This window comes from Mastigoproctus giganteus, chromosome 1 (assembly GCF_048544385.1).
Source record: "Mastigoproctus giganteus isolate SK-2022 chromosome 1, ASM4854438v1, whole genome shotgun sequence".
Lineage (NCBI taxonomy): Eukaryota > Metazoa > Arthropoda > Arachnida > Uropygi > Thelyphonidae > Mastigoproctus > Mastigoproctus giganteus.
Genome location: NC_143575.1, coordinates 130,833,799 through 130,955,694, shown reverse-complemented (window position 1 = coordinate 130,955,694; position 121,896 = coordinate 130,833,799). Strand labels below are relative to the sequence as shown.

Sequence of the window (121,896 nt, the reverse complement as noted above, 5' to 3'; positions counted from 1 at the left end):
TGCTGTATGGAGTCAAATGCCTTTTCATAATCCACGAATGCCAGGCATAATGGTGTTTTATATTCATTTGCTTTCTCCATTAGCTGTGATATTATATGAAGGTGATCCATAGTTGAGGATACTGTCCTAAAGCCAGCTTTGCTCTTTCGGTTGATTCTCCTCAAATATTCTTTCTAATCTGTTAGTAATGATTCTAGTGAACAACTTGTAAATGTGGGATAACAAGCTAATTCCTATAATTTCCAATTTACCTCCTTCCTTATGCAGCAAAACTATGATTGCATTATTCCACTCCTTAGGCATCATACCTTTTCTGATGCATTTTGTGAAGTCTTGCCAGTTTTTGTGTCATGTCTCTTCCTCCCACTTTTAACAACTCTACAGTAACTTCATCTTCTGCCAGGGCTTTCTGATTCTTCATTTTCTTCAACACATGTTCTACCTCATCAGGAAGGATATTGGGTATGTTGTATGTGTTACTAATTTGCAATCCATTTTCCCCACTGCTAGCATTGTTCCCTTGCTACTTGTACAATTCTCTATAGTAGTCTTCTACTATTTATAAGTACACCATTGGCATTCTTCAGTTTCAGTATCATTTGTCTTTCTGTATTAACTGCTCATAGCTGCCAATTTAAGTCCTTTGTTTTCCCTTAATGCATGTTCTACTTTTCTTGTGTTAAATCTTCTTATGTCCTCTCTGATTCTTTTTCTAATGGTTTTGCATAACTCAGTATGCTCAATTTTCTCCTTGTCAGTCTTTGGTTCATCCGAAGTGTTTCTTGACTAATTTTTCTTTGGATTTCTTTTTACCTATATGTTTCTTGGGCTTTATCACTTTCAAAAAGATGTAATATTCCTTGTCGATATCTTCATCCTGAGCAGTCTGCAGAAGCTCAAACTTGTTCTAAAGTTCCAGTACATACTGCTTTTTCTCCTCTTCTGTTATCTCAAAGACCTTCGTATTATTTACTAGTGTCAGTTTTTCCTTTTTCTTATATCTATATCAAGTGTTAGGGAGGCAGGTCAACCAGATTTCTCCTAAATCTATTTCAGAAGATTTGGATCTGTTGATATTGGATCCATCAATGTTTTAGACTGAGTGTCTGACAACACACAATGTCTGTTCCCCTCTAAGCCCCATTGAAGTTCTACTGTACTACAATTTGTAAAACTGAAGTCTTTCCTGTAAGAGCACCTTTTGCTCCTGCACCACTTCCAACAGATCCGCATCCTTACTAAAATGGGGCTTCCAGTCCTACATGCAGCACTCAAGATGTGACCTAACCATTGCTTTATACAATGGAATAACCACCTTTTTCCTGCTAAAAACCCCACGAGCTGTCCTGTAAAACCCCTCTGCACTGCTCAGAGAACCATATCACAGTTCATTTTCATTCTCGTTACATTATTTCATTCCCAGATACATTAATCTGATATTACTGCTCCCCATATGACTTTGCATTTTTCAATATTAAATTTATACTTCTCTGCCCATCTCCCCAATTTGTCTAGATCTTGCAACATGCCAACCTTTGTATCATCTGCAAACTTACATATTAAGCCTGATATGCCTTTATCATTATCATATATATATATTTATTTAAAAAAAAAATAGGTTGAGCACTGAACCCTAGGAGACCACACTAATAACATTAGTCCAATTAGAGCAGTGCCCATTGATCCTTGGTCTTCTTCCTTTTAACTATCCTTTTATCCATATCAGCAACGTGGCCTTACTGCCACACTGCTCCAATTTGTATAGCAGTGTTTTATGCACAACGGTATCAAAAGCTTTTCTGAAATCAAAGTATATGATGTGAGCTCATTCAGTTCCTTTTGTTATAGTATTCAATATGATTGTTCGGACAAGACTGCCCCTTAACAAATTCATGTTGTCACTGCATTATAACTACATTCCTGTCTTGATGAGCCCACCATACTTCTTTAATCACAGACTCCATTATTTCCCCTGTAACACAAGCCAGGCTAACCAGTCTGTAATTACTGATGTCTTCCTTTGTGAATTGGAAATACACTTGCACATATCCAGTTCATAGGGATGCTCTCATAATCAGGGATAGATGTTGTTGTTTGGTTTTAAGGAGCATTAGCAACTAAGGCCATATTGCTCTGTGAATATGCGGTGGTCATTCCCTGACCTTTCCGCATCCTCCGTATTTGGTGGTGACGGGCTAGAACCCCGGTCTGATCAAGAAGCGTGTGCTACGCACTGCTGCTCCTTCCTACCTGGCTACGGAGGTGGCTCAGGGATAGAAGTTAATACAACTGGAAAGATCCCATTTACACTTAGCTTCAACAATTCATCAGGTGGTAGATGACTGATCAACCGGTGAAATACCACCACTTTGCTTATTGGAGGCTTGAAGTGGTGAAACCCATGTTTAGTCTCTAGAGCAAAGTTTCCGGCATCCCCCCCTCCCCCCATACTTCTCCTTCAACCCATGCACGGTACTATGTACTATAGGTTTTGATACCTTCGTGTTTGGGGTTTTCATAAAAAAAAAAAAAATTTCTCCCTCAGTTATCACAAAATCATTCAGCTCCCCAATAGAATTTTAGTTTGTTCACAATATCATTCAACCTCTTCCTTCTACTGTTTACATAAGAATTTTTTTTTTTTTTTTTGCCAGAGGCTTCTTGCAATCTGCCTCAGCTTGCCTAACCTCCTTTGTGGCTTCATTGCAGACTAGTTTATATCTAATGTAGCCATCTGCCTCTCCCCTGATGTATGCATCCCATGCATTTTTCTTTGCTGCCACAAATATCATCAGTTTATTTGATATCCATTTAGGTCTATGCCATGAACTGTATTTCGTAGTTGGTATAAAAAGTCTAGTCGCTTCTATGTAACATCCTGAATGCTTTCCATCAAGAATTTGCTGGTGATTAGTTTATTTGATATCCATTTAGGTCTATGCCACGAACTGTATTTCGTAGTTGGTATAAAAAGTCTAGTCGCTTCTGTGTAACATCCTGAATGCTTTCCATCAAGAATTTGCTGGTGGTTACTTCATCACTTGGTCCATTATTAATTCACTGCATAAAATTTATTATTTTTATTCGCTGCCACAAGTCTCATCAGTTCATCTGACATCCCTTTAACTTTCTGCCTTGAACTGTATCTCTCAGTTGGTATAGAAAGCCTAGTAGCTTCTACAATAGTATCCCCTAATGCTTTCCATCTAGAATATGCTGTTGGTAACTTCATCAGTTGATCTCACTGCACAGAATTTAAAAACTGTCTGAGACCGCTCTAGTCATCTTTATGAAAGCAAAAGCCCTTTTCTTTTCCTTTTGATAGCAGTTACATCTTTAAGTAAATCTCACATCAATATACTGTGATCATTGCCACCTAATGGATCTTCTATCTGCAGATTCTTAATGCATGAAGGGTCCCTCCTGATAATCAGATTGACTTTTCTAACATGCTGGCTTAAAAAAAAAATCAATTATCCAATAAATCCACAAATGTCTGTGTGAGTAATCAACCCACAAGGTCCAGTTAATATCCAAAAAGTTATGTCCTGCATTTTAAGCAATTGCTAATTTACTGGTCCACTCTATATGTCTGTACAGTTGTTTGTTATACTCATAATAGTCATTAGGCCTATACCAAAAAAAACACTCCTCCGTATTTGGTAGTCATGGGCTCGAACCCCGGTCTAATCAAGAAGCCTGTGCTATGCACTGCTGCTTCTGCCCACCTGGCTACGGAGGTGCCTGGTCTGGAAGCCTCCTACAGAGTTACCAATAGGTTTGGTCAGGTGAACTATCTAGCAGCCGGCCTGCAAACACCGTCTGAGATCAGTAAATCTTGAAGGGTGAGGATGTTGTTGTTATTTGGTTATTAGGAGCATTAGCAACTAAGGCCATATTACTCCGGGGATATGCAGTGGTCATTCCCTGACCTTTCCGCATCCTCCGTATTTGGTGGTGATGGGCTCGAACCCCGGTCTAATCAAGAAGCGTGTGCTACACACTGGAAGGGTGAGGAAGATTGGATCTCACCATGATATCCATCATAACCTCAAAGGATATCAATCATACTGCATAATGGAAGCGATGGGGGAGGTTTACCATGGTTTTGCTCTGGAGACTAAACATGGGTATCAACACTTCGAGCCTCCAATAAGTAAAGTGGTGGTATTGCATTGGTTCACGAGTCATCTACCACCTGGTATTGGCATTCCTCTGTGTAGTGTGGGCACTACACCTTGACCCCTGCTTACATTGGTTCGCACCTGGGTGGTCAACTACATTGTGCTAGGTGCAGTATTTCAGGATTTGCACATGGAGATAAGGATTATTGGAAGTTTGAGTTAGTATGGTTGCCGTGATATTAAAAAAATATATAATAATAAAATAACTTCAATAATATGGATTCAAACTAATGCAATTTTAAGTCCGAAATGGAACAATATTAATAAAAAATATTTAAAAATTTTTAAGTAGGGTAATTATGGATTCAGAACACACAATTATATAACTGTTTATTAAAAACAAATATACATCTACTGGAAACTTATTTTCATAAGTCTCAAATCATCATTAGGAACAGAAGTTACATTAAGCAGAGATTCTCTGAACCAGTTTATTTTAACATGCAGATATGTATCGATGAGAATAAAGTATAGAAAGAATGAGTCATAAAAACGACTAGAAGTTACATGTATATACTTATAGAAAACAGCTGGATACAAAAAGGTGTGTGTGTGTGTACATACATATCGAATTGACAGAATAAGTTGGGTGCTTAAAGGAACACATTGATAGAATATTAAATGCAAGAAAAATATTACAATTAGATCTCTGTAAGAAATACAAGCCACATGATTTTAGCTTTTCACTTCTTAAAAATGGCCTTTCAATAACACATCAAAAATATCACATTTTAGATTTTTTGTTAAACCTTCAATCAGTGGTTTTAAAAGTCACCTTGTTACAGCTGATAAAAACTTTAAATTATAATACAAATGTACAGTGTCACTTAGTAACATTAAGAGAAAACTGTAAACAATGTCTATACAGTATAAATTTGTTCTTTCAAAATGAAACTTAAGATACAAGGACAATACATTTTACTATATTACAAGCAGAACGCATTTACAATTTAAATTAAAACCTTTAGCTTCACTAAGAGTTCTATGAATACAAAACCTGAAATTTTGAAGAACTGTGTAAAACAGCATTGCCATCAAGATCTTGAAAGTGCTTGAAGTTATAAGAGGTGGTCTGAATCATTCTAAAAATATAAAAATTGCACTGAGTGTTCAATTAAACATGAATTACAGTTACAATGCAAATAATTTAAAAAATCAGTTTTAAAGCGAGAAGCATGCAATCAGCACTTGCCTGGCATACAGTGTTGTAAGTTTCTAAAATCTTTTTACGTATTGACAACGTTTCGGATATTTGATTTTCCTATAGATTCAATCTATAACTGAGAGATGAAAAGTTATGATCATGGTTGTATGGGAAGGGGCAGATATTTTTCATATTAATTACAAGCCTAGCTGAATTAATATGCACTGTAATATGTACATACTAACTATTTGATATTTCTGTTCACTGACATTTATGGGGGGGGGATAAATTTTAAAACAGTAAAAAAGATAATCAATAACAAAGAACATAGCAGACACACATAAATCGCAAGTAACACGATACTAACAAGTGAGAAAGGAGTAACAAGTTAAGAAGCCCAAAAAAAATAGGAACGAAGAGAAGATTCTGAAAATTTGTTTATGTGACTGAAGATTTCATGAAAGGGTAAACACATTTCATCATAACATGAAACCCACAGAATTCCAGCTATTAGTATTATCGCAAATTCAATAACTGAGTTATTGAATGTTAGTGTAATCTATTATAAACTATCCATTTATAATAGATTACACTAACAGAAAAGCCCAATAAACAGCTAATTGTTTTATGGTTGTGACCTCCAGAAATCCGACCAAACTACATAGTATGGATGGTCGGAGACAATCTTAGGGTAATCTCGAGTGCTGCAGTCTTCTGCCCAGATTAAACGGCATGTTGTCCTAAGTGGAAGTCAGTTATTTTCTCAGATAAGAAGAAATTCAACCTGCATAGCTCTGATGGGAGACAAACGATTCATTGTAGACGTGGTGAAGAATACCATTCTGACTGTATGGTGTCTACAGTGAAATTCCCTACCAGCCAAATGATATGGGGGGTGGGGTGCATTTCATATCGCAGAGTATAGGTCACCTGCAGTTCATAAAAGGTTCCGAGATGTGCCAATGGATACCTAGCTATATTGGAAGGCAAATTGCTGCCAGCCATCAGAGACCATTTCAACTAGCCATGTAACTGCATCTTTCAGGACGACTCTGCTCCTTATCATCGGGCAAAAAGTGTAAGTAGGCACTTCTAGTTGCTTTAGCTCCATTTCTGCATTAGTGGTTCGACATTACTGTTGAACCACTAATGTGTTTACATGTGTTACATATGAAAAAAGGTTGGAAGAACAGTCCATTACAACTGTTAGCTAGCCAAGAAACAGCCCAGACCTGGATCTTATAGAGAACTGTTGGCATCATGTGGAATCTGCAGTTGCCAGAAAGAAACCAAAGACCCTTCTGAACTTCAGGAAGCCATAATTTGTGTTTGGAACAATGAACTATCAGTTCATTATCTTCAGAAATTGATCTTGTGAATGCCCTGACAGTGTGCTGCTATCATCAGGGCCAGAGGCAGTTCAACTAAATATTAGTTTGCATCTGGTGAAATTTTCATTTTGTTTTCCATTTAGAATGATAAACTGAAGCAAATTGAGGGCTTCTGATAACATTTCAGTCATAATTGTCATGTTTACCAAAACTGTCGTATGAGGGTTGCAAATGCTCATTTTGGAATATTTTGAGAGCACCTGTCAAATATTACTTAGCTTTGCCTTAACTATTAATAAATATCTTTTGTTTGTATTTATATTTGTGATGCTAATCATTAATGTAACATACCATCACAAAAAAGGGTTAGAAATGTGTAATTCCTAGGTGATGCACTTTCTTTGAATGCCAGTGTATATAAAATTTTTGTTTATTAGTATTAATAGTGGAAAATGCAATAAAGCAAAGTGTTTGCTTTCAGGAGGGGAAAACCCCCCCCTTAATCTATTCATTCCCTACATATAGCAGTCTGTTCCAGCAATCAACCACCATCTGGTTAAAGGCAAACTTCTGTATGTCTATTCTGCAACCGTCCTACCTAAATTTCAATTTGTGCCGCCTCATGTGTGGTCTGAGCAAGAGAAAGAATCTCATCAGCATTGAGCTTGCTTGATCCATTTAAAGCCTTTAACACCTCAATCAGATCACCCTGCAGATGCCTAGTCTCCAGATGTTGCAATTTGCAAAACTGAAGCCTTTCTTGGTAAAAGTTCCCCTTTCTTCCCCTCAATCTTGTTGCCCTTCTCTGTACTCATTCCAGCAGCTCCCTGTCCTTCCTAAAATGAGGCTTCTCTGACCTGTATGCAGTACTAAAGATGTGGCCTTACAAAATGGGAAAATCACCTCCGTATCCCTGCTAGCAAAATTCCTATATATAAGTGAAAAAAACCGATTAGCTGTCCTGGCAGCCTGTCTGCACTGCTCAGAAAACTTCATATCTGAGTGCATAATTACCCCCCAAGTCTTCATTTTCCATTACCTGAGTGTAGTACCACTCAGTTGGTACATTATTCTGGAGTTATTGCTACCCATATTCAGTACTTTGTATTTATCAATGTTAAATTTCAATTGCCATTTCTCAGCCCAACTTTCCTAGATTATAACAGGATCTAGAAAATTCAAACTATCCACTTTCACAATAACGGATGAAGACTGTTCCAGCAATTAACTACCCATTGGTTGAAGGCAGACTTATTTTATGTCTCCCTGAGTGTAATCTGAGCAAGAGAAAGAATCCTATCAGCACTGTTTACTCAAGCCATTCAAAGCCTTAAACACTCAATCGACCACTTCACAGGTGCCTAGTCTATAGACACTGACACTGCAATTTGCCTTACCTGGTAAGAACATCCCTTTGTTCCCCTCACAAATCTCACTGCCCTTCACTGTACCCGTTCCAGCAGCTCTAAATTTTTCCTAAAATGAGGCTTCCAGGCTGATATGCAATACTCAAGATGTGGCCTGACCATTGCTTTATACAATGGGATAATAACCTCCTTATTCATGCTAGCCAAATTCCTGTATATCATTAACAAAACCCCATGAGCTTTCCTGGCAGTCTATCTACACTGCTCAGAGAACTTCATATTAGACTGCATAATTATCACCAGGTCCTTTTCCACTATCCTGAGTGTAGTACCACACAGTTGATAATACATTTTTCTGGGATTACTGCTACCTCTATGCAGCACTTTACATCTGTCAATGTTAAACTTCAATTGCCATTTCTCAGAGCATCTGCCTAATTTTTCTAGATTTTGTTGCGACAGCAGACCTTCATTACTGTCATTAACCTCACTGCCAACCTTTGTATCATCTTCAAACTTAGACATGAAACATGGTATATATTTTCACCATTAATATAAATAAATGCAGAATAATGCCAACCCTGAAGCCTTCACTAATTAATATTAATCCATGGAGAGCAGTGTCCATCGATTACCACTACCTTCTTCCACTCAACTATCTCTTGACCCACAAGAAATAACTTACTCTTAATGTCCCAGTGTTCAAATTTACACAGCAGTCTTTTATGAGCAAAAGTGTCAAAAATATTTTCTGAAATACAAGTAAATGTTATCAAAATTATTTTTTGTATCCAGTTCCTGTCACTGCATCATTGTATACAATCAAATTGATCAGACAAGGTCTCCCCATAACAAATCCATGCTGTGACTCAAGTATAACTGTCCTCCTACACAGGTGGTCCTGCATTATTTTTTTAAACCAGTGACTCCATTATTTTACCTGGCAGTTCCAGGTAAAATAATGTTACTAGGTAACAGGTCTGTAATTAGTCATGCCACCCTTTGATCCCCTTTATGAATTGGGGATACAAGAATCCAAGGATGCTCTCATAATTATGGCTAAGAGTTTGCTTACCTCCTTGGCCATGTGAAAATTCGTGTATAATTTACATATGTTTACAATGAACATGTCTAAATTAGTGGTGTTTTTGCACGTTCTTGCTTCAAAATGTAGCATTATGCATGTAGGGAATAGAAGTCCTAGAATCACACAAGGGGGAGAGAGAGAGAGAAGGGCTTAAGTGGTTCAAGAATAAAAGATTTACATGTTCAATAGTGTAAAGAGGTGGCTAGAAAAGCAGTGTTCTTTCCATGATTAATAGGATCATTGCTAGTATAGGCAGGAATGGTAATCATTATCCCTCTATTATATGAAATGATGGTTAGACCACAGCTAAAGAAGACAAATTCTGTACAGCATTCAAAGAAGGGCAACCAGTATAGTGATAAATGCTAATTAACACATAGGTAGAACAGCACATTAACTACAAAGCTTGAGAACTAGACATCTAGGGGAAGAGCTGATTGTCGTGGAGTATAAAGTGCTGAAAGGTTTGAGTAAAATAAATGAAGATTTGTTCTGCCTTGTAGGCAAGACAAAAACCAAGATTGCAAATATAAAATCTCAGGGAATAACAGGGAAGACTGGAATACATGAAGTTCATTTAAGGGCAACAGGTTGTTGAATACTGGAATAAGTTGTCAAGCAAAGAGGTAGAGGCAGTAAATATGACTAAATTCAAAGCTGAATTAGATGATTTTCCTTGAGGAAATGAAAAGTACTAATATGCTGAATTGTATGAACATTCTGTTTTGTTTTACTATTTTATTTCTTGGCTGATGTAGAAAAAAAAAAAAAAAAAAAAAAGTCTGCTTCCTTTTATCATCTGGCCTTATTTTAATGGGGAATTTTAACATTTCAGCTTTCCTGATGTTGCCCGGAATTTATTTTCACACAGCAAGACTTTTGTGGATTTCTTGGATGACTGTTTTCTTGTTTAGAAGCATGTTAGAGAGGCAACAAGAGGAAGCAATACTCTTGATGTGGTTATCAGCAATGATTCTTCATGCATTAAGAATTGGCAGGTAAAAAAAACACTTAAGTGGCAGTGATCACAGTGTACTAGTGCGGAATTTAATTAAAGACATAACTACGGTCAAGAGAAAGGCTTTTGTATGGGTGACTGCAGAGGTCTGAGACATTTTTTAAATTTGTAGAGTGAAACCAACTGATGATATTACCAACAGCAAATTCTAAATGGGACTTGTTCAGGGCAGTAAATCAAAGAAGTAGTAATCAGAGAAGCTACTGGACTTTTAATACCAACAAAGCAATGCTGTGACCTAAATGGATGTCAAAATGATAATACAAAGGTCAGCAGGGTGAGCTACTACAAGATATAGGAAAACTGGGTTGATAGGCTGACAAATGGCAGTAGAAGTTTAACATTGAAAAATGCAAGGTAGCAGTAACCTCACAGTAACTTATTAACTGTGTAGTACTACAATTAGGGTGGTAGAGAATAAAAAAGACCTGTGGGTAACTGTGCAGTTAGACATGAAATTCTCTGAGCAGTGCAGACATGCTTCCAGAACAGCTCATGGGGTTTTGTCACTGATATACAGAAACTTTGCCAGCAGGGATAAGAAGGTGATATCCCTTTGTATAAGGTCATAGTTAGGCCACATCATGAGTACTGTATACAGGTCTGGAGGCCTCAATTTAGGAAGGATGTAGATTTGCTGGAACAGGTGTAGAGAAGGCAATGATTTGTGAAGGGAACAAAAGGGTGCTCTTACATAGAAAAGCTTCAGTTCTGCAAATTGCAGAGACTTGAGACTAGCCACCTGCTGGGAGATGTGATTGAGGTGTTTAAAGCTGTGAATGGCTTGAGTAAGCTGAATGTTAATGGCAATCTCCCACTTGCTGATGAGGGGGACATAAATTCCAAGTTGAGAAAGGATGGTTGCAGGATATATGTTCAGGTTTGCCCCTTCAGCAAAGGGTGGTTGATTACTGTAACAAGCTGTTATCCATTACTATGGAAGTGGATAGTTTGAGTAATTTCAAGGAAGCGCTAGTTAAAAAAAAAAAAAAAAAAAAATGGAAGGGCCAGATAACTGAAATGTGATTTCTTTTCTTCTGATGCAGTATAAGCTTGCTTTCTTTCATAATTTACCACTATTAATAACTGCACCCCCTTCACTACAAAACAAATGGCCTACATACAATCACCGTTGAGCACATGCCAAATATGACAACAATTTTAATTCAATGCTTTAAGATAAGCTATCCAAGAATGTTATTAAACAAAACTGTGCTGTCTTGAAAGCAAAACGTAATGTGAAATCAATATGCTGTAGGAAATGTATTTGTTTCAGCATGGGATGTGATTGAGGAAAAGTTCTCTAAGTGCTCCAACATTTTGGATATTTCACCTTCAATGATTTAACAAATGCAGCTTCACATGCTTCTTCCTCGATTAACCACAAATAATAGTCTGATAATAGCGATTAAATTTTTGATAACGTGCATCATTGCCTAAACTTTGAAACTTGTTCTGAAGAGACTACAAAGCAGATGCAGACTTTTTTCTTTTTAAACTGTACACAATAGAGGTATTAGAACCTATAGTACTTAGTACCATACATACAGGGGCTTAAGGTTAAGAAGATGAAAGAAAATACTTGTTGACATTAGACTTGAATTTCTAATGGAGAGGAGAGGTCTCTCCTCTCCTAATCTTGAATAGGTAACTGGTCCCATGAAGTATACAATGTTCTCAAGGAGAGGGACAACAGTTCTGTTATGAACTTTGTGACCAGATGCTTGTGCATACAAATAATTCATGACACCAGCCATATCTAAAGAAAACATCTTTACCTCCAATGCAATATAGCATCTTTGGGTATGGATTTTTGTCTAGAACATACAGTAATACCCCAACTTACGCGAACTCTGAGTTACGCGGTTCTTGATTTTTTCGTTTGGTGTATATCTAAAATTAGCTTACCAGTGATTTGGAAGTCAAATCATAAAGCTTGGGAGACAGCTTCCGTTTTTGAGGACTGGTTTGGTCACCACTTCATACCCGAAGTCGAACGTTACTGCAAGTCTAAACAGATTCCATTTAAAGTGATGCTTCTTATTGACGATGCACCCAGTCACCCTCCTGCCACCCTAATTAATTTCGACCCACGTGTGAAAGTTGTGTTTTTTGCCTCCAGACACAACCAGCTTGCTTCAACCGATGGACCAGGGAGTCATCAAAACATTCGAGGCTTACTACACGAGGTGTTCGTTTGCATGTCTGAATGAAGCTATGAGACAAAATAGTGAGATATCTGTTAAAGACTTTTGGAAACAATTCAATGTTTTAGATGTCGTAAGAATCATTGAAGAATCTTGGGATGAAATTCACAAAAAAAAAAAAAAAAAAATTGAATGGTCTCTGGAAGAAACTTTGTTCATTTTTTTTCAAAAACGAGAGGAAAACAATGCCAGAAACTGATCATGTCGCTCATGTGATAGAAGAAGTTATTAATCTTGCCAGGCAATTAGATTTGGAAGTCAATGGTGATAAAGTCAACGAGCTGTTGGATTCACATAGTCAGGAGCTGACAATGAATGAGCTCAGAGATGTGTGAGCAAAACGTCACTGAAGTATCCGACACATCAGACCCACAGTTCCACCAGAAAAGCACATGACAATTGCAAGTTTGATAGAAGGTCTCAGCTCAATTGAAAAGGGCTTAAAAATTTTAGAAAACAGACTCCAACGAAGAACACGTTATAGCTACAAAGCAAGGAATAAAAAAATTATTAGCTTGCTACGAAGAAATTCTGCATGAAAAAAAAAAAGGCGCTGTGTCGTCAGATGAATTTGTTAGATTTTATGAAGCCATCAACATCGAAATAACTTTTTTACGTAACTCATTTATTTTTTAATACATAATTTGTATTAAATATTTTGTACATTACATAATTTGTATTCACTTGCAGTTGCTTCTATTTGCATAATGACTCATTGGTCATAGTTTTGCCTCATCTGTGTAAATGAATAAATATGTATAAATAACTGCAATTTTATTAAATATTTTTCTTTTAAACTAGTGTTTATGTTAGTCCTTGGTCCCAATTAAACAAAATTTATATGCAAAGTTGTACCTCAACTTACGCGAATTAGACTTAAGTGATTTTTGTCGGACCCACCTATCGCGTAACTTCGGGGTATTACTGTATAACTATTCTAGAGTTCTTTCTGTTAAGATACAATCAGCCATTTAATCTCCCCGCAAGTGCCTGTTCTGCATATGTGTATATTTCGCACGTTGTAGAGAACTGTTATGCTTCAAAACTTATCATATATTATGTCCTGTAACGTGTATTTCTAATAATATGCTGTTCTATTACTCAAACTCACTCAGCTCTACTCCTTGTAAAACTACAGCTATAAATGGTAAAACATAACTTCTGTAACATCATTAATAGTACTGTTTGTAGTGGCAAAGGCAAAATAATGACAGGAAACAACCTTATAGAACAGCAGCAAAAAACAGAAAAAAAAAAAAAAAAGCCTACATTTGCCCATGCCGTCCAACAATTTGACATCTCTTTCTTTAAATTTACTCAAATTACTCACCTCCACAAACCACATGGAAGTTTGTTTCAATAATTACTCTGGCTGAAAACAAATTTACACACATCTATTTTACAACTACTCTTTTTCAATTTAATCCTTATATCCCCTATGTGCGTCTTTCAAGAAAGAGCAAGGATAGAATCAGCACATTTACTCAAACCATTTAAAGCCTTTAAAAAACATTTTAATTTCTAGGCACTTTGATTTCAGAAATCAAAGTGCCTAGATTCCAGATAATGCAAATTACAGAATTAAAAGGTCTATATCAGTAAGACTATCCTTTTGTGCCTTCTGGCTAATTGTGTTATTCTTTTCAGCACCACCTACATAATTCCTAAAATATAGGCTTTCAAACCTATATTTAGTACTTAAATCCAGCATAAACATTGCCTTATACAAAGCCTCCTTAACAGTCCAATCCTTGAATATCACTGGCAGAATCCCATGGGCTACACAAGCAAGCTGTCTGCACTACTCAGAGAACTTCATGTCACACTGCCCAGTTTGGTACATAACATACCCAACTGCTATGTTACGCTGGAAGTACTTCTACCCAAATACAGTACAGTCAGTCCTCATATAGCACAATAGTTGTGTTCCTAGAAACCCCCGTGCAATGCAAAATCGTGCAATATAAACAACAGGCCCTATGGGAAAAATAGGGTTAGGTGCTGACCACCCAAGATTGAACACACATTTGTAACCAAAACATTACCAAACACAATAAATAATCGTAATAAAATAAGTGTTTTATTATGACTATTATGTAATAAAATATTGCTAATGCTTTTGCTTCTGTTGTAAGCAAACTTGTTTTTTTGTTTGATTTTCTATCCAAGCAGATGACAGCCACTCCATCTCTTCCAATTCTTTGTGTCTTAATCTAATGGATTTTAATTACACTTAGAGTTGTTCCTGCTATGAAAGTTTTTATTTTCTCTGCATTCTTTGTAATTCTCGGTGTTGCCTTATTTAGGTCTGTAGCACGTGCAATATCACATGGTCTTTCATTTCGCTCAAAGCATTTCACAATTTCATATTTTTTCTCTATCGACAGAGGCGGACTGGCCATAAGCCTTACCAGGGAAACCCCGGTGGGCCGGAGGCCAGTGTGATTTTGGCCATAAACAATAGTATGAAGCCACTACAAATTTCGATATTGCTTTTCTCTCTCTCTCTCTCTCTCTCTCTCTCTCTCTCTCTCTCTCTCTCTCTCTCTCTCTCTCTCTCTCTCTCTCTGCGCAGAGTCTTCACCAGGATGCTTCCTTTTCACACCTTTTAAGTATTTTACTCATTTTTAGGGAATAAAGCACAATTACAAAACAAGGAGGCATGCTTCAAACACATAAACAAAGCTGCACGCATGTAGCAACTGAATAAACAACACCGTAAAGGCAGAGATACACTATGAACACCTCACATTTTAGTAAAGCACATTTCTAGGGGTTACCACCATAAAACAATAAAAACGATTTCCAGTTGTGTTTCTGCTAGTGGAATCTGTTATAAACTGGTAGTAAATTGCATTTGCGATTATACCAATAGATGGAATTGTGTTAGTTTTTACGTTACTATGGTGAAATGTGTTTTCCCTTCACTGATATAAAAAACAAATACATTTTCAGAATCTTCTTTTCATTCCTATCGTGTTGCATTTGGTTGGGGTGATTCTGCGTTAGACTGCCATTTCTTGTAAATACAAAGGTGAATCGTGCATAAGCGAATTTGGTTTGTGTTATATAAGTTCCCCTATTTATAAATCATGTATGACCGAATTCGTGTAGTGTAAACACGTGTTATACGAGGACTGACTGTATCCTGCAATTATCAATGTTGCCCTTTTTAAGCCCATCTGCATAATTTATTTCCATTCTGTTGGTGTAGGTATGCTGATTACTAGCATTAACATAGCTGCCAGCTTTTGACTTAAAAAGCAGTTTTTTTTTTTTTTTTTTTTAAATGCCTGCATTATCAGTGAAATTTAATTTGAACTTCAAAGTTCAAATTAAATTTCATTGATAATGCAGGCATTTCCTCATAGGATTATTTAGCAGTACAGCATTATTTTTAGGAATTGTTTGTCTGTATATTTCTGTTTGGATTATCTATTAGACATAAGTGATTAAGATTACATCAAGAAAGACGTTGAAGGCTCTGCCTTTTCATAAATGCTAAGTCAAAGTTTTGTTCATAATAATAGCCCTGCCATGTAGATCGGGTTGTCAAGAGGATTTCCAAAGCTTCACGAAAAAGATTTGAACTCTGTTTTTATTTATTTATTATTATTATTTTTTTTGTTTACACCTGGCTGATATCCTCTCATACTCACAATTATAAAAATACCAAGCATAACTTGGTATTTTAATAATTGCTATATTTCAAAACATCCATGTACACTTTCCAGTACAAACTAAGAAATACTATTCAAGGCTTAGACCTAAATGGATGTCAGATGAACTAATGAGATACTGCTTCATATAATGGAATAAATCATCTCTGTATCTCTACATCATTGAGAGAACTCCATGAGCTGTCCTTGCAGTCTGTCTACAACATTGGGAAAAATTTTTTATTACATTATATAAAAACTGTTTAAATGAAAGAAGACAAGGGGTGGACTTCATATAAATGTCTTTATTTACACCTTGAGTGTATCCAAGTGGTATGTATGTTATCTAGGATTACTATTATCTAGATGCAGCACCCAATCGTGTGATACTGAGATATTTCAGAGTTATTTCTTACATCCAGATCTTTAGTGATAACATCTTTATTCATAATAAAGTCACCACCCAACCCCAATGAAAAGAACTTATACAAGGTCTAAGAATATTGCAATTTCTGTGAAAGCAATAACCCTTTCCTTTAACACTAGTTATTTCTTTAATTATATCCTAAATTAACAAAGTGTGATCACTGCTTGTAAGCAGTGATCACAGTTTGTTAATTTGCAACCATTTGTAAATGGTTGCTTTATTTGAAGATTCTTAACTGTGATGAATTCTTACTGATAAGTCAAGAATATTTCTTTCCCTTGTGGAATCTCTAACATGATGATGCAAGAAGCAGTCATATAGCAAATCCAAAGAATGCCCAAATGCTATGTGAGTGACCAACTAACGAGTTCCAAGAAAATTGGTCCCCCATAATAAGATACCCTGATTCACTTTGTTCATCCAATCTATTTGTCTGTATAAACATACAGATTATACTTATCTGTCAGCTGACCTATGAAACACTCTTACTATCATATTTGTTTTCCCCAGTGTTAAAACTTCACACTATTAATTAAATACTGGATATACTTGTCCTGGCAATTAAAAGCATTACCCTTGTCTCCCTTTCTGTCAAATCTAACTTTCATGTACATACTGTAATTGCACATTCAAATTCTACATCCAGTCATCAGAAATACTACATGTCTGCAAATGCTGAATTAACCAGCACCCCAAATTAATAAGATTAATAAGTAATTTGATTAATATTGTGTGTTTAAACAGTAATACTATATTTAAGGCTTCCTCAATTGATATTAGCAAAGATCCTTGTTATACCTTCACTTCACACACAGATCCCTTCTACCCACTAGGGTGGGTTACACTGAAAATTCTCTCCAAAAAGCCTTCTGTCAATCAACAAGGTTTCAAGCACATTACAGCCCTTCCTATAATGCCTAGGCAGAACTGAAGACACAAATACACTTGAACCTAACTAGTGATATTTTCTCAGTGCATCCCTATATTTATAAAAATTGGAGCTAATAATCTTTATTCCCCCTCCAAAAAGCCCACTGAACTTACTTCAGTTTAGTGAACTTCTTTAGAAAAGTTTATTCCAACAAAGACCAGTAAACTGACGTAAGTTACTGAAAAAATTCCCATAAACTTTTATTTTAATGTTAAATTGCAACACAAATTAAAGTTTTAGGATGCATTTTGTTATTATAAACTCAAATATAATACTGCACAAGATGCAACTTCTTTTCAAACTTTGGTCACCTGAAAGCATTGATATTTAAAGAAGTGTCCATAATGATAAAATTCTAAACATGTTATAAATTAAAAAGAATGAACATATATTAAAAAAAAAACCATTTCCTAAAGCACCACTTTGACTCAGTGGAATAAGGTGTTACCTCCACCCACTCATCAGCAGAATCTTAGCCCAGTGGCAGTCATGCCGAACTGTTTATTTCTTGAAAAAAGTGGTTTCTTTTTTTAATTCTGTTTAAAGTACACCAATCCTTGATATTTTACTAATGGACTGCAATTATTAAATTGCAATTTATTAAAAAAATTTATGAGAATTTTGAAAATTAAAAATATAACTTTATTAATTCTGCTGGAAAAAGTTACAATCGTAAAATATAAACATGAAAATATTAGTTGCTTCAGTTTTCAACTTCAGAAAACCATTAAAGACAAAAAAAAAAAAAAAAAAAATTCAAAGGCATACGCACCTATTGTTTTATCAAATAAATTGAGAAATAAACACATACACCGATGAGCAAAAACATTATGACCACCTACATAATATTATTTTGGCCCTCCACCTGAAGCCAAAACAAGTTGTACCCGGAGAGTCATGAAAGATTCACGATTTCTAAATGTGTCGTGGTATCTGGTACCAACACGTAACCAGCAGATCCTTTAACTCCTGTAAGGTCCATGGTTGAGATGCCGCAGATCGGAGTTGCTGTTCCAACACAAACCCCAGATACTCAATGGGATTGATGTCTGGGGAATTTAGAGGCCAGGGCAATACCTGGAAACCATGTTCCACGAAACAGTCTTGAACAATCCAGGCAGTGTGGCATTGCGCATTATCCTGCTGAAAGACGGCACCACCAGAGGGCAAGGTAGTTGTCATGAAAGGGTACCTGGTCAGCAATGATGTTTAGGTAGGTAGATGTCAGAGTGCCCAGCACATGGATGACTGGACCCAGGGTATCCCAGCAGAACAACGCTCAAATTTTTAGATGCATGACACCACCGGTGGCCAGATGACCTTTTTCCAAGGTCAATCACTCAAGGTCCAGTTTTGATGCTGTGTGCCCATTGTAGGCACTTTTGCCCATGAACCGTGGTTAGCATGGGCACTCAGAGTGGCCTGCAGCTACACAGCCCCATTTTCAGCAGGGTTCGATGTACTGTGTTGTGACACAGTACTCTCATCCAGCATTCCAATTACCAGCTAGTTGCGCTACAGTTGACCTTCTGTTGCCAAGAACCATCTGGAAGAGCCTTCACTCACCTCGATGAACTGTGGTCGTCAAACACCTCACCAGCGGTTTATGAGTTTTCCCGCCTATGACCACTTTCGGTAGGTACTAACCACAGATGACTGAGCACTCCACCAGCCGTGCCGTTTCAGATATGCTCTGACCCAGTTGTCTGGCCATTAACAATTTGGCCTTTGTCAAACTCTCAAGTCCACTGCCTTTCCCACCTGAAGAATAAGAGTAACACTGATTAATGGAGCTCAGTATCAGGTGTTTTTTATACAGTGTCCTGACCCACGCCGTAGTTCACTTGCAGTTGCTTCTATTTGCATAATGACTCATTGGTCATAGTTTTGCCTCATCTGTGTAAATGAATAATAATTAAAATAAGAAACCATTTTAACATCAGTAATAAATCACCATAATCAAGAAAAAAAAATGACATTTTTTTTACGATAAACATACAAAAAAAGTATGTAATTTCTGTAGTAAATGCAACAACCAATGGTTAAAAAAAAAAAAGAAAGAAAAAAGCACTCATTTACATTATGCCGACACCAAAAGTAGCAGGCAAAAACTAATTAAACATTTGTGCTGAACCTGATAGGTCCTTTTACACGTAATTTCAAACAACTGCTCAAATAAAGTGTCTATATTTAGGAGGGTACTGAAAGTTTCAGTTATTAATCTATCTTCAAAATAACTGTAAAACAGCTATTTTGAAGTAATTGTGTGATTTACTTATAATAGTCATTAAGAAATTTGGATATGCTATTAAATTTTTACCATTTTGCATTTAGACATCTTTAGTCTTGCTGATATATGTGTGAGCATTAGAGTGCAAAATAGTTTCCTTTAAAATTAAGATCTTTAAAGCCTCATGCTACCACTGATTTCTAGATATGCCTAGTGCCTCTTTTCTTTTTCAATCAAGAAGTAACTGGAATTATTTATAAATATTTATTTATCAAAAAATAACTCACCCCCTATCGTTTTAAATTCTATTTCATCTGTTCATACTTGGCTTTGTTTACGTGTTTAGCAAGGCAATATGCAAGAATTACACCCAGCAACTGCAAAAGAATAATGTAAAAATAATGCAAAACAAAGTACAAGAAATTGTGGGGGGGGGGTGAAAAACAGCAGTCATGACCTTACAGTTCATGATGAATCCAATTCAAAAATAGCACATTTCCTATTTATATAGGGTGGGGGGGGAAACCACACTTGTATCATCTAGTTCAGCATGTAGACTTTCTTAAATAATGCTACACCAGTAAAGTACTTAATTCCTAAATGTTTTTTAATTTCAACAAATAATTCTAATAGGATACAATCATGTGTCGTTGAACTCCTCAACTCAAAGTAAATTGTCAGAAAAATCCTGTTCTGATTAGAGGGCAGTTACACTTAAGTGGGAAAGTTATTGAAAAATTTTACTAGCACAATTTTCATTGTATTAATTATGTAACTGTGATTAGTTTTTAATACAGTGAGAAGATAACACTATATTATATTATGTTTTTCTATCATGACTGACTGGGCATGCTACTGTCCCTCCAATGAAAGTGAGAATTTAGGTCTTCATTTCTTTAGAAATCACTCTTGAGAGTAAATGTAGGGTAACTAATGCCATTTTTAAGCAAATAACATCACCCAGTAAGTGAATCCACAAGACACTGACTGGTTTCAGACCTATTTGAGTCCCAAGATTGGATCACAGGTAGCCTCATTTGGCTAAATAGTGTCAAGTAGTTAATCATAATAGATGTACTGAATGTAAACAAGCAACTACACAAGCATGTGGAAGAAAATCCAAATGTAGACTTAACTTACATTACATGCATCATAAAATCCCTAGGTTGCTTTAGTCCAATGCACCAATTTAATATAGAAGCAGGGTACTACTGTAATGAAATAATTTGAGAAATGCCACTACACTGCTTTGTGTTTTTGAGACTTTTTTTTAATGAAAACCACAAACATGAAAGGTATTTAGAACCTAAAGTACTTAGTACTGAGCATAGGGTTAAAGGTTGAAAAGATAAAAGAAGATACTTACTGACATTAGACTTAAATTTCTGCAGATTGTAATTTTCATGAAGTGTGCGAAGGGAGGTTTTTCCAGAAAACTGAAGTTGGATTACATGAGGAAAAAGAAAAGTTGGCTCTGAGTTTTCAACTGGACAGTAAAAAGATGCTGACTGGCTGCAGCAAGTGTCCAGACTTAGTTTGAAAAAGAGAGTGGGATGAGACTTTTCAGAAGCTGATTCAAAAGAACAGTATCCATGGAAGTATCTAAGGAAAAGGGATGCAGCAAAAACAGAATGTCTTTGAGACAGAGAGAGTGGAGATGCTTTGTAAGAGATGGATCTTTAATTAACCTAACTGCACTCTTCTGAATGGACTCTAGAAGCCTGAGAGGTTATGGGGGCACCGTCCAAGATGTGGGAATAATATTCCGCAGCAAGGCAGATCTGAGATTTGTACAGCAAATAACTGTTTAGAAGGAAACTCAATTTTTTAGATGCAGAGGAAGCAATATTTGTGATATGCTTATGCCAAGAGAGATTGGAACTAAGAGCAACCCCTAACAGAGATATGTGATCTTGTCTAGAAATCTGCACGTCATTGAAGTTAAACATAGGAATTAACTAATTTATATCTTTGCCCTATTAGAGTATTATATGGAGATCACTTATGAAATTGGTAGTCAATATTTGAGAAATTGAAGCCATTTGTGCAAGGTAAGGTTTCTCAAACTGGTGGAATGCAATATGCTGTCACAAGCAAAGCTATGGATAGGATTTCAAGTCAATGGAAGGTCATTAAAACTGAATCTTTTAGCGGATAAGTCTGAAGACAGACACCCATCTATAATAATATGCAGTGAGTGGTTAGAAAGAAAACTGGATATCCAATCACAAAAAAAAAAAAAAAAAAGTTGACAAACCATAAGATGGACACTTATTTAGAACGCTATGCCAAACACAATCAAAAGCCTTTGAAATGTCAAGAGCAACTGAATGAGTTTTACAAAACTTTTCCGCTGGATTTTTAAAATTCAGTGGAAGAGTTTGTTTCAGTGTCCATAGAGGGATAACATAATCCAGTATGTCACCAGTGGACTGGCACCGATGGAATCCACACTGGCAATTACTGATCAGATAGAAACCTTCTATGTAGTTTAGGAGTTGGCAGTTAATGGATTTCTCCATTACTTTAGAAAGAATAGAAGTGTGATGGGATGAAAATTGGATGGGACAGATTTGTCACCCTTTTTAGGAACTGACAAGATATGAGCAAATTTCCATGCAGAGGGAAACACCAGTGGAATAAGAAGTTGTAAAAGGCAACAAAGACGATAAATAAGCTCAGGAGGCACAGGTTTTGAGAACAAGTGGAGAAATACCATCAGGACCTGGCAATTTCCTGGCATCAAGACTTCTTCTGATGGAAGACAACAGAAAGCCCTGAACAAAGTGTACTAGGAATGGTAAGAGGTGATTTACCAAGATCATTGATACAAGAGTTAAGAGTCAAGAAAAGTAGGATGCTAGGAGGTCAGCCTTTTCTCTTTAGCTGAGGTTACAATAGAACCATTAGGTTTTAACAGATGAGAATATAAATGGGCAAAAGTTGCTGCCAAAATGCTCAACTACCATTTGGCCAAGAAGCAAGTTTTCTAGTCTTAGCCTGTTCAAAATCTAGTTTGGAGTCATTAATAACTGCTTTAAAATTGCTGTGAACTTTGGTGTATGCAGAGAATGAACCCAGAGATCTGGATGCAAGCCAACTGTGATATGCAACATTAACTTGAACAGCCCTTAGTGCTGGTTGGAAGACCAAGGTTTAGAAAAATAACAAGATTTTAAGGGAGTGTGAAATACAGAATTTCATCCCTAGAAGAATAATTTCACTGACATGATCTAAGCAAACATTGACACAAGGCTTAAAAGAGAAATTCAACGAAGGAAAAGATCATCCCATTTTGCATTCTTGTAATGCCAAACAACACAAGGTTGAGAATTGTCACAAGAGAAACCTACATTGGAGAAAACACCTTCACCAATTTGTGATCTGAGGTATCTAGAGGGCCACTCACCTCGACTGTGTACTTGGAAGGATTGTTCGTAAGAAAAAGAGCGAGTGTTGTCTGTCTGGTTATGATTTCTTGTAGATAAATAAAATTTCTGAGAAATTCATTGGTAATTTCAAAACCTCAGCATCCCAACCAGCTGGTAACTATGTACACCTAACCCCCTTTTTTTTTTTAATGAAAACCCCAAACACGAGAGATATTAGAACCTATAATACTTAGTACTGTGCATGGGTCGGAGGTTGAGAAGACGAAAGAAGATAATTGTTGACATTAGACTTGAACTTCTGAAGACTAATTTTCAGGAAATAAGTATGAAGGAAGGTTGTTACAGAAAATGGCAGTTGAATAAATAAATGAGGTAGATGAAAATTTGGTTCTGTGAGTTTGAAGTTGGACAGTAAATGGATATTGGCTGATAGCAGCACATGTTCAGACTATCTTCAAAAAGGGAACAGAAATTATAGAAACCACTTCGGAAGAACAGTGCCCATGGAAATATCTGTAGAAAATGCATGCAACAGAAACAGTATGACTATGAGACAGAGTGGAGAAACTCTGTTAGAGATGAGTCATTAATTAACCTAACTGCCCTCTTCTAAATGGAACTTAGAAGCCTGAGAGAAGTTTTGGGGGCACTTCCCCAGATATGGGAACGATATTCCATGATAGGGCGGATTTGTGATTTGTACGGAGTGAACAGCTGTTTAGAAGAAAAGTAACACCAAGAGCAAAAGAGAAAACCAAGTTTTTTAGATGCAGAGGAAGCAATATTTGTAATGTGCTTGTGCCAAGAGGGATTAGAAGTCAGGGTAATCCCCAAAAAAGATATATCATCTTGCCTAGAAATCGGAGTGTCACCAAAGGTAAGCATAGGAGCAGAAGAATCCCTTTTACAAGATATAAGATAAGACAAGACAAGGATTGAAATCAACTAAGTTGTCTTTGCCCCACTGAGGCCCCAGGAGAATCGGCATTTAAGGAATTCGGAGATCGGCATTTAAGGAATTGATAGCGTGCTAAGTGAGCAACTGCGTTGGCTGCTGGACCTCGAGCTCTGCTTTTGGATATCCCAGCAATTAGAGGATACATTATATTAATACTTAGAACATGGAACATTATCCTAATCTAAATGGCTCCTTTCAGAACCAAACAACAACAACAAAGAACATAGGACACCCTCTGAATATTCTTCAACTTAATATTGAGGGTATAAGCCGATCAAAAAGTGACTACCTTTTAAAAGTGCTTAACGACTACCATGTAGATGTTGTGCTGCTACAAGAAACACATTGTGAAGATCAAAACCAACTTACTCTAGATGTAAATTACCAGGATACAGCCTTGTCGCAGCTACTTTCCATAAAAGCTATGGTACCACTACGCATATCCGAAATAAAATTGACCAAATAGAAATTTTGGACATAAGCACTAATGACATTTTCACTACCAGGGTTGGGGTGATGGGCCTGGAAATAATAAATATCTATAAACCACCATCTCGACCTTGGTGTAAAGAAGCTATCCAGAATGTGCATCATCCATCAATTATTATGGGAGATTTCAACAGTAGGAGTACTCTTTGGGGCTATGCTGACACTAATGCAGATGGCCTTGGTGTGATGGCCTGGTCTGAAGTTGAGGATGTTTTCTTAATGTATGATGCAAAAGAGAGGTTCCTTTCACTCAGGCAGATGGAACAAAGATACCAACCCAGACCTCTGTTTTGTCTCAAGAGATGAGTGCAGAAGACCTTTGCAGTGTAGCAGGAAAGTTTTGAATAATTTTCCTCATAGTCAGCATAGACCAATTCTTGTAAAAATTTGCACCGAAGTTCCAATAGTAAGTTCAAAGCCTGTACCTCGCTGGAACTTTGGAAAAGCTCACTGGGAAGCCTTCACTAATGAAGTGGATCACAATATTCAATGGATCCCATCAAAAACCGACAACTATAAGCGATTTGTTGGTTTAATATGCTCCATAGCAAAGAAACATATTCCCAGAGGATATAGGAAAGAATACATTCCTGGCTGGAACAGATGTGATGAGCTATATGAAGAATACCAACTTAGCAATAGAACAGAAATTGCTGATGAACTATTGCAATGCTTAGACTCTGCTAGGAAAGAAAAATGGAACATAATGACAGCAGGTATGAATTTCCAACACTCAAGCAGAAAAGCATGGACACTTCTGAGGAAACTCGGAAGTAGTACTCCCAAATATATTAATAAGAGCTCAGAAGTATCCCCAGGAAAAGTAGCCAAGAGAATTGTCAACATTTCCAAGAGACCAACCGATACTAACAAAGTTGAAGTCAAAAAACTTAAGAAGGAATTAAGAACTAGACTATCCTTGGCTGAACCAACCTCCCAATTCTCAGGAGAATTCACAATTGCAGAGATTGACAGCTCTGAAGGAAATAAAACCAGGCAAAGCAGCTGGAGTGGACGGAATATATCCAGAGTTCCTGAAACATTGTGGTCCAAGAGCTCTGAATTGGCTAGTTAAATTTTTTAATGACATCTTGCAGAATGGTAGGTTCCCGTCTTTGTTTAAGAGAACTAAAATAGTTGCCATCCTAAAGCCTGGGAAAAGTGGATTTTGCCCTGAAGATTATCGCCCAATTGCACTTTTAAATATATGTTATAAATTAATTGAAAGAATGGTTTACAATAGAATTTAATCCACAACCTTCCAACACATACCAATTGAACAAGCCGGATTCCGACCAGGCCGAAGCTGCTGCGATCAGGTACTGGCACTTACCAGCCATATGGAGAACGGATTCCAAGATAAGAAGAAGACCATTGCAGTCTTTGTGGACTTGACATCAGCTTATGACACAGTATGGCGACAAGGAATGATTCTGAAATTTTTGAAGATTATTCCTTATAAGCCCCTCGCAATCCTACTTAACAATATGTTATGCAACAGAGTGTTTGAAGTACACTTAAATGGCAGAGTGAGCAAGCCCTATATATTAAATGATGGTTTACCACAAGGATCAGTTCTAGCCCCATTATTATTTAATATCTATACTGCAGATCTTCCAACAACTGCTTCTAGGAAATTCATGTACGCAGATGACATAGCCCTGACTGCCCAGTCTACTGACTTCAATGCAGCCGAAATTGTACTTACAAAGGATCTTCATAACCTGAATAAATATTTTCACACATGGCGACTTAAACCTAATTTAAATAAAACCGAAGTTAGCTGTTTTCATCTGGATAATCATAGGGCTAACTATATGCCACAAGTGGAATATAAAGGTCAACGACTGAAACAACCCCTTTCCCAAAATATCTGGGAATTATAATGGACTGAACACTGACGTATAAACAACACCTTTGTAATATTGCAGCAAAGATAAAAACTAGGAATAACATCTTGCATAAACTCAGTGGAACAGGCTGGGGAGCAAACGCAACAGTGCTACGAACATCAGCCCTTGCCCTAGTCTACTCAGTTGCAGAATATTGTTGCCCCGTATGGCTTAATAGTGCACACTCTGTAAAAGTTGATATCCAACTGAATGACACAATGAGGACAATATCAGGCACCATTAAATCGACACCTTTAAAATGGCTACCAGTGTTTTATCTAACATCTATCCCCCTCATATAAGAAGAGAAATAGCCTTGCTGAAAGAATGGCAGAAATGTCAAAGAAATCCTCACTTGCCCATACATCAGGATTGCAACCCCCAGAACCCGGAGAGATTGAAGTCTAGGACCCCTCATGGAAGCTAGGTGAGAAACTTATCAAGTCACATTTTAATGCTGACCAGACCTGGCGCGAAGACTGGACTACTTCAAATCCCGACCACCTGGGCTTAGTCAGTGATCCATGCAGAGCTGTTCCAGGTTTCAACTTACCAAGAAAGTAACGGACAGCCCTGAACAGAATCCGAACAAATCACGGAAGATGCAAGTTTTGGCTGCATAAGTGGGGAAAAACTGAAAACCCATTCTGCGACTGTGACAACGTGCCCCAGACCATCCAGCATGTCATCTCTGAGTGCCCAAAGAGGAGATTTGAAGGCTCCATCCAAGATCTACATAGTGTTACTGATGATGCTATTAAGTGGCTGAATAAACTGGACATTACATTTTAATTCATCAAAATGTTACTTATAATTTTTTTCTGTAAATATTGTTTTTAGGCTTATTGTAATTTATTTATTTATTTTTTGACATTGTTACAAATGTATCCTCATTTTTTGCCATACGAAATAATAATGATAGCAGATATACGAGAAGTTGAAGCTCATTGAGCAGGACATGGTTTCTTGAACTGGAAAGTGGAATGCAATGTGCTAACATTGGCAAAACTACAGATAGGATTTCCAGTCAATGGAAGAAGGTCAATAATATACAAGAGCAAAAGAGTGGGGGAAAGAACTGAACCTTGGGGACACCAGCATTAGTGGAGAAGTTAGAAGACAGACAGCTATCTACCATCACCCTCAGTGAGCAGTCAGAGAGAAAACTGGATAACCAATTACAAAAAACAGTTGGCAAACCATAAGATGGAAGCTTGTTTAGAAGGCCTTTATGCCAAACATGATCGAAAGCCTTTGAGATGTCAAGAGCAACTGCTTGGGTTCACCGAACCTTTCCATTGAATTAGTCCATAAATGGGTAACATAAGCCAGAATATATCACCAGTGGATCGACCCTGACGGAATCCATACTGGCGATCGTTGATCAGACGAAAGGTTTCTACGTAGTTTAAGAGTTGGCAGTTAATTGATTTCTCCATTACTTTAGAAAGAGTAGAAGTAATTGCAATGGGACGATAATTGGATGGGAGGGATTTGTCACCTTTTTAGGAACTGGCTGGATATGAGCAAATTTCCAAGCAGAAGGAAAAACACCTTTGGAATAAGAAAGTGAAAAAAAGGCAACTTTGCATCATCAGCAAAGTTAGATTATAAGCCTGGTATACCTTCATCAATATAATTAATAATTACAGAAAACAACAATGAGCCTTACACCTAATCTTGGGGTACTACACTCGTAACATTAGTTCATGAAGAGCAGTGTCTATTAATAACTTCTGTCTTGTCCCACTTAACCAACCCTTTACCATAGCAGTATCTGGCCTTAATGCTACACTGCTCCAATTTGTACAGCAGCCTTTTATGGGCAACAGTATCAAAAGCTTTCCTGAAATCAAGTATATGATATGAAAATTATTTTTTTGCATCCATTTTCTTTGTTACTGTGTCACAGTAACCAGTCAGAGTGGTCTGACAAGGGTGCCCCTTAATAAATCATACTGTGACTGAAGCATAATTGTCCACCTGTCTAGATGGTCCTGCATTACTTCTTTAATCAGTGACTTATTTTTCCTGGAACAGAAACAGAAGTTAAACTAACAAGTTTAATTACTCACATCACCCTTTGATTCCCCTTCGTGAATTGGAGATGCCCTCAAATTCAATCATTCATAATTAATGCTAAAGAGTTTGTTTCTCTCCTTTGCCTCTCCCTTAATATAATTGAACAGTTCTCTTCCAACCCAGATGCCTTCTGCCTCAACAGTTTCTGTTCCACTTTCTTCTCAATTATCATAAAATAATTTAACTCTGTTAGAGTTTCATAAACTTCTGGCATCTCCTTCCTCCAAAGAATTTTCACATTAGCAGAGGCATATGATGCAAGAAAGCAAGCTTACAGCAGGGGTGGCCAACTTAATTTGTGGTGCAATCTACCATCTCAAGAATTTCATTGCACATGGTTAAAAGAGTTAATCAAAACATATTGAAAATTGTTGTTTATAAATTTTAAAATTAAATACAATTCAGAATTCTTATTTTAAATTAACATATATTTAAAGTTTTAAACTATGTGAAGTTTGTGCCCTCATGTCATCTGCCAAGCTTTCAAAATCAGGGATATACTATGATAAGGCCGACAGTAAATAATCTTCTGTAAGCAAGTCGGTAAGATTAGAGCGATTCTTTGTCTGTGCTTCAAATATGAAAAGGCCGGTTCACACAGATATGTGGAACCAAAACAGGAATTTAAAAGTTCACTCCATTTTTTTTTACATTTGCATACTTCTCTCAGCAAACATATTTCCAAAAGTCTTTTTCTGATGATCTGGCTTTTAGGAAGATATTGTTTTGCAATGTAATAATTTCATTTTCAAGTAAAATTTTCTCCATGTGAAAAATCTCAGCGATTTTTTTTCTGCACCATGTTTTGTATCTAAGTTGACATTAAATGGATAAAGATGTATTGAACAAAGTCTTCAATTGTTATAAAATCACCGAATCTGGTTTCAAATTCATTCATAACTTTCTCAATTTCAGAAACATATTTCTCATTATTAAATTCGAAAACAGAATTTCACATCTGATGAGTATTTGTTTGGCATGCCCAGAGTCCTGAGCTGGATATCATCTCTCTCTCTCTCTCTCTCTCTCTCTCTCTCTCATGACAGGAAATAATTATAATTCTGATTAATTCTTAGTCTCTTACCTGAAAACAAGCAACACCAACTGCACCACCACCAATTGCTCCCAAGTTGCTATTAACAAAGCTCACAACCTCTTTATAGCAGCCCTGAAACAATATATCAGTCAATATACTCATATAGCCTTCAAAATCAGTCATCTGACTTCATTAAGTATTAAAAAATAAAGTTATATATAATCCAATTAATTCAAAATTAAATAGAGTAATCAAAATATATTAAAATAAGAAAAAACAAAATATATATATATAGAATCCAAATATTACAGAGTTAAATTGTAAAAATATATAAAATTATTAAGTGTTACATATAGAACTAACCGATTAATGCCATCAAACGATAGAACATTACATCGGACATTAGGTATGTCCAAATTAGATAAGTTATAGTGTAACGTAAGTACCTCCATAGTTTGAAAATCGATGTAACCACTGGCCAACCGTACCTCCAGTATACATGAAAAATATAAAATATTAGGTTAATTAACATAATAAGCCTTACATGGGAACCCATTTTGCAAAAGACTTTGTCGAGGGCTAAACCCCTACAAAATGACCAACCCATGTTTAGACTGAGCCATCGGTTTCTGTTATCATCTGCCTGTATGCCAAATCCAAATATCCATAATAATGGATAATTCATCTAATTTAAAATTAGGTTATAGTAAAGTCTATAAATCAGTATAAATCTGGATGATCCAGCCTGTATTCTTACAAATTATGGTTTGACATACCCTTTTTGGACGGCTAGATTTACACTGATTTATAGACTTTACTATAACTTAATTTTAAATTAGATGAATTATCCATTATTATGGATATTTGGATTTGGCATACAGGCAGATGATAACAGAAACCGATGGCTCAGTCTAACATGGGTTGGTCATTTTGTAGGGGTTTAGCCCTCGACAAAGTCTCTTGCAAAATGAGTTCCCATGTAAGGCTTATTATGTTAATTAACCTAATATTTTATATTTTTCATGTATACTGGAGGTACGGTTGGCCAGTGGTTACATCGAATTTAATCAAATTAAATAGAGAGATAACTTATCTAATTTGGATATATATATATATATATATTAAAATAAATAAGAAAAAAATAGTAGAAAAGCCAACATCAGTGGCAGCAGAAAATCATAATCCACTATATGTTACTTATAATAAGCTAAAATAGGATATTTGCCAGCAGCATGGCAAACTAGCAGAGTGAAAAAGAACTCTACCAAATAAAATAACAAAAATAACAATAACAGAAAAATATATAGGGGGCAGATAAAGAAGAGGGTAGTGTTGAAGCAATGTTCCTAAAATAATTTAGAAAATTAAGCCAATTAAAAGAAATTTAGCAGTGTCCCCTCTAAAGCACCCGTTTCAAATTATGTGAAATCTAAGGTGGAAACATAAACTAACAACATTACGCGACCAAATAAAATGAAATGAAATAAAATAGACTGACCATTATGCCCATCTCGACAGAGGACCACGAGGCCAATAATAGTCAGGGAATCACTGCATTTCGAACGCTAAACAAATCCATGCAACGACGGAATGATACTAAGATCAGACTGCCGCTGCAACAGATTTGCACAGCAAAATCTGTTGCATCTGAAACCTTATGCAGCAAAAAATAATAAAACAAAACCTAGCACTCACATGGCCAAACCACACCACTGACAAAACAATAGTTGAACTGAAAATATATAGAAACAAATTAGGCTATAGATGGTGGTACGAATGCAGAATTAGCACATCGTCACGCTACCCCCATGTAAATATAATCCAATTAATCAAATTAAATAGAGAGATAAAAGGTAATCAAAATACAGTGAAACTTCTAACGGACACCTCTCTTTAACGGACATCTCTCTACAACGGACATTTTCAAATTCCCCAACTCACCTCCATTGGTTTTAACGTGTTTTCAGCTTCTGTCTAGCGGACATTCTCTGTAACGGACACGGACAGGCAATCTGGACTGTTTCGTTTAGATTAGCACTTAATTTGATCTCCCCATAACGGACAGCAGGCGAGCTCACGGCTCTTTTTCTATGAACTTTTCTTCCACGTATTGCCTCAATCGCATGTTTATTTTCTATTTCCGATTCTCTGAATTTTATCAAGGTTTACGTCGCGGTTCTAAACCCTTTTTCAAGAATTTTAAGGCACGTGTAAAACTTCTGATGAATTCGATGTGTGTGGAGGGGGGGGAGAATATGGTCGGCCTTTCGTCTTTTCAGTTTCAGTTTTGTTCAGTGTCGTGTGAAGTGCACAATGTCTTCTCGTAAACATTTAACTTTAAAAGATAAAGTCGAACTCATTAATGCGTATGATCGGCAAAAAAAAAATAGTGTTCGCAATCTCGCTGCAAAATCAGGAAGACGCAGGTAAGCAACATCCAAAAGAAAAAAAAATTAACTGCTCAAACAATTTTGGCAACACGGAAATGATCAGATTCAAAAATCATTCCCGAAAACTGTTGGACTTCAAATTGACAATGTTACGTATGAGTGGTTTTGCCGGCTCACGTGCTAATAAAATTCCCATTAATGGGCCTATTATTAGGGAAAAGGCTTTGGAGGTTGCGAAATCTATGGGAGTAAATGAGTTCAAAGCTTCTGTGGGATGGCTAGACAAGTTCAAAACTCGGCATAAAATTTCTTGGAAAACCATAAGTGGTGAAGGTGGATCTGTTGATACTGGGGTTGTAACAGAGTGGACCGTCAAATTGGAAGATATATGTCGTGATTTTGAAGCTAAGGATATTTACAACTGTGACAAAACAGGGTTGTTTTTTAAAGCTCTTCCTGAAAAAACAATGAGTCTAAAAAACGAAAAGTGTCAGGGCGAAAAAATTTCTAAGGAACGCTTGACTATACTATTGTGTACAAATATGCTGGGAGACTTTGAACAACCTCTTGTTATAGGAAAACCACAAAATCCTCGTGGTTTCAAGGGCATAAAGTTGAATCTTTTGAATGTTGACTGGAAGTCTAATAAAAAAGCGTGGATGACACGAGATATCATGAGCAAATGGATAAGTCACTTTAACCAAAACATGATTCGTCAAAACAGAAAAATTATTCTTTTCATGGATAATGCTGCATCTCAACCGCACATTGAATTGTCCAACATTCAAATCTTTTTTCTGCCACCAAACACATCTGCAGAGTGTCAGCCCTTGGATCAAGGGATAATAAAAAATTTTAAACTTCACTACAGAAAACGTGTTTTAAGACATCTGATTGCAAACATGAACGATGTAACATGTGCGAGTGACTTTGCAAATAAACTCAGCATCCTAGATGCTGATTCAATGGATTTCCTCTTCAGTAAATGCAATTAGAAAACAAACTGTCGTGAACTGTTTTGTAAAGTCTGGCTTCTAAAACGCAAAAATTGAAGTTATGAACAGCAATGTGGAGCACCAAGAAGAACAAGAACTTCAACATCTATTGATAATGTACGATACTTCAGCTACAAAGTGACCCTGGCTACAAAGGTATAGACTCGAACCTCACTACAGAAGATGCTGCTATAGATATCAACGACATTATCATCGATATTTTTCAAGAAGTTCCACATGAGGATGAAGAAATGGAAAGGGGTCATTCTGTTGAAGAACATATTAATGACGAACCACCGATGAAAATAGAAGAAGCGCTCATACAAATCAATCGTTTAAAAATGTTTTTCGCCACTGAAGAAGATACTGAAGGACTTTCGATGGGTTCTTCACTCCAAACAAATGTTGAAAACAAAATTATCAGCCGGAAGAAGGTGCAGAAGAAAATAAGTGATTACTGTATGTATTTTTCTTAAGATTCGGCCCTGGAAAGATTGTGCAAGGCTCAAGAGGTAGAATTTTTTTCAGCCTGGACTGTACTTGTTAACAGGAAAGATTGCTTCTACAGGGATGGGATACACTTAAATAGAAAGGGTGCAAGAATATTTGCTGATGCTATCGAGGCAGTGTTAGGTGGGTCAGAAAACTGCTAGCTTGGGGGGAGACAAAGACCAATAGATTGACAGTAGCCACTGGCAGAGGTGAAAGAGATTCTTGCACTGCTTCTATTAGAATGAGCAGAAGCCTGAAAAACAAGATGCATGGTATTTCAGAGACTGCTGGGAGCCATTGCGGTACAAGTAAACACATGGGTTGTGTTAGGGTAGCTAAGAATAGAAACAGGTGCAGGTATACTTGCATGTACACCAATGCTAGGAGTTTAGTAAATAAATTTGATGAATTAGAGGTATTGCTCAAAACATCAAAGGCAGATATTGTTGGGATATCAGAGACGTGGCGTCACACAGATATAAGGGATGCAGAACTGCAATTTGGGGAGTACAACGTCTACAGAAAGGATAAACAGGATAGGAAGGGGGGAGGAGTTATGCTATTAGTTAAGAAACACATAAAAACCAAGGAAGTGAAGCCAGTCGACATCGCCGGACAGTGCAATGTTGAGTCAGTTTGGTGTGACATAAGCATTGGGAGATCAAAATTGAGAGTAGGAGTGTGCTATAGGCCTAATGACTCTGATGAGTATAATAAGGAACTGTACAGGGAAATAGAGTGGGCCAGTAAATCAGAGAGTCTTATAATGGGAGATTTTAATTTCCCAGATATTGACTGGAATTTGGGGGCTGGTTACTCACACACTAGCAGGGCTTTTGTGGATTTATTGGATGATTGTTTTCTACATCAGCATGTTCGGGAGGCAACTAGAGGGAGTAATACTCTTGATTTGATTATCAGCAGTGATTCTTCATGCATTACGAATCTGCAGATAAATGAACCACTAGGTGGCAGTGATCACAGTGTGCTGAAGTGGGATTTACTCAAAGAGGTAACTACCATTAGGGGTAAAGGGAGGGGTTATTGCTTCCGTAAAGGCGACTACGATGGACTGAGACAGTATTTAAATTCTATACAGTGGGACCAACTGATGATGTTACCAACAGCAAATTCAAAATGGGAAGCATTCAAAGAACTTATCTTGGAAGCTACTAGGCTTTACATACCAACTAAGAAATATTGTTCAAGGTTTAGGCCAAAATTGATGTCAGATGAACTAATGAGACATATGGCAGAGAAGAAAAATGCATGGGATACTTACAAATTAACACATGACACAGAAGCCTATGATAGATACAAGTTGATATGCAACCAAGTTCCAAAGGAGGTTAGGCAGGCGAAGGCAGATTACGAGAAATCCTTGGCAAGGGATGCAAAGAAAAACAGCAAAGAGTTCTTTACTTATGTAAACTCTAGAATGAAGGGGATGAATCAGATTGGTCCACTTGATATTAATGGGTCAACTGTTGATGATCCTGCTCAGGTAGCTAACAAACTAAATGAATATTTTGCATCGACATTCACACACGAGGAGTTATTCAACCAGGGGAATGCCAGAGGTGTATTCAACTCTAGCAGTAAGCTACAGAATCTTGAAATAACTGGGAGTAAAGTGGAGGAGAAACTGTTGAAGATAAACACAAGAAAGGCACCCGGGGTGGATGGGATCTATCCAGTTATATTAAAGGAAGTAAGCAAACCCTTAGCCATAATTATGAGAGCTTCCTTGGACTCAGGGGAGATACCCACAGACTGGAGATGTGCAAATGTGACCCCAATTCACAAAGGAGGATCAAAGGCTGACACAAGTAATTATAGACCTGTGAGTTTAACTTCTGTTCCAGGAAAATTAATGGAGGCACTGGTTAAAGAAGCACTGCAGGATCATCTAAACAAGACTTCAGTTATACCTCGGCCACAGCATGGTTTTGTTAAGGGGAAGTCTTGCCTGACCAACTTGATTGGGTACTATGATGCAGTCACAAAAGAACTGGATGCAGGGAATAACTTTGATATTATATACTTGGATCTTAGAAAGGCTTTTGATACTGTTGCACATGGAAGACTGCTACACAAATTGGAGCAGTGTGACATTGGAGGCAAATTGCTGCTATGGAAAAAGGGGTGGTTGAGGGGGAGAAGACAGAGTGGTAATCAATGGACACTGCTCATCGTGGACTAATGTTATTAGTGGAGTCCCTCAGGGCTCAGTGTTGGGTCCATTATTGTTTTCTGTATTTATAAATGATATTGATGATGGTATATCAAGCTTAATGTCCAAGTTTGCAGATGATACAAAGGTTGGCAGGGTTGTCAAGGACACTACTGACACTATGCTGCTGCAACAGGATCTGGAAAGGTTGAGCAGATGGGCTGAGAGGTGGCAAATGAAGTTTAACATTGACAAATGTAAAGTTCTACACATGGGAAACAGCAACCCCAGAGCAACGTATCAACTCTGTGGTACTACACTGACAGTGGTAGAGAATGAAAGGGACTTGGGGGTGGTTGTGCAGGCAGATATGAAGTTCTCTGAGCAGTGCAGATGGGCTGCAAGAGTAGCTCATGGAGTATTGTCAATGATATACAGGAATTTTTCCAGCAGGGATAAGGAGGTGATTATTCCATTGTATAAGGCAATGGTCAGGCCACACCTAGAGTACTGTATACAGGTCTGGAGGCCTCATTTCAAGAAGGATGTAGAGCTGCTGGAACGAGTACAGAGAAGGGCAACAAGATTAGTGAATGGAAAAAAAGGGGTGCTCTTACGAAGAAAGGCTTAAGTTTTGCAAATTACACTGTCTGGAGACTAGGCACCAGCGAGGTGATCTGATAGAGGTGTATAAAGCCTTGAATGGTTTAAGCATGCTCAATGCTGATGGGATTCTTCCTCTAGCTCAGAAAAATCACCTGAGAGGGCATAAATTCAAATTGAGGAAAGACAGATGTAGGATAGATGTGCGGAAATTTGCCTTTAGCCAGCGGGTGGTTGGTTGGTGGAACAGACTTCCATCCCTTGTGGTGGAGGTTGATAGCCTAAATAAGTTTAAGGCTCAGCTGGACAGGTATTTTGAACGAACAGAGGGGTGAAGTGGATTTTTTTTTTTTTTTTTTGGCTGATGCTGCATAAGCTTGCTTTCTTGCATCAAATGCCTCTACTAATGCTAATGACGTCAGTGACAACAAACAGACAAGAGTTGGATCAACGTGCTGATCAAAGAGGACTGCTGCATCACAACAAGTGAACTGCACAATGTAGCAGGTATAGGGAAACCTGTTGTGATCATCATAAAGGAACTAGGCTACAACAATATTTGTGCCAGATGGGACCTGAAAATGCTAATACATGAACACAAAGAAGCCCGGAAAGTCATCTGTACAGAACTTCTCCAGCACTATGAAAGTGAAGGACAGGTTTTTCTTTTATACACAGTAACAAGTGATGAAACTTGGGTCCACCATTATGACTCTGAAAAGAAGATACAGTCAATGGAGTGGCACCATCAAAATTCACCATGCAAGAAGTTCAAAAGACAGCCTTCTGTTGGTAAAGTCACTGTGACAGTGACAATGTTTTGGGACAAAGATGGCATCATGCTTGTGAACTTCTTGGAGCATGGCACCACAATCAACTCAGATTGATATGTGGAAACTGGAAAAAGTTGAAAGCCTGCATCTGTAAAGTTCAACCAAACAAAAACTTCTCCGTGACAGTGCATGACCCCCACACCAGTCTGCACACGATAGAGACCACTGCAAACTGGGGTGCACTGTTCTTCCTCAACCCTTTGATAGCCTGGATCTTGCACCTTCTGACTATCAACCTCATTGGCCCGGTGAAGGATGCACTCCACGTAACTCATTTTGCAGCTGACAACCAGCTCAATCACAGTGTTTGCGAAGCCCTCCGGAGCAAGAGTAAGGACTTTACATGATTGGAATAGTGTCTGACTCAGATATGGCAGAAGTGCATAGAAAATGATGGCTAGTTAGTGGAAAAAAATAGTGTGTTTATTAATGATTGAGGATTAATTGATGTAAAATACATAGTTGAAAGAATTAATTTCTGAGGAAAAAAATAAGAGGCATTACTTTCGTACCGCTCCTCGTATAACGTCTGAAACGTGTGTCAACGAGTGGACTTAATACAGTGAAACCTCCTTTAACAGACACCTCTTGATGTGGACACTCAGGCTTGGGTCCTGGCCATATTTGAAATGAAATGTTAAGCAACCTCTCCAGAGCAGAATCTCTAATGCGGACACACTAGAGTTCGATAGCAGTCCTTTTTGATTTTAACCTACCTCAGCAGATGTTTAGATTTTTTTCATGGGTAACATTTGAGACAAATACGTTCATTGCTGGTGGCACACACATGCACATTTTCATAGCTCTTCATTTAGCCACAAAGGTAAATAAAAATCAAGGTCATTACAGTAACAATGACACTAATTAGACTTCTGATAGCCACATGTGACTTAAAGAATAGAATAGATATATATATATACATATATATTTAAGATATTTAATTAACTATTCATTTATGTATTTTACATACTTGGGATATATATATATATATTCTAATTCCTTTAGAAATGCATGCTACACTAATAAAACTCAGCCAAACTTAATTAGACACTGGTTGAAAATGCTCTGTAGTCTATCACCACTAAACATATGTCTATATATTCAAATCACAAAAAAAAAAAAAAAAAAAAAAAAAAACTCATATCTGAAGGTACCATCTATCTTTTCTGTTAGGCTCAGTTTTGTTTCCTCAGAGTGTGTGATTGTTACATCACTGTAGTAAATTTTAAGTGGGCATATTCTGTACAAATCATGAACTTTTGTGCAGAGTTCCAGTCTAAGGTAAGAATTTGCAGTTACATACTTTTACTGTATGTCTCAAGAACAGTTAACTTTGAAAGAAAACTTAGAAGTGATAGAATATTCTAGAAAAGAAAAGAAAAGTGTGGAGTGCTGAAGTTAGGTGATCATTTCAAAATTCAAAAGAATTCAGCAGCAGCAATTAAAAATCAAGAAACTTTATTAAATTAGTGGTGGGAAAATGAGAATGGAAAGCAGTACCATATATTTTCTGATGGGTAAATTGGTATTTGAGTGGTTTAGTCGGGTACACAGTCAAAACATCCTCATCTTTCAGGCTATGATTCAAACCAAAGCTGTAGAAATTGGCACCACTTTAATGCATCTAATAAGTTTCATAGAAGTAACAATATTTCATTCAGGGCAATTTGTGGGGAATCTACCGATGTTAATTTGGAAACCAGTGCTAAGCGAAAAATAAGGCTGCCATCAATACTTGTTGCATACCCACCATAAAACTGAGTTTACTTATGTAAACTCTAGAAGGAAGGTGATAAATCAAATTCACCCACTTGGTATCGATACCAAGTACTTATGATACTGCTCAGATAGCTAACAAACTGAATGAGTATTTGGCATCTACATTCACACATGAGGAATTCTGCAGGAAAATGGAGGATAGAAGCTTATTTACACTACAAGGGGCTAAACAATTGTGTAACAACTGATCTCAGTTGCGTCTTTGTGTAACAACTGATCTCAGTTGTGCCTTTGGTCTCAGTTGTGTAACAACTGAGACCAAAGGGGAGGAGAAATTGTTGAAATTAAACATAAGAGAGGCACCTGGGATGGATGGGATCTCTACAGTTGTATTAACGGAAGCAGGAAATGAAATAAGCAAACCTTTAGCCATAATTATGAGAGCATCTTTGGACACGAGGGAGGTCCGCACCGATTCAAGATGTGCAAACATATCTCTAATTCACAAAGGGAATCAAACGGTGGCACAAATAATTACAGACCCATTGGTTTAACTTCTGTTCTGGGAAAAATAATGGAGTCACTGGTTAAAGCATTGCAGGATTGTCTAGACAAGGCTGAAGTAATAATTCAGTCAAGAGGGGTTTGTTAAAGTGAAGTCGTGTCTGACCAATTTAATTGGATACTATGATGTGGTCACAAAGGAAATGGATGCAAAAAAATAAATTTGATATCATATACTCAGATTTAAGGAAAGCTTTTGATACTGTTACACATGGAAAACTACTGTGCAAATTGGAGCAGTATGGCATTAAGTGCAAGTTGCTACAATAGATAAAAGGATGGTTGAGTGGGAGAAGACAGAGTGCTAATCAATGGACACTGCTAACTGAAGGTGGCAATTGAAGGCAACATTGATAAATGCAAAGTACTGCATATGAGTAACCCCAGAAAAAAAATGTACCAACTGTGTGGTACTACACTCAGGGTAGTGGAGAATGAAAGACCTGGAGAAAATTGTGCAGTCAGATACAAAGTGTTCTGAGCAGTGCAAACAGGCTGCCAGAGCAGGTCATGGTGTTATGTTAATGATATACAGGAATTTTGCTAGCAGGAATAAGGAGGTGATTATCTCTTCAAGACCACACCTTGAATCGTACAGGTCTGGAGGCCTCATTTGAAGATGGTTGCTAGAGAGAGTATAGAGATGTTTAACAAGATTGTTGAGGGGAACAAATGGGCACATTTACCAAGAAAGGGCTTAAGTAGTGCAAATTACAGCATCTGAAAGCTAGGTACCCACAAGGCAATCCGATTGAGGTGTATAAGGCCTTGATGGGATTCTTCCACTTGCTCAGATTGCGAACCTGATGGGGCATAAACTCAAATTGAGGAGAGGCAGTTGTAGAATAGATATGCAGAAGTTTGATTTTAGCCAGCAGGTAGTTGATTGCTGGAGCAGAATGCCATCTGTAGTTGATAGCTGAAATAATACTTTCAAGAAAGAACTGGATAAACATTTTGACCATATGGAATTTTTTTTTTTTGCTGATGCTGTTTAAACTTGTATCATATACCTCTACAGAAAAATGCATGGGATACACATAATTGTGCAAGGCTCAAGAGATAGAATTTTTTTCAGCCCGGTCTGTACTTGTAACAGGAGAGACTGCTTCTACGGGGATGGGATACACTTAAATAGAAAGGGTGCAAGAATATTTGCTGATGGGAGTGTCGGAAAACTGCTAGTTTTGGGGGGGGGGGGGGAATTCACAGACAAAGATTAACGGTAGCTACAGGCAGAAGTGAAAGTGATTCTTGCACTGCATCCCTTGTAATGAGCAGCAGCCTAGAGAGCAAGTTTCTGGGGATTTCAAGAGCTGCTGGGAGTCATAAATTAACAAGTAAATATGTGAGCTGTGTTAGGGTAACTAAGAGTAAGAACAAGTGCATATATACCAATGTTAGAAGTATAGTAAATAAAATTGATGAATTTGAAGTGCTGATCAAGACATCAAAGACAGATATTGTTGGGAAATCAGAGACATGGTGTCACACAGAGATAAGCAGTGCAGAATTGGAATTTGGGAGTACAATGTGTACAGAAAGGACAGACCAGGTAGGAAGGGAGGAGGGGTAGTGCTGTTAGTTAAGAAACAAAATCTAAGGAAGCACATCCAGCTGACACAGTTGGACAGTGCAATGTTCAGTTCATTTGGTGTGACAAACACTGGGGAAGGGAAAATGAGAGTAGGAGTATGTTATAGGCCTAATGGCACTGATGAGTACAATGGACAGTTGTGCAGAGAAATAGAATGGGCCAGTGAATCGGACTGTCTTGTAATGGGAGATTTTAACTTTCCAGATATTAACTGGAACTTGTAGTTGGCCACTTACACGCTAGCAAGATTTTGTGGATTTATTTTCTACAGAAACATATTCAATGGGCAATCAGAGGGAGTAATACCCCTGCTCTGATTATCAAGAGTGATGATGCATGCATTAGGAATTTGCAGATAAAGGAACCACTAGGTGACAATGATCACAGTGTACTGATGTGGGATTTACTTAAAGATGTAACTACAATCTACGGTAAAGGGAAAGGTTTTTGTTTTCGTAACGGTGACTACAGAGGTCTCAGACAGTTTAAAAATTCTATAGAGTAGGATCAACTGATGTTACAACTGCAAATTCTAAATGGGAAGCCTTCTGGGACTTAATCTTGGAGGCTACTAGGATTTTAATACAAACAAAGAAATACTGTTCAAGTTTTAGGCCTAAATGGATGTCGGATGAATTAATGAGGCTTGTTGTAGAGAAGAAAACTGCATGGTATGCATATAAATTATCAGGCGACAAAGAAGCCTATAACAGATATAAGCTAATCTGTAATCAAGTCACAAAGGAGGTTGGGCAGGCAAAGGCTGATTACAAGAAATCTTTGGCAAAGGATGAAAAGAAAAACAGCAAAGAGTTCTTTACTTATGTAAACTCTAGAAGGAAGGGGATGAATCAGATTGTTCCACTTAACACAGATGGTTCAACTATTGATGATCCTGCTCAAGTAGGTGATAAAATGAATGAGTATTTTGCATCTACATTCACACATGACGAGTTATTCAAGAAGAGCAATGCCAGAGGTGTATTAAACAGGGAATTAAGTGATTTGGTGATAACTGAGAGCAAAATGGAGAAGAAATTGTTGAAGTTAAACATAAAAAAAAGGCACCTGGGGCAGATGGAAACTATCCAGTTATAATAAAGAAGGCAGCAAGGGAAGTAAGCAAACCCTTAACAATAATTATGAGAACATCCTTAGAGTCAAGGCAGGTCCTCATGCACTTGAGATGTACAAATGTATTCCCAATTCACAAAGGAATTCCAAGGGTAACACAAATAAATAATTATAGACCTGTTAATTTAACTTCTGTTCAGAGGAAATAATGGAGTCACTGGTTAAAGAGATGATACAGGATCACCTAGACAAGACAAGACAGCAGCAATAGTTCAAACAAGCAATGGTTTGTTAAAGGGAAGTCTTGTCTGACCAATTTGATTGGATACTACGATGTGGTCACAAAGGAACTGGATGCTAAAAATATTTTTGATATCATATAATTGGATTTCAGGAAAGCTTTTGATACTGTTGCACATGGAAGACTGGTGTACAAATTGGAGCAATATGGCATTAAGGGCAAGTTACTGCAATGGATAAAGGATGGTTGAGTGTGGACTAATGTTATTAGTGGAGTCCCCCAGGGTTCAGTGCTGGGCTCATTGTTGTTTTATGTATTTATCAATGAAGGTATATCACGGTTAATGTCCAAGTTTGCAGATGATACAAAGGTTGGCATGGTTGTTAATGACACTAAACACAGTATACTACTGCAACAGGATCTAGAAAAGTTAGGCAGATGGGCTGAGAAGTGGCAACTGAAGTTTAACATTGACAAATGCAATGTACTGCATATGGTTAGCAATAACTCAAGAGAAACATACCAACTCTGTGGTACTACACTCAGGGAGGTGGAGAATGAAAAAGACGTGGGGGTAGGCATATCTGTGTAGTCAGATATGAAGCTCTCTGAGAAGTGCAGACTGGCTGCCAGAGCAGGTCATGGAGTTTTGTCAATGATATATAGGAATTTTGCTAGCAGAGACAAGGAGGTGATTATCTCTTTGTATAAGGCAATGGTCAGGCCACACCTTGACTACGGTATACAGGTCTGGAGGCCTCATTTTAGGAAGGATGTAGAGTTGCTAGAATCAGTATAAAGAAACAAAGGGGTGCACTTATGAAGAAAGGCTTAAGTTCTGCAAGTTGCAGCATCTGGAGACTAGGCACCTGACTGAGGTGTATAAGGCCTTTAATGGTTTGAGCAGGCCCAATGCTGATGGGATACTTCCACTTGCTCAGACTAAGAACCTGAGGGGGGGGCATATTCAAATTGAGGAAAGACAGTTGTAAAATAGATGTGCGGAAGTTTGCCTTAAAAAAAAAAAAACGGGTAGTTTATTGCTGGAATAAACTTCCATCTGTTGTTGTGGAAGTTGACAGCTTAAATAAATTTAAGACTGAACTAGACAAACACTTGGAGTGACCAGATAGGTGAAATGGGAAGTTTTTTTTTTTTTTTTTTTGGCTCATCTAATACTAATATTAGGCTTAATGTCTAACTTTAAGAGACTATAAGAAGGTTGGTAGGGTTGTTAATGAGACTAATAACAGTACACTACTGCAACGTGATTTAGAAAAGTTGAGCAGATGGGCTGAGAGGTGGTTTGACATTGACAAAAGTAAATTACTGCAGGAATTTTTCTAGCAAGGATAAGCATGTGATTATCCTCATGTATAAGGCAATAGTCAGGCCACACCTTAAGTACTGTATACATGTCTGGAGTCCTCATTTTAGTAAAGATATAGAGCTTCTGAAACAAGTACAGAGAAGGAAGATTAGTGAATGGAACAAAGGGTTGCTATTACGAAGAAAGGCTTAATTTATGCATATTGCAGTGTCTGGAGACTAGGCACCTGTGAGGTGATCTGATTGAGGTGTATAAAGTCTTGAATGGTTTGAGCAAACTCAATGCTGATGAGATTCTTCTTCCTGCCCAGATTAATCGCTTGAGGGGATAGATGTGTGGAAATTTGCATTTAGCCAGCAGGTGGTTGATTCCTGGAACAAACTTCCATCTGTTGTTGTAGGAGTTGACAGCTTAAATAAATTCAAGGCAGTACTAGACAAACATTTGTAGTGGATGGATGGGTGAAATGGGAAGGGTTTTTTTTTTTGGCTGATGCTGTATAAGTTTGATTTCTTGCATCATATACTTCTACTAATGCTAAAAGGCCTTGAACGAGTTGAGCATGCTGAATTCTGATGGGATTCTTCTGCTTGTTCTGTCTTAGAGGAAGAAAGATGCTGGAGGTAAAGTGGCAAAGAAGCATCTAACTATACAAGCCTAAAGGGCACTCGTGAAATACCTTTTGTTATAAGAAAATCTATGAAACCAAAGTGTTTTAAAGGGTTGGATTTAGGCAAACTTAACGTACATTGGAAATCAGACAATAATTCTTGAATGACTAAGCAGATAATAACAGAATGGCCAATCCAGTTGAATAAAAGAATGATATGCCAATATAGAAAAGCTATTTTATTTCTCAACAATGCCACATCTCACCAAACATTAAACTGAATAATGTTGAAACAATGTTTTTCCTCCCAATATCACATCCACTTAATCACTAGATCAAGGAATAATTGCAAACTTAAGGTGAAATATCAACAAATAGTTCAACACCTGATTTCAAAACTTGAAGGAAAAAAGTTGTTTGAAACTTTACAAAAGTATAGTTGTACTATAAGTTATTACCTGGATTAGTGCAGCTGCAGCTCCTCTACACTTAAAATCTGCTTCCCAAAAGCAGGATTTGATTTGAGTTTTAGTAGGGTGACTTTGCACACACAGCTGTACTTAATGGGTTTGCTACGGACAATAGGTTCCTCATTAAATGGTGATGAATATGTTTCTGTAGACTTTTGATGCAAGCTACACTGAAGTAAAGGACACTAAGCAAATTTATGAACAATGAACTTATGGAGGAAGATGAACTTAAAAAGGATGAATGGCAGTATGATCCCCCCCCCAAAAAAGTGCTGATGCATTAGATTACCTAAACACATTAAAAGAATTCTATGTGAGCAAACATGATTAAATGGAATAAACCTAGTGAGCAATCTGATTATCCACACTGAAAATAAAATACTTTAAACAAAGCCATTTACATTAATTTTTTACTAAAAGTGAATGTTTTATAATAAATAACACAAATAAAAGTTTATTTATTAAAAAGTAATTATGAATGAATAATGTAAGCAATAAAATGTTTGTGTTAACTGCGATGTACACCAACTTCAACAAAACAGAGGCCTCTCAATAGTGGACACACCTTCCTATAGTAGACATTTTCTTCTGCCCCAGTGATGTCCACTATGGAAAGGTTTCACTGTATAACCATTTGTAATTGACAAATTTAAAGATTGACAAATGTAAAGTACTACATATGGGAAACAGTAACCCCAGAGCAACGTATCAACTCTGCGGTACTATACTGACAGTGGTGGAGAATGAAAAGGACCTGGGGGTAATTGTGCAGGCAGATATGAAGTTCTCTGAGCAGTGCAGACGAGCTGCAAGAGTAGCTCATGGTGTCTTGTCAATGATATACAGGAATTTTTCTAGCAGGGATAAGGAGGTGATTATTCCCTTGTATAAGGCAATGGTTAGGCCACATCTTGAGTACTGTATACAGGTCTGGAGGCCTCATTTCAAGAAGGATGTAGAGCTGCTGGAACGGGTACAGAGAAGGGCAACAAGATTAGTGAATGGAACAAAGGGTTACTCTTACGAAGAAAGGCTTAAGTTTTGCAAATTACAGAGTCTGGAGACTAGGCACCGGCGAGGTGATCTGATAGAGGTGTATAAGGCTTTGAATGGGTTGAGCATGCTCAATGCCAATGGGATTCTTCATCTTGCTGAGAATAATCACCTCAGAGGGCATAAATTCAAATTGAGGAAGGACGGATGTCGGATAGATGTGCGGAAATTTGCCTTTGGCCAGCGGGTGGTTGGTTGGTGGAACCGACTTCCATCACTTGTTGTTGAAGTTGATAGCCTAAACAAATTTAAAGCTCAACTGGACAGGTATTTCGAACGAACGGAGGGGTGAAATGGGAGTGGTGTGTGTTTTTTTTTTTTTTTTTTTTGGCTGATGCTGAATAAGCTTGCTTTCTTGCATCATATGCCTCTACTAATGCTAATGCTAATGCTAATAATTTACGTGGTAACTGAAAATTAAGCATTTCTGCCATTTTATTCTGTAGGTCTATTCAACAGTAATCAAAATGTACATTGCACATCACTGAAATTGCTCCAACTAGAAAGAATGGACAGATTTACCTGAAAACCTTGCATGCATAACTGTGGCAAATAAGGATGTAAATGATTGGCAGAGCAGAACTTTCAATATCCGTTACCAACCTGATTTAGGGCAGCCAAAAAAAAAAAAAAAACCCTTCCACTTCACCCCTCTGTTCATTCGCAGGTATAAAGATGTGCGTATAGTAGGTAATCAAAACAGTGAGCAAATGATCATTAAAAGGGTGTGCAATGCTGAATTCAAAAGGGGGGGGAATATTTGATCACTGGGTTGTTAGAAGCTGGATGGGGTCACATGGCATATTGCTGTTTATGTGGGTCATGATGCCCAAACCAGTTGGATGCTCTGTGCAACAATAAGAAGGGACTTGTCACCAGGGCTCTGCTAGCATCAAAAGAATACCAGAATGAGAGTAAACAGATCTGTCAACTAGTAATAGTAAACAGATATCACAATTAACACTTAAATACAAGTGGGGGTTGCATTCTGGCTGTTCCTTGTCTTATTTGTCTCTGGAGACATTCCATTGTCAGCCTCTTCAGTGGTGCAAGGAGAAACACAGAGATGCTTGGGAACAAGAATGGTATTGTGTTATCTTTACTGGCAAATCATGTTTCTGTTTGGGATCTACTGATGGCCATATGTATCTGGAGACTGAGATAATCAAGCTTGCACCAGAATGACAGTCTGCAGAGCCATTAATCCATGGTTAATAGCTCTGCAGACTGTCAGAGCATGATAGCATGTTGACAGCAAGACATTATGATGAAACCATTCTATAACCAGTGCTTTTGCCCTTTCAATACTACATCTCAAATGATATTTTCCAGGACAATGCACACCACATAACAGCTGTTGTGATGTGGACATGCTTCTTTTGCATTCATCAGATTTGTCATCCATCAACTCCCAAATATGTTTGATGGTACATCCACTGATCTCCAACCTCTCAGTCCCCTATCAATTTTGCCCAACTCATGGCTAAAGTGCAAGAAGCATGACTTGCTGTTTAATGAGATGACATCTGCCAGCCTGTATTGCTGTCCATGGAAGCCATACCTATATTTATATGCACTGGACTTTCCTAAATAAATGCTACTGAATTGATATACAAGCTTAATCAAGTCTTGCTGATATTGATATTCACACATTCCACTTACTTTGCACTCAAAGTATGCACTTCCTTCAGGTAGAGCAATTTCAACAACCATTTGTTAAAATGGTTGCTATTTACATATTACAAAAATTACCACCACTGGTTCCCATGGTGAATAATTTTAACTTCATGTGGCTAAATATACAATAAAAAAGGATATAATATGTAATATTATAAGCCATTTCTGCATCCCTTTAAATATATCAGGTTGTTCAGATTATCTGGTTCAGAATAGATCTACTTCATCAATTCACTAAAATTGTTCACAATTTATAATTATATTGTTAGAACTGATCATATACATGATCTCACCAGAACAAAGCTCTTAAAATTGGCTAGTTAAAGAAAGGTGCAGGAAGAATAAATCAACAGACACACTGAAAACTTTAAAGCTGGTAATGAATGTCACTAACAGCTAGCCATCTATGTTGGAAATGTTAGGATAACTACCAGATTAAGGAAATGAAGAGTTTAATTTATTTTAGAAACTGATTTATCAAAATACACTAAATGAGGCTGCTGGTAGAACAGACAGGATACAATATATAAGCCTTGTACAAGATTGTAAATTATCTGAAGTGAATCCACTCTATAGTGACAAAGGGCAGTAATACTGCTATTCATAGCAGTGTAGATATATTCTAATCACAACTTAAAAGAATTTCTTACCTCTGTGTAGATCATGGATTTGTTTGTTTCTAAGCAGTGCTCGTTAATACAGCTGCAGTTTTCCATATCACGACAGCAACTCCGAGGCACAGATTTAGATTTAAGAACAGCAAACCAGTCTTTGTATCCTTCCACTCCACAGCATTTTAACTATGTAATGTATACAAATCATGAAAGGAAAATGGATTAAGTAATTGATAAAATATACATGAATTTAAATAAAACTAAAGCTCAATGGTGGTGAATGTTGATTCATGATTTTTTGTAGCTATCAGCTCTTTATATTTGTTTAAATTAACTTTATTAAAGAGCTGACTCTTCTCATAATTAGTAATATTTACTTACCCATTTACTCATGACAAGTTGTAAATAAAGAAAAGCATCAGAACCTTTTAATAAATACAAACTTTTAAATCTTACATAACAGGTATGTCAAAATAGAAAGTGATAGTTAGGGAAGGATGTTATGTGGTTGTTTTCCATTAAGATTATTACTATATTTAACACCACTCTTATACCACATGAAATTAATAAATTAGGTTTCTGGGAACATCAGCAAGAGGTGTCTGTCAGTAGCATGGTCTGATGGGTATTGGTAAGATATCTGAAACGTCACCTTAATGTATAGTAGTTTAGGCCAAATAGCTAAATAAACTATATTATTAACTTCATGTGGTATAAGAGTGGTATTAAATATAGTAATAATCTTAAGAGAAAGTGATGTTAAAAAAAAAAAAGGAAACTGAACTGAAATATAACTTTTGTTTATTGGGTTTGTTTATTTTATAAAGAACCATTATTAACATGATTAATTGTTTAATTTGTACTCACCCAAACTGTATTTTATCCTTGTGAACTGCAATCTATGGTAATATAATATATTTAATCAAAGCATGTTGTAGTAGATATAGATGGACTTGTAAACGGAAAGAAAAATACTGCAGTGTTGTTTTTAATCATAGAACTTGAACAATTTTTCCTTTTCTAGGTATTAATTCTCATTTGACTATAAACTTCGTATGTGAAGCTCACTATTATTTCCATGTAGGAAAAGCTTGGATATGACATTTATTTGATAGTGTTTTCCCTTTTATTTTTTAACTAGATTGAAATATTTAGTTTATTTTCCTTTACACAAAAATAGTTTAACTTCTAACCCCACTTTGGAATAATAAGGTCCTAGCAGAATTCAACAGAATGGATCCCACAAAAACCCACACCATACTGAGGGACAGACCCAAAAGAATTCTGTGGCAAGTCGCAACCATTTCAATCTGTGAATACCAGATTACCTCAACGACAACGAAGTAACACTAGATGCCATCTGCAAAGCCATTTACTGTACTGCCATAGCAGCCACTAGAGACCCATAGAAAACAAAACACAAAGAGTTACAGCAGAAGACACAAGAGCTAAGAGTGAAGATAGGTCAAATAACCCAGTACCAACAGAGTAATAGAAGTAAGAAGCTGATCAGAAAAATGAAGACCATTCACACAACACACGAGACCTATAAAGAAAAGGTAGAGGAATACCTGGACATACTGAAGCAGAACATCCATGCACTCAGCAAGAGACCTTGCAAATACAGGGAGAGGGCCCAGAGGTAAACAAAACTGCCTTATACAGGAACGTTGGACAAGAGAAGAAGGGTAATTGGATCCCCACAATCTGCAGACCAGAAGGGCACCTGGAAAGTTCTGGGGAAACTTGTGGAGCAGTGAAGTTAGCCATAATGGCTGTACCTCCTGGATAGAGCTAGAACAGAATAAAACCAAGGACATACAAGAGATAACAGAATGGGAGAGTAGGGAGGAAGAAGTCAATCAGGGAATCCCACAACTGGTGAACCCCAGGAATAGTAACACCAACAACTACTGGTACAAGACGTTCAGTTGCACACACAGGCACACTGTAAAGCAGTTCACCCAGATGATAGGGCACTCTGACAATACCAGATTCTCTGATTCAAGGAATCACCAATCCAAAGGGTAAGGACAAAGACACCACAAACTCAGCAAAGTACAGACTAATCAACTGTCTCCCAACAGTGTACAAGATCCTGACCAGCTGCATAACAAAGATATCAGACCACCTGGAGAGCCCAGAACATCAAAACTGAGCAGCAGAAGGAATGCAAGCAGATGAAAAGAGAATGCAAGGAGCAAATGACCCCTAAAACAGCAGTTATGGAATTACAAGCACTGCAACCTGTATACTGCCTAAAACTACCACAAAGTCTTCAGCTTGCTGATAGCAACACTGAAGATCTACAAAGTCAACCAGATACTGACATATTTCCTAGAAGCAACTATGGCAAAGTGGAGGACAACAGAGGAACATCATAACTAGACTGATCGCCATCAGAAGAGGAAGCTTCCAGGGAGATTTCCCTTAGTCCACTACGATTCTGTCTACAATTCTACGCACACACTAAGAACCAATTCCAACAGCTACTCTGGATTACTGAAGAGTTTAGCACTTATACCATGATGCAATTTGGCCTAGACAAATGAAAGACCCATGGACTGCAGCAGGGGATTCCAGTCAGGTGAGATTACCAGCTGAAAACCAGTGAAGAGATTGAAGCCACGACAAAGGGACAGCCCTACAAATATCTGGGGATGATGCAGGCTCGAGAGGTAGAGCACAAGGAGATCAAGACTCACCTGACAGAGAATACTATCAGAGACTGAGAAGCCTGCTTAAAACAAAGCCATAAACACATATGCAATTGCAGTGCTAACATGCTCCTTTTGGATCATAGGTTGCACCCACACTGAGCTGGAGGATATTGAGATCAACCAACAGCTGCTAACCATATGAAGTTGGCCATCAAGAGACTGACCATAGCATGGAAAGGAGAGAGGAGTTTGACAGATCTCACTGAACAACAGAAGGCAATTAAGGACCTTGAGCGATTAATGCCCTAATCACAACACCAATCGGCCATAAAGAAGCAGGCAAATGGTACACACTGGTCAACCTCAACAAGAAGACCTGATTCACACAGACAGAAGAAACAAAGATGGGCAAAGAAAGCACTCCATGGCAAAACCTACATTGTCCTCTCAAGACTACATAGATAAGATGGCTTCCAATGCATAGTTATTGTTGTGGTGGTGTTTTCTGGCACAAGGGCTACTTAGGCCATACTGCCCCTCCCAAATCAATTTATTTTCTATATAAAAAAACTGCCTGAGCAGCAGTTAGAAACGGTCATACATTTTTATTTGTTTTAAATAGAAAAAGAATTTGAAGAGATTTGCTTCTTTACCTATTATGCTATTCAGAGAGAGAGAGGGTGTTGTAGATCTGAAATGAAACAAAGACGTTTGTCGGGCATTGCTGAACAATTTACATTCAAGGAGTATATGTTTTACTGTAAGTGGTTGCGAGCAGTGTGCACACTGTAGAGGATCATTTCCTGTAAGCAGGTAGAGATGTGTGAGGTGAGTGTGACTTAGACAAGTTCTGGCAAAGATTACTTTTCTATTTTTACGAAGGCTAGAAGTCCATAATTGTGGACTTCTAACCTTTTATTTCAAATAAAACCTGAAGTGGACTTCAGCTTTTATTTGAAATAGCTTGTAATTTGTTTGCATTTTCCACAGAAGTGTCCATTATTCCATAGGTGTTCTTCATATATTATGTCTATAATCAGGATATGGGACTAGATCAATTTGTTGAGGATATGTTGGAAGGATGCTTTGTAGCATCATCTGCACATTCATTTCCTGGAATACCACTGTGGCCAGGGATCCATGAGAAGATAAGTTTTCTGATGCTCATGAAGACTCATCAGCTTATGTTTTATGAGCTTTAATAAAGGATTTTTAGATGGGGAAGTGCTTTTCAAAGCTAAAGGAGCACTCTGTGAATCAGTATACATTATACATTTATTTATTGACAGCAGCGAGATATTTTTCAGAGCAAGCTTAATGGCATGGAGGTCAGCAGTGTAGCTGCTGAATTCGATTGGAAATGAAATTGAAACAGTTGTATTAGGGAAAACAGCAGCTGCACCCACTTGACCGTCAGACTTTGAACCATCAGTATATATCTTGGTAAAGTGGGAGTACCTTTGTGAGTGAGCAAAATGTAGTTGTTGGATGTTAATAAAGGCTATAGAACATTTACTCCATTGCTCAAAGTATTCATCAGAAGAAAGTGTGAAGTTAGTCCACTGAGGGACCCAGATCTTTTGATTCTCTGAGGATATTATCAAGCTGATAATATCCTCAGAGAATCAAAAAGTTCCAGCTTTCTCTTAGATTCTGCAGTCTGATACCAGTAGGCCAAATTGTTCTAGGTTTATTTGCATAATAGGTTTTCCACTTAGGATCATGCAATGGTGGCCAAACAGGATGAGCAGGCAGGCAGCCTTTTAATTTTAGCTGAATAGCTCATCAGCAACATCTTTCTTCTGATGCTAAGTGGAGGTTCATGAGCCTCAACATAAAGACTTTGAACAGATGATGTTCTATATGCACCTAGGGCTATCCTAAGAGGAATATCATGACAAGATGTTGATTTCTGATGAATGCATTTCATATGTTGGATTTGGGATTCAAGGTATCACAGGTGAGTCGATGGTGAACCATTTTTTCCAAAGTCTTACTCAGACAGCTGGTTAGAGAAATTGGTCCATAGTTGTTAGGAATTGAATGATCTTTTCCAGTTTTAGGTATGGCTATTACATAAGAAAGTCACCAGGAAGTAGGGAATATATGTTCTGAGAATATCCTATTGTAAAAGTTTAGCAATGAAATTAGTGATTTCTGATTGAGGTGTTGAATCATTATATTATCAGGGCCAGGAGAGCTATTTCTTGAAGTATATATAGATTCTTCCAGTTCAGATATTGTGAGTGGTTGGTTATAGGGTAAAGGACATGTAGTTTTGAAGTTCAGTTTCCTTTTCTCAGCTTTAATTTTTTGAAAAGATGGCTGATATGCAGTTGAGGCAGACAATTCACAGAACACTGTTCCTAAGGCATTGGCAATTTCCTCAGCAGATGAAATCTCCTTCTCGTTTCAATTAATAATAGGAGAAGTCAACATATGATATTTACCGTTTAGTTTATTTTTTCCAAGATTATTCGGGTATCGGTATCTTTGTTGATTGAGGAGGCAAATTTTATCCACGAGTCTTTTTTTCGCCTTCTGCCGGATATAATGAGCTTTGGCTCTCAGTCTCTTGAAGTTAATAAGGTTGGCAGTGGTGGGATGTTTGCGGAAGGTATTTCCATGCTGCGTTTTTTTTCTCTTTTCGCTTTGTTACAATCACCATTCCACCAGTGATTGTTATGCCAATGGTTTCTTATTTGAGACTGTGGGAGGGCAGCTGTTAGTATCTGCATTGTGATATGATCGTTGACTGTCAATAGCAGAAGACTATGATGTCATCATCAAAAGATACATGACGGGTAAATTTTTTCCAGTTTGCTTTGGAAAATTTCCATTTTGTTTCTGTTTGTTTGAATACTACAGATAAGGGGACAGTGGTCACTGTTTAGAGGATTATCATGTACTGCCCACTCTATAGTTAGGAAGAGGATCGGGGAGCAATCTATTGCAGTAATTGGCCCAGTAGGAAAATGGATGCAAGTCGGTAAGCCAGAATTTAATAGTGTTAGATTCTCTGTCAAGTAACATTTCAATAAGCTCACCACGTCCATTTGAGACAAGAGAACCCCACAATGGATGATGTCCATTAAAATCTCCTAATAGGAGATGGTAATTGAGAAATAAGATTTTCCAGTTGAATTGTACACAATTGGTTCGGCGGAAGATAAATTGAGACCAGTGTCAGGGTGATGTTAATTATTACACGCGTGGCAACAGCTTCCAATTGTGTTTGCAATGGAATGCGTCTGGAGGGGACTTGAGTCCACAAGTACGGTTACTCCTCATGGGGAGTGTTAGTATCAGATCAATCTTGTCTGTAGACAGTATAATTTTTGACAGAAATGGATATTTTTATTGTTAAATTCGTTTCTTGTAAGCATATGGATTGTAATGGTGAATTAGTTTGTGCATATCACCAATATTGCTGAGAAAACTTCTACAATTCCATTGTACGATTTGTTCCATTTGTGTTTTTTTTTTTTGAGTGGAAGATGGGCCTGTGCTTTCTGTGAGTGGAGTGGCTTATTTATATCTGTCGAGTTTTGATTTTTCTTTTCTTGAAAAATTTGGGCATCCTGAGTCACTGCTTTCTTTCATATCATCATCTGCATGTATTTCAAGCAGATCTTCTGAGTTGGTGGTATCATCTGTGTCCATACTTGAGGGGCAAGACTGCTTCACCTCAACTGGATCTGATTTTTGCAAGTGGAGAACTTGCAAAAATCAGATGCTTGACTATGGGGAAGTCTCTGGGATGGAACTGTCAGTGGTGTATTACTGCACTGATCGACTACCTTTGATGTAGATGGATGCTGGACCAAGAGGACTGATCGAGCCGTCCGAGATCAATGCGTCTGGAGGGATGGATACTTCTGACATGTTACTGATTGGTAACTGTAAGTAGCAGAGGCAAAAGTGCATTTTGGCATACTTAATTTTACTTGTTTTCTTGCCTCTTAGTAAGAAACTTTATTTTAAATTTTATACTTTTGTATTTTTTTCCCCAACTTCCAGAGGTCGCAGTCTTTGGAGTACGCAGGATTGTTGTCCTTTCAATTATGACACTGCAGAGTTGATGCCTTACATTTTGTTTGTATATGAGTTTTACGCCCATAGTTTGCACATGTTGCGTCTCCACAATGCTGTCTGGGAATGGCCAAATGCGACAGTTTAAATATCCTGCCTTGACTGAAGCTGGTAGATTTGGAGAACTGAAAGTTAAAATTATACTCCAGGTAGGGACTAAACTGCCATCTTTTCAGATCATGATTCTCTTTGCCTGAGTGACTTTGTTCTTTAAGTTCCTGGACTATTTCATCTTCAGGAACGTTCAATAGATCCCATTCAGTGATCACTCCCTTTGAAGAATTGACGGTGGTATGTGGTGTGATTTGAACTGGGATTCCACTCAAGGAAGTCAGACGTAATAATAGTTCAGAGCGTCGAGATTTGGTAGTCTCTATTAACAAATCTCCAGATTGGAGACGTTTCACGATTTTTGATGGACCTGCAGCATGTTCAAGGCAGCTCCGAATGATAAAGGGGGAGAGCTTGCTCACAGGTTGTGTTGACAGAGAAGTCATGGTCAGTGTCATTTGGTTGAGAGCTCTTTGGCTCTAAAAACGTGGAAAATCACTTATTTCCATCTCTGCTCCTTTTAGCCCTGGGGATTGTCTTATCCCCCAAGTTACCAGCCCCGTCACGTGGAGGCAGGAGTGGGGCCACCAGTGACCAAGCGGTTGGTAAAAGGTTGAGTTTCATTTGAAGATTTTCAATAGTCCATTGTTTTTTTATTTGTGTATAAGATTACTTCTCATAATTAAATCTGCATTCAAGTACAGGAAGGAAGAATGATTTATTTACAAGTGTTCAGCTAGTAAGCTGCCTAATTTCTATATTAGTTTGTCATCCAACAACACCCAGAATTTTGTTTCAGCCACTATTCTAAACAAGGAATTAGAACCTAAAAAAAATCTAAAGTCGAGAAGTTGCCTACCTGAATTATCAAATCAAAAATAAGGAACCGAGAGTGATCACTCTCAGTTCCTTATTTTAGATGGACTGGCGAATTAGATGGATGGATTCCGTGAAGGGTGACTTCACGAACCTAGTGGAAGGAAAGATTTTTTACCTTTTAAAACTTTATGCACTTCTTTAGTAAAAAAATGTTTGTCAAAATTTAAGGTTAGCAGTTTAGTGGATGAACAGATGCTTGAATGGATTGAGGAAGCAGAATGTTAATGGTATTCTTGCACTTGCTGAGACTACAAATGAGGGGGCATAAATTCAAGTTGAAGAAGGATGGTTGTAGGATAGATGTGTGGAAGTTTACCTTCAGCCAGCGAGTGGTTGACTGTTGGAACAGGCTTCCATCTGTTGTTGTGGAAGTTGATGGGTTGAACGAATTCAAGGGAGAACTAGAAAAATTCTTATGAGGGTATGGATGGGTGAATTGTGTTTTTTTTTTTTTGTCTGATGCTATATAAGCTTGCTTTCTTGCATCATTTGCCATTACTACTATTACTAGTTAAGGTGCCACTGATCAAAAAGGTGTAAAATTAAATTTTCGTAATTTAAGAAGTCAAATTGTTTCTGTTTTTATGAAAATGCGAAAGGTATTAGAACCTATAGTACTTAGTACCGTGCGTGGGTTGAAGGTTCAGAAGATATTTGCTGACATTAAGACTTGAATTTCTGTAGTTGTACTTTCAGAAATGTGTGAAGGGAGCATGTTCCAGAGAACAGAGATCAAAGGAATAAATGAGAAAGAAAAGTTGGTTCCATGAGTTTGAACTGGGATGCTAAAAAAGGATGCTCACTGGTGGGGGCACATCTTTGGACTGGTTTGGAGAGGGGGAGCAATTCGGAAGAACAATGCCCATGGAATTATTTATAGAAAAGGCATGCAGTAGAAATAGAATGTCTATGATAGAGAGTGGAGAGACGGGTCATTAATTAACCTAACTGTTGTCTGAGAGAGCTTATGGTGGCACCACCTCAGATGTAGAAACAATATTCCGTGGTAGCATGGATTTGAGATTTGTACAGAGTGAGTAGCCTGTTTAGAAGAAAAGTAACTGAGAGAAAAAGAGAAAACACCAGTTTTTTTTAGATGAAGAGGAAATAATATATGTGATGTGCTTATGCACAAGCGAAATTAGCAGTCAGGGTACTATCATCAGAAAAACTATGAACAGGATTACCAGTCAATGGAAGAAGGTCATTAACAGACAAGAGGAAAGGAGTGGGAGACAGAACTGAAAGTTAGGGAATGCCAGCTTTAATGGAAAAGTTAGAAGACAGAGAACCATCTACTATCACCTGCAGTGAGCTGTCTGAGAAAAAACTGGATACCAAGGTACAAAAAAAACAGTTGGAAAACCATAAGATGGAAACTTATTTCGGAGGCCTTTATGCCAAACATAATCAAAAGCCTTTGAAATGTCAAGAGCAACTGCTCGAGTTTCACCAAACTTTTCCATTGAATTTGTCCATAGATAGGTAATAAGCCAGTACATCACCAGTGGATCAACACTAATGGAATCCATACAGGCATTCACTGATCTGATGAAAGGTTTCTAGATAGTTTAGGGAGTTAGCAGTTACTGGATTTCATCATTACTTGAACTTCTACATTGAAGAGTAGAAGTTCAATGGAATGATTACTGGAAGGCAGGGATTTGTAGATCTTTTTAGAAACCGGCTAGATATAAGCAAATTTTCAAGCAGAAGGAAAAATACCGGTGGATTAAGAAAGTGTAAAAAGGCAACACAGAATAGGAGTAAGCTCAGGAGCACAGTTTTGAAAACAAGTGGAGAAACACCAGGACCTGGCACTTTCTTGCCTTCAAGACTGTTCAAAATTCTTCTGATATCATTTTGACGGAAGACTACAGGATGCAGCCCATTACTTTCCTATTGAGTAACAGGAAAGTAATAGGCCAAATCAAATTCTGACAGCTGAGTAGAACTGTTGATAGAGGGTGGCCCTAGAGCTCAGTCCCACACCCCTTCTTCTGGACAATTGTGATGGACAAACTCTTAAACACAGATCTCATTCCCATGGATGCCATCACCTTTGCAGGCAACCTGGTTCTGAATGTGAAGGCTGACACCCATGCAGAGTTAGAAAACTGCTAATTTGGTCCTTGCAGAGGTCCTGTTATAAAACTCAGTAATATATATATCCTGGAAAATGGTTCACGCACTTAAATACCTGGGTATCATCTTTCATTCAACACTAACCTTTTACCCATATTTAGAACACCTGACTAGAAAAGTACAAAGTTACACAGGCCTGATCACTAAAATCAGCAGAACTGACTGAGGATTAAAAAGAAAATTCCTAGCTCTAATTTACAAAGCAGTATTTGTACCAATTATTTCCTATGGCACTGGCATTCAGTTCCACATAACAGAATTAGTTAAGAATCACCACTGTACTAGAGAATTAAACTGCCCTAAAAGATATGCATCCACACATGTATCTCTAATTTCATATGACCTTTTCCTTGGCACAATGGAATAACCAGTCAATGTGACAACAACTTCTGTGTGATAGCTACTTCCATTCTATATAAAAATTCTGAAGATAGGCAAATACAACTGGGACGATTTTGTATATAGTATCATTTAATTATTCATGCCAATTTGTACTAAAAATAAAATATAAAAAAAAACCCAAAAAATCCCTAATTATAAAAAAATGCAAATTAATTTAATATATTATATGAAATATACTTACAAAAGACTGCAACATGTTAACATCTTCATCTTTTATGCCTCCCTTACCAAATGCACGAATACTATTATTCAACCCTACCTTGAAACCATTTTCTATGGTATCACGGTACATGTAGCCAGATATTCCAGCTCCCAACTCCATTACGAACACAAGGAGTAAAAATCCAGACAACTACAAAAATAAAGCCTACATGAAGCAAAATTCAATGGCGGTAAAATAAAGATGTGTATGAAACTAATATAAGAGAGCTCATAATTTAATTCTTAGATTGCATTTAACTGCTGTTCTCAAGGTTTTCAGTTGCTTTTTTCTTCTTGAAATGAATCTTCCCCTCCCCCAAAACCACAAGCACTTATAGAACTGATGTACCTAATTGTCAAAAGCCCCTTTTTTCAATACGCCTTGTAGTACTATGGTTGTGGCAACTTGAACTTCATCAACAGAATCAAAATCTCTCTTCTGCCCTGAGGTCAACAAAGAAATCACATTTGGTGAAGTGAGTGGGAGAAGGAAGTTGAAATAGCTCTTCACCAGACTTCTATTTATGTAGCAGGTAGCAGAGATCATACAGAGTGATGTAAAATCTGAGGACAAATTAGAGATACCAATTCAAAACAGCAATAGCCATGGTAACAATCTACAGAAAGGCATGTGGCTGCATATCTGAGAGAGAGAGAGAGAGAGAGAGAGAGAGAGAGAGAGAGAGAGAGAGGAGTGCATTTGAGATTTGTACAGGGTCAGTAATTGTTTAAAAGAAAAGTAATAAGTAATGCTGAGAGCAAAAAAAAAAAATCTAGTTTTTTACAGTACAAAGGAGGTAATACTTGCAATGTGCTAAACAGGGATGAGTTTTAGAGGATTAAAGTTGAAAAATTTTAATAATCCCATTGGCAAATTAACTGGAGAGTTTCTTAAGGAACTGACACTTGATATTCAAGAAGTTGAAGCTGCTTGTACAGAGCAGGGTTTCTTGCACCATAATGTGGAATGTAGTCCATCATGCGCAAAACTATGAACAGGATTTCTAACCAACTTCTCAATACTGTCCAGGATTCTTCTGACATCATTCTGCTGGAAGAGCAAAAGGGCATTGAGCAGAATGTGTTTGGTATAGCAGGACATGATTTGCCAAGATCATCAAAGGAGAAATAGGATATTATAAATTAGCTTTTTCTTCAGAAGGATAAAGTCTCTGGGAACTGTTCTCTCCAATAGTTTCAGCAGCCCTGGTACATCGTGATTACTCTGTCACATCCATATATATATACAGGGTCATCACGGTGTACTAGGGCTTCTAATCAGTGGAAGATCATTAATATACAGGAGAAAAAGTGGGAGAAAGATATGAATCTTGGGGAACACTGGTATTAATTTAGAAGTTGAAAGATAGAGCTATCTACACCTGCAATGAACAGTTCAGCAGGAAGGATCAGTGAAGCTCAGGCATTTTCTCTTGATGTTTATAATCAAAAGACTTAGAAACATCAAGAGAAAATGCCTGAGCTTCACTGATCCTTTCTGCTGAATCTGTCCAAAGATGAGTAATATAAGCCAATATAACACCGGTGGATTGGCAACAACCTTCCAAAAATTTGGTCACCAATTACATGGAAGAATTTTATGTAAGTGCAATAGCACAATAATTGGAAGGGAAAGATCTGTCATCTCTTTTTAGAAACTGGCCCAGATATGGGAAAATTTCCATTCAGAAGGTAAAAGTAATATAAAAGAAAAAACAAGACTGTGCAGAGAAAACATGAGGATATTTATTCTGAAATAAGAGTAATTTAGATGAATTGATTTAGGGGAGGAGAAGGGATTGTTATTAACATTTGACATTTCAGGAGCTGCCCTGCTCCATTCTGATGCTAGAGGCATCGACAAGAAGTCTTACGTCTAAAGTGAGGATGCTGAAGTGCTGGCACTTCAACATCAGAATTTTAGTCCTGACAAGTAGTCACTTCCCTAGATTCCCCTAGCACCAGAAGAGAGGAAGGCAACTCCTGAAGTGTCAGCCAACAGCTGTTAATAAGTCCCCACACTCACATCAATTTAAGTAAATTAACCATAGTTCAGAATAAATATCCTCACATGATTCTTTGTGCAGTGTTGTTTACTTTTATACCATTTCTACTCCTGCACAAGACAAACAGCATGGCTTAGAAATACTGTTTGAATAAGAGAACAATATGCACTGGAGCACAGGTTTTGAGAATATGTGGAGAAATTAACAGGATCTGGAGACTTTAGACTGTCCGGGATTCTTCTGACATCATTTTGCTGGAAGAGCAAAAGGGCATTGAGCAGAATGTGTTTGGGATAGTAGGACATGATTTCCCAAGATCATCAATGCAGGAATCAAAGGAGAAATAGGATACTATAAATTAGCTTTTTCTTCAGAAGGGTAGTCTCTGGGAACTGTTCTCTCCAATAGTTTCAGCAGCCCTGGTACATCATGACTGCTCTGTCACATCTATATGGATACAGAGTCATCACGATGTACCAGGGCTGCTGAAAGTATGGATGGAGAGAACAGTTGCCAGAAGCTATGGCCAGAGATGAGACCACAATTTGGACAATAATAAACGTTTCCCCCTATTTTGCATGTTAAAAATAGTTTAGATTGATTAATAATTTCTTTACAACTGTTGAAAGCTTTAATGTAGGCAGAAAATAAAGCTGGAGATTTGGAAACAGGCCAACTGCTATAAGCTACAATGGCTGTTCAATAAAAAAATTATCATAATTTTTAATGAATGACCGTACTGCTTATATTTCTAGCTCAGCTGCAGAATTTAAGACCAAACTAAACTACATCACATAGCCAAGTGCACAGCTGATTCATGCAAACAATGTGACTTTGGCAGTTAGTCAAGATTATGCCTGTTCAGTTTCACCTATGTAACATGCTGCTCTCAAATTTTGCTTCCATCTCAAGAAAACATCAGCCAAAGTATATGTAATGTTACAAGAGGCTTATGTTGAATCTATGCTTCCATATAACACAACTCTCATGCAGTTTTTGAGATGGACATGATACAATCACAAAAACTGGCAGTCCTGGAACACCAACCACTGCTGTTACCACAGAAACCATAAACACTGCTATAATCATGAGAGAAAAGTTTGTATAAAAACTGAAATAGAAATGTTGAAATTAAAATTATCAGTAGGAAGCATGCATTGTATTCTTTATGACCATTTGCATGTGACATGTGTTTGTGCATGCTGGGTTCCAAGACTATTCATACCTGAGCAATAGCAAGTTTAGAAGATTTATTGGAAGCTGCAATGAATGGTTACTGAAGATGGCGAGGTTCTGTACAAGATGATAACAGCAGATTCAGGCATGGCTTCATTTTTTTGACCTAGACAGTACGTCTCTAGATTATTTTGACCCAGACAGAACTATAACATCATTGCCAACAAAAAAAAAAAAAAAAGACCATAACTACACACCAGACTCTGATGAGATCTAATTGATTATATTAAATCAAGACCGCTATTATAGGTCTTGATTTAATATAATCCGCATCATGCAGATTTAGGCAAGACCCTAAATCAGAACTTTCTAAAGAGGGTATTATCACAATACCTTTGGTTTCATGTCATGCCCAAAGGGAATCGCCAAATTTCTTATCATATCAGCATTGTTTTCATTTTGATTTTCTTCTGCTGCATATACTGATTAATTAAAATGCACTTATTAATTAATACATTAGAAAATTCACTACTTATTTCTTCATACATTTCATTTTCAGCAGCAGGTGACTTCTTGTCTCCTCTCTCTCAGCTTTTTTTTTTTTAAACTCAGGCTATAAAACCCATGTACATTAACATAAAGGAACTGATCTTTAAATGATAGGGCAGGTTTGCTCATTTCTCTCACTACTTAATCAGGGGTAGATTACTTTCTTATGATGTATTCTTCCCTTTCTTACTTGCCTGGACATTCTGACCACAGAGAGGAATTTGAATGTGATGAAGGATATATGTCCCGGAATGTGATACCCTTTATACAGGTATATATATATATATATATATATATAGTGGAGCAAGTGTTTTTAAATTGTAGTTATATCTTAATGGAATTATTGTTGTTGTTATTTCGTTTTTAGGAGCATTAGCAACTAAGGCCATATTGCTCCGGGATATGCGGTGGTCATTCCCTGACCTTTCTGCATCCTCCGTATTTGGTGGTGAGGGGCTCGAACCCCGGTCTAGTCAAGAAGCGTGTGCTACACGCACTGCTGCTCCTTCCCACCTGGCTACGGAGGTGCTTAATGGAATTAACCCACTAAGATAACTACTCACTTAGTCATGATTAGGGAAACATTTCACTGTTTCAATAAAAAATATCTCCTTTATTTACTCATGAATCTCTTTGAAGACACTCAGACTCTTGAACCTAATATTCAATTAAGGTAATTTGTGCACCATTTGAAACCTTGCCACTACTAAAAGAAACAAAAAAACAAAAACAAAAAACCAGTATTTGGTTTTTTGTTTTTGTTTTTTTTTTTTGCTGCAAATTCAGATTCTTTATGGTTGAAATTGTCTGCTGAGATGAGGTTTCAAGATTAGTTCCCCCCCCCCAGGTATAGTGCCATTTAAATAAAAACTTAAGCTAACATTTTAATATGTAATATTTATGCAATTGATGTTGACCAACTTGCAATGCTGATCAATATTGCTGACCTCAACACTAAACATTTTAAAATTTGAGACCTGTTTCACCTACTCTTAAATAATTCTTCATTGATTTCAAAACTGAAATTAATCTCTCACACAAGTGTTTCGGACATCACTTTTATTAATAAAAATCACTATTAAGTGGTTAACCACAGCTTCCACTCCAACTTTTTTTTGACTGGTCATGTTTCTTTTAACCAAAAACTGTTCCATTTTAATTTGACACCTACTGATTATCCATATGCATATACATGCAGTATATGTCTTTGTGATACTTCTGAATATTGGGCTCATTATCTTTCATTGTTCCTTCTATTCCAAGTTCAGACTGCAGCTCTTTAACAATACTGGTTTTGTCCAATCTGGTGAAGAAACTAAATTTATTTAAAATTCTGCAAACTAAATTCTGCTTTTCAAATCTGCTCTAATCAAGTTTTTCAACAGTGCAAAATAATCTACTTTTTTAACCTTTTTTGTGATTACCTTTCTGAAACTTAAACACATTTATAAATTCAACATTTACTGAATGTTTATTATCATTATTTATTATGTGTAAAATATGTCATAACTGTCTTTTTATTTTTTGAATATATAGAATATACATACGGTATATTCTGACCCCACATATATACTTCACATTTATTGTATACATTGTTAAATATGTTGTATTGTATTCTCTCATCTAAAAGACTCAGATGAATGTTGAAAGTAAGTATTACCTATGCTTATAAATCTATTGAAATAAATTGATCATCCTTACCTGTTCAGCAGAAAATTTTTTTCTGTGCCTGAAAATGTTATATCAACACTGATGACTTTTTTTTTTTTTTTTTTTTTTTTTAAGATCATTCATCTTTATTCTATATGTTGTAAGTATAAACATTTTGTCAATTTTGATTTTAATCTCTATACATCCTGATTAACTATTTTCATGTTAAAATTATTCGCATTATACTTTAAACAATTTTCACTGAATCATTACATGTAGTTTTACTTTCATCTAACAAATTTTTGTTAGCTCCAATATATCTTGACCCTTTTGAACTTCTGATCAACTGTTGATCTTATGTTCGTTGAATTAAGTATGTTATATCAAGGTATTTGGTTTAGATCTTTGTATGGTCTTTTATGACTGAACTCAAACAGACAAATTAGTCTATAATTTTTAAGACAATTAAAATTATCATGACAATATTGTATAAAATGATATTGTTACTTTATACCACTTTATTCTCATATTTACGAGTCAGTATGTCTATAAGTTAAACAAAAAATTGTACTTTTATATTTTAATTTTTTTGGCTTATTTTTATAGTTGTTTTACCATTTCATTTATACTATAACATTTCATAATTTTAATAGGTTAATATGCTCTAGTTCCTTTTTCTTCCCCTCCCCCTTTTTTTCCTGGTGATCCCTGTTTGAGCCACTGGGACCTGAAATTCTTTCCTCCTTTTTCTCTTTTTTTTTTTGCTGATACCCACTGGTATATCCTGTCCATGGGCAGTTAAACATAGTAGAGGCCTGGCTCCTCATGGCAGTGATCGCCACTAGTAAGCAGCTTTCCTGATGATCACTGCTTTCTGATGGCACAGAAGGAAGACCACATAACCAATATACTCCACACAGACAACATTATGCATACACATTGGCCTTTTTTACAGAGGGTTGCAGCACAGTGTGCATGTGGCAGAGTTTAACTGTAGTTCCCTGTGCAACACACATTAGATAAACTCCAAGCAGCAGGCCATATCCTTATAATCAATATATAACGCATCTATAACTTCCAAAAACAAGCAGTAAATCACGTAGTACACAGATTTTAATACCTTTTTGTTCATAAAGGTTTTGCCATCTTCAAATTACATTTCTTCTTTACTCTTTTGCAAAATCAAATTTTGAAAAAGAGTAAAGAAAAATTAACATTCTCAGGAGCTCCTGAGAATGTTAACTTTTTTTTTGCTTGCTAAATTAAAGCTGTGCATAGCAAAATATGGCACACTTGCTCCTCTAGAGAAATTTAGCTCAATTATACAGGGTCAGGCAAAAACAATTACCAATTTTAAAAATGGTCACATTTCACAGTGGAGACATTTCAGTTTGCATCCTGGAGTAGTAGTAACAAGAAATGATAAAATGATGCAAGAGAACAAGCTTAAAAAGCATCAGCTTTCTTCAAACTGCCTCCTTCCACAACAATAGGTGGACATTTGTTCCAACAATCAACCACCCACTGGCCAAAGGCAAATCTGCCATCATCCTTCCTCAATTTAAATTTATGCCACCCTTGTGCATAGTCTCAGCAAGAGGAAGAATCTGATCAGCACTGAGGTTGCTCAAGCCTTAAACACTTCAATCAAGTCACCTCACAGGTGTCTAAGTCTCCAGACACTGCAATTTGCAGAACTAAAGCCTTTCTTGGTATGAGCACCTCCTTTGTACCCCTCACTAATCTCATTCTGCTTCTCTGTACCTATTCCAGTATGGGATAATTACCTCCTTATCTCTGCTAGCAAAATTCTTGTATATATCACTGACAAAAATCCCATGAGCTGTCCTGGCAGCCCTGAACTGCTCACAGAACTTCTATTTGATTGAAAAATTTTCATTTTCCACTATGTGATTCTGTTGGGTCTCTGCTTCAGTATGGTGTGGGGTCCATTCCCTCAAATTGTGTTATCGCCTTCTTCCAATCATCTTCTATTCTGGATATCCTGACCTCATCTACTTGCACTTCAGCTGCTCTGGGTTGAATTTCTTCCTGCTCTTCCTCCTCTGGTTCAATGCTATTCATATTTTTTGTTCTTTGTAGTTGGTTGCTCACATTTTGCTTGATTTTTTTCAAGATTGCAGGAGCTATCAGGTTCTTTGTGACAAACCTGATAGAATATGTGCTACATATGCTATCAGTTTCTGCTATTCACTGTTCAGTGACCTGAACAGGTAGGAATCATTCCCACCACTCAGCATGCAGTTTCACCCATTACATTTTCATATCAGGGTCTAGCTTGATTACTTTGTAGTATGTTCTCATGATGAACATATTCATTTCAATGTTCCACATTGAAATGAATGTGGAAGAATGAATGAATTCTTCTTCACCCATCTTTGTGGCTGGTTACTATTATTATTGTTACTCTTGGTTAAGGAATTCTCTTATTATCCAACAGACATACAGGATGACAGCTTTCTGAAATTCCATGTAAGCATTCTCTGGTAGGCCTATTGAGTTAGCCATTTCCTTCTCATTGATGACAGTTATGTCTGGTCTCTTGTACAGGATAGTCTTGTTCATTATTATGGCATGGTTCCAGTATAATCTGGAAGTAAGGATCTCTAGTACAGCCTGGGGCTTGTACTTGTAATACAGTAAACTTTCATTGATCAGCTGGTATTTTTTCAATAGCTTCTGATGTATTATTCTAGCAACCTGGTCATGTCTGTGAGTGCACTCCATCTAGGTGACACTTCTGGAGTAATGTGCTGGATTAGTCTTTATGGAGATCATTGTAATGTATGCCATGGAGTGTCTTCTTCGCCTGTCTTTGTTTCTTCTGTCTGCGAGTGTGGCTCTTTGTTGAGGTTCAGTTTTGTGTGCCATTTGTCTATTCTTATGGCTTGACAGATTGGTGCTGCATTTTCCCTGCAGATAATCCTGCAAGTTCTTAAATCTCCTCCTCTTGTTCAATGAGATCAGTCAATCCCTTCTCTCTTTTATGGGATATGGTCAGTCTCTCGATGGTCAACTTCAGGTGGCTGTTGGCTTATTATTATTGTTGTGAAAAATAAATAAACACTATCTGTTGTGCAAAAGATGTAAAATTATCTTTCACAGCAGATATGCTAGTGCTTTTACAAATATAGTAGCCTTCCCTATCAAAGAGAACAGAGGTGGGGGAAAGTTAATAGGCCACCATGTTTTGGATTAAAGGTGAGAGAAGCTATATTTCAAAAGGTATAGAGAATTCAATCATAAGAGGAGATGTCTAGTCTGAAACAGGAGCATGTATTTTTTAAGTTTAAAAATACAAATGCAGTAACCTCACAACAAGAATCCTGCTCTCTTATGATCTCAAAGCAAAAAAAAAGCAGAACCACAAAAAATTTAATATTAACCAACAAAAACTGTCATTAATACACTTCCACAGCAGACCATAATGATTACACAGTTCAACTTAAAATATGTTAGGAATATGCTATTGGAATGTGCCATTGGCTTTAATGCTATTGTTATAGTTAACAATTACACATTCCTCGACTTATGTAAGCTCGAGTTACATAACTTCGGAATTACATAAATTTTTTTTCACTCAATTTTTTTTTTAGGATTGTAAAATTTAAAACAGTAAAAAAAAAAAAAAAAAAAATTAGCAATCAATAACAACGAACATGGCATGCACAAATTTCACAAGTGAGAAATGAAGTATAAAGTAAGACGCTTAAAAAATAGGAATGAAGAGAAGATACAGAAAATTTTTTTTTTTTTTTATATGACTGAAGATTTCAGTGAAGGAGACATTTTACTATAATAACGTAAAAAACCTGCAGAATTCCAACTATCGGTATTAATGCAAATACAATAAGATCCAGTTTACTACCCATTTATATCGATTGCATTAACAGAAATCGGAAACTGCAAATTGTTTTATGGTAGTGACCTCCAAAATGTGCTTTAGTAAAATGTGAGCATGTGTGAAATAAGTGTGTTTCTGCCTTCACCCTGTGAAGAAGTTCTTTACAGAAAACTTCATTTTGACCGTTATCATGGTGCCAACAAAAATTGTTGGCACAATTATTTCCCAACACCCAAATTAAAATGAATTCCTTACTGAATCCTAAACAGGTAGAGTTCTGAGAATTTCTGCCTGGAATAACAGTACATTAGACACTGTACAGAAACCTCAAGGTTGGAAACTAATTGTTGTAGGATTTACTAAATAGCAGATAAATGTTTAAGAAACAAAAACCTATCACAATCCTATTCTTAGAATTCATCATCTCATCACGAAATGTGTAGTTAGAAACTAAGTTTTCAACCAATGGCAAACCACGGTAATTCTTTCCTTTCTAGACATGCAGATTTCAGTGGCCAGAATAAGAACTACAATATACCAATGAGCCAAAACATTAACCACCTACCTAATATGATGTTAGTCCTCCATGTGCAGCCAAAACAGCTCGTACCCAGCAAGGCATGGATGCTACAAGATTTGTAAATGTCTTGTGGTATCTGGTACCAACACATAACCAGCAGATCCTTTAACTCCTGTAAGGTCTGTGGTTGAGATGCTGCATATCGCAGTTGCTGATCCAACACAAACCACAGATGCTCAATGGGATTGATGTCTGGGTGATTTGGAGGCCAGGGCAATACCTGGAAGTCTGCCTCATGTTCTGCAAACCAGTCTCGAACAATCCCGGCGGTGTGGTATGGCACATTATCCTGCTGAAAGACAGCACCACCAGGGGAAGACTGTTGCCATGAAAGGATACCTGGTCAGCAATGATGCTTAGGTAGGTGGTAGACATCAGAGTGCCCGACACATGAATGACTGGACCCAGGGTAACCCAACAGAACAATCACCCAAAGCATGACACTGGCACCACCGGCTTGTTTTCGTCCCATGGTGCATCCAGGCACCATCACTTCCCCAGGTAAACGACATACACATACAGTCATCTATGTGGTGCAACAAGAAACATGATTCATCAGACCAGATGACCTTCTTCCAAATCACTCAAGGTCCAGTTTCGAAGCTTGCGTGCCCATTATAGATGCTGTCGCCAGTGAACTGTGGTTAGCATGGGCACTCTGAGCAACCCCATTTTCAGCAGGGTTCAATGTACTGAGTGTTGTGACACATTACTCCCATCACCAGCATTCCAATTACCGATCACAATTGCCCTTCTGTTACCACACACCATCTGGGAGAACTTTCACTCACCTTCAGCACCAATGAGCCGTGGTCATCCAACACCTCGCTGGCGGTTCATGGGTTTCTCCTCCTCGGATCCCTTTTGGTAGGTACTAACCAGGGCTGACCATGGTTAGTACCTACCAAAAGTGATCCGAGCACCCCACCAACCTTGCCATTTCGGATATGCTCTGACCCAGTTGTCTGGCCATTACAATTTGGCCTTTGTCAAACTCGCTTACGTCCGCTGCCTTTTCCATCTGGGAAAAAAAAAAAAAAAAAGTAACACTGATTAACGAAGCTCAGTATCAGGTGTTTTTTATACTGTCCCACGCACATGCTGTAGTTCACCTGCAGTTGCTTCGATTTGCATAACGACTCGCTGGTCATAATGTTTTGTCTCGTCGGTGTATGTTTTTAAAACATACAAAGATGTTATGGATGCTCAGCTTTAATTTTTGAGGACTTCAGGAGAATTAGATTTAATATTGGAATCATTTTAGTAGCATCTTACTCTCAGCGGTACTGCTGGAGATAAGACAAGCAAAAACTGATGAGAAATGACTATCACAGTTAAGAACAGGGATAAGGATTTCTTCTCATATGCAAATACGAGAAGGAAAACAATAAATCCAACAGGTTCCTTAACTGGTTGCAATGGAAGTTCAATAGAAAGACCAGCAGAAATTCTGATAAGCTGAACAGGTACACCAACAATATTTACAATAGAAGGCAAGCTTGAAACTCTGGACAATGTTAAGGTACCGGATACATATAAAATAAGTGGCAATTTCAGACAAGTACTTGTTACAAAAGCTACTGAAATTAAAAGAGAGCAAGGTGCCAGGGCAATATGGTATATATTTGATTGTAATTAATTATTCAGTTGTAAGTGTATCAAACTGTTTGGAATGTTAATGAGAGCATCACTGGACTCTAGGAAGATTCCCTTGTACTGAAAGTGATAATTTCTCCCCAATCCACAAAGGTGATGCTAAAGGGGAAGTGGGTAACTATAAGCCAATGAGTTTGACTGTGATTCAGGACCATCTCAACAATGGTATCTTAAATAAAGATATCTGGATCAACAAAATCCCAGCACAGGTTCATTAAGGGGAGATTATGTCTGACCAATATGGTAAATTACTTTACTATGCTATAGTCGTTAAGCAGTTGGATGCAAGTAACAATTCTGACATAATTATCTAAACTTCAGTAAAGCTTTTGATACTGTCACTCTGTTAACAAATGCTTTTGTTAAAGTATTCAGCAAACCTGAAAGGGCAACCAAACCACCCAACTTGGAATGGAGACTTTTCTATCCAAAATTGGAAACTTTTACAGAGTTTACCCACCTATAAACCCATTTAAATAGAACTGGATGATTACCTTGTGGGAATGGGAATAATGAATACTGTTTTATTTCAATTATTATATTATTAATTTATTTTTGTCTGAAACAGAAAAATTTACTTTCTTGCATCATTTGGCATTACAACTAATCCTAATACAAACTGATAAACAACTCTCATCATCTGGTGCAATATCACCACTTTGGTTATTAGAGGATAAATTTGGAAAAACCCTTGTTTAGTCTACAGGCCAGAACTCCAACAACACAATGTCTTCCATCACACAGAATGAGCAATATCTTTTGAAGTTACAATGAGCATCATGAGGAGTTCCAATCATATTGAAATGGGCACACATCCAAATTTCCAACTTCATTTTCTGCCTGCACCAAAGCACTAAATTCTAAAGCATTTATTAATCAATCCAAACTAAATTTTGAACAAATGGTAGTCTACAACCTCTGTTCATTTATATTGCTACCTTTGTTACCTCTGCATCCTCAGCTAAAGACTGACTGGCATCAGCTAAAGATAACTTTTTTTTCCAACACTTGTATCAATGATCTTTGTAAACCACCTCTTACTGCGAGGTAAGCAGTAATTTCAGAATAACATACTAACATATGCGGTACCACACTCAGGTTAGGGGAGAATAAAAGAGCTGGGGTAAAAGTGCAGTCAGACTAAGTTCTCTGATCAGTGCAGACATGCTGCTAGGCAGCTCACAGGGTTTTGTCATTGAAGCACAAGAAATTTTCCAGTAGGTATAAGGAGCTAATTATTCTGCTGTATAAGGCTACAGCTTGAGTACTGCATACAGGGCTAAAAAGCCTCATCTGAGTAAGGATGTGAATCAGTTGTAACATGTGCAGGAAAAAAAGATTAGTGAAGGGAACAAAAGGGTGCTCATGACAAGAAAACTACTTCCATTTCTGGAAATTGCAGCATCTGGGCACCTGCAAGATGATCTGACTGAATCACTTAAGACCTTAAATGGATTAACTAAGCTAAATGTTGATAGCATCTGTCCTCTAGCTCAGACAACACATGAGAGGGAAAAAAAAAAAAAAAACAAGGAAGGATGGTTGCAGGACAGATGTATTAATACTAATACTTGTGATTCACAAATAGTCTTTGTATACTTGAGATACAAGTATCCATAAAATCATGGATTCATTCCAGCATTTATGTGCAGGGTTTATATATTAGATTACTGTCAATGAATGAGAAGGAGTGGGGATAATCTGCATACTTAAGAAACAGATCCCAATGTGTCATCCCAAATAGATATAGTTCTTGGTCTGCCTTACCTGTACTTTCCACATACTATACTGCCCATTTCTTTAACATGCAAGTTGTATAACATGTTATGAGTTGAGATGGTCTTTTAAGGTATTTTTCAGCTGATAATCAATCAATCAATCAATCAATCAATCAATCAATTTTACCAAAAAACAAAAATTTAATTGACAATTTTCTTTTCTATAGCTTGTAATGATAAACTAAATAATTTCCAAAAAAAAAAAATTATAAAAACGCATCAAATATTAATTAAAGAAATTCTCATTAAAATTGTACAAACTTCGGTAAATATAAATACAGATTTATAAATTAAATACCTTACCATATACAGAAGTACTGACTGTCCTTTGACTGTACAGCAACAAGCTAGGAAGCCAACAATTACAATAACAGCCCCAGTGCCAATGAATACATAAGGAACTAAATGATTATAATTTGATGATAACTCCAGAAACTGATGAAGGGATATTTTCATCCATAATCCAAATGACAACAATATAACTCCACTAACCTGAAATATGTTTGTAACGTAAATGAAAATATGAAGACTGAAAATGCTCTAAGAATATTCACAGAATTAAAAATACACACAAAAAAAGTTATACAGCTCCAAAGATATCTACCAGGGTAATATTATCAAATCCAACTAAGACTCCATACTGAAGAATGCTCTTGTATTCTTCATGACAGAATTTCAGCCAATGAATCAATGCCATTAAAAGAAAAAAAAACTTTCAATGGGCTCTGCTTCCACACTGTAATTATAATATACAGGTAGTTCCCGACTTTACGAGTTAATTCATTCCTAGCGCGAGCTTGTAATGCGAAAACTCTTAAAGCAGGAATTTATTTCCCCATAGACAATGTTAAAAATAGGGGTTACGTTCTCAACATTGAAATTAGTTAGCTAATTAGTTTGTTTAAACAATGATTGATTTATCCAAAGAAATGAAAATATAGCCTGTGAAATCAAGCAAATTATGATAAAAAAATTAATTATAACTTAAAAATGGTAAAGAATGTTTATTCTTTATTATCATTGACTAAATGCACACTCTTTGATCACTCTTTACTGGCTCAGCACTCGTTGCACAAGGAGTAGTCTTCTTCAGTAATGCTTCAAGAGGAGCTTGTTTCCAAGATAATCTCTTTTCTTTATAAATTTCAATAGATGCATAAGCACGCACAAATTGCAACTAACATGATTTGTACGTAATAACAAGTTTACAAAGCTTAAAAAAAAAAAAAAAAGGGAAGAGAAGAGAAGAGAAGATTCTGAAAATTTATTTAATGTTTCTTTTATACGATTGCAGATTTCAGTAAAGGGGAAACACATTTCACCATAATATGCAAAAAACCACAATTCCAGTATTGGTATTTTTGCAAATGCAATAACATGGATTATGCTACCAGTTTATAACTGCTTACAGTAACAGAAAAGCCCAATAAACCGGAAAGTGCAAATTGTTTTTATTGTTTTATGGTCATGGTGTCCAGAAATATGCTTTAGAAAAATATCGCGAAGGCATTCAAAATTGATTCTTATAACAGAACATGTGATAATGATGAAAGCGTATGCATTTTTATGATTTGAATTGGTAACTAATACAATTTACACTATAAAAATGACCTTTTAGAGAGTTATATAGCGAAAATTAATTTCTGAGGTCGTGGAATAAATTACTAAAAAACAATGTGTTATTGGGTTCACATTGATATTTTGACGCTACGATGGTCTCTGGAAAGGATTAATATCGTAAAGCGGGGTACACTATATTGTACAGCTACGCGCATGGTTTGAAATGCAGTATTTATGAACGTTTAACGTTCATTTTTTGCAATTAATGTTCATATTTTCGATTTTTTTGATAATTTGGGGGGAAAAAACTCAAACCCGGGAACTACCAGCAATATAATACAATTCATTTCAGAGGTGTGGTCTTCACTTATAGGTAAGCTAAGCTCAATTCAAAAAAAATAATAATATTTACATATATAAAACTTCAGGTTACAATAAATTTATATATAAAGCTTTAGATTAAGTAAAAATTCTTTGTCAAAATCAATCAAAAAAAAAAAAAAAAATTGCCAACCAAGATAGAGAGAGAGAAAAAAAAAAACCCACTGGGAATTAAAAAGTACAACACTTCTCATAATCATTTGTTAACTGTATTTAATTCTATTAAATAGCAATTACAGGACATTATATCATGATTTTTCCACTCAGAGGAGTGGAAAAATAATACAATACACATGCAGTCAAACTTCTCTAGCTTAAACTTGGGGAGGGGGGGGGAAGAGAGAATTAACTTACATCAAATCAGAAGCAGAATTAAAGTGTTTTAACTAGACACATTTCACATACAAAGTGTGGATATAAAATCGCCGGAATGCCTGCAGTAAGACACTGCTGTTGTGACCAACTAAAACACTGCCAATACGTGTGATAATTGTTTCCCCCTCGTCATTAAAGTGATAAAATTTAAATATTTATTGCATCTATCACAAATTTAAAGTGTTTACTTCCATTTTTAGAAGCATAAAAATGACTGAAAAATTTATGGCCTAGTTAAATTGAAGGAAACTCCCACTAAAATTTCATGGGAAACATACAATGCCAAAGGGACGAAACATAAAAAAATAAAGTTCTACAACTTGTTATCACTTGAAGAATGACTATCAAAATCTTGAGAGAAAGACTGGAAATGCATAAAGAGTGTTTACAAAATTTTAATCATAAATGAAGATCTCTGCAAAGATGGCACCAACTTGAGTGCACTAATAACAGGTTTACAACAACTGTTCTGACAAACTTCAAGCAGAACCAAAACCTTCTGGATAATACTATCACAGGACACAAAATATGAATATTTTAGTACAATTCTGTACTAAAGTAGTAATATTTTAGTATCAAAAGGAGGAGCAAACAGTCGAAAGAAATAAATGATCCAAAATCTAAAAAAAGCAAGGAGTAAATCAAAATGAACACCATGCTCATTGCATAAGTAGAAGCAACATTAGTGGCAAATTATGCAAGAAAGCAAGCTTATATAGCATTAGCAAAAAAAAAAAAAAAAAAAATACCTACACACCTCACTCATCCATATCTTCCAAGTATTTGTCTACTACTTCCTTGAATTTATTCAAATCATCCACTTCCACAAAAACAAATAGAAGCCTATTCCAACAATCAACCAGTCATTGGCTGAAAACAAAACTTCCACACATCTATCCTGCAACCATCCTCCCACATAAATTAATGCCCCTCATGTATAAAGTCCCATCAAGAGTAAAAATACCATTCACACTCAGGATATGCAATCCATTCAAGGCCTTAAATACCTTAATCGGTTCACTCCACTGAAATTTGCAGAGCTGAGGCCCTTGTGGTAAGAGCACCCTTTTTGTTTCCTTTACCAATCTGGCTGCCTTCTCTGCACCCATTCCAGTAGTTTACATCTTTCCTAAACTGAGGCCTCCAAACTTGTATACAAAATTCAGCCTAACCATAGTCTTGTACAAAAGGATAATCACCTCCTTACAACTGCTAGCAAAGCTTCTGTATATCATTGACAAAACCCCATGAGCTGTCCTGGCAGCCTTATCTACACTGCTCAGAGAATTTCATATCTAAGTGCATAATTATTTCCAGGTCATTTTCGTTTTCCACTGCACCAAATACCACACTTTCTTTTTCTTTTTTTATGAAACCCCAAATAAGAGGTATTAGAACCTATAGTACTTAGAACAGTGCATAGGTTAAGAAGATGAACGAAGATATCTGTTGACATTATACTTTAACTTCTGCTGATTGCAATTTTCAGGAAATACATATGAAGGAAGGCTGTTCCAGAGAACAGAAGTTGAATGAATAAACAGGGAAAAAGAAAAGTTGGTTCTGTGAGTTTGAAGTTAAACAGTAAAATGACGTTAACTGGATGTGGCACATGTTCGGACTGCTTTAGAAGAAAGAGCAGGAATTATAGACGCCAATTCAGAAGAACAGTGCCTATGAAAGCATCTATAGAAAAGGCATGCTGTTGTAGTTGTTGGGTTTAAAGACAAGGGCTACTGAAGCCAAATTGTGCCTATTCATTGTTTGCATGACCCTATCCTTATAGTTGTTAAATTATATACTTTTGTATAGGCCAATACATTTTAACTATATTAAAAGTTCAATATTTGCATCATTTCCTAGGATACGAGATAAATGTGATACGTTAAGCCTGGAAACTGATTGAAAAGTGTTTGACCAGATGGTTGAATGTAAGGGACAATCAAGCAGAAAATGGCAGACTGTAAGCTGACTGTTACAGGATGAGCACTGAGGTGGGCTTTCTCCCAATAACAAGTAGAGATGGTATGATGCGTATGTCCAATTCTCAGCCTTGCCAACACCACTTCCTCTCGTCTGTTTTGTCGGAAGCCAGAGAGCCACAGCTTTTTGGTTCTTGTTTTATTTGGTAAAGTTTGCTGTTAGTATTCCTTTTCCATATCTGTGACCAGTTGTTGTAACATGCTTTACAAATAACAGGCTTATAGTCAGTGTATGGAACCCGAGGATGTTGTGAGAGAGTGGGTTGAGGATGTTTAGCAGCCAAGTCCACATTTTCATTTCCCAGAATGCCAGAATGGCCATGGATCCAGCAAAAGCTGATTGAAATTCTTCCTTATGGCATAGATAGCACTGAGAGAATCAATGTAAGTTGTTGCAGATGAGATGGACTTGAACTTTTGTCGATTGCAATTTTCAGGAAATACATATGAAAGAAGGCTGTTCCAGAGAACAGAAGTTGAATGAATAAATGGGGAAAAAGAAAAGTTGGTTCTGTGAGTTTCTTAATAAGTGCTAACTTGATGGCATAAAGTTCAGTAGTGAAGGTACTGAATGATAGACTTAGTGTGGCTGAAATTATACATGAAGGAAAAACAGCTGCAGCACCTATCATATTGTCAGTTTTCGAACCGTCGGTATATATTTTACAGGCATGGGAGTTAAGAGTAGCATGAGCTGAGTGCAATTATCTGATGTTGGGAGGTATGACATTCTTCCAACTGGAGAAAATGTGTATCATGGGAGGCAGAAACATATGTCCAAGGTGGAACAGGCGCAGTTGTGTTCTGAAAAATATCAGCTAAATCGATATTCCAACTCTGAATAAGATCTCTGATCCTGAATGAGGCAAGTCTATTTTCATGTGGCTTATTCTCATAAAAAGAATCCCACCGAGTGTGATAAAGATACTCCCAATGGGATGCGATGGAAGACTCTGGATGAAGCGTAGAAAAGCAATAATGTTTTTCTATGAAGATGTAATAGAGGATCGTGGGCTTCAATATAAAGACTGCATGGGAGAAGTCCTGAATCCTCCCAGAGCAGTCCTCAGGGCGCTGTGCTGGATGACATTTAGCAGATCTAATGTGCTTTTCCTAGCTGAGTCATATATGGGAGAACCATAATCTAAGCGTGAACGGATCAGAGATTTGTGGAGGTGAAGTAAGGAGTACCGATCAGCTCCCCATGACATGGATGAGACTGATCGAAGCATGTTCAACTGTTTTAGACAAGTAGTTTGTAAATATGTGATATGTGCTTGGAAGTTAAGCTTACTATCTAATATCAGGCCCAGAAATCTGATGCTGTTTACTACTGGTATCAGATTATTGTTTAGCTGTAATTCAGGATGGTGGTGGTGGAGAGCACATTTCTTACAAAAGTGAGTGGTGGTAGACTTCTGTTCAGCTAGGCGATATCCATTGTGTGACATCCAAGACTGAATTCTGTTAATGGCACGTTGGAGTTGACGTTCAATGGTGTTCATACTGTGTGACTGGCAGGAGATGGCAAGGTCACCTGCATACATATAAGCCTCCACAGTTTTGGGGATGTATGCTGTTGACTCGAATTGCAAATAACATTGCGCTGAGTATAGATCCCTGTAGTACTCCTTCCTGAACATGCGGTGTAGACAGTACATTCTGATAACGGACCTGAAAAGAGCGGTGGCGTAGGAAATTCTGAAGCAGATGACCCTTTAGTCCTAGGTGATAAAGGTCCATAATGATACCATGTCGCCAGGTAGTATCAAATGCCTTTTCAATATCTAAATTGACCATGACTAGATGTTGCTTCATGACAAAGGCATTGCGAATATTCGATTCAGCTTTGATAAGGACATCAAGAGTGGATCTGTTCTTACGAAAGCCACTCTGATGATCTGTTAAAAGGCTCTCTGCTTCTAAGATCCAGGTAAGCCTCGTATGTACCATTCTTTCAAAAATTTTCCCCATGCAGCTTATGAGAGATATTGGACTATAATTGTAAACCAAAGAATGGTCTTTGCCTGGTTTTGGTATGGCAAGTATGAAAGAATGACTCCAATAAAGCAGATCAGCATTTTCTGAGAAGATTCGATTATAGAAGATCAGTAGGGTACATAAGTCCTCTTCAAGTAATTGTTTTAGTATGATGTAATGTACGTCGTCTGGGCCAGCAGCACTATTTGAAGATTTATTTAAGGATTTCTTGAGTTCTGTTAAATTAAATGGTTGATTGTATGGAAGTGAGAGCCGTGTGGAGAAGTTAATTTTGCGGCATTCTGCATCGCCTTGATGCACTGAAAGGAGATGGAGAAGGAAGCAGATATTGTAGAGAATGATTCTGCTAGTGCATTGGCAATTTCCTTAGGTGCCGATAGATCTTTCCCATTCCAACAGTTTGGAGAAGGTGGTCGAGTGAATTTTCCATTCAACGCTTTATTCTCCAAGTGAGGTTGTGGGTAAGTGTCCTTGGTGATAGTTGAGGCAAATGAGATCCAGGAGTTACATTTGGCTTTTCTCCTAATCTGCCTTGCTTTGGCTTTAAGTCTTTTGTATTCTATTAGATTACTGGTTGTAGGAAACTTACAGAATTTGTTCCAAGCACAGTTTTTCTCACGCTTGGCATCAGAGCAATCTGTATTCCACCAGTTATGGTGGGAGCACTTGTGAGGTTTTGACTTCAGAATTGAATTTTTAGCTGCATTTAGTATCTGATTGGTAATGTAGTTGGTTACAATAACTACATTACCAATATGTTGCTGAACATAACTCATGTCCTAAATTGGACCTGGGTGGAGTAGCTCTCCCAGTTTGCCTTCTTGAACTTCCAGGTGGATCGGTGCTCGAGATTTGCAGTTACCCGTGTTTGTAATGAGTAAAGATTGGAAAGTGATCGCTGTTTAGAGGATAGTTTAGCACTGACCATGTCATGCTTGGAATTGATGGTGAGCAGATTGACAAGTCTATTGCAGAGGTAGATCTATAGATAGGTGAATATAAGTGGGAGATCCAGAGTTTAGTACGGTTAGGTTGTTATTATTCATGAATGTTTTGATTAACTTGCCTCTTGTGTCAATCGCAGGCAACTCCCATAATGGATGGTGGCCATTGAAGTCACCAAAAAGGCAGATTGGAGATGGTAGTTGCATAACCAGATTATCAAGTTCTGTATTTGAAAATGGTTGAGAAGGGAAAATATATAGAATAAATAAATAAATAGGGTAACTGATATACCGATTGAAATACGTGCTGCCACAGCTTCTAGACTAGTTTGTAACTGAATTTGCCTGGATGGCATGTTTGATTTTACAAGCACAGCTACTCCTCCACAAGCAGGAGACTCCGAAATCCGTCTTTTCTATATACTGGATAGTTAGTAAATTTTGGTGAAGCTTGAGATGATAAGAAAGTTTTCTGTAGACATACTCCTATCGGATTGTATTGAATTAGTAAATCTTTTAGGTCAGAATTGCTTCTTAGTCCTCTGCAGTTCCACTGTATGATATTAGACATTATTTAAATTTAATTGTGGTGGATTGGTGTGACTGCTTTTTAGAAGTGGAGCATTTCGATCTGTCTTGCTTTATTTTATCTTTTTTTGGGAAATAGGGGCGTAAAGAATCCACGGTGTAATTTGCATTGAGTTTCAAAATGGGCTCCCCATTATCTAAATGCTCATCTACTTCCATACTGTTGGTGGGAATTTCCATTTGTTTTGAAACTGTATCAGATTTCGTTTGCTCTGTGTCATATGGGACCAATGGAGTATCACTAGGGATGCTGACTGGCGTATTTGTAGCTTTGCTAGTTTGAGGATTTTCTTTTTTTTGAATTTGAAAGAGTAGATTTAAGCCAATTAGCCATAGAGGTATTAGGCAGAATTGATATATCTGTTTGTGCTCCAGTAGATACATAGTTTCTAGTGCAAACAGCGTAGGATCGACTGCTAGGCATGCTCAACATAACTTGCCTACGTGCCTCAGGAAACATAACTTTATTTTCTATTTTTGAATTTTTTTCCCTGTAATCCATAATTTGCAAGCTTTGGAAAAGGCAGGGTGACTTCCCTTGCAGTTTGGACATGCAGGGGTTGCAGCTGAGCAACCAGCTTGAGTATGCTCCTTAGATCCACAGATGGGACAGATGGCATCACCTCTACATGCCTGCTGGGAATGACCATATTTCTGGCATTTGAAGCAACGAATGGGATTCAGAATATATGGTCTAACACGACAATTCAAATAGCCAGCTTTGATTGAGGATGGCAAGTCTGGAGTACTGAATGTTAAAATGATGGTTCTAGTTGGAGTTAAATTTCAATCTTTTTTACTCATGATTCTTTTCACACTTGTTACCTTTTGACTACTAAGTTCTTGGAGTAGTTCTTCGGAGAGTGTAATTAGGTCCCACTCACTGATCACACTTCTTGATGAATTTATGGTTCTGTGGGGAGTAACTGATACTGTCAGCCCCCAAATGATGTTGTGTTTAACAGCCACTCAATGTTTTGAGGTAGCTGTTTCAATCAGGAGGTCTCTGGATTGTAGTCGCTTCACCATTTTTGGTGACCCTGCATAGATTCTAGACATTTTTGTATCAAGAATGGTGATAACTTGCCTACAGGTTGGGCGGATAAAGAATGTACCACCAGGAAATTTGGTATATCATTTTGACACTTTGCTTCCCTTCGAAGCCTTTTTGGTTGAACAGAATCATGGTCAATGTCAGAAATTTCTTCCCTTGAGCTCAATGGCTCTAAAGGTGGATAACTATTTGTATCCATGATAGCTCCTTTTGGCCCTGGGGGTTTACGTTTACCACCCAGGTTACCGGTCCTGCCATGGGAAGGCAGGATCAATGCCACTTTGTAGCCAAGCGTAGAGGTTAGTACAGCTAGTAGGAGTACTAAATTAAAGAAAAAGGTACTTTCCTTCTTCTGGGCTCACTTCTTAGTGCTTTTAAGAAAGCAGAGCTACTTAATGAAAAAGTTTAATAAGTAAAGGAGAAAACAAAGGAAAACCTAGTTGCTTACCGAAAAATGCTCTTTAATCGCACGAGAATCACCTGGCCACGGAAACGCTTGGCACCCGGGGCCGAAAAAGCATGCAACAGAATGTCAACTTCAAACTCACAGAACCAACTTTTCTTCTTCCTCATTTATTCAATCAACTTCCATTCTCTGAAACAACCTTCCTTCATACATATTTCCTGAAAATTACCATCTACAGAAGTTCAAGTCTAATGTCAAAAAATATCTTTAACTTCTCAACCTTCAAAGAGCACAGTACTAAGCACTATAGTTCTAATACATCTTGTCTTTGGGGTTTTCTTTAAAAAAAAGAAATAATAAATAAATAAAAATAGTAGTAGTAATGACAAATGATGCAAGAAAGCAAGCTTATACAGCACCAGCAGAAAAAAAAAAAAAAAAAAAAAAAAAAATATGCACACTTCACCCCTCTGTACAATCCAAGAATTATCTAGTTCTTTTTGTTCAACCCATCTTCCACAACAACAACAGATGGAAGCCTGTTCCGACAATTAACCACCCGTTGACTAAAGACAAACTTCTGCACATTTATCCTGCAACCATCCTTCCTCAACTTGAATTTATAACCCTTCATGGTGTAATCTCAGCAAGTGGAAGAATACCATTAACATTCAGCTTAAACACATTCAAAGCTTTAAACAACTCAATCAGATCTCCCCACGGGTGCCTAATTTTGAGATGGAGCAAGTCGCAGAACTAAAGCTTTATGGGTATGACACCCCTTTTGTTGCCTTCACCAATCTGGTTCCCCTTCCCTGCACTTGATCCTTCCTCCAGTGTATACAATACTCAAGATGAAGCCTCAACCATGGCTTATATGAAGGGATAATCACCTTTTCCCTGCTAGCAAAGTTTCTGTACATCATTGGCAAAACCTCATTAACTGTCCTGGCAGTGTGTGCAATGCTCAGAAGATTTCATGTCTGACTGCACAATTAACCCCAAGGTCTTTTTCACTCTCCACTAGCCTGAGTGTAGTAGCACACAATTAATAAGTTACTCTGGGGTTACCTTGCATTCATCAATGTTAAAACTTCAACTACCATCTATCAGTTGAACAGCAAATTTTCTTAGATCTTGTTGTAGTAACTCATCCTGATGACTGTTGTTAACAATCCTGCCAATTGTTGTATCATCTGCAAACTTAGTCATTAAGCCTGACACACCATCAATATCACTGATAAATATTGAAAACAGCAATGGACTCAGCACAACCCTGGGGAAACTCCACCAATAATATTAAACCACAAAGGGCAGAACCCATTGGTAATCACTCTGTCTTCTTCAACTTTACCATCCCTTTATGCATAGCAGTAACTTGCCCTTAATGCCACATTGGTCCAGTTTGTACATCAGATTTATGTGCAACAGTATCAAAAGTCTTCCTGAAATCCAAGTATATGATGTCAAAATTATATTTTGCACCCAGTTGTTCCTTAGTTATTGCATCATACTAACCTATCAGATTGGTTAGACAAGACCACCCCTGGACAAATCCATGCTGTAATTGCAATATAATTGTATGCCTGTTCAAATGATCTGGCATTACTTCTTTAACTAGTGGTTCCATTATTTTATTGGTTAAGCTAACAGCTCTGTTCTCCGTAGCCAAGTGGTCAGGAGCGGGAGTGCAGTAGTATGCTCTTTGAGTAGACCGGAGTAGCATTAGCAGGTAGTAGTGGCATGTGAAAGAAAGTATGAGCTTATGCAGCATTAGCCAAAAAAAAAAAAAAAAATTACAAAACAATCCCCTCTAAATGTTTGTCCAGTTCCTCCTTGAATTTATTTAAACTATCAACTTCCAGTTAAGTTAGTATTAACTGGAAGTTTGTTCCAGCAATTAACTGCCCACTGGCTAAAGGCAAATTTCCGCACGTCTATTCTAAAAGGAACACAAGAATCCTTTTTTTTTTTTTTGCAAGATATAAGACTGGAATGGGTTTTAGAAGGATTAAAGTTAACTAAGTTATCTTTTCCTCATTAAAGAATTACATGGAGATCACCATTCAAGGAATTGGTAGTGGATATTTGAGAAATTGAAACTGTTTGTGCAGGTTCCTCAAACTGGAAGGTGGAATGCAATATGTTATCATCAGCAAAGCTATGGATAGGATTTCCAGTCAATGAAAGAAAGTCATTAATACACAAGAAGAAAAGAGTGGGAGAAATAATTGAACCATGAGGAACAACAGCATCGCTGGAAAAGTTAGAAGACAGCTATCTACCGTCACGCATAGTGAGCAGTTAGAGAGAAAATCTTTATTGCAACAACCGTTGATTGTAACTGGTTAAAAGGTTAAATAGTGTTGCACTTTCCCTTCGTAGCCAAAAGGCCAGGAGTTTACAGATAAGAGATATTAAATAACATAAGACATTAAAGAACAAAACAAGATGGCATCAAATGATATAGGGTGACATTAAGGTGACAAGAACTGGCATTAAACAAATTACATTACAAATTAAATTATATATAAAAATTACTAAATCTTACCACAAGATTTAGAACATTAAACTTAAATAACCAAAATGACAATTGATACATATATGATTTACATATACTACTGTCCTCACAGTTCATGGGAGAGAGCAGCAAGAGCAGTGCCAGGCTCATTTCCCCATTATGTTCATTAGTTAATTCACAGAGATCTCCAAGTAGAGATGAAGGGTATGCTGTCTTTGGATGTGAAGAAAGAAGGCTTTTCCTTGTGCACACTGTCTGGACCAACGTAGAATATTACTTACTGAGAACAACTGGGGCAGTTTCACTTCTGTCTAGAAAGTTGCAATTGGCTGTAACACTTTGTCAAAGGATGGCGGTGCCACATCTCCAGGGGTCACCAATCCCAGCTTTAGTGAAGCAGTTTGGTGATTTGCAGATGCAGCTAACAGTTTGCGGTCTATGGGGCCAAATATTCCACATCTATATCGTCACTTGACAGCAAATATCTGAAGGTCTGCACTGATGTCCTAGATTCGTCCGAGCATCTGGTAAGGTAGGAAGTGATCTGATAAGTGGAGGCATGAATGAAGAGGGCAAATAGTTGGGGGTGGCTCTGAGCTGGGCAGGTGGAATCCTCCAGCCACAGAGATCCCAGAATGAAGAAGACATGATCAAACCAATCAATCAACATCTTTACTGTGATTACCAGTCTTTTTTCTCAAGGTTACCAGTCTTGAGAGAAGGCAGCCTAGGGATTCCCAGGGCCTGGGCCATTTCAGCCATATGAACATGGGGTTGTAACCTATGCTTGTAGGTTAGCCATTTAAGGAGCCAATAGTCTGCTGCCCAGATAGGTTTTCTGATCATAGGTGCTGCTGACACCCAGATTTCAGCTGCATAAAGTAGTGGCGAGTAAATAATGGTCCTGAGATTTTGTTACTGTGATCCTGTCTGAAATGTAATGTAGGTGTTGTTTCGCTCTCCATTTCAGGTGCGCCACACAACTGATGAGTTTGTCAATGTGCTGGTTGAATCTCAGTTTTGTGTCAAAGACAACTCCCAAATCTAAACGATATGGAACAGCTAGGATGGAAACTCCACTGATGTTGGGCAAGATGGTTATTGTTTCTTTCTTCAAGGAGTAGAACATGCACTTAGACTTTGCTGGGTTTATGTTGAGGCCAAATTGTTTAAAGGTAGCCTACCAGTGAAAGGAGCACACTGTTAATTTCCTCTGTGATCCTAGAGGGGGTTTGCATTCACTTGGATAGTGGTCAGTATTTTTAAATCATCCACGTAAGACAATACATCTGGTCTCTTATAAAAGGGGACATAATGGCAGTAAATAGGAGGCCAGAGAGGACTCCCCTTGTGGTACTCCTGTAGATATTTGCTTGGTATAGAGTTTTTTTGAATAACTGAGTATGATAGTACAGTTGACAAGGAGTGATGAGAGGAAGTGCAATGCATCCCTGCCTATGAAGTAGTGGTCTTCAAGCAGTTGTAGGAAGGCAGGTACTTGAACAGCAACAAAAGCTGCTACAAATAAAATTTGAAGAATGCTTGTGTGTGTGGTTTAATGGTGCACGAGCTGCTAGGGCTATAGTGTGCCTATTCATAGGATAGATTCAAAATGATAAAAACAAATTTCAGATATAATCACTTCATTTTTTATTAGAGAGATCTTTTAGAATTTATGACAGATTTCAATTTTTTTTCAAAAAAGAGAAAAATTCATCTATGTTTGCATCGTCATCAATAATGTTTTAATGTCTTTGGTTTTCAAAGATTTGTTAGGGAAAGGAGGACAGATGTTCTGTCCTGATGATAGTGAGGGCAGTCAATGAGAATGTGTTTGACTGTTAAATGTGCTAAACAGAGTGGACATTGAGGAGGATCCTCTCCTGTAAGTAGATGAACATGAGTTAGATATGTATGTATGTCCTATCCGTGCTCGTGCAAGCACTACTTCTCTTTGCACTGTTTTGGTGCTAGTGCCAAAGCTGTGGATCCTGTTTCAACTGATAAAGTTTATTATTGGTTTGGGTGTGCCATAGCTCTTTCCACTGTGCAAGACATGCTGTTTCTATGATATAATTATAATCAGAGATTGGAATAGGAGTGAAGGTTAAACCATAATTTGGCAGTTTTGTCGGCAAGCTCATTCCTCTTTATCCCCGAATGCGCTGGTATCCATCAAACCCACCAACGTAACACTTTATTAAGTTTGGTAGGACAAATAAAGATTTATTTAATTTCTTTGAACAGACATGTTTTTGCTTCTAAGTCAAACTGATTGTCTTGTAAATGAAGACTCAACTTTAATGATGTGGACACTCGTATGGAAAGTTAAAATCTCCCATTATAAGACATTCTTATTTACTGGCCTACTATTTCTCTGTACAGTTGTTCATTGTACTCATCTGAGTCATTAGGCCTATAACACACTCCTACTTTCATTTTTGCTTTCCTTGTAGTTATATCATACCAAACTGACTCAACACTGCTATGCCCACCCACATCATACACTGCCTTAAATTTAATGTGTTCCTTACCTAACAGTATAACCCTTCCTACCCTGTCTAGTCTATTCTCCCTGTACATGTTGTACTGCCCACATTCAAATTCAACATTCCTTATATTTGTGTGACATCTGATATCCCAACAAAGTCTGCATTTGATGTCTTGACCAGCAGCACTTCAAATTCATTTACTATGCTCCTAGCATTGGTGTACATGCACCTGTTCTTACTTTTAGTTACCCTAACACAGCCAAAAGCTGCTAAAAGGAAATGGTTGGAGGATAAAGCAAAGCTGTGCAAAAAGGCAAATAAATGCCATGACTCTAAAACAACTTACCAGATTATAAAAGAACTCTCCAAAACATACATCCCAAAAACACCGACGATGAAAAATAAAAACAAGAAACACACAAAAAATTTTAAAAATATGGAAAGAATATTATCAAATCCTGTTCAAAGGGGAAAAAGAAAAAAAAAAAAAAAAGTCTTAGGTAACAGAAGAGATAAAGCACCCTCGATAACAAAAGCAGTTCAGAAAGCAATTAGCCAAATGAAGAATGACAAAGCACCCGGAAATGATGGTATCCAAGTATAACTATGGAAATTCTGAGGCGATGCAATATTAAAACACCTTGCACAATTCTTTAATCTAATTTTATTTACAGGTGATATACCAGAAGACTGTAAAAGTTGAATAATAGTACTTGTACACAAAAAAAGGAGATAAAGAAAATTGTCAGAATTATAGACCCATTATCCTTTCAGACCATATATATAAAATATAAGGATCTTACAAAATAGGATACTTGAAATATATGAAGAAACAATAGAGGACGAACAAGCAGGATTTAGAAAAGACAGATCAACAATACACCAAATATTCACATTAAACATCATTGCAGAAAAATATTGGAACAAGAGACCTATCTGTGCTTCAATTTCAAGCAGGCATTTGACTCTGTAAACAGAAAAAATTTAATGAAGCAACTACAAAAAATCCCACTTGATCAAGAAATAATCATGTTTGTAAACAATTTCTACAAAAATACAAGAGCAATAGTAAAATTCAACAGCCTTAAAAGAGAGAAATTTGAAATAGAGAAAGGAGTCATGCAGGGATGCCCTTTATCTCCATGCATTTTCTAATTATTCCTGAGAAAAACAAATTGGGCATTGACCTTGATTATAGATCGTTTCACTGAATTTGTTTGAATTTCCCACGTGTGTGAAGGCCCCGTCATTCACAAGTGCAATTACAGGAAAAAAAAAAAAAAAAAAAAAAAAAAAATGAATGCAACTGTTTCTTGGCATAAGAACCATAACCGAAATAATTGAAATAAATTGTTTTTGAAAAACAAGAAGATCGTACTTCCTTTCTTCAATGTGTATTATATCTAATACCAGAAAAATCAAGGAAATTCATCTATCGGAAGCCACAATAGAAACAGAAAAAAAACTGGTGTAAAACCATAATACTGCAATGTGCATTTAATAAAAGAAAATGTTTGGTTTATTGCAATTGTTTTTAGGGAACAATTGCAGCCCATTTTCTGGATGCATATTTTTTCTTCTAACAAAATTTCCAGAAAATATATATTTCTATTGATAGCTGCATTATAAACTTCGAAAACTGGTGTTAAACAAACTTCCCATGAACATTCATAAAATCAAAACAGTGAAGTAACCAGGATTTTGTTTTTTGTCAGACATTCTCAAAAAAAGGCGTCAATTGCCTAATGTTAATCTATGTGTTATTTTTGGTTTTAATTAATGCTTGAATATCTGTGTGTGTATATATATATATATATATATATATAGGTAAATGAATTAGGTGGTAGTATAATAATATAATATAAATAATATATTGGCTTGTCAGTTAAACCAATAACCAAGATAGGTACCTAACGTGACCAGTAAAAAATACATGCTATGCATTAAGCAATATATTACAAAATATATAAAAATCGATACATTAAAAAGTTAATTATGGCAATAGGTTACATTGAAGAGGACTTTTTCTAGGGCTAACCCTTTCAATGTAACTACCGTAATTAACGAGCTATCCGTTTCTGTAGTCATCGTCCAGCTAGGCAAAGTCCAAAAAGCAAAAAGTAAATTAGGCCAAAACAGATAAATAACTAAATTTCTAAATTTAGTAGCAAGCTAGTGCGATGGGTATAAAACAAAATAAAACAAAATAATTTAATTTTACAATTTATATTTATTATAATATTTATATTTCACTTTCACATACTAGGATATATATATATATATATATATATATATATATATATATAAAAAACAAAAACATTATACTAAATGTGTAAATAATAATGAACTATTTTATAAATGATTTTATTAATATATTTAGTACATTTTTTTTATTTGTTACATATAATCAGTGCCATTGTGAGATATTTTTTCACCCTAGGCAAATCAAGCATTTGGCACCCTTTTTAAATTAAAATTAAATAAACCGCACAACAGCAAAGCACCTCTACCAAAATGGCACCCAAGGCATTTTGCCTGGATGTCTACCATACGACAGCACTGCATATACATATAATATATATAACAAATACATGTATAAAATATAAGCAGTACCTATAACAATTACAAAAATAAACATGTGAAACAAAATAAACTGCAAAAATAATACAAACAATGAATTATAGATCAGGTGGGTACAACACACCTGCTAACCCCACTCTGGCTATGCCACTGAACAGTAGTAATCCTTTATTGCATGGAAAATAATCCATTAGAGTGAGTAGTGGAGAATGTTTTCTGCTTCAAATGGATGGGAAGTACTTGTCAATATTCCATCTGGAAATAATGTCAAGTGGCATGAAGACAGTAATAGATGTTTTATTGTGAAAAGTCTCTTGCAGTAAAATCAAGCATGAAATTACCCTTTATGTTACCGAAAGTCAGGGTCGCCTCTAGCAGTGCACAAGTGAGGCATGTAATTTTGGGATAATACAGTCTAATTAATGCAATCAGCACATTGTTTTTATTGATTTGTATACTGACCAAAGGTGCAATGCACAGAATATTTAATAAAAATTCATTTATGATCAGATGACTTTTTAAATTACAAAAAACTAGGACGCAAGTGTAAAATCCACGAGGACATCCTAAAAACTAGGAAATGTCCTCGAAAACAAGAACATCTGGTAACCCTATTTAAATAAATTTGCATTTTTCACTGTCTATTGTTAAGACATTTGCTATATAAAACTTTCCAACCATTTTTAGAATTTTAAATTACTTCAGTTTTAAGTAATTTAAAAGTTCAGACCTCTGTTGAACTCCTATATAGCTAATTTTTCTGTTTAGCAAATTTTGTTTTGAATTTCCCTTGATATTTACATTTAAAATAGTTTCCATTGAGTGAAAAAAAATTTTCATATAACGAACAGATTAGGAGACTTAGGGTTACACGCAATTAGCACTTGCGGCCTTCAGGCAATTAGTGCTGCTACTAAGCACGAATTAGCCCTTAAGAGAGCTAAAGAGATTACCATTCTACAACTTAGTGGTACTTCTAAAACTTATCTGGCCACCTGACCCACTACCGAAAAGTAGTACTGGTGAACAGATCAAGGGGTATTCCTAAATTCTGTAAAGGGGTATTAGCAGAAAATGATTTCTTTTAACCCGACAAATAATCATCTGTTGATCTGCGAAAGTGCATCATCCACACTTCCCGCAAATTTTCCCCTATCTCTCTGTTTACACGGTCACAGCACCCGAATATCCCAATGACTCAGACATTGTTTAAAAAAATAAATTTAAGACCTATTGATGACAACAAAAGTAAAATGAGGACAATAAAGGTATTAAAACATGTAATGCTGGCAGCTTTTGAAACTTCAAGGCCTGCAGTATGAAGAAAATGTTCCATAAAATACAAAGTATGTTAAAACTAGTGTTAGACATTCTCATTTCTGAGGACCTGTCGTAGTTTTTAGGGCATCCTCGTGGATATTTTGCACTTGCGTCCTAGTTTTTGGGATTTAAAAAAAAAAAAAAAAAAACTATTTCATCATAAAATGTATTTTCATTAAATATTGTGTTGTACCTCCGGCCAAAACAACAGAATAAATGAAAACAATGCACTGGTTGCATTGAGCAGACTGCATTATCCCAAAATTGCACAAGTGGACTGTATCATCAGGGCTGGATTTTAACTTATTGTGGCCCTAAGCTATAACATATATTAGGTCTTTCTCTTTTACAGTTTGCCTGCTAAAATATTAAAAAAGTTTTATTTTAAGATTGAGTGAGGTCCCTTGTAATGAGAGGCCCCAAAGCTGTAGCTTATATGTAAATCCGACCTTGTGTACCATCATTTGTCTAATTGAAAATCAATGTTAGTAGACTATTTGACCAATTTATGAATTTTAAGGAATTGGTTTCTGAAAAAAAAAAAAAAAAAAATTAAGTAATTGGGAAAACTTCCCATAGAATGCGGGCTGAATATCTTAATCAAGGCAAGAGTTCCAAGGCATCTTCCAAGCTTTTAAAAAATTGCCCAAGTACATATTTTATTTTTGCTCACAATAGAAGTAGAACGTGTAATTTCATTTTAGTAATCAAATGGGGCAACATTAAAAATAGTATGGAAACAAATACTGTGAATAGTATTTTGCTGATTACTTGTAACCTTTTAACATGAAACCATGGGGACAGAAATGTGTTAAAAGAAGTAAACAAAAAAAAAAAAAAAACACACACACACACTCCAATGTTTTTGATGTCGTAATAAAGAGTTAAGAGAAAGTTTAAACAAGTTAACATTTTATGCACTATATAACACTACACAAGGAACATTTTACAAACAATATATTAACACTGAACATGTTCACTGACTTCATCAGATTTAAAAAAAAAAAAAAAAAAAAAAAAAAAAAAAAAAAAACACATACAATAATGTAAAAATTTTAAAAAATGTTTATTTTTTGTAAAAAAAATAAAAAAATCTGATATCTTTTTTGCAAAGTGTTATTTATCATCTTATTATCTACAAATTGTTCAATATCGTCCATCATTTGGTTCATTTCACAACTCTTATGTATATCTAAATATCTATTATCACTATCTTCACTCACGGGATACACTTCCATAGGCCATACAACTTCCAAAATATCACTATCTGTTAAAATTGGCACTGTACACAAATTAGTATCATCAACTGCAACAAATTAATCCAAAGATATCGAACTTTCTAAAAGAAATAAAAAACACTCCCAAACATTTCATTGATTGTCTTGAGAAGGTATTAAATCTATCATTCTGGAAAATCCCACATGACGAAAACAATTTGATAGTCTTTGGTGTTACAAGATTCCAAGCAGTGTGCAACATATGCAATGCATCCAATAAGTTGACAGGGAAATCTTTTTTGCTTCAATTGGGGCAATTGTTTTTGGTAATAAAATTTAAAATTTTGTATTATGCCTTGATCACAAGGCTCTAAAATGCTTGTAGTCTTTGGAGGCAAAAATATAAGCTTTATAGCTTGTAATCTCGCTTCAGAGTGAGCTGGACAATTATCAACAATCATGGCAACTTTGCTTTTCGCGTAAAAAGCACTTATCGAAATTCAAAAGCCAATCAGTAAGCGTTGTCACAGTCATCAACAGCTTCTCATTTGCCATATACTCAACCGGTATTTTTTTTTACATTTTTTACGGATTCGTGCTGTTCCCAATAACGAAGAGCAGCTTTTCAGATCCGTCTGAATTGCAAGCAACCATTATTGTTTTGTATTAATAAATTGTTTTGAAATATTAGAAAAATTTCTTCATGCTTATTTCTGATTTATTTACCATCTTTTACTGTATTTCTGAATGTTGAATTATTTTTCATTATGAAAAAAGGTCATATTTCTTTATAACAAAATTTTGCAGGCAAACTATTTCGTTATATAGGAAGTCCTACTGTAGATTTATTTTATTAGGGGTTTATCCTACTTTTGCAGGTGTTCTGTTCATCTAAGAAGTAACTCATTTCGATAAACTCATGTACCCCCCATTTGTCCCCCTTTGGAAATACTATTTCCTAAGGGCTTGTACTGGTTCCCTACTAGTTTTTCTGCAACTTTTCATACACTGTAAAATTTTGTTCAATATTAATAACTTTGTATTTTCAACTTATATGCAACAGTTTTATTTCACTGCCCATGCAACAGAGTGGTAACAAGATTGTAAGTGAATTAGTATTAAATAAAAAACTGTCTTGAACCGCAAAGTAAAAAATGAAAAGAATTACTAGTTTCTTTTCATCTTCCATAATTAAGAAATCAAAAACAAGTGAAAATGTGAATGAAGACAACTACAGAGACTGTGTCAAAGGCTGTTTTTGTTCCTGATGGTATCCGTATAAAGCAGCAAGGGATGACTGATATAAATGCCTGACCAAGATTGCTGGACTATTGTTAAAAAAAAAAAAAACTCATGTGCAAAGTATAATTGGATTATCAAAATAAGACACTTGGCTGTGCATTATATAACCAAATTGAAACTACTGGAGTGGTAACAATGAAGTTACCAATTTTGGCAAAAACACAGACAGCAACTACTAATGCCTTTAAGAGAAAAAAAAAAAAAAAAAAAAGTTCTTGTCCCCTGGCCACAAAAACACACCACCGTCCGGGAAAGGAGAGTCATTTGATCGATCACATCCCGTGGCCTCATCCTAACAAAAGATCCTGGGAGACAGATGGTGCTGCCTAGGGGCAGCGGCTGCAATTAAAACCGGCTTTCTTTTAGAAAATTTACCACACCCCTGGTTTAAACCATAAAAGTGAGAAATGTAATTGTAACCAATCTCATGTTTTGTAATGAAATTGAATTACCTTGTATTGATATTAGCATTGGTTGAGGCATACGATTGAACTAGCTGCCATATTGTAATCAATAAGAAATAGCGCAACATATATATCTCGAACTGATAGCATAAAGTATAATGTAAAACTAGATAGCGCAATACGAAGCACTGCATTAGGAATCCATTAGCTTAGTATAGTATTATCAATTAATCAAAAATATTTATTAATCTTATTAAATTCCATTGTTAATTAGACTGTATTTAAACAGAAATCATGACCCAGACAAGAGCTGCGAAGCAAAGATCAGACTAGCATGAGTGCTATGACTCAGGGGTGATTCTCCAATGCATCACAGTCTCAAAAAATGTGCGAAATGTTTGCTGACCTTCCCAAAACAGGACATAATCCAGCCAAGGAGGATGTCTTTGTGTGTGTGCTCATTCCTAGTGTAAGAAATTAGGTGCCAACTCAGCATTCTAATGGGCGTCTATAAGATCTTGAGGTGTAGAGTAAATGCCCTCGAAGAAATTAATGAGGGCCCATCAAGTTCTTAGCTGCCCAGCTCAATGGCAGAGCTGACTCCTGTGCATAGGGCAACACAGAGACAATCTCCAAGGCAGAATGCACTGGTCCCAAAGGAATTAGTTATTATTGGTGACTATTGTAAGGAAGACGGGGAATATACCATGCAAGGATTGGTGGAACAGGACCAGAGTATGTCTGTCAGGAGCAAAAGTTGATGACGTTGTACAGTAGATATCATCTTTTAAGGGCATAAAAAGCAATATTGTTGTACACTTTGGAACTGATGACATTAAGAGTAAGAGATCAGCAGATTTACTCAACAAGTACAGGTAAATGTTGAAAAAAAGTGGCAAGTTAGAACTGAATGTGCCCAGATACGATAGGACGGAGTATGCAATTCTGTCCAGACACTATAGGAAGGAGTATATGATGAGAGCCTTGTCAATCAATTCGGCCCTGGAGAGATAGTGCAAGGCTCACAGGGTAGAAATTTTTTCACCCTGGTCTGTGCTTGTTGACAAGAGAGACTGCTTCTACAGGGATGGGTTACACTTAAATAGAAAGGGTGTAAGAATATTTTTGCTGATGCTATCGAGGCAGTGTTAAGTGGGTTGAAAAACTGCTAGCTTGGGAGATACAGACTAAAAAGGTTAATAGTGGCAGCAAGCAGAGGCAAAAGTGATTCGTGCAATGCTTCTATTGCAATGAGCAGCAGCAAGGAAAGAAAGGCAATGGAGATTTCCAGGACTGTTGGAAGCAATAGTGGAACAAACAAATACATGGGCTGTGTTAGGGTAACTAAGAATAGAAAAAGGTGCATGTATACTTGCATTTACACCGGCACTAGCAGTATAGTTAATAAATTTGATGAGATTGAAGTGCTAGTCAAGACCTCAAAGGCAGATATTGTTGGGATATCACAGACGGAGTGTCACACACATTAGCAGTGGAAAATTGGAATTTGGGGAGTACAATGTGTACAGAGAGGATAGACAGGACAGAATGGGAGGAGGGGTTAAGCTGCTAGTTAACAAACACAAAATCTAAGGAAGTGCATCCAACTGAGGATGGTGGACAATGCAATGTTGAGTACGTTTGGTTTGACAAAAGCACTGGGAAAGGAAAAATGAGAGTAGGTGTGTGTTATAGGCCTAATGAATCTGATGAGTATAGTGAGCAATTGTGCAGAGAAATAGAGTGGACCAGTAAATCTTATAATGGGGGATTTTAACTTTCCAGATATCGACTGGAACTTCTGAGTTAGTCACTCACACACTAGCAAGACTTTTTTGGATTTATTGGATGACTTTTCTACAGCAGCATGTTTGAGAGGCAACCAGAGGAAGTAATACTCTTGATCTGATTATCAGCAGTGATTATTCATGCATTAAGAATTTGCAAGATAAAGGAATCACAGGGTGACAGTAATCACAATGTACTGATATGGGAATTACTTAACAGATTTAACTACCATCAAGGCTAAAGGGAAGGGCTTTTGCTTTCGTAAAAAGGTACAGGGGCCTCAGACAGTTTTTAAATTCTGTCAACTAATGTTATCAACGTTGAATTCTAAATGGGAAGCCTTCAGGGACTTAATTTTGGAGGCTACTAGGCTTTTCATTCCAACTAAGAAATACTGTTCAAGGTTCAGGCCTAAATAGAAGGCCTGAACCTTGAACAGTATCAACCTATCACAAAATTAATAAGGCTCATGGCAGAGGAGAAAAATGAATGAAATGGATATAAATTATCAGGTGACACAGAAGCCTTTGGCAGATATAAGCTTGTCTGTAATCAAGTGAGAAAAGAGATTAGGCAGGCGAAGGCAGATTAAGAGAAATCTTTGGCAAAAGATGCAAAAAAAAAAAAAAAAAAAAAAAAACAGCAAAGAGTTCTTTACTTATGTAAACTCTAGAAGGAAAGGGATGAATCAGATTGGACCACTTAACATAGATGGGTTGACTATTGATGATCATGCTCAGGTAGCTAATAAACTGAATAAGTATTTTAGCATCTACATTCATACTAACTAAGTGATAAATAATAACTGAGAGCAAAGTGTTGTTGTTGGAAAAATTGTTGAAGTTAAACTTAGGGAAGGCACCTGGGGTGGATGAGATCTATCCAGTTATATTAAAGGAGGCAGCAAAGGAAGTAAGCCATAATTATGAGAGCTTCCTTGGACTCAGGTGAGGTCCCATGGACTGGAGGTGTGCAAATGTATCACCAATTCACAAAGGGGGTTCAAAAGGTGACAAGTAACTACAGACCTGTTAATTTAACTTGTGTTCTAGGGGAAATAATGGAATCATTGGTTAAAGAAGCATTGCAGGATCATCTAGACAAGGTTGCAGTAATAGTTAAGACACAGCATGGGTTTATTAAAGGGATGTCTTGTCTGACCAATTTGATTGGATACTATGATGTGGTCACAAAGGAACTGAATGTCAAAAGTAATTTTGATATCATATATTTAGATTTTAGGAAAGCTTTTGATACTGTTACATCGAAGACTGCTGTACAGATTGGAGCAATATAGCATTAAGGGTAATTTGCCACATTGGATAAAGGGATGGTTGAGTGGGAGACGACAGAGAGTGGTAATCAATGGACACTGCTCTTCATGGACAAATGTTAGTGGAGCCCTCCAGGGTTCGGTGCTGGGCACGTTGTTTCGTGTATTCATGAATGATATTGATGAAGGTATATCAGGATTAATGTCCAAGTCTGCAAATGATACAAAGGTTAGCAGGGTTGTTAATGACAGTAAAGACAGTATGCTATTTCAACTGGATCTAGACAAGTTGAGAAAATGGGCTGAGAAGTGGCAACTGAAGTTTAACATTGACAAATGCAAAGTACTGCACATGGGTAGCAATAATCCAAGAGAAACGTACCAACTGTGTGGTACTACACTCAGGGAAGTGAAAAAGATCTGGGGGTAATTGTGTAGTCAAATTTGAAGTATGCTGAGCAGTGCAGACAGGCAAGGTTATAGAGTCTTGTCAAAGATATATAGGAATTTTGCTAGCAGGGAGTTGATTATCCCAATGTACAAGGCAATGGTCATGCTAAACCTAGAGTACTGTGTACAGGTGTGGAGGCCTCATTTTAGGAAGGATGTAGAGTTGCTAGAACGAGTAAAAAGAAGGGCAACAAGATTGGTGAGGAGAACAAATGGGTGCTCTTAACAATAAAGGCTCAAGTTCTGCAAATTGCAGCGCTTGGAGAGTAGACACTTGCGAGGTGATCTGATTGAGGTACACAAGGCCTTGAATGGGTTGAGCAAGCTGAATGCTGATGGGATTCTTCCTCTTGCTCAAATTAAGAACCTGAGGGGGCATAGGTTCAAATTGAGGAAAGACAGTTGTAGAATAGATGTGCAGAAATTTGCCTTTAGCCAACAGGTTGTTGATTGGTGGAACAGACTTCATCTTTTGTTGTGGAAGCTGATAGCCTAAATAATTTTAAGGCTGAGCCAGACAGGCATTTGGAATGAATGACGGGGTGAAATGGGAAGGTTTTTTTTTTTTTTTTTTTGGCCGATGCCGCATAAGCTTCCTTTTTTGCATTATATGCCTCTACTAATGCTAATGCCAAAAAAATGCAAGAAAGCAAGCTTATACAGCATCAGCCAAAAAAAAAAAAAACACCTTCCCATTTCTCCCATCCAGTCACTTCAAATGTTTGTCTAATTCAGCCTTGAATTTATTTAAGCTATCAATTTCCACGACAGATGGAAGTCTGTTCCAGAAATCAACTATTTGCTGGCTGAAGGCAAACTTCCACATATCTATTCTACAACTGCCTATTCTCAATTTGAGGAATTGAGAAATATTATCTTATTATGAAAACTACATGTGCCAGTGGCTCTCTTACTCACCAGATGGGAGCCCCTGGGGCTATTCCTAATATTAAAAAAAAAAAAACAGGCCGCCCTTAAGAAATCCACCTCACCATCTACTAGTCCAAATAAACACAAAAACTGAACTGCAAGTTTTCTAAAAAAAAAAAAAGATCCCATCCACCCTGAAATAAATTCCACTAAGTGTGCACCTCCCAAATTCAAACAAAACTGATCACAAACTGAAGAAACTTCAATGATGAAACCTGGACGGAACCACTTCCCTGCAAACAATGCACTTCATGGCAAGAATGCAAACTACCCCTTTCCAACCTATCACTAAAGAACAACAGAATGATTGTCCACATGCTAAGAAGCATGCCACATGCTCATTCATGATGCCACTCAGCCAAATGAGGGAATGGAAAGGGGCAAAGGACGGAAGAAAATGTCTAAGCTCCAGATTCCCGAAAAATTCAGATGCAGTACATAAGGTTAATTATAAGTTGAACCAAATCACTGCAGAAAAGGGGTACCTCCATAGCCAGGAGCAGCAGTGCGTGGCACATGCTTCTTGATTAGACCGGGTTTTGAGCCCGTGACCACCAAATACAGAAAGGTCAGGGAATGACCACCACATATCCCCAGAGCAATATGGCCTTAGTTGCTAATGCTCCTAAAAACAAAAATAACAAACAAACAAACTGCAGATAGGATTGAGATCACAACTGCTGTATACAAACTATAAGAAGTTAAATACTACATATGTGCAAGGTAGTTTTATATAAGTACCACATATCTGAAAATGTTAGTTGTTCTCTTCTGATGTTATTTAAAAAAAAAAGAAAAAAAAAAAAAAAACACAAGCAGTAATAAGCCTTTATAAATCAATCATACATTTTTTTTTCTGCAGTAATAACTAGAAACAAGTTGCATTTTTTTGTCTTACTCTATTAAAGTTTGTTTCTCACTATTAGTTATACAAAATTCTTTCCACAAAATTAGTTTCTGCTACACCTACATATTTGTTCTGTGCTGCACCTGTCTCCCTCCTGAATAAGAATCACATGTGGTATGGACTTGGCACACAAAGGATCCTTAACTGGATATCATCATTCTTCTCTTTCTTGGTGATTCCCTTCTACTTCTGACTTTTTTTTTTTTTTTTTTAATTTCTTTCTCTCAGGGTAATTCTAATTTTTTTTTTTTTTTTTTTAGCTGGTAGTAATAGTGGCATGTGATGCAAGAAAGCAAGTGTATGAGCTTATGCAGCATCAGCCAAAAAAAAAAAAAAAAAAAAACACCATTCCCTCCGAATGCCTGTCCAGTTCCTCCTTAAATTTATTCAACCTATCAACTTCCACAACGACAGATGAAAGTTTCTTCCAGCTGTTAACCACCCGCTGGCTAAAGGCAAATTTCCGCACATCTATTCTACATCTGTCCTTTCTTAATTTGAATTTATGCCCCCTTAGGTTCGTAAGGGGCTTAGAGGGGAACAGGTATCCTGTGTGTTATCAGACACTCAGCCTAAAACACTGATGGATCCAATATCTCTCTATTACAGAAGATTTAGGAGAAGTCCGGTTGGCCTGCCTCCCTAAAATCCACTCATGCACACCTTCTCGATGGTAAGCCCTGTTACGTCACTTAGGTGGCAACGAACATGTAGAGTGGTTCTCTTCAAGACGCCTGGTCAGCGTGAAGAGGAAAAGACCAAACGCTCCAGCAATGAGAGCACAACAATACAAATGGCCCTCAGTCCCCAGCAGCTTTCACTCTCCCTCTTACGGCAGCGAGAGGATCAGAGTGGAAGCAGAGGGTGCTAAGAATCTCTGGGTACGAACAGGCTGCCATGCACGGAAATTGAACTTGGCCTGTTAAAACGTACGATCACTCATCGGTGAAGACAGGATATTAGAGCTGGAAAACGAATTAGAAAATGTGAATTGGAATATCATTGGTTTGGCTGAAACAAGAAGAAGAAATGAATCACTTATAAGTTTATCAAGTGGAAATCTGCTGTACACCAATGGAAACAGTGAAAGGAGTGAAGGTGGAGTTGGGTTTCTGGTCCATAAAGATTTTAAAAACAACATTTTGGAATTCAAAAGTACATCACCAAGGGTGTCAAGACTAATACTCAAGATTTCTAAGAAGTACAAGCTAAAGATTATAATGATTTATTCACCAACATCGAGCCATAATGATGAAGAGGTTGAAGAAATGTACACTGAAATTGAGTCTTCTAGATGAGCAGAAAACCCACTACACTATTATTATGGGGGACTTCAATGCTAAGGTTGGAAAAAGGCAAAACAGCGCAGAAAGAGGAACTATAGGAAATTTTGGAATTGGTGAAAGAAATAAAAGAGGTGAAAGACTTGTGGAATTTGCAGAATCTCAAGGAATGTCAGTAATGAACACTTTTTTCAAGAAAAGGGTGAACAGAAAGTGGACATGGAAGAGTCCAAATGGATTAACAACTAATGAAATCGACTTCATCCTCACTAACAGAAGATATATTGTGAATGATGTTACCGTCCTGAATAAGGTAAATGTTGGAAGTGATCACAGAATGCTAAGATGTACACTTGATATAGATGTAGGAAAGGAAAAAACTGACTCGAGAAAATAATACAAAGGTCTTTGAAATAACAGAGGAGGAGAAAAAGCAGTATGTACTGGAACTTAAGAACAAGTTTGAGCTTTTGCAGACTGCTTAGGACCAAGGTATCGACGAGGAATATTACAACTTTCTGAAAGTGATAAAGCCCAAGAAACCTATAGGGAAACAGAAATCCAATGAAGAAAAAATTAGTCAAGAAACACTTGTCATGATGAACCGAAGACGACAAATGAAGAGCAAGAAAAACACTGACAGGGAGAAAATTGAGTATACTGAGTTATGCAAAGCCATTAGAAAGAGACTCAGAGAGGACATAAGAAGATTTAACACAAGAAAAGTAGAACAAGCATTAAGGGAAAACAAAGGATTTAAATCAGCAGCCATGAGCAGTAATACAAGAAGACAAATGATACTGAAACTGAAGAATAGCGATGGCGTACTTATAAACAGCAGAGAAGGCATAATTCAAATAGCAGAAGACTACTATAGAGAATTATACAAGGAGCGAGGGAATGATACCAGCAGTAGGGAAGATGGATTGCAAAGTAGCAACACATACGACATACCCGATATTCTTCCCAATGAGGTAGAACATGCATTGAAGAAAATGAAGAATCGGAAAGCCCTGGGGGAAGATGAAGTTACTGTAGAGTTGTTAAAATTGGGAGGAAGAGACATAACACAAAAACTGGCAAGGCTCTTCACAAAGTGCATTAGAAAAGGTGTGATGCCTAAGCAGTGGAATAATGCAATCATAGTTTTGCTGCATAAGAAAGGAGATAAATCAGAAATTGGAAATTATAGACCAATTAGCTTGTTATCCTATATCTACAAGTTGTTCACAAGGGTCATTACTAACAGATTAGAAAGAATACTTGATGAGAATCAACCGAAAGAGCAAGCTGGCTTTAGGACAGGATTCTCAACTATGGATCACCTTCACGTAATATCACAGCTAATGGAGAAAGCAAATGAATATAAAACACCATTATGCTTGGCATTTGTGCATTATGAAAAGGCATTTGACTCCATACAGCATAAGGCAATGTTTCGGGCACTGTAAAGACAAGGCATAGATACTCCATATATTATGATTTTGAAGAAAATATATGTGAGTGCTACCTCCTTTATTAGACTAGACAAAGACAGTAGCAAATTTAAAATCGAGAAAGGAGTTCGACAAGGAGACAATATCTCCGAAGCTGTTTACTGCTGCCCTTGAGGAAGCTTTCAGAAGATTAGACTGGTCGCAGAAAGGAGTCAATGTGAACGGAGAGTACCTAAACCATTTACGATTTGCAGATGACATTGTGGTCATAAGCCACGATCCCATAGAATTAGAGGAAAATCTTAATCAGTTATGCACAGTTAGTAAGGATTTTGGACTAAAGATGAATATGGCTAAAACAAAAGTAATGATGAACAAGTATGCCATGGAAAGGGAAATAATGATTGAAGGAGCAGTAATTGAAAAGGTGGAGTCATATACTTATCTGGGACAAGTTATTAGCTGTAATAATGATAAATGGCTGGAAGTCAAGAGAAGAATAAATTTTGGATGGATAGCATTCAGGAAATATAGTCACATACTGAAGAGCAATATCCCAGTTTGTCTGAAACGTAAAATAATGAATCAATGTATACTCCCACCATGACTTATGGAAGTGAAACTTGGGCACTCACCAAAAGAATGGAAGAGAAGCTAAGAACTACACAGCGAAGAATGGAATGAATTATATTGGGAATCAGACTGTTAGATAAGAAGAGAAACACATGGATTAGACAGCAAACTCAAGTAAAGGACATTCTTATCAAAACTAAAGAACTAAAATGGTCTTGGGCAGGACACATAGCTCGAAGACATGATGACAGATGGACTAAGAAAATAACAGAATGGTACCCAAGAGGAGCTAGAAGAAAACCTGGAAGACAAAGGCGGAGATGGATAGATGAAATTCATGAGTTTTTGAGTAGTAAATGGATGGCCAGTGCTCAAAACAGAAGGAACTGGAAAGTTGCTGGAGAGGCCTTCATCCTGCAGTGGATTGAAAATGGCTAATGATGATGATAGGTTCGTAATCTGAACGAGTGGAAGGATCCCATCAGGATTCAGCGTGCTGAACCCATTCAAAGTCTTATACACCTCAATCAGATCACCACGCAGGTGCCTATCTCCAGCCACTGAAATTTGCAGAACTTAAGCTTCTCTTGTTAAGAGGATCGCTTCATTCCCCTCACCAATCTTGTTGCCCTTCTCTGTACACACGCAAGTAAATCTACATCCTTCCTAAAATGAGGCCTCCAGACCTGTACGCAGTACTCAAGGCGTGGCATGACCATTGCCTTATACAGAGGTACAATCACCTTCTTCTCCCTGCTAGCAAAATTCCTATATATCATTCACAAAACCTCATGACCTGCCCTGGCAGCCTGGTCTGCATTGCTAAGAAAACATCATATCTGACTGCACAATTACTCCCATGTCTTTTTCATTTTCTACCACATTACCACAAGTGTAGTACCACACAGTTGGTACGTTTTTCTGGGGTTACTTCTACCCATACGCAGCACTTTGCATTTGTCAAGGTTAAACTTCAGTTGTCACTTCTTAGCCCATCTGCCCAAATTATCTAGATGCTGTTGCAGTAGCACACTGCCATTAACAACCCTGCCAACCTTTGTATCATCTGCAAACTTCAACATTAAGCCTGATATACCTTCATCAATATCATTGATAAATATACAAAACAACAATGGACCTAACACCGAACCCTGTGGGACTCCACTAATAACATTAGTCCACGAAGAGCAGCACCCATTGATTACCACCCTCTGTCTTCTCCCACTTAACATCCTTTTATCTATTGTAGCAACTTACCCTTAATACCATTCTGCTCCAATTTGTACAATTGTCTTCCATGCGCAACAGTGTCGAAAGCTTTCCTGAAATCCAAATATATGATATCAAAATTATTTTTTGCATCCAGTTCCTTTGTAACCACATCATAATATCCTATCAAATGTGTAAGACAAGACTTTCCCTTAACAAACCCATGCTGTGTCTGAATTATTGCTGCAGTCTTGTCTAGATGATCCTGCAATGCATCTTTAACCAGTGACTCCATTATTTTACCCGGAACAGAAGTTAAACTAACTGGTCTGTAGTGACTCATGTCACCCTTCGATCCACCTTTGTGAATACATTTGCACATCTCCAGTCCATGGAAACCTCTCCTGAGTCCAAGGATGCTCTCATAATTATGGCTAAGGGTTTGCTTAGTTGCTTTGCCACCTCCTTTAATATAACTGGATAGATCCCATCCACCCCAGGTGCTTTTCTTATGTTTAACTTCAACCATTTCTCCTCCACTTTGCTCTCAGTTATTATAAAATCATTAAGTATCCTGCTACAATTTGATAACCGTCTGCCATTTTCAAACCTTAATAATTCCTCATGTGTGAATGTAGATGAAAAGTACTCATTCAGTTTGTTTGCTATCTGAGCAGGATCATCAACAGTTGAACCATCGATGTCAAGTGGACCAATTAGATTCATCCCCTTCCTTTTAGAGTTTATATAAGTAAAGAAATCCTTGCTGTTTTTCTTAGCATCTTTTGCCAAGGATTTCTCGTAATCTGCCTTCACCTGCCTCACCTCTTTTGTGACCTTATTACAGACTAGCTTATATCTGCCATAGGCTTCTGAGTTGCTTGATAATTTATATGCATCCCATACATTTTTCTTCTCTGTTACTTGTCTCATTAGTTCATTAGATAACCATTTAGGCCTAAACCTTGAACAATATTTCTTAATAGGTATGAAACTTTTAGTAGTTTCCACGATTAATTCCTTGAATGCTTCCCACTTAGAATTTACTGTTGATAACATCGTCAGTTGAGTCCACTGTACAGAATTTAAAAACTTTCGGAGACAGTTTTTAAATTCTGGACAGTTTAAAAAATGTGGTGCTGCATAAGCCTCAGGCTTCCTTACGTCATACAAATAATAATAATAACAACAACAACAACTGGAAAATCTTAAACGTTATCGATTCGCCCCTAGGGAAAGGAAGGATTTTCTAAAGAGAGACGCTAAAGCAGTTAAGGGAGTGGGAAAAGCGGTGTTCAGGGGAATCATTAAACTTCGATCAGCACGTAGCAGTAAACAGTAAAAAAAAATAACACATTATTTTCATCATAAGGGGTGGGATACAGCACCTAACTGGGTCCTTTCCTGCTCATTTCAACCCTTTGATGGGCCCTTTCATTATGCAAACAACTTCTTTTAAAAAGCAACCACTATTTCGGTAGTGAATTATTCTAAGAAGCCAACAAAGTTATCTAAAATATATCAAAATAGTTATAATTCTCACCCAAAAAATTATGTTAAATATCATCAAAAGAATCTTCATGAGGGTAACCGATGCAGCCGTTTGAAAACGTGGGCCCATTTTTAATTAATAATCGATGTGGTCTGCAAAAACAGAAAAACTATTACAAACAAGAAAGTAATATCCCTCCGTTTAGGAGGCTGTACTTGACATTTTAGTTATTTTAGGCAGAACAAAGTTAATTATTAACATACATTGTATAAATTCCAGCAAAAACAGAAAAACTATTACAAACAAGAAAGTAATATTCCTCCGTTTAGGAGGCTGTACTTGACATTTTACAGTTATTTTAGGCAGAACAAAGTTAATTATTAACATACATTGTATAAATTCCAGCAACAACACAAAATATTACTGTAAATCGCTTCTAGATTCCCGACAGAAATTACCTCAAATATACGATAACTTCCCTGACATATGGCTAAAATCAGACAAGCCACCTAATAAGCAAACAAATCTGCAAAGCTATGCAACCCTCAACCCCAGATGGATGAGTGCGTTTAATACTAATAAAAAAAAGCTTTTTTTTTTCTTATGGAAAGTATTAAAAAAAAACAAACAGGAATTCAGATCGCCGTCTGAATAATTATCAGAAATACACCAATCGTATTCGTTTTTATAAACAAATATTTCAGTGACAACTAATGATATAACCACAGGGGGCTTACATCTGGTGAGTATGGGCTTGGCACACCGAGGGTCCTGAGCTGGATATTATTATTCTTCTTTTTCTTGGTGATTCCCTTTTTCTCTCTCTCAGTCTCTCGGGGTAATTCAGAAAAAAAAAAAATTTTTGGCTGGTGCAGCATAAGCCTCAGGCTTCCTTGCACCATATGGCTAATAATAATAATAATAATAAATAATAATAATAATAGAGGTCACGATGAACATTTTACAGATAGGGGATGAGAAGAAAATTGTGGTTTTTCTCTTCACAGCTCTAATTTAGTCACTATGACAAAAACCAGCTGTTCCTAAAAATATCAGCTCTCTATGATAAATGAAGAATCTTCCAAATTCCCCCCCCCCCGGCACACACACACACACGCACAAAAATGGCGCCTCCGTAGCCAGGTGGGTAGGAGCAGCAGTGCGTAGCACATGCTTCTTGATTAGACCGGGGTTCGAGCCAGTGACCACCAAATACGGGGAGGATGCGAAAAGGTCAGAGAATGGCCACCGCATATCCCCAGAGCAATATGGCCTTAGTTGCTAATGCTCCTAAAAACCAAACAACAAACAAACGAACACACACACACACAACTAAATTCCTTTTTTCCAACAATAAAATTCCTATTATTATTGTATTCGTTAATCCGTTAATTGAAATATTTATATAGCATTACAGGAACTCACCATACTTAAGCAAGGGTTGCGTTCTGCAGAACGCTATGTAAGTCGAATTTTCCCCCATGCTTGTGCAGCACTCGCAACTGTGCTCGCTGAATTGATAACCTCTCGAGCATCAGATGGAATGTTCCAACACACTCTCCTCTACGGTGATTGCCATAATCATTTACTGTTTGCATTGAGCGCATGTATTAGCAGTTTTAATGGTTGTCGACAAATGGCGACACTGATAAGGATATTATTTTTAAATTTCATGTCTCTAGCACTCTTTTACTTTAAGTTATTTACATTTTCATAGTTATCGTTAAAATGATCGCTCATTTAAATGATAGCGGCGTACACTGTATGCTGGTGTCAGTTGTGTGCTCCTGCGATTTTGCCTTTCTGAACTGTTAAATCTACAAATATCATCTTTTTCTTGTTACCAAGCAACCACAAAGAGATGTTCTACCTGCAGTTGATCATTCTTGGATGGAAACAACTGCTTTAAAACTACTTTTTGTATTTTTAAAGTAATAAACGTCATGGCCGACATAAGTCTCTTTGTTCAGTGCCTTTGACCGCTAATAAATAACCCCAGGGGCTGACATCTGGTGAGTATGGGCTCGACACACCAAGGGTCCTGAGAAGATTATCATCATTTTTCTCTCTCTCTCTCTCTCTCTCTCTCTCTCTCTCTCTCTCTCTCTCTCTCTGTCCCTCTCTCACAGAGTAATTCAGTAAATGTTTTTTTGGCTGGTGCAGCATAAGCCTCAGGCTTCCTTGCACCATATAGCTAATAATAATAATAATATTATTAAAATTAATAATACAATATAATACAATACAATACAATTTATTTTCATCAAGAGAATTTGTTTACAATAAATAATAATAATTAGAAAATTCGTGGCCTTCTAAAAGTACTAGACAGTGGCTGTTTTGTCATTTGAAAATACCCTCGGCTATACGCGAGAACGTTGCTCCCCGATCTTTATTGTCCTGTGGTTCTATAAATATCTTCAATTATCTTCAAATATCTCCACTACCAGAACCTACATTTAGGAGCTATTTTCGAATTTATGAGTTATATACCTCTTTGCTTGCTGATATATTGTTATTGCCTTCTGCTTCTTTCAAAAATTGACAAGGTTAATTTTCAAAATTATTATTTATGTAATTCTGCTCCAGACCTAAACATTTAAGTAACAATCTGAAATTTTGAAATATTAATCATCTTGTTTTGAAGTCTACCATCTGCTAAAGACCTTGATTTTCAATTGGCCTCTGCTTATTTTCTTATGGCGATCCCACGGTGCAGTAGAGCAGTTTTGAAAATTGTCTAATAACTGCTGATTTATTTCACTTAAGATTAACTGATGCTATGGAGACTGACAATGAACCGATCAGCCAGATAAAATGGTCTTTACGCCTCTGAGTACAAGACAGGGCCAATCTTATCAGCTGAAGTAACTCCAAGTGTAGAGTTGGGGCTTTTAGAACTTGAGAAAGAACAATGTAATTCTCCTGCTTCACAACCTTCTACTTTAGAAGATGGCAGGTGCTCTATAAGTTCCTCATACAAGAAAAACATTAGACCTTCTGCAAATATATCTCCAGATAGGAAGGATACCCAATAAGGGCCCTGTGATGCTGAACGAACTTCCGCCTCAATACGCTGATATTTTATTACGCAAAGAATTAGAGGGGTACCTGCTCAATGATAACGCAAAGGTAACCAAAACGAGCATACCAAGATCATTCTAACGTCCTGGGGTGGCTTAGAACAATTTGCTCAGTCACTTATTGCAAAAATTGAAAGACTGAAGCTTCAAATAGATTTACAAACTAAAAATACTGAAGAACTTAAAACGTCAAATGACCAGCTCCAACAAAAGCGCACCGAAAAACTAAAAGTACAAAATATCCCTGAAAAAATGTCTTATGCCAGTGTTCTAAAGGACTCCTTACCTGAAAATACCGTTACATCTACTTCTATTTCTAAAAATGAAAGAGTAACTAACACAGACGACGTACGTGCACCTTTTTCCAGTTCTTCAAGTTCGACGCCTTTACAATAATGAGGCCTCAGAACCTCATTATTGTAAAGGCTACCGAAGGTTCCCAACTCACTACTAGCTAGAAGGTTAGGGAGCATGTTATTAAAAACCTAAAAAGTGATCTGAAAGAAGTTAAAATCAAGGCACTTCGAGCTATGAAGAACAATGAGATAATAATAAGACAAACTCTAAGGAGGATATAAACGATATTGCATCCTCTAAATTTATTTCTGAAGCGAGTCGGTCTTCAGAGGCACCGAAAGAACTAAATCCTACAATAATTGTTTTTGATCTAGATAACGATTTAACTAAGGAAGAAGTTTTGGATTTGTATTTTAAAAATTTAAAAGACCTTGGGTTTACCAGTGACCAGATAGGAAATGAGATTGTATTTAAATTCAAAACGAAATCAAGTCCAAACTAGGTGCTTGCTCTTTTCCCACGTATTTTTTCACAAATCTCCACTCTGGACAGGATATTTATAGGGTTGATGTCTCATAAAGTTAAGGCCTTTACGATAGTTACCAAATGCTTCTGTATTTTATCATACGGACACACGTCTAACTTTGCTAAAATGATAAAATGAAGTACCTACTTGCAAACACTATGCTTCTTCGGGGCACGTATTTTCGGAGTGTCCCAACAAAAGTGACCTTCCAGTATGTGCCAATTGTAAACGAAAGAAGAAGACAACCGATCACTCTATTAGAGATGTCTTGTGTCCAGAATACCAGAGAGCTACAAAACAAAAAAAAAAAAAAAAAATATTATTTTTAGGCAACCCGAATAATTAAATTTATCTGCCGTGCATTGTGTATTATGTCTGTAAATTGGGTGTGTTCTGTGATCGGTTTGCCTGTTTTGCTGGACGAAAAACCCGAGTTACCTGGAGGTTTATTTTGTCTGTAAATTACGTGTGTTCTCTGGTCAATTTGCCTGTTTATTAGACAAAAACCCCCAGTTTCTGGTGGGGGAGGGGAAACCTTGCTATCTACGCCTGAGACCGACTAACTCAGACACGGAGTGAAAAAAGCCCACTGAAGTTCCTCGCGGAACCAGAGAGCTGTGGAAGCAGTAAGACAAAGAACTATTTTCATCCAGTCCTAATGACCATAACAGTGTCGAGGCTGAAGGATCTCTTGACCGCCAAATTTAAAATCAGTCAATTGAATGCCCATAGATCTAAGACAGTAACTGATGAAATTCTAAGACTTGCAGATATTCTTTCTCCAGATATTGTTTGTTTAGAGGAACCGTATCACTATCACGGTAAAATCACAGGTTATCCTTTATCCACCAGAATAATAAAATCCCCTCATGAAGGTCCGAACACAGCTATTATTGTATTCAATAGAAATCTAGACATTTTCACCATAACTTCTCTCTGCTCATAGCATGCTACCTGTATACAAGCTACTAATGAAATTATGTCCTTCTACTTGAATTCTTTATACTGTCCGCCATCTTCAGATAGTAATCCATTTCTGGTGTACGTAGAAGCTGCTATTCTTAAACGTTTACCATAACCTGTTATTATCCTAATGGATGCAAGTTCCAAATTTTCACTGTAGCATAACACAACTACCGACCACAGAGGGCGGATAATGGAAGATTTAATTTTTGCTCATCAATTGCATGCTCTTAATCTCCCAAATAAGCCTTCTACCTTCTGTAACACTCTGGGGCAGTCTAACATCGACATCACTCTGGCAACAAGTAATATCTCTTCTCTAATTTCTGAGTGGGATGTACATACAGATTTGACAGTTTACGATCATCGACTGATATCTTTTAACCTATGTTCTTCTAAATCTAGTACAGCTCCACCTAATGACCTGATCAGATTTTCCCTATGAAATATAATTTGGGAAAACTTTGATAAATCAATCTTTAAAGATCTTCCATCTGATTATGATCAATATAGTCATTAGCTGTTGACTATATTGATGATAATTAATTAGCAAATTTTGTTAAAAACACTATTTTTAGAGATATCACAAAATCTACCAAAAGGAAAGCTTGCCGTACAAAATGTACCCTGTGGTGGACAAATGAGCTAACAATTCAATGTCAGAAGGTTCATCACGCTGGGCGCCTTTATCAAAGAGCAAAACGAAATAGACAGCCTTTACTTGAGGTCAATAAGTTACATTTAAATTATAAAAAATGAGAAGAGGATATATACTAAAGCAATACACAAGGTGTCTCAAAAATACACGGCATAACTTCAGGAATGAGTTCCTCATATGTAGACAATAAAAATATTTTACATCAACCTAGTTCTGGAAATGCTTGGTTTCTGACTTTTGAAGGTCAGAAACCAAGGACATTTAACTGTTCACATCACCTTATAGTAATTGTTCAAAATGTTCACCTTCTGCCTGAATACAGGCCTCACATCGATGTCTCACGGACTCGCGAAGACGATGCCAAATTCCTGGCATGTTTCGTATTTTCTCACAATCTGCCACAATTCGATTGCGGAGAGTTTCCACATCAGCTACCGGAGTCGAATACACCAATGACTTTAAATGGCCCCCAACAAGAAGAAATCTAGTGGGTTTAAATCAGTTGAGCGTGGAGGCCAAGCAGTTGATCCACCTCTACCGATTCACCGACCAGGAAACCTTCGATTCACGTTATTGCAAGCTAGTAGGCTGAAATGTGCGGGAGCGCCATCGTGCATGAAGTGTGCTTGTTGACGAATGATCAGTGGCGTATCGTCCAAGAAATCAGGCATGTTGTTTTCCAGAAAGTTTCTGTACGCCTGCCCTGTGAGTTTCTTTGGAAGTACATGGAGGCTCAAATAACTTATCACCAAAAATACCTGCCCAATTGTTGAGGCTGAACCGCTGCTGGTGATGTGATGGAAGAATTGCATGTGGGTTTTCCTCAGCCCATACATGCTGATTGTGAAAGTTTCGAATTCCGTCTCGTGTGAACTGTGCTTCATCTGTGAATATCACTAAGGCAAGAAAGTGAGGTGTTGTAATACACTGCTGCAAGAACCACTGGCAGAACATTACTCGTGCAGGGTAATCTTCTAGTGACAAGGCCTATACCCATTGTAGATGGTAAGGATACAGTTGGTGTTCTCGCAACACTCTCCAAATAGTCGAACGTTCAAGAGCCAGTTGCATTGCTATTCAGCAAGTGCTGATTCCAGTAGTGGCATGCACAACATCCAAAATCTCTTCCTCTACTTAGGAGTCATAGTTCTTGATTGTCCTCTGTCGGCAGCATGAGGTGTAAAGGTTCTGTGAAATGCCTGCATTTTACCTATCAATCCTTCTGCATCCCTATACTTTTGTCCCCTATACTATACTTTTTGGGAATAGAAGTGTTTGTCATCTTATCACATTTGAAGAAACTGTAACAATGTAAAACAGACTCTTAAGACAAAATTCTAATCTAATAAATGTAGAGTACACTGTACAATCAGTTCTTTTTCGGAGAAATTGGATTCCCAAGTTCGGAGATTGTGAACACTAATCCCGAACAAATATGAGGTTCGTTTTCAATCAGTTGCAACTTCCCTTCTGTTGCTGATTCGGCCCCAGATACCAGTTTCTATCGAAGAAATTAGATTCACGAGTCTGGAGATTGTGAACCCTCACACAGAACAAATATGAGCTTTGTTCTCATATGGGTGTAACTCCCTCTCTGTTCTGCTTCCCAGTTATCAGACCTGAAGATTAGCCTTCTCCCACCCCACCAGATCAAGGATTGGACGGATGGAAGTGTATATGATAATAGCACTATATATGCAGGCAGAGAGAGAAGACAAGGGAAGCAAGAGGAGGAGTGGAGAGAAGACAGAGAGCAGAGAAAGAAATTAGTAAGGAAACGACATGGGCTCAAATCATCACCCTCAGTTTCGAGCGGAATCTGAAGTTACTGTAGATCGCATCATTCCCCATATTGGTAAGTTATATTTTACTCTTAACCCTTTTAGCACATAAGCATTCCTCCTCAGTCATATAATTGTTATTGTGATACATTATTGTCAGTAAATTAGGGTTTAACCTGACTAGTTTATTCTTAATGTTGCTATAATTATTGTTGCAATACATCATGATACATTGTCTGTAGATTTAACTTGTCTAGCTTATTCTTAATTTCGCTACACAAATTGCTATATACCTCTACACTCACCAGGACATGGAATGCGGGCTAGAGATGAGCTAACCATGGAAGAATCAAACGAAGAACATAAACATGTCAATAACTCACATCACTAACTAGAGGCACATAAGGTGTCTTTTTATGGCTTACTAACGTTAAGATGTTCTGTGTTCATGTTTAGCATATATGTATATTTGTTTGTCATAACTTGATAATAAACTATGTTTTGTTTGAGTACCCCTGCCTCAGGCCTATTCTCTTGTTGCACGGCAACCATAACATAAGTTTTAAAATAAAGAACTATTTTTGTGGCACTTCAAGATCTGACTACAACCGATAGGGTCTTGAAGTGAAAAACATAATGCTGGTCGGAGCTGCCGGTTCTATTCCCTAAGCAGCTGAATAGATCTTTTAGAGCTCGAGACCATTGCCCTATTATAAAAGCCATTAGGCAGTCACGTAAGTTCATTGGTATTTTCGGGAACATGCTTCAATTAAGATTTTTTCAGCATCCAAACCATTCCTGATAATTAAGCATATTATAAGGCATTTCGGGTATGCATAAAGCCCAGAGCGGCTTAGTAATAAAGACATCCCTAAAACCCCAAATGAAGCCGGAAACATCAGTGTAACACTGGTGCCATGACCAAGGATTGAATTATTAATAATAATAATAATATAACAGAGCTTGACGTGTCCAGGAGTGAATTGTTCAAAAAATAATAAACCAAATGTAACACTGTAGCCATAACCCAAGGATTGAATTATTTTTGGGATAGAGAAACAGGAAAGAAATATAACACTGTTGACAGTCATTTCCAGGGATAGTCTCTGTATGTGGGATGAAAAGATATGCAATTCGAATTTTATGGACTGATGAGCAAACTAGAGAACAGAAGACGAGTCTAAGGGGACTACAGTAAGAAAGAAAGGTTGACAGTGTTGCTAATTTCGTGTATAGATAGAGTAGGTAAAGGGCATTACTCCTTCACATCAATACAATAAAGACATCTTCAAGAACATCCATATTTAGCAACAGTTAGCAACTAGTAACCACTCTACCTATATATTTCTGTTTCAAAAAAAATAAGAAAAACGACCAGTTCTATATGTTAACACATTCCTTTTAGAATAAGTTGATAACTTAAATTATAGTTACTTTTCAGTTCTACATAAAGGTAAGTCTCACCATTGCTTTTGGGGGACCCGATTCTCACCCAGATAGTAGTAAATCAAAAATGGGGAAACAGAGCCCACAAACAACAGAACTGGATTTATCAGCCCCCCCTATTTGGAACGCAGCAGTCAGAACACACCCCCAAACCTGGCAGGCCCCATTTGGCTAATATCGCGAGTTATCCTGGGTTTGTACCGGTCTATCTTGGCAAACATGATGAAGGTTCTTCTGTGCAATTGTTTTTTGAAATCTTGGAAAGTGTTGGTGAATTACCACTCTGGCAAGATAAGGAATTAATCGCAGTGTGTAAATCGAAATTCCAGACTTTCGCAGCAGCCTTTTTGGTCAATTCACTTGAATTACGTGGGGAAATGAATTACAACGTGTTTCAGAATGCCTATTTGGCACAGATTAAGAAAATGTCTCCACCAACTTGCACCCACTGTCCAAGGAACATCAGAATCTGTGACCTGTTACAGTTCGCAAGTAAAAAATCTAGCTCAATTAGCATTTAAAATGCAAGGAAATTCTCCTGAAGCTTTAGCCATACTGGATCTAGCAATGTTGGCACAATTTCTCAGGGGTGTTTCAGTTAAAATAAGAAAAATGGTACTTTCACACAACCTTTTAACTTTTTTGCAAGTGGGCGAAAAATTTCTGGAAGGGAAAAAATCAACGATCAGCTCACCGAACCAAAAAATGTGCCACTTCATGTAGCACACATCAGTAGCCGGATAAAGAACGATTAAGTTTGGGATCACCAGGAAATCAGTTTGGAAAATATTCTTAAGCCTATACAAGATCAAATACAAGACTTGCAATAATCATTAGATACATAATCCGTAAACAACACAACCCTTAATAATTAACAGGATTGACTGCTTCTACAGGGAAGAGATTCACTTGTATAGAAAAGGTGCAAGAATATTTGCTGATGCTATTGAGGCAGTGTTGGGTGGGTTGGAAAAGTGCTAGCTTGGGGGGATACAAGAAAAATAGATTAACAGTAGCCACTGGCAGAGGTGAAAGTGATTCTTGGACTGCTTCTATTGGAATGAGGCATAAGCCTGGAAAACAAGATGCAGGATATTTCGGAGACTGCTGGGAGTCATTGCGGTACAAGTAAACACATGGGTTGTGTTAGGGTAGCTAAGAATAGGAACAGGTGCATGTATACTTGCATGTACACCAATGTTAGGAGTTTGGTAAATAAATTTGATGAATTTGAGGTATTACTCAAAGCATCAAAGGCAGATATTGTTGGGATATCAGAGACGTGGTGTCACACATATAAGGAATGCAGAACTGGAATTTGCGGAGTACAATGTGTACAGAAAGGATAGACAAGATAGGAAGGGAGGAGGGGTTATGCTATTAGTTAAGAAACACATAAAATCCAAGGAAGTGAAGCCAGTCGTCATCGCTGGACAGTGCAGTGTCGAATCACTTTGGTGTGACATAAGCATTGGGAGATCAAAATTGAGAGTAGGAGTGTGCTATAGGCCTAATGACTCTGATCAGTATAATAAGATGAGTATAATAATAAGCCTAAAGACTCTGATGAGTGGGCCACTAAATCAGAGAGTCTTATAATGGGGGATTTTAATTTCCCGGATATTGACTGGAATTTGTCGGTTGGTAGCTCACACACTAGCAAGGCTTTTGTGGATTTATTGGATGATTATTTTCTACATCAGCATGTTCGGGAAGCAACTAGAGTGAGTAGTACTCTTGATGTGATTATCAGCAATGATTCTCCATGCATTAAGAATCTGCAGATAATGGAACCACTAGGTGGCAGCGATCACAATGTGCTGAAGTGGGATTTACTCAAAGAGGTAACTACCATCAGGGGTAAGGGGAAGGGCTTTTGCTTTCATAAAGGCGGCTACAACGGTCTGAGACAATAATTAAATTCTATACAGTGTGACCAACTGATGTTGTTACCAACAGCAAATTCATGGGAAGCATTCAAAGAATTTACCTTGGAAGCTACTAGGCTTTACATACCAACTAAGAAATATTGTTAAAGGTTTAGGCCTAAATGGATGTCAGATGAACTGAGACATATGGCAGAGAAAAAAATGCATGGGATAGATACAGGTGATTCACTACCAGTGCGACAAACTACCAGGAGGTGTAGGGGGCACAAAGACGAATCAGAATCACATAGCATTGCAGGGTCCGAAATGCCTTCATCATGTGGTACAGGACGTTGAATTGGAGGTCATGTGAACAGCGATCCCGCTGGAAGCCAGCATTTGCGAACCGTTTCTGTTGAAGAAACGAAGTAGCAAAAATCCTCCGGAGTGGATAATCCACAGGCTCCAATGATTGGACGCGTTGCAGATGGTATGAACTCATTTGGTTTGTTGACAGTATCCTCCATACAGTGGATTGGGAAATACCCAATCGTTGGCCTATTGCTCAAGTACTTGTACTCAGATTGCCTTCTGCGAGACGTAGGACATTCTCCTCATTGTCTGGCATCTCGTTGATCGCTCTCGATTCATGGTACCTCTCCTGAAACAACCAGTCTAACTTAACCTTCTGCACACAGTTGCGAAAATCATATGGGAAACGTTCCTGGTACAAGTGCAGAGTGGCACGCCCATTACAGTCCACATCTCCAGACGTGAGGTGCATGTCGGCCAGTTCAACATTTGAATACTCGTTCATCCTACTGCTGGGGCTTAGAGGGGAACAGGTATCCTGTGTATTATCAGACACTCAGCCTAAAACACTGATGGATCCAATATCTCTCTATTACAGAAGATTTAGGAGAAGTCCGGTTGGCCTGCCTCCCTAAAATCCACTCATGCACACCTTCTCGTTGGTAAGCCCTGTTACGTCACTTAGGTGGCAACGAACGTGTAGAGTGGTTCTCTTCAAGACGCCTGGTCAGCGTGAAGAGGAAAAGACCAAACCCTCCATCAATATGAAAGCACGACGAAACAAATGGCCCTCAGTCGCCAGCAGCTTTCATTCTCCCTCTTACGGCAGCGAGAGGATTAGAGTGGAAGCAGAGGGTGCTAAGAATCTCTGGGTATGACCAGGCTGCCATGCACGGAAACTGAACTTGGCCTGTTATAACGTAAGAACACTCATCGGTGAAGACAGGATATAAGAGCTGGAAAAGGAATTAGGAAATGTGAATTGGAATATCATCGGTTTGGCTGAAACAAGAAGAAGAAATGAATCACTTATAAGTTTATCAAGTGGAAATCTGCTGTACACCAATGGAAACAGTGAAAGGAGTGAAGGTGGAGTTGGGTTTCTGGCCCATAAAGATTTTAAAAACAACATTTTGGAATTCAAAAGTATATCACCAAGAGTGTCAAGACTAATACTCAAGATTTCTAAGAGATACAAGCTAAAGATTATAATGATTTATGCACCTACATCGAGCCATGATGATGAAGAGGTTGAAGAAATGTACACCGAAATTGAGAGTCTTCTAGATGAGCAGAAAATCCACTACACTATTATTATGGGAGACTTCAATGCAAAGGTTGGAAAAAGACAAATCAGCGCAGAAAGAGGAACTATAGGAAATTTTGGAATTGGTGAAAGAAATGAAAGAGGTGAAAGACTTGTGGAATTTGCAGAATCTCAAGGACTGTCAGTAATGAACACTTTTATCAAGAAAAGGGTGAACAGAAAGTGGACATGGAAGAGTCCAAATGGATTAACTACTAATGAAATCGACTTCATCCTCACTAACAGAAGATATATTGTGAATTATGTTACCGTCCTGAATAAGGTAAATGTTGGAAGTGATCACAGAATGGTAAGATGTACACTTGATATAGATGTAGGAAAGGAAAGGAAAAAACTGACTCGAGTAAATAATACAAAGGTCTTTGAGATAACAGAAGAGGAGAAAAAGCAGTATGTACTGGAACTTAAGAACAAGTATGAGCTTCTGCAGACTGCTGAGGACCAAGATATCGACGAGGAATATTACAACTTTTTGAAAGTGATAAAGCCCAAGAAACCTATAGGGAAAAAGAAATCCAAAGAAGAAAAAATTAGTCAAGAAACACTTGTCATGATGAACCAAAGACGACAAATGAAGAGCAAAAAAAAAAAAAAACACTGACAGGGAGAAAATTGAGTATACTGAGTTATGCAAAGCCATTAGAAAGAGACTCAGAGAGGACATAAGAAGATTTAACACAAGAAAAGTAGAACAAGCATTAAGGGAAAACAAAGGATTTAAATCAGCAGCCATGAGCAGTAATACAGAAAGGCAAATGATACTGAAACTGAAGAATAGCGATGGTGTACTTATAAACAGCAGAGAAGGCATAATTCAAATAGCAGAAGACTACTATAGAGAATTATACAAGGAGCAGGGGAATGATGCCAGCAGTGGGGAAGATGGATTGCAAAGTAGCAACACATATGACATACCCAATATTCTTCCTGATGAGGTAGAGCATGCATTGAAGTAAATGAAGAATCAGAAAGCCCCGGGGGAAGATGAAGTTACTGTAGAGTTGTTAAAATTGGGAGGAAGAGACATAACACAAAAACTGGCAAGGCTCTTCACAAAGTGCATTAGAAAAGGTGTGACGCCTAAGAAGTGGAATAATGCAATCATAGTTTTGCTGCATAAGAAAGGAGATAAATCAGAAATTGGAAATTATAGACCAATTAGCTTGTTATCCCATATCTACAAGTTGTGCACAAGGGTCATTACTAACAGATTAGAAAGAATATTTGATGAGAATCAACCGAAAGAGCAAGCTGGCTTTAGGACAGGATTCTCAACTATGGATCACCTTCATGTAATATCACAGCTAATGGAGAAAGCAAATGAATATAAAACACCACTATGCCTGGCATTTGTGGATTATGAAAAGGCATTTGACTCCATACAGCATAAGGCAATGTTTCGGGCACTGGAAAGACAAGGCATTGATACCCCATATATTATGATTTTGAAGAAAATATACGAGAGTGCTACCTCCTTTATTAGACTAGACAAAGACAGTAGGAAATTTAAAATTGAGAAAGGAGTTCGACAAGGAGACACAATATCTCCGAAGCTGTTTACTGCTGCCCGTGAGGAAGCTTTCAGAAGATTAGACTGGTCGCAGAAAGGAGTCAATGTGAACGGAGAGTACCTAAACCATTTACGATTTGCAGATGACATTGTGCTCATAAGCCACGATCCCAAAGAATTAGAGGAAAATCTAATCAGTTATGCACAGCTAGTAAAGATTTTGGACTAAAGATGAATATGGCTAAAACAAAAGTAATGATGATCAAGTATGCCACAGAAAGGGAAATAATGATTGAAGGAGCAGTAATTGAAAAGGTGGAGTCATATACTTATCTGGGACAAGTTATTAGCTGTAATAATGATAAATGGCTGGAAGTCAAGAGAAGAATAAATTTTGGATGGATAGCATTCAGGAAATACAGTCACATACTGAAGAGCAATATCCCAGTTTGTCTGAAACGTAAAATAATGAACCAATGTATACTCCCCACCATGACTTATGGAAGTGAAACTTGGGCACTCACCAAAAGAATGGAAGAGAAGCTGAGAACTACACAGCGAAGAATGGAACGAATCATATTGGGAATCAGACTGTTAGATAAGAAGAGAAACACATGGATTAGGCAACAAACTCAAGTAAAGGACATTCTTATCAAAACTAAAGAACTAAAATGGTCTTGGGCAGGACACATAGCTCGAAGACATGATGACAGATGGACTAAGAAAATAACAGAATGGTATCCAAGAGGAGCTAGAAGAAAACCTGGAAGACAAAGGCGGAGATGGATAGATGAAATTCATGAGTTTGTGGGTAGTAAATGGATGTCCAGTGCTCAAAACAGAAGGAACTGGAAAGTTGCTGGAGAGGCCTTCATCCTGCAGTGGATTGAAAATGGCTGATGATGGTGATGATGATGATGATGATGATGATCATCCTACTGCCTCGGGAACCGGTTAGCAAATGCTGACTTCCAGCGGGATCGTTGTTCACACGACCTCCCATTCAACGTCCTCTACCTCCTGACGACAGCATTTCGGACCGTGCCATGCTATGTGATTCTGATTCGTCTTTGTGCCCCCTGCACCTGCTGCAAGTTTGTTGCACTGGTAGTGAATCACCCTGTATAAATTAACATGTGACACAGAAGCCTATGATAGATATAAGCTGATCTGTAAAAAAGTTACATCTTTGGCAAAGGATGCAAAGAAAAACAGCAAAGAGTTCTTTACGTATGTAAACTCTAGAAGGAAGGGGATGAATCAGATTGGTCCACTTGATATCGATGGTTCAACTGTTGATAATCCTGCTCAGCTTGCTAACAAACTAAATGAATATTTTGCATCGACATTCACTACCAACTGATGACCAACTGATGTTGTTACCAACAGCAAATTCATGGGAAGCATTCAAAGAATTTACCTTGGAAGCTACTAGGCTTTACATACCAACTAAGAAATATTGTTAAAGGTTTAGGCCTAAATGGATGTCAGATGAACTGAGACATATGGCAGAGAAGAAAAATGCATGGGACAGATACATGAGTTGTTCAGCGAAAGGAATGCCAGAGGTGTATTCAACTCTGGAAGTAAGCTAGATAATCTTGTAATAACTGAGAGTAAAGTGGAGGAGAAATTGTTGAAGATAAACACAAGAAAGCCACCTGGGGTGGATGGGGTCTATCCAGTTATATTAAAGGAGGCAACAAAGGAAGTAAGCAAACCCTTAGCCATAATTATGAGAGCTCCATTGGACTCAGGGGAGGTACCCAATTATTGGAGATGTCCAAATGTGACCCCCAATTCACAAAGGAGGATCGAAGGCTGACACAAGTAATTATAGACCTGTGAGTTTAACTTCTGCTCCAGGAAAATTAATGGAGGCACTGGTTAAAGAAGCACTTCAGGATCATCTAGGCAAAACTTCAGTTATAGCTCGGACACAGCATGATTTTGTTAAGGGAAAGTTTTGCCTGACCAATTTAATTGGATATTATGATGTAGTCACAAAAGAATTGGATGCAGGGAATAACTTTGATATTATATATTTGGATCTTAGAAAAGCCTTTGATACTGTTGCACTTTGAAGTCTGCTGCACAAATTGGAGCAGTGTGGCATTAGAGGCAAATTGCTGCTATGGATAAAGGGATGGTTGAGGGGGAGAAGACAAAGAGTTGACACTGCTCATCGTGGGCTAATGTTATTAGTGGAGTCTCTCAAGGTTCAGTGTTGGATTCATTATTGCTTTCTGTATTTATAAATGATATTTATGATAGTATATCACGCTTAATTTTCAAGTTTGCAGATGATACAAAGGTTCGCAGGGTTGTTAGGGACACTACTGATTCCATGCTGCTGCAACAGGATCTGGCAAGTTTGAGGAAATGGGATGAGAGGTGGCAAATCAAGTTTAACATTGACAAATGTAAAGTATTACATATGGGAAACAGCAACCCCAGAGCAACATATCAACTTTGTGGTACTACACTGACAGTGGTAGAGAATGAAAAGGACCTGGTGTAATTGTGCAGGCAGATATGAAGTTCTCTGAGCAGTGCAGCTGGGCTGCAAGTGTAGCTCATGGTGTCTTGTCAATGCTATACGGGAATTTTTCTAGCAGGGATAAGGAGGTGATTATTGCCTTGGTCAGGCCACACCTTGAGTACTGTATACAGGTCTGGAGACCTCATTTTAAGAAGGATGTAGAGCTGCTGGAACGAGTACAGAGAAGGGAAACAAGATTAGTGAATGGAATAAAGGGTTGCTCTTACGAAGAAAGGCTTAAGTTTTGCAAATTACAGTGTCTGGAGACTAGGCACCAGTGAGGTGATCTGACAGAGGTGTATAAATCCCTGAATGGTTTGAGCATGCCCAATGCTGGTGGGATTCTTCCCCTTTCTCAGAATAATCACCCAAGAGGGCATAAATTCAGATTGAGGAAAGACAGATGTAGGCTAGATGTGTGGAAATTTGTTTTAGCCAGTTTTTTTAGGAAATTTTGCTTTTTAGTGGGTAGTTGGTTGGTGGAACAGAATTCCATCCCTTGTTGCGGAAGTTGATAGCCTAAATAAATATAAGGCTCAACTGGACAGGTATCTCAAACGAACGGAGGGGTGAAATGGAAGGGTTTTTGGGTTTTTTTGTTTTTTTTTGACTGATTCTGCATAAGCTTGCTTTCTTGCATCATATGCCTCTACTAATTCTAATGCTAATGCTAATGGTAATTTGGAAATGCAGGTAGCCACTTTGAATCAAAAATTTCAATCTCATAACGAAAATACCGTGGGTCATTTTCCCCCTCCCTGCGAGTACGAGGTGATAAGCTTAACATATTCACAGCCGGACAGGACAGGACAGTAAGTCCACTCCCGGATGATGGCATGACCTTGAGGGCAGATGTCATTCACTGCTCCAAGAGATGCTGATCCGTTGCGCCATGCTGTGCTAGGCAGCATGCATCCGAAAACTCCGTGACCAACAGAAAACAAGGGGACAGGTGTTTCGTTTACGGCGGTGGACTATGCAACCACCAGATGATGCCAATACCTCCCACTTGCCCGTATACGAACTACGGAGTGTATACTGCATTATATGAAAAGCATACTGCGTTACCAAAAATTGTGGCATCCTATGCTAACAATCAGAGTTACAATTTTAATGGAAATCAGGACAGAATTGCAGATAGAACATATTATTATTATTATTATGATAATAGGGGTAATATGAACTCTTATTCAAGGTCAAGAAGGGAGTATCTAGGGATGAGTGTAATCAGAAGCAAACTCAACCAAAAACGATTTTGGGCAGACAAATTAATCATACCAATGCTGGAAGTTACAGGCTAGATAGAGACAGAAATTTATGGCTGGGAAGGGATTATGAACAAAGTAGAGGGAATTTTCGATACAATAAAACCCTTTTACCTCGTCATAACCTCAATGAAATCGGTAAACCATATGCCAGTAATAGAAACACACAACATGGGGTTTACATTTTGGAAGATAACACTCAGAGGAACTAAATTACCTGTGGTATTAGGATCTGTTCTGAACATTGAAGCCAGATATCTTTTAGACACTGGAGCAAGTGTCACCTTAATG

The 121,896-nt window shown here is 37.4% G+C and overlaps 1 protein-coding gene across 2 annotated transcripts; it reads right to left on the bottom strand.

The window, feature by feature from the left end:
- Positions 1-4,581: 4,581 nt before the first annotated feature.
- Positions 4,582-104,581, bottom strand: LOC150091139 (tetraspanin-6-like). Of its 2 annotated transcripts, none has more exons than XM_090382187.1 (8): positions 104,486-104,581; positions 104,079-104,179; positions 71,863-72,051; positions 58,280-58,450; positions 47,906-48,055; positions 29,483-29,566; positions 19,873-19,962; positions 4,582-5,266 (listed from the first exon to the last, which is right to left on the bottom strand). In XM_090382187.1, exons 2-7 carry the CDS (start codon positions 104,154-104,156, stop codon positions 19,891-19,893), a joined length of 744 nt encoding a protein of 247 aa, XP_090238313.1. In that variant the 5' UTR covers positions 104,157-104,179; positions 104,486-104,581; the 3' UTR covers positions 4,582-5,266; positions 19,873-19,890. The 2 variants fall into 2 exon arrangements, with proteins under 2 accessions (XP_090238313.1, XP_090238314.1); XM_090382188.1 differs by having other exon boundaries at positions 104,417-104,510.
- Between the last annotated feature and the right edge of the window lie 17,315 nt (positions 104,582-121,896).

What these genes read in the sequence shown, in the direction of transcription:
- LOC150091139 (XM_090382187.1), bottom strand. Translation starts at nt 104,156, where the DNA reads ATGGGCCCACGTTTTCAAACGGCTGCATCGGTTACCCTCATGAAGATT. An exon ending in TATTTAACATAATTTTTTGG is followed by an intron (nt 72,052 to 104,078) that starts GTGAGAATTATA and finishes AACATATTTCAG; the next exon opens with GTTAGTGGAGTTATATTGTT. An exon ending in AATCCATGATCTACACAGAG is followed by an intron (nt 29,567 to 47,905) that starts GTAAGAAATTCT and finishes ATATTGTTTCAG; the next exon opens with GGCTGCTATAAAGAGGTTGT.